This window comes from Panicum hallii, chromosome 1, assembly GCF_002211085.1.
Source record: "Panicum hallii strain FIL2 chromosome 1, PHallii_v3.1, whole genome shotgun sequence".
Lineage (NCBI taxonomy): Eukaryota > Viridiplantae > Streptophyta > Magnoliopsida > Poales > Poaceae > Panicum > Panicum hallii.
In genome coordinates, this window is record NC_038042.1 from 46,751,724 (window position 1) to 46,889,037 (window position 137,314).

The 137,314-nt window shown below is 46.9% G+C and overlaps 14 protein-coding genes, 1 long non-coding RNA gene and 1 pseudogene across 21 annotated transcripts; 8 read left to right on the forward strand and 8 right to left on the reverse strand.

The window, feature by feature from the left end:
- The first annotated feature begins 21,131 nt into the window (after positions 1-21,131).
- LOC112901842 (vegetative cell wall protein gp1-like) lies at positions 21,132-22,265 on the forward strand. The gene has a single exon (XM_025970734.1). The coding sequence runs from the start codon at positions 21,166-21,168 to the stop codon at positions 21,748-21,750; it is 585 nt and encodes a 194-aa protein (XP_025826519.1). The 5' UTR covers positions 21,132-21,165; the 3' UTR covers positions 21,751-22,265.
- Positions 22,266-29,880: 7,615 nt separating this feature from the next.
- LOC112903667 lies at positions 29,881-35,025 on the reverse strand. Of its 3 annotated transcripts, XM_025972903.1 has the most exons (14): positions 34,651-35,025; positions 34,480-34,551; positions 33,979-34,367; positions 33,360-33,685; positions 33,150-33,242; positions 32,977-33,067; positions 32,691-32,784; positions 32,373-32,470; positions 32,179-32,248; positions 31,985-32,082; positions 31,379-31,495; positions 31,217-31,293; positions 31,065-31,109; positions 29,881-30,966 (listed from the first exon to the last, which is right to left on the reverse strand). In XM_025972903.1, exons 3-14 carry the CDS (start codon positions 34,309-34,311, stop codon positions 30,408-30,410), a joined length of 2,001 nt encoding a protein of 666 aa, XP_025828688.1. In that variant the 5' UTR covers positions 34,312-34,367; positions 34,480-34,551; positions 34,651-35,025; the 3' UTR covers positions 29,881-30,407. The 3 variants fall into 3 exon arrangements, with proteins under 3 accessions (XP_025828688.1, XP_025828686.1, XP_025828685.1); XM_025972901.1 differs by having other exon boundaries at positions 33,979-34,317; positions 34,480-35,025; XM_025972900.1 differs by having other exon boundaries at positions 34,480-35,025.
- A 2,049-nt stretch (positions 35,026-37,074) lies between these two features.
- Positions 37,075-37,485, reverse strand: LOC112897547. Its single transcript, XM_025965869.1, has 2 exons — positions 37,285-37,485; positions 37,075-37,200 (listed from the first exon to the last, which is right to left on the reverse strand). Exons 1-2 carry the CDS (start codon positions 37,483-37,485, stop codon positions 37,075-37,077), a joined length of 327 nt encoding a protein of 108 aa, XP_025821654.1.
- Positions 37,486-41,169: 3,684 nt separating this feature from the next.
- On the forward strand, positions 41,170-44,495 carry LOC112888559 (zinc finger transcription factor YY1). Its single transcript, XM_025954795.1, has 6 exons — positions 41,170-41,580; positions 41,675-41,733; positions 42,468-42,667; positions 42,775-42,864; positions 43,587-43,730; positions 43,799-44,495. Exons 1-6 carry the CDS (start codon positions 41,537-41,539, stop codon positions 44,303-44,305), a joined length of 1,044 nt encoding a protein of 347 aa, XP_025810580.1. The 5' UTR covers positions 41,170-41,536; the 3' UTR covers positions 44,306-44,495.
- A 108-nt stretch (positions 44,496-44,603) lies between these two features.
- LOC112888545 (putative multidrug resistance protein) lies at positions 44,604-51,799 on the forward strand. 2 transcript variants are annotated; one of them, XM_025954783.1, is made up of 7 exons: positions 44,604-44,764; positions 45,813-46,102; positions 46,218-46,272; positions 46,365-47,001; positions 47,085-47,625; positions 49,392-50,282; positions 50,369-51,799. In XM_025954783.1, exons 2-7 carry the CDS (start codon positions 45,863-45,865, stop codon positions 51,737-51,739), a joined length of 3,735 nt encoding a protein of 1,244 aa, XP_025810568.1. In that variant the 5' UTR covers positions 44,604-44,764; positions 45,813-45,862; the 3' UTR covers positions 51,740-51,799. The 2 variants fall into 2 exon arrangements, with proteins under 2 accessions (XP_025810568.1, XP_025810559.1); XM_025954774.1 differs by lacking the exon at positions 50,369-51,799 and having other exon boundaries at positions 49,392-49,728; positions 49,826-49,992.
- Positions 48,169-50,591, reverse strand: LOC112888567. The gene is made up of 3 exons (XR_003227843.1): positions 50,338-50,591; positions 48,769-48,865; positions 48,169-48,569 (listed from the first exon to the last, which is right to left on the reverse strand). It is a non-coding gene; the product is annotated as an uncharacterized LOC112888567 (long non-coding RNA).
- Positions 51,800-54,868: 3,069 nt separating the features above from the next.
- LOC112897556 (putative multidrug resistance protein) lies at positions 54,869-59,808 on the reverse strand. The gene is made up of 6 exons (XM_025965884.1): positions 59,545-59,808; positions 59,380-59,434; positions 58,615-59,251; positions 57,980-58,520; positions 56,521-57,423; positions 54,869-56,434 (listed from the first exon to the last, which is right to left on the reverse strand). The coding sequence occupies exons 1-6, from the start codon at positions 59,806-59,808 to the stop codon at positions 55,067-55,069; spliced, it is 3,768 nt and encodes a 1,255-aa protein (XP_025821669.1). The 3' UTR covers positions 54,869-55,066.
- A 5,720-nt stretch (positions 59,809-65,528) lies between these two features.
- On the reverse strand, positions 65,529-69,375 carry LOC112902720. Of its 2 annotated transcripts, XM_025971887.1 has the most exons (4): positions 69,014-69,375; positions 67,994-68,056; positions 67,719-67,914; positions 65,529-66,012 (listed from the first exon to the last, which is right to left on the reverse strand). In XM_025971887.1, the coding sequence occupies exons 1-4, from the start codon at positions 69,056-69,058 to the stop codon at positions 65,969-65,971; spliced, it is 348 nt and encodes a 115-aa protein (XP_025827672.1). In that variant the 5' UTR covers positions 69,059-69,375; the 3' UTR covers positions 65,529-65,968. The 2 variants fall into 2 exon arrangements, 1 of the variants encoding a protein (XP_025827672.1); XR_003230645.1 differs by lacking the exon at positions 65,529-66,012 and having other exon boundaries at positions 67,511-67,914; positions 67,994-68,917.
- A 6,656-nt stretch (positions 69,376-76,031) lies between these two features.
- On the forward strand, positions 76,032-82,635 carry LOC112897560 (putative multidrug resistance protein). The gene is made up of 6 exons (XM_025965896.1): positions 76,032-76,259; positions 76,368-76,422; positions 76,530-77,166; positions 77,247-77,787; positions 80,210-81,094; positions 81,169-82,635. The coding sequence occupies exons 1-6, from the start codon at positions 76,032-76,034 to the stop codon at positions 82,537-82,539; spliced, it is 3,717 nt and encodes a 1,238-aa protein (XP_025821681.1). The 3' UTR covers positions 82,540-82,635.
- A 1,899-nt stretch (positions 82,636-84,534) lies between these two features.
- Positions 84,535-91,210, forward strand: LOC112897569 (annotated as a pseudogene).
- Positions 91,211-93,932: 2,722 nt separating this feature from the next.
- LOC112897577 (putative multidrug resistance protein) lies at positions 93,933-98,089 on the forward strand. Its single transcript, XM_025965915.1, has 6 exons — positions 93,933-94,163; positions 94,276-94,330; positions 94,407-95,043; positions 95,120-95,660; positions 95,754-96,629; positions 96,719-98,089. Exons 1-6 carry the CDS (start codon positions 93,933-93,935, stop codon positions 98,087-98,089), a joined length of 3,711 nt encoding a protein of 1,236 aa, XP_025821700.1.
- A 6,692-nt stretch (positions 98,090-104,781) lies between these two features.
- LOC112872306 (transmembrane 9 superfamily member 1-like) lies at positions 104,782-109,073 on the forward strand. Its single transcript, XM_025935698.1, has 12 exons — positions 104,782-104,959; positions 105,506-105,698; positions 105,787-105,891; positions 106,033-106,050; positions 106,127-106,215; positions 106,292-106,444; positions 106,625-106,759; positions 106,850-107,016; positions 107,578-107,672; positions 107,764-108,137; positions 108,240-108,513; positions 108,586-109,073. Exons 1-12 carry the CDS (start codon positions 104,873-104,875, stop codon positions 108,651-108,653), a joined length of 1,758 nt encoding a protein of 585 aa, XP_025791483.1. The 5' UTR covers positions 104,782-104,872; the 3' UTR covers positions 108,654-109,073.
- A 574-nt stretch (positions 109,074-109,647) lies between these two features.
- On the forward strand, positions 109,648-115,597 carry LOC112892094 (putative pentatricopeptide repeat-containing protein At5g40405). 2 transcript variants are annotated; one of them, XR_003228666.1, is made up of 5 exons: positions 111,799-112,743; positions 113,639-114,828; positions 114,928-115,030; positions 115,121-115,374; positions 115,457-115,597. XR_003228666.1 is itself a non-coding variant. In XM_025959174.1 (3 exons), exon 1 carries the CDS (start codon positions 109,694-109,696, stop codon positions 111,446-111,448), a length of 1,755 nt encoding a protein of 584 aa, XP_025814959.1. In that variant the 5' UTR covers positions 109,648-109,693; the 3' UTR covers positions 111,449-111,575; positions 111,831-112,743; positions 113,639-114,123. The 2 variants fall into 2 exon arrangements, 1 of the variants encoding a protein (XP_025814959.1); XM_025959174.1 differs by lacking the exons at positions 114,928-115,030; positions 115,121-115,374; positions 115,457-115,597 and adding an exon at positions 109,648-111,575 and having other exon boundaries at positions 111,831-112,743; positions 113,639-114,123.
- Positions 115,598-116,122: 525 nt separating this feature from the next.
- Positions 116,123-117,976, reverse strand: LOC112892107. 2 transcript variants are annotated; one of them, XM_025959187.1, is made up of 2 exons: positions 117,199-117,976; positions 116,123-117,089 (listed from the first exon to the last, which is right to left on the reverse strand). In XM_025959187.1, exons 1-2 carry the CDS (start codon positions 117,556-117,558, stop codon positions 116,493-116,495), a joined length of 957 nt encoding a protein of 318 aa, XP_025814972.1. In that variant the 5' UTR covers positions 117,559-117,976; the 3' UTR covers positions 116,123-116,492. The 2 variants fall into 2 exon arrangements, with proteins under 2 accessions (XP_025814972.1, XP_025814979.1); XM_025959194.1 differs by having other exon boundaries at positions 116,123-117,086; positions 117,199-117,969.
- Positions 117,977-126,715: 8,739 nt separating this feature from the next.
- Positions 126,716-128,979, reverse strand: LOC112888656. Its single transcript, XM_025954932.1, has 3 exons — positions 128,843-128,979; positions 128,602-128,752; positions 126,716-127,027 (listed from the first exon to the last, which is right to left on the reverse strand). The coding sequence occupies exons 1-3, from the start codon at positions 128,940-128,942 to the stop codon at positions 127,000-127,002; spliced, it is 279 nt and encodes a 92-aa protein (XP_025810717.1). The 5' UTR covers positions 128,943-128,979; the 3' UTR covers positions 126,716-126,999.
- Positions 128,980-129,435: 456 nt separating this feature from the next.
- LOC112888644 (N-glycosylase/DNA lyase OGG1) lies at positions 129,436-133,420 on the reverse strand. Its single transcript, XM_025954923.1, has 4 exons — positions 132,526-133,420; positions 130,749-130,959; positions 129,875-130,156; positions 129,436-129,802 (listed from the first exon to the last, which is right to left on the reverse strand). The coding sequence occupies exons 1-3, from the start codon at positions 133,335-133,337 to the stop codon at positions 129,929-129,931; spliced, it is 1,251 nt and encodes a 416-aa protein (XP_025810708.1). The 5' UTR covers positions 133,338-133,420; the 3' UTR covers positions 129,436-129,802; positions 129,875-129,928.
- Between the last annotated feature and the right edge of the window lie 3,894 nt (positions 133,421-137,314).

The window sequence follows — 137,314 nt, forward strand, 5'->3', positions numbered from 1 at the left end:
CAGCTATGTGTTCTCGTCCCGTGCCACCCCTGCCGCGGCTGTGCCCGCCTCACCGGTCGTGTTATCCTACACCCCGCCGCCCTCTGCCGCCGCCGCATCCGCGCCCTACGTGGCTGTCGACCACGGCGGGCGGGTGGTCCACGGGAGCCCGCTGGCTTCGTCTGGCTTTCTACTACTGTCACTTTCTTCGTTCGGTTGGCTGCTCCTGCGTGCTCGAACATTGATTCCGGCGCTAGGCTCGCCCAGGTCTACAAACTGTGCTTCATGCCCGTATCGTTGGATTCTCAGATCGAGTTTTCGCCCTTCCGATTTTGTTTCTGCTCATGTCATCTTCACATTCAGATTGGTTTGGTATTTTTCCAATTGATCTGACGATGCTGTCGCTGCTTGCTTCCTGTCTCCTCTTCCTTCTTCGTCTTCTTCCTTGCAGCGTTTGCGACTTAGCTGCACAATATTTCGGAGCCCATATGTTGATTAGCTAGCTCGATTTGCCTTTTGAATACATGGCCATGCCTTAAGATTTGATTTTTTTTCTTTCTTTGATTTCAATCTCGATCTGATATCGGGCTCCTCATTGTGCCTTCTTCCTTTTTCTCCTTAGCGATTTTCCAAAGATTTATCCTCTTACCTGGTGTTTTCCACCATTGGATATGAACACTTTAAGCTAGAAAGCGCAGATGGTGTCGGTGTTTTACCGCCGCACTGGACCCGGGTCCAAAGATCCTTATCGGAGGTGCTCCTTCGCAGGCCGATCAGATCGGCTCTGCAAACTGTCAGACCGGTTCTTCCATGAACAATGCGAAAATCTAGATTCACAGGTCCGAGAGGGACCCCGTCAGGGCTGATGGAGCTTGGGTTGCTCTAAGGTCGGCGAGCCACTCAGAACGCCCTCGAATACCGTAGAGACGCAAGAAGAACAGGATTAGGGTTCGGAAAAGTTAGGGTTTGGAGATAAAAATTAAAGCAATAGTTGTTGAATCGATTAGGATTATCCTCAATCGGCCATGGCCGTAGGGAGGGGAGGTCTTGCTCCTTGGTGGAGTCGAAACCCTAACAATACAACTCCAACTCGGATTACACGGCCCAAAACCGGTCTGACCGGATTGGGCAACCGGTCTGCCCAGGGTGCAGATCTTCCAGAAGCCATATCTCTCTCATCTGGACTCCAAATTAGACGTTCTACATATTAATCTTGATCTACTCGTCGAGAGCTATCCATCGCGAAGTCCAATTCACATTTTGAAGACTTTGACCAAACCGGTCTGACCAGTCGGGGGAACAGATCTGACCGGTCTTCTCAAGACTGCGACTTTTAGGTGCGAACATATGCCCTCCTATTTAGAAAATATTGTTCTGAACCAAACTTATCTAAAGATGATGATAAACAATACATCACCCATATATGATGGTTCTCTATACTTGTTACGCATTCTAATGTAGTCGAAATAAGACACTAGCAAGTTGAACATGTATGAAACTACTATTTCAGCTTTTGAACATCTGAGCCTGTAACAAAAATTTTGATACAGCCATGGTAGCCGATCATGACTCCTTGGTAAAGCATGAGTAGAATGTTGATAGTCATAACATGGCAACCAAGGATCATGACAAAACTATGGACTAGGATCAGTTATACTATAATATGCACTCCATGGCACATGCATTGACGGAATAAATGATGAATACCAGTAAGATGACCTCCAATAAATGTTGATTTTTCATTGTTCGTGACGATGAATAATTCCTTCTTTGGTTCCCTTCTAGCCGATTGCTCTATTTTTCCTCGGCTATCTTTTGGTATTTGTGTAATAGCTCTTAAAAGCTTGGTTTCTTCCTCATGCTTTTTTTGTGATGTTTTGCATGCCGAAAAGCAATAACCAGAAAAAGAACTAATCTAAGGATGATGCTTAACACAGACTATATCGGCAAAAATAATTCTAAGGGTGATACTCTTATATCTTCCATCTCTTCCTTCAAGCATCTTTTCATACCCATTACCAATCCGATGCTCAATAATAAAATCCGCTAAAGTCTGGCCTCTTATGAATTTTAAAGGTTCACAGGCCAAATCATACTCCACAAAGCGTATAAGCTCATTTGCCGATTCTTCCACTTAAAATCGGCCTATGTAACATATGCTTAACCATATCGGTTTGACATGCTACTATGCAAGTACTCGCCTTCGCATCAACAAACGATCAGCCCGCATAAGTAATCCGAAGACAAACATTCCATGTTGATGTCCATGTTGCTGCGTTCTGGTGACGACCCATAATCCACAAACTCCTCGTCATCCTGTACCTGAGGAGCCAATGGCATTTCTTCATCATGAGAAACCGAAACAGGCGTCGCCGATTCAGCTGTCTGCACTGCTTTAGGAGTAACCAGTCTCACCGGTTGTGCTAGGCGGTCAGACCGATCGTATGTACCGGTCAGACCGGTCGACTAGGGTGGCTCGACCGGTCCTGCTGGCTGACCAGCAGCCTTGACCTTCCACACCTTGCCTTGAGGGATCATATGTCTATACTTGTTGAATTGCTCATCCCTCTGCTTCTCGAGTTCCTGTTCCCGCTTCTCCTGGAACAGCAAACGCTACAGCTTCCTCTTCTGAGTACGAGTCAACCTCGGAGGACACCACCTTGGTTGAAAGTACTTCGCCATTGAACTACTGCTACTAGCCTCATGATCATTACCCATAACAGATTCGGGATAGAAGAATTGACCTGATTGCCAACAACAATGGGTCCCTTAGCTATGTCCTTGATGTCCACATTCACATCACCAATCTGCATGACGTCATTAGCTATGGTCTTCCCTGTATCAACCTGCATGGGTTGTACCTCTTCCTTCTTCTGCTTGATGCGGTATTCTTGTCTCGGAGAAGAAGAACAACACGGCCCTAGGTATGACCTGTGTGACCGGTCAGCAACAGGTCTGACCGGTGCAGGCAGCCTCTGACCTGATTGCTGAAAACCCAATTGGTCGTGAACTGGGCGCGACAACCTGTCAAACACCGTTCTTCTTACCTGTCGAACACTGGTCTCCTTTGATCCTCCTCCTTCTGGTGAAACGGCGGATGTGGCATCGGATAACATTGCATCCAAATTTCTTCACTCTCCCACGTTGGGCAAGAAGAATCCAATGCCGAAGGTGCCTACATCATTGTAGCATACACCTTCTGCGAAGGAAACAGAGTAGTGATATCACCCTTGCGCTTGCTGGATTCTCCCCAAGGAGATGATGTCCTATTTTGGTGCGAAGGTGACCTTGATCTCTTTTTTAGTGGCCAATCTCTCGGAACGGCCTTTTGATTTGTGTACTTGTTCAGAAGCGGATCAAAGGTGGGCTTCTGCTTGGCAAATTCCCCCCGCACCTTTGACTCATTCACCTTCCAAGTACTAACTCCTGGGCGCTTGGGCTTGATCATCTTGGGTTGGCCTTGGGTTGGACCAGTCTGACCGGCAGGGAAATCGATCAGACCGGTCGTATCTAGGTAGCAGGCCGACTCGAGTCTCGTGAGGAACTTGCTTGCCCCCCCGAGTCTAGAAGCTTTGACAGTAATTTTTATTGACTCCTTCCCATCGGGAGTCTTCTCAATCATGACTTCCCAGGCCAGAATCTTATCTTCTGAATTTTTCGGCCTTGCTTCACCAATGATCACATTCTTCCCTTTGGCTCCTTCAGCTTGTTCTGGCCGAATAAGTACCTTGGCATTGCTCAGATCAATGGTATCAACTTGCATCTCAGGCAAAACCAATCATCCTTCATTAATGGCCGATTGTACCTGTCGACGGAAAACATTACAATCATTAGTGGCATGAGAAGAAGAATTATGCCACTTGCAATTTGCAACATGCACACCACTTCAACTCCTCAAGCAGCGGTATGGCATGAGACAACTTGATGTTCATGTTTTTAAGCAATTCCTCAAATATGCGATCACACTTGGAAACATCAAAAGTAAAACGAGCTTCTTCTTGCCGATTCTTTTGAGTCGGCTTAATAGATGAACAATAATATGATTCAGCTTCAGATGGCCATACGAATTCAGCAACATACACTTCTTTTTTCTCATCATCCGAATTATCGGATTTACAATCAACGTTATGTGCGTTGGATCGATGAGTCATACAACTTTCTTTCACTTTTTTAAAGTTATACTCTTGGATCAAAGCTCTAACTTGATCTTGGTTAACCATAAGAAAATAAAAACCTTCAAGTTTTCCTTAAAATGCGAACATAAACCATCAAAAGCCAAATCAGCCAAATCTTTCTCAGAAATCGGCAAACTAGAACAACGGTTTTTAGTATCTTTGACTCTCTTGAAATAATCATATATACTTTCATCTCTACCTTGTTTAACCGATGTCAATTCAGTCAATTTCACCTCGTTTGTTTGGCTAGGGGCTGCCGAACAAGTAATCGACGCAATCGGTGCAGGTGTCGCTGGGCTAACTACCATCGCACTGGTCTGACTAGTCTGTTGGACCGGTTCGACCGGTCCAGCCGTGTTCGTGTGACGCCCTGAAAATTCACCAAACTAAATCATGCGCTAGAGTGCTTCATTTAAAAGTCGTTCGACGCCAAAACCCTAACCCTAACCCTTCCTGCCCGACAGCGGACCTGACCGACGTCCCATCCCGCACCGCTTACGCGCGACCGCCTTCCGCGATTAGCGCCGGCGTAATTCCTTTATCGCGCAGCGCGAGAATCTCGCGCGCGCGTGGCCACGGCCGCCGCGATCGGCGCCGACACGCCCCCCCTCTCCTTTTCCTTTTCCTCCCTCCCATTTCTTTCTTTTTCCAATCTCTCCCCTTCTTTCTTTCCTTTCCTTTCTTCCCTTTTCCTTTTTCCCTTTTTCCCTCCTTCTTTCTTCTCCTCCCTTCTCTTTCCCCTGTCCCTGCTCCCGAACGCCGCCGGCCCCCGGCTCCCCGAGCCACGCCGCCCCTCCCGCGCGCGCACGTCCCCAGGCACGCGCAACGCGTGACCGCGCGGCGCGCCGTTCGCGCACGCGCGTGCCCGCCCCCGGAACGCGGCCGCGCCGCCCGTCGTCAAGCCGTACTGCCCGCCGCTGCCGCGCTCCGCCCGAGCCGCCGCGCGCGCGCCCACGCGTCCCTGCTCCCCGCCTTCCCCGCGCACGCGTGCTCTGGCTCGCGTACGCTCACGCCCACGCGCTCGCGCACACGGCCCCGAGGCTACACGGCACACCGCGCCGCCCGTCGACAAGTTGCGCCGCTCGCCGCTGCTCCCCTGCCTCCCCGTCCTGTGCCGCACAGCGCCGCCCCACTGTCCGCATGCGTGACCGAACCGTCACGTCGCCCGGCCTCGCCGCTCGCGCCGCCGCTCGACGACACGGATGCCACGACGCGGACGCCATTAAGGCAATCCGCGCCGCTCGCCGGCCTCCCCACCGGCCCCGCCTCCTCGCCGCCTCAACCCGCCTATAAGAAGGCCCCCGCCCCGCCCCTCGTTCCCCCACAACCCCCACTGCCACCGCCCGCCGCCTCCCTTGCTTCCAGTGCCGCCGCCGCCCGCAGCTCCGCCGCCGCCCGCAGCCCGCCGTCGCTCCGTCTCCACGCGCCACCCCGGCCCGAGGTGAGGCCGGGAACTAGTTTCCCGTGACCCTCTCTCTCTTTCCCCCTCTCACCCTGAGCCGCCCCGGGCCCTAGGCCGCCGGATTGAGCTGGCGCCGAGCTCCCCTCCCCTCTCCTCTGTTTCCTGTGAGGGGAGGAGGAAGAAGGTAGCCCCTTTTACGCAAAACCCCCTGGCCTCCCCTGTATTTCCCCAAGGAAAACCCCCCCCTCTCTAGGAGCACCCCTATCCACCCATTCTTTGCAAAAGAAACCTCGCCCTTTTTAATATTTCAAATTGAGCCCTCCAATACGCGAACCTAGACACGCATGGCACCTTTTAGCATGTCCGAGTATTTTTTTAGGATTCGCAATTAGGTCCTTACTCCTTCCGGTTAATTACGAACAAGCCCCTGGACCCCGTTTAATCCCTGAAGCCGTCTTTGACTCATCATTTTATGTGCGAAACGACCTCCGATCGACCCGAAACTTTACCACGCCCTTTCTAGTATAGTTCTAGCCCTGCCATTAAGAAACCACCCAGAAATATTACCCCTACCTCCGTAACTAAATTATTTCCGATTCAAGCTCAACGATAAAAACTTTTAGTTCTTGTGCTTGATTGTGTGCCTGTTTGTTTGCGTCGTAGGACACGGAGTGAACGAAGAAGTTCCCGACTGCGACCAAGCAACCGAGGACCAGTTCTGCGACCCCGAACCCGAGGGACAGTGCTTCGATCAGGACCTTCCGCAAGGACTTGACGATGGCAAGTTCAATTCCGCCCTTTGATGCATGTTTCTGTCCTAGTTTTTATAAACACAACCCAGAGGCCTGTTTTATAAAATTGCATGGTTTTGTGTGCCGAAAACATGGTAGGATAGCCACCCCTACTTGTGATAACCATACCTTGACCACCTGGTTTTGCAAAGAAAGTGTGTGTACGTGTGGGAAGGGATAAAGTGTGGTTTTGAAAAGTGAGTTAGACAGGATGGATGGCATTTCTGTGTGAATTGCCGTTGGTGTGCTCGTACCTGTGTGGTTGAGCGAGGAAGGGAGATATCCATCTTGTCACCCCTAAGGACCGAGTTGATGTGTCATCTTACCTAGCTTCCTGTCGTGCAAACCACTTGACCGTTGTATGGGCAACGGCTTAGCATAAATCCCACTAGTTAGTCTGGTAGCCATCAGGAGAGTTGAGAGCAACGGGTGATCAAGGAGAAGGGATAAGCTCTGTGTGACTTATGCCCCGGTTAAACCTCGGAGATAGGTCGAATGACCCCTTGATGGATCCCGTGGTGGCTAGTCAGGTCTAGCTAAGGTGGGTAATGGCTTTGTTGGGATCTGCACCGACACTAAGGTGATCGTGCTGTGGTACCCCACCTGTGGGTAAAGTTGCACACCTCTGCAGAGTTGAAAATCTATTCGAATAGCCGTGCCCACGGTATTGGGCAAGTTATGGTGTGGTCACATAACTAGTGTTTCTCTCCGGGAATGGTTGAACTGGTGTGAGTCGTTTGGAAAGTGTCCGGCAGTTGTGCCGTGTGCTACGGCGGACGGGGAGTCCGGTAGCAGTTTAAAACCTGGATCCGTGTGGATCAACGCTGTGTGCTCCTTGGTACTGGAAAACTCGTTTTGAAAATGCTTTTAAAACAAACCCCTGCATATAACCGAGTTTTTCCCGTAAACGAACCATAACCTTATCCTTGGAATACCTTGTGCATTAAATTCTGTTATATCCCCCCCCCTCCGTGGGTGTGATTGGACTTGCTGAGTACGTTTGTACTCACCCCTTTCTTACTTTTACAGTGGAAGACCCAGACTACGTCCCCGAAGACAACGAGTAGGGTTTCGTCCTGCACCCAGTCTTGCCTGTGGTTGAGGCCACCGTTGGATTCCGCATGGCGCAAGACTCTGATGATCCTCTTTTCGTAACTAGTGTAGTGGTGTGGGTTTTAGTTGTAATCCTCGCGATAGTGGCGCTTCACTGCCTATTACCGCGAAGAGTTGTACGGTGATGTACCATCTGTTGTAATAAAAGTGTTATCAGCCTCCTGAGACTGATAAATTAACACTTTTAAGTCTTCCCTGATGGGGGGACGCTTCAGTTCGGCTGCGACGTTTGTGGTGGTGGTGTTTGCCCTGCAAAATAGCCCATCGGCATCCCATATGGTGGTTGCTGAGCAGATGCTGGCATAGCCGATGAACTAGGTTTTGCAGTTTCAAAAGAACAATTATCATCTATAGATTGCCTTTTCTTAAGGTACTTAACTTATCCGTAATGTTAACAAGCAAATCAATCGTGCACTTATGTGAATTAGCAATTTTCTAGTCCATCATAGACGATAATTGACTAAACAAGTCGGAAGATGAAGTGCTTACATCGCTTACTACCCTGACTTGCTTGTTTTTGAACAAGAAGGAGGGCATCACAAAGTCTTGAACCCTCGTGATCTGGCCTTTTTATCCTTCCTGAATCCCTTCAAGAATTGTGCTTTGAAGTGCTCCTTGGCCATCAAGTAATCTTGGTGCTCCTCCTTGCTGAGCTCCTCGATCGATATGGAGATGATGTTGTCCTTGTCGAGCTCGCCAGTGGCACCCATTTTTCTAGAGTACATTAGATTGGTTTTTCAAGAACCAAGATCTTCTTCCCCAGCGGAGTCGCCAAAAAGTATGTTGATGTAAATCTAGCCAACACAAGAATGCGCTAGAATGCGCGGATCACAAACGATCGTCACTGGCGGTGCTCCTGCGTAGGCCGGTCAGACCGGTTCTGCGGATCGTTCAGACCGGTTCTTCTAGGAACAGCGCGAAAACCTAGATCCACAAGCCCGTGAGGGACCCCGTCAGGGCTGACGGAGCTAAAGTTGCTCTGAGGTTGGCAGGCCACTCAGAACGCCCTCGAACACCGTAGAGATGCAAGATGAACATAATTAGGATTTGGAAAAGCTAGGGTTTGGAGATAAAAAGTAAAGGCAATAGTTGTTGAATCGATTGGGATTACCTTCAATCAGCCGTGGCCCTTTATATTTATAGGGAGGGGAGGTCTTGCCCCTAATGGAGTCGAAATCCTAACAAATCTTGTGCTAAAATATAACTCCAACTAGGATTACACCGCCAAAACCGGTCTGACCGGATTAGGCAACCGGTGTGACCGGTCTGCCTAGGGTGCAGATCTTCCTGAAGCCATATCTGTCTCATCTAGACTCCAAATTGGACGTTCGACATATTAATCTTGATGTACTCATCGAGAGCTATCGAATCATGAAGTCCAATTCACATTTTGAAGACTTTTACCAAACTGGTCTGACCGGTTGGGGGAACAGGTCCGACCGGTCTTCTCAAGACTGCCACTTTTGGGTGCGAACACAGCCCAACATGAATGGAGGCTGGATTTTTTTTCCTCTGCTGCGGATGGAATTGTGATTTGTATGATTCCAGTTTCATGAACCACATCTGTTTCGTTCAGTCGTACATTAAAATTTGCTTGCTAAGTTTGTTCTAGTTCACTGTGTCTGCTCTGCAACCACCAGCACTATTTTTCAAGGTAAGCAAGATAAACCACCTATTTCAAAGTTGTAAATACAGTTAAGAACTTTGTCTTTTCTTTGCTTATATTTTTTTACCATTACTTCTAATCTTGGAATTGAATTTAATGTATGCATTTGCCATATAAGTATAACCACTAACATACGTAGGTCCTTAGTATCAAAACTTGAATGCATGTATACTTAACTAAATGCACACAGATAGCCAACACTTGCAAAGATTAGACAAAAAAATATTAATAATGCCTTCTATTGAATATGGCAGAAACAAAATTCATATTGGTCTCAATCCTGCTAACTGGAGTATATCTGCAACACCTTTAGCTTGGTAAGTTTTACTTACTCCGTGCATATCTATGTAGGACCATTAACTACTACTTCTTTTTTTGCCTTTTTCCTTTGAAAAAAATATTGTTGTGTTTTTTTGTATCAATTGACACTAACATAGCTTGTGATATGGATGTAACATGGTCTAGGCTTCGTGTTCTTCAAATCTATAAAATATTTATAGGGTGAGCTTATATAACTATATGTTTGCATACTATTGAGAATTCATATGATTTTAAATTATTAAGAGCTCCTAAATCATTGTTTCCAAATAAGCTAACTGCATCTAGAGTTAACGAGATTCAAGGATCCATTCATGGTGGAGAAGCTCAACTCTGGTTGCCTAGGTCTTGAAATCTTGGGTTTTATCATGTTGCACAGTTGGTCCATTCAATATTTCTATTCTCCACATAAAAGTACATTGAATTGGAAATTAGAGCATGTTGCAGGACTTGCAGCCAGAATTTGAGTAGCACTTCTGTCCTTTTTTCCTTCATTTTCAAGTTTTACTGTTCAATTTGTTGTTAAAAACTTAAGCTATTTGTTGTCTTTTAAATGGTTCATTTACACCTAGATATAGCCAACCTGAGAAACTTCCTCCAGTTCCTATATGAAAACAGTTGCCCAGCCATCACATCAGGCAGTTTAATTTGGACATTAGTCTTCTGGAGATGCTTACCAAGTACAGAGAGTATCATGCAGTTCAAGATTGCCACATCTCTCCTCCTTCAACTGGCCATATATTTTATGATAAACTGTGCCAATGCCATTGAAAGCACATGGCTCAAATTTGAGCCTCGTTTGATTGCATTTGGGCAGAAACTCTCCAACTACTTCGGTCAGCAGAATTAGTGGCACAGTTGATCACTTAAAGATCTTATACCACCTTTTGCTACTAGGTAACCTCTCTAGATTTTTTTTGAATAATTTTCAGCGCCTCAATAAACTGCTTCAAACCTAACTAACCTTTACATAACCTACAGCTGTAGAATTGCTGCACTTCCCTGAAGACGAAGTGAGCATGTTGAAGCCAATCGTCAGAATTCCAGCCGAATCTGACGGAATGAAACATTTTATTAGAGTACTGTGCTACTGCGCCTTGACCTACAGGCCTAATGCTGCCTGGGTCTATGTTCAGTTTCCTACCATAATGAACTTCTTAGTTAATTTGATGTATTACTGCAGCTAAGACTTCAAGACTGCTGGTTCCTTATGTTCAATTTCCTACCATAATGAACTTATTAGTTAATTTGATGTATCACTGCAGCTAAAACTTCAAGACTGCTGGTTCCTTTCTTCCAGAGTTACTATGCTTCAGCTGTTGCTCACTGCTTGTCTTTTCGTACACAGTTACCCAATCCATTTATTTTACCTCTTTTTTTAAAGCACCTCTGCTTCTGTTTACATACACTTACAAAAAACACCTATCCAATTGACCGCATTTCGGTCAGAAAAATTTCACGATTTAATCCTACCTGATGGTTTCAAAATAATCATGTGCTATTATGGCCTTCAGTATGATCAGCTGCTAACTTGAAAATGATGATTACAAAAAACACGACAGAGAAAACATTGTTCAACTTCAAAAGAATTTAGGCATGTTGGACTTGCCTCGAATCAAGCCTGCTTGAAGATTCTCTGCAGACGTAGTACGACAGCCCTAACCCGCCAGGAGGATGCTCTAAAAAAAAGATACAAATTGAAGGCCGCGCTACGAAATAACCACACCCATACAGATTAAATAACCAAACACATAGAAGCCTTGACATATAAGTATACACTAATACATTCTTGTGCCGCTAAATTGGATAAAAATCACACCCATATGGATTAAACATGAACCAAAGCCTTTTCCAAATACGCCTCTTAGGTGCAAATTTAGGCCTGTTGGACTTGCCTCAAATCGAGCCCGTTTGAAGGTTCTCTGCAGGCATAGTACGACGGCCCTGACCTGCCAGGAGGATGCTCTAAAAAAGAAATACAAATAGAAGGCCACGCTACTAAATAACCACATCCATACGGATTAAATAACCAAACACATAGAAGTCTTGATATATAAGTATGCACTAATACATTCTTGATAAAAACCACACCCATACGGATTAAATATAAACGCGCGCGATGGCGCGCGTCGTCTACTAGTTTGCTTTCTATGTGCCGCCTCTGGATTCCGGGAGACATGCCTGGTTGGACTGTACTATGGGTCTATGGCTCGATGTGTATGGGCTCTGGCAACAAGCTGAACATATCAGCAAGTGTCGGTTCTACAAAAATGTGGTTTAGGGTTTGTTTGAATCCGACGAATTTAAAGTTTAGTCTCTTAGGCCTATTAAATATATTAAATATAGGCTACTTACAAAATCGGCTGCATAAGTCAGATCTAATTCACGAGACGAATCTATTAAGTATAATTAATCCATCATCAGCACAAATTTATTATAGCACAACATGGTCGAATCATGAACTAATTAGGCTTAATGGATTCGTCTCGTGAATTAACTTCCATTTATGCAATTGGTTTTGTAGTTAGAGTATATTTAATATTTCTAATTGGTGTCCAAACATTAAATATGACGGGACTAAAGTTTAGTCCCCTCATCCAAATAGGCCCTTATTCGTCCTCCAAACTTGGTTCCTGGTGGTTGCACTCCTTCCATGGCCCTACTGCATGTGCTCAGCAACATTAGTGTGCGCGTGTGACCCAAAGTGTTTTGCAGGCAGCTCTTACTCTTGTTATTGTTGATGTAATAGGCTGTTGTGACGTTTGCTTTATTGGCCTGTTTGTGGATACAATATAATTCAGTAACTTTTGCCGCTGATCTCAGAATTCACAAAAGTTTGAAAACCTTATCTCAATTCGGAACACTAGCCCTTTACAGTTTCCTCCTTTTTTGCCCCCTATTTAGTGCTACATGATATTCCGATTGACTGTTGATATCAACAAACGTTCTCGGGAGAAAGAAAAAAAATCAGACAACGGTTTATCACAACTAAATTAAGGAATTTTATATCCGAGTGACAGTTCAACTCCCACATAATCACTAGCTCACCCATCATGGTGAACAAAGGAGCCTAAGCCTTAGCCCTAGCTCACCCATCATGGTCATTACCTTTGGATCCACACAATTCAGTGCTGAGCATTTCTTCAGTTCCGTGCGCTCTGAGTTCTTCAGGGTTGGCAGTTGACTCATCACTGACCGTACCCTTTTATGACAGCACATCTAGCAGCTGAGATCTGAGACCACATGTACTTTTGAACAGTTTCAACTGTAGCCACTTCATATAATATGATGCTTGCATGTACCGTGTCCTCTGCATATATCATTACTGCCTAATTGCCTGAAGCCCTTGATGACCAGCAGGCGGCAGCAAGTCAGATGAGCTGTTGCTTGTTGCTTCTATGCCGATCCAACACTGTTCTGGACTGTGCCAACTGTATTTATGTGACACGTTGTTGAGCAAGAGCTAACCGCATGCGTTTAGGTAACTCCTTAAATTTCTGCCATGTAGGACAGTGCCACACCTGAGAACCTTATTAATCGTCAGTGCTCAGATGATCCCCTCATGAGCTGAGCACCCTGGGTTTCTTACCTTAATCTAAAAAAATCAGGGTGCTTAAGAGAGTAAGAGCACCCCGATTTAATTTGAGACGCATCAGTGCACGTACGGTTAGTTGACCGCTGGAGATGTCAGCATGCATGTATTGTCTGACAACTAGAGGACGGAGAGGGCAGCTCCATCCTCCGCTGCCTGAAATGATTGTCCTAAACAAATGGTCCATGCATGGGATTTGGTCTGAAACCATAGAGTATGAGCTAGCGACACGACGACGTCTGAACTTTTTCATAATTCGATCTCATGCATATATATGCAGAATACCATTGTATATATGCATGGGGTGACTTGATCAGTTCAGTAAGCTCCCTTTCTCCGTGTCCTCTTGCTGATCTTCTGCCGTTAAGCTATCCCCATCCCGTCCATTCCTACGCGATTCCAGAACGCAACTTGAACACGCAGGCGGCTACGGATCATGCAGCATGCGTCCGAGTGCGTACAAGATCGTCCTGAGAAAAGAGAGACCCTAGTACAAGATACAGCTAGCCCGGAGGTATTTAAGGCCGCGTACGACCGGATCCAGCAGTATTCTGATAAGAAAGAGTTGGCGTCTGGATTACATGTAATTTATTGTTGCAAACAGAGAAAGATGATGCCTAGACTAGATGGGACGAACGAAGCCATGATTTCTTGTCCATCATGCCGTCAGTTCACACGTTTCTCTCCTCTGCTGCGCAGTCGCGAGAGCCGGCCTGTCGGTGTGGTTCAGTCAATGTCGCCGGTTCTAGCTAGCAGCCTTTCATCATCATATCAATTGCGAGCACGCTTAACTCTGATCGGTCTCTGATCCACACCAGAAGTAAGATACTACTAGCTCTGGGCTGGATCATGAGGATACGATCGATGACGATGGGCGTTGTGTCTTTTGCAGTGGGAGAAGGTGAAAGAAAGAAGTCAGGAGGCATCAAAGGAGGTAGTATAAGCAAATTGGTAGAGCCGTGCATGTCTTGCCCCTGTCTGTGGATGACTTCAAGTCTTCAACCGACAGGCTCCTGTATCACGACGCACTAGGAGACGAAGGGGCAGGATGACACAGATTTTGGCTACGGCATTGCGAGAAGAAAGAAAGAAAACCCAAGTGCAAACATCGTCGTCTTTGTCAGCAGTGGGAGGAACTGACACTAAATATATACAATGGCCACTGAAGCACAAATCTGGCGCCGATAGTCGTCGGTCGTTTGACGTCCTTTTCCAATCATTTTGTATTCAGTCGATAACCTGAGCCTCCCCGTTGTCACTGAGCAAGACTCCTATACTTTTTTAGATAATATAATGGAATAGTTTAATATCCCGTCCTCTATATCACGGTGCAGGTTACATATATTTGCGGCAATTATGTATTATTAGCAAATATAAAGTTTTTGCCATTTGGTCCAAAATAAGAAAGTGATTCATGCAGTGAACAAAACTGTTCTTCATGGCAAATGCTTAATGATTATATTTCCAGAAAAAGGAAGCAGCCAGCTAGTGAGAATGACATGCTTTAAAAGAAAACCGAGAGCGCGATTTCTCAACTACATATATATATATATATGATGTGATTTCTAAAAAAGAACGAGGAAAAGAAACATGATATTTGAACGGAAGTAATTAATATTATTGGGACCGATGAGTCTTGGCCTCTTTAGCATTCTGTGGTCCTGATGAGGCCGTACAAGATGATGCCAACGGAACAGAACTGATGTCCTACTTAATTGGCAAGTGAAGGCAGCCCGCTCTAATTAATTTCTCCTGCACGTAAGATGTTGTAGGAGTACTATAGATTGTGTGCTGTGGCGGTGTAGCCATCATGCACCATGCATCACTGTGCTTTGCTTATCATTGCCCGATGATGTCTTTGCATGCTGCTACCTAAAACCTCATATATATAGTCTAAGAAACTAATAATGAGAGAGTCTCCCGACTATGATTGTCTAATACTGCCATTCAGTCTGACAGTCTGCTTGTGCCCGTTGCCGAGACTGTTCAGCATGCCCTGGACTAGTGCTACAGGAACTAAAAAACTCTAGATCCTCATATTCTTTAAAAAAAAATCAGTGATATTTTTCTTAAAATGCGCTTAGATGAAATGGAACTGTTGCTTTTTATGAGAACATTAACGAATAATCTGACGCATTCTGTAAAGACGATGATACTATACAGAGCTCTCCTATCAATGATTGCTCGCCCAAGCAATGGTATCTATAGGAGACATCAAAAGGTTCCCTAGCTAGTGGAGGTGCTTTCGATGCATATATGGCTTTCAGGGTGCACGCCGCCCTTTTACAAAGGCAGTATGACCATGTATCAGTGCCCCCATGGTTAGCCGGACCACTGCTTTTTGTTTGCTTACCTCTGCAGTGTTTCTCCTAGCGAATTTGAAGTCGACCTGACTAGCACCAACAGGCGGGAAGCCAGCCATGTTTCTCTTGCTTGCCATGCAATGTGAAACGGCTGGACTAGCTTCGTTTAAGCAAAAGAAACCCTGGATACGACTATTAGCTGCTTATTACTCAACCTGCTAGACCCTGAACATTTGGTACATATATATAACCTGATCTGTGCACACCAGCCTGTTAGTTGTCGCATTATCCTGTCTGCAAGCAAAGAAAAAGTAGTCCCATCACAGTTGTTCTTAATTTCCATATGCAACTCTTGTTTGTATATTCTATCAAAATCAGCTTTAATTTTACGTTTTCGAGTAAAAACTAAACACATCTCGTTTTACTCCATGATTCATGATTGGGAGGAAAAGAAATCTGACAAAGGCAAGTGAAAAATGATGGATTTTGATGGGGAAACAAACTCTGACGTAAACACTAGCTGCCGTCTCTCATAACCTAACCGAGAAGAATTCATGCCTGCTACGAGCCAAATCCCCAGGGTTAGGTCAGGTGTGCAGTGTGCGCCACATGGCCCGTATACAATGGCCAGAAAAAAAATTAACCTGAAAGTGAGAGCGGAATCACCCCGAATTTCCATGGATTATCGGCCTGCCTCCGACGATCGCCGTCCTCCTTTTTCTGGCAAGGCGACGCCAGATAATGCTACGGAATGTGCATCGTTTTCAGGCAGCTTCCGGGGCTTTGTGATCTTGCCCTTGTCCGTTGCGGGCTGAAAACGCTCGCGCACTGGAAGCCGGTGGAAAGGCGCGCGCGGCCGTATGCGACGACGGGAGAAGTTGCAGGCGGAGGTTGCGTAGGATGGGGTCGATGTACATGCAGAGCAGATCGATCAGGTGCGATCTGATGATGAAGGCGATCGATGATGACCGTTGAAAATGGAAAGAAAGCCAGCATGTGCAGACACACATCCTCAGTTTATTTTGTAGAGATCGTTGTTTGAATTTAACGAGATGATTTTCGATTCCTGCGTTCCAAACAGATCATATAGTAGCTTCTCAATTGTTAAATAACCAATGCTTAGTTTATAGAAAATGTTGTCCCAATCTGCAGCACAGGTAGAGTGTGTGTTCTTTGTTTTATTCCTGTGTTCTAAGTGATCATGTGGGTGTGGGTGTTTATAATGAGTGGTGCAGAGCCATCCTCTGACTTGCACCACTACGGATTTATGATACGGATTCGTTAAGAGCTAGGAAGACCCCTTCATGCCCCTACTTTTAGAGCATCTAAATTTGGCCAGTGCCAAATTAGCCATGGTATTCCACTATTCCTGGTCACATGCGCATGCTCGTTCACCACCTACACCACCTAGCTTCAAACCACCCAAACTCCGGTTACATGCGTGCTTGAGTCTATATAAACCAGGGTGAATGCGCACATGGAGATGAGAGCAATACAATAGAGAATTAAGTTTGTTTCCAGTTTTATTCTAGCCAGATATGCCATTTTCGCCTGAATTGTAATCATGTATCAATGTGCATGCTTCGATCATGGAAGACGGGATTCTTGCTCTAGGCAAATAATGGCAGAAATGTGTTATCCACCTTGAGCGCATGCATCTCTCCTCCGCTATGATAGATCCTGATGCATCGATGCTCGAGGTGGACACATCCATCTTGCCTTAACCAAGAACCTGTCTTCCATGGTCAGAACATGCACATCGACACCTGATTACATTTCATCCGGGAGAACACCGTACCAGGGATGAGGATGAGCCTTCAGATGACTCCTCAAAAACCAACCATTTAGGGGGGGCACAAGTTAGTAAGTTTGTAGATGGACAGATAGTAAATATCAGAATGAGCTATATTGTTTGCACATTGCTTATTATGCTTACATATCTGCTAATTACGTCGATGGTTAACATTTAATTTGTACATGCACAGTGTTTGTTATGAACTTGGCTATAGTCCATGGTTCACGTAAGAACGAATATACTACATTCTTGCAACATTAGCACCATGCTGCTTCTTATGGTTTACTTGTAGCTGTTTGCAACTAGTTTTAATATGCATAGCATCCACGATAATTTAAACAATATAACTTCTGGTGATTTCTGATACTAGAATAAATCACCGATTTCCTATAAAAAGAAACGCAACAGAAAACACTCCATAATTTGCAGCAGAAATGTATGATTTGTGCGTCTATGTTTTGTTCTTGAGTTCTAGGTGATCGAGTCCGCGTCCTTTTTCCGAAACACAATAGAGACCCACCCTCATACATACGCATGTGCATCCCTGCTATGAACGCGCGCGCACGCATGTGCATCCTATCCTATAAAATCCTACGAGAGACTGATGCCGGCTCAGTCTCTCGGAGGTGCTCATAGAGGTAGGGTTGCGTGCGTGTATTTACATAGGTGAGTGTGCGTACGTGTTTGTGAGCATCTACGTCTGTATTGTGTTTTTTAAAAAAAGATTGGCAAAGTCACTACAGCTACTGCACTAGCTACCCCTCAAAGAAATAGTTGCATAATCAACACACAATCACATCGAGTGCCAAACTAATTAATCCCGGATGGCCGCGGCAGGGAACCATGCATCTTTCCTAACCACCTATACTATTATTGCTCAGTTGTGGCGTCTGTTTAGGTGTTATCGAGCAGGCATCGCGTACATCAGTGCACCGTGATTTGGGAGCTAGACCGCCAATTCGACATATGATACGTAAAGCACATCAGTACAGGTGTGGCCCCACTTCCTCGGCCAGGCCAGGGACGCCGTCGACAAGTTTCAAGGTGGTGAGGAACGAAAGGGGGAAAGAGGTAGCACTTCCTTTGGCCCTGATCTCTTCTGGTCGGTTCCTTTTCCGGAGAGCTACCGGTTGCTTTGCTTTCCGGGTGTTTTTCTCGCCGATGCTTGCTTGCCTACTTTCTCCTCGGCAAGTTAACCTGGAGAGAGCCCAGCTGATGGAGATGGCCGGAATATAATGGTTGTGGTTCACGTTGGTGTGCGCCCGCGGCGCTTCCAAACTGCCAAGGGAAGGAAAGAGAGAGACACTCGGGGCTGGGTGGAGAAAGAATAATGTAACGTCTTCGCGTAAACCACCAATCTTTTTTTATTTTACCGTGGACGAGGCGTCTACGTTTGTTTGTTCCGTAGTTTGTAATTTACCCGTGTCAGTAAAAAGACGACATCCCGTGTCTTGTAGTTTCCCTCGTCCGAAGATTCGGAGGCAAGCTAATCTTAGTATCATAGATGCTATAAACAAACACCAGTAGAGACATTAACTATAAACAGATCATCACTGTAAAAAGCACTCAGAGAAATAGGATACGGCCAGGATACGAGGGATGGGTCATGCATCGCACTCAGGTGACGGCAGGAGGTTGATCGATCGCGTAGGCCCTTACTTGCATGTACTGCAACCCCCTTTTTTACACTAATCGAACCAGGATCATCAGTATTAGGCCCCGTCTGGTTCTTAGGGACTAAAATTTAGCTCCATCTCTCAAACGAGAATATTATCATTTAAAAGTATTAAATAAAATTTATTTATAAAATCCTTTGCATAGATGGGTGTTAATCCGCGAGATAAATTTAATAAATCTAATTAATCCAGTAACCATCCGCTAATCATTGATTAATATACCTCATTAGATTCGTCTCGCGAATTAGCACAGGGATTCTGCAATTAGTTTTGTAATTAGATTTTATTTAATACTTCTAAATAATAAGATTCTTTTTAATATGATACGGCTAACCATCTGAAACCCAACACTAGGGTAGCTGTCTCTTCTGCCGTAGTTGTAGCTCAAACAAGCCTGTTCTACTACACCCTAGCTAATCACTGGAGCTGGTAGTAGAGACGGAAAACGGCAGCAACCGCTCGTGTCCTCGTCTCGCGTACACGTGTGCGCTAAAATACTCGTACACTGAGTTCGGCAGCTGCTTCTCTTTTCCTTTTTACCTAGATCACTCGCTCACACTGGCCATGCATGCAAAAGCTTGATGCGAACGTGATGCAGGACGGATCGCCAGCTGAACCTCAAATTGCAATTGGAATAATACTAGAAATAAGCTGCTTTAATTTTCGTGAAAGCACGCAGGCCGAAAGCAGGTTGAAACCGCGGTGCCTCTCTGGCTCTCTTTCACCTTTTCGGAGAAAGAAAGTGACCTGCTCATCCATCCACACAGCTGCTGCGTATACTAAGTTCCGAATTAGTAGATGCTGCCAAAGGGAGTGGGGGTGGCTTTTAATTAATATGGGGCATTTGCATGTGAGAAAACCATCCAATCATATCATCCATATGGCTTGAAAAAAGAAGAAGTTGCATCGTATGGCAACAAAAGGTATGACATAAGATTTAATGATTTATGTGTTGTGCTGCGGCTCTGGTTTCAAATGGCTTTTGTATTTTCGCAATACCTACTGTCATCAATAGATGAAACGATAAGGTAGAGATTCCTTTACCTTTTGATCCGAAAAAGAAAAGAAGCAGCATTATTTAGAAATGTCGACGTACAAAAAGTAGAGTTACAAGTCAATTGGTGCCCGGAACGCCTTGGTCATCGGTCCAGGAGAATGGGTTCTATGCCACTCGTCCAGATGATGTCGCAAAATATGTGTAAATTTTGAATACATTGTTTGAGTGAAAGGGTTGGAATTAATCACATGTGTATGTTTTCTTTATGTGCTTGAAAGTTGGGGTGCTTTTTATTTAATTTGTTGAAAGAGGATCTGCATTGTATGGGGGGAAAACAGTACAATGTGATGTATATGTTGTGCTGCTTTAGTTTTAACAGCTTATGCATTTCCAGAGTATATCGGTAAATGAAACGATAAGGTTGATAATCATTTTCCTTTTGCACCGAAAAGGAAAGGAGCACCATGACCCAGTAATGTCGACATATAAAAAGTAGAGCTACTAATCAATTGGTGCCCGCAGCATCTTTGTCGTTGGTCCAAGAAAAAAAAAGGGTTACACACCACACGGCCGGACGTTGCACAAATACGTGTAAAGTATAAACTAAGCAAGGTGAAAGATTTGAAAACACGAATTGTAAAAATATTTTGAATGCGCTTGAAATCGTTGCTTGAAAGTTGAAGTTCCTTTAAAAGAATAAAAGTTTATCCGAAATGGTGCGTCAGCAAGGGTTCTAGTTTAAAAGTTGTAAATATGGTGGGCACTAGCCCTGCAGCGTAGAAATGGCTAAGCTGAGGAAGAAGTAGATACTGATTTTCTAGATAAATATAAGAAAAGAGAATGGAATGGATGCACATGCAAAGATGTATCTTTATGTGCCAGATGGCAAACTCAAAACCATGGATTGTTCAAAGCCTCTTGAAGTACCCTCAATATTTGGTTGCTTGTTATGGAGACGGAGGAGATATGTCAAGCAACTAAGGTAGTTGCTTAGATGTCCTCTCATATTGTCATATTTAGATTTGCTTAGATATGATTGAAGAGAGGATAAAACATGTTACTGTAGTACATGAACGTCGAAGCAAACCAGTAGTGATTTGCTTATTATCATCTTATGGGCGGGCCAAGGGCAAAAATTGTTTTACCCTGAAAATCACCCGAGCTGACCAAGCCCGCGGAAGGAGCCGGGCAGCCACGTCAGCATCCTACGTGGCGAACGCGGGGTCCTATAATATTCCTTCCCTCGCTCCCCTCCGGACGCCCAAACCCGCGCCGCGCGCGCAGCATAAATCCCGACCGACCGACCGACCCCAGCGGCGCACCCCACCAGCCACCACCACCACACCGAGCGCCCCCCGATGCCCGCCTCCCCGTCGCACCCCTCGCCGGCGCCGGCGACGCCCTCCTCCGCCGTGGCCACGCCCCGGCGGCGCCGGCGCCTCCTCCCGTCCAAGCCCAACCACCACCCGCCGCCGTCCCTGGCGCCGGGCTCCCCGTTCTCCTTCTTCCCGCCGTCGTCGCCGTCGCCGTTCCACCGGTTCCTCCCCTCCCCGCTGCGCGCCTCCGCCGTGCCCTTCTCGTGGGAGCACCGCCCGGGCATCCCCAAGACGCCCGCCCGGGCCCGCTCGTCGTCGTCGTCGTCCTCCTCCAAGAGCAAGGCGCTCCCACTCCCGCCGTCGCTGCTCGCCAGGTCCTGCGCCGGCGGCTCCGACCCCTACGCCTCCGTCGTCCCCGCCGAGTACGCCGCTGCCGCCGCGGCGATGGACCCGCACCCGCAGCCGGACCGCGCGGGGCGCCTGGGGTGGAGGGTGCGCCGGGGCCGGCGGCGGTCCCCGCGGCTGGGCGACGCCCTCGCCGAGTGGCTGTCCATGCTCAGCCTCTACCGCTCCTGCAAGCGCGCCGCCGCCTGCTTCGCCGCCAAGGCCAAGTCGCCGGCCGCCTGACAAACCCCGACCTCCGAGAGATAAGTCCCCCCCGGGAATCTGCTGCTGCCACGCCCGCCATGACATCTCCGAACTCCGATGATCTCTCCCGGTCCGTTCACGCGTGCGCTAGCTGTGTTGAACAGTTGAACTGTTGATAGCAAGTAGTGTGATGGGTTTGGATTTGCGACGATGGTTCGCTGTAAATTAGTGATCGATCAGGAGGAGGCCGTGCATACTAGTAGTAGCAGTATACTATATGATTCCATTCGATACATGTGCGTAACTGTTAATTAGTGCTGCTCCAATAAATCGGCAGGCATTTAGTTGCATGCAGTCGATGGAATGCTGGTGGTGTTGGTGTGCTTTAGTAAGCATTCATCATTAATTATTGGGTTTGCGTTCAAAGTTTACAGCTGAGAACTTTAAGCTTGTGTGGTTGAGTTGCTCTGGGTGACCGCTGTTGGGATGGAAAGATGAAGCGTGTAACCCCGAAAAGCTGAAAGCTAATGAAAAGATGAAGTGTGCAACCATGACATGGAGCGTTAATTTTTTTAGGGGATATGTTCTCAAATACTCCCTGCATTTTGTTACAAAATGTAGTTCATTTTGATTTCCATGCATTTTGTTACAAAATGTAGTTCGTTTTGACTTTTCTAGATTTATAGATTTTTCTATGGATCTAGATATAAAATATATCTAGGTACGTAGCAAATATTGTGAATCTAAAAATATCAAAACGATCTACATTTTGGAACGGAGGGAATTACAACTTTGACTTATGCTCTTACTTTTTAGTAAATTCCAAAGAACTACACATTTAGGCCATGCTTTTGAAAAAAACTACTGGGTGGTTTGACATCAAATTCTACAACTACAAGCATAATTATATTTCCCCATAATTTAAAAAGGGAAAAGACCAGTTTACATCTTTAAAATATCATAAAAGTCTGATCTTCAACCTTCAACTATAAAATCGGATAGTGAGAACCATCCAACTATTGAAATCGGGCAAATTTGGCTCCTTGAGTGGTTTCAAAGATGGGTTTTCATTTTGTAAAAACTAAAAATATTCAATTTAAACTAAGAAATCCATAAGTAATTTATTTTTAATAAAAAATACTAAATGGGTACCGATAGTTTTCTAAAAATGTAATCTATCTACTAGCACTCTACTCGTCAATTATTCAGATCCAATTTTTTCATGTTCTTAGTATTTATTCTTTTGTAGGTATGCCTATTATTGTTGAATAAATAAGATTCAAATACAGCACCAACAGATAGGTTACATTTTTAGAAAATATGTGGTACCAATTTCATATTATTCTGATTTAATATGAATTAGTTTTGATATCTTAGATCTAACCGTAATTACTCAAAGGGCCAATTTGACCGGTTTCAACAGTTGGATGGTCTCCGTTATATGAATTTATAGCTGAAGGTTGAAAATTGGACTATTGTGCTAGTTTGAGGGTGGAAATTGAACTTAAAAGGTTCTAATATATTATTTCTATTTATTTTGTTAACTAGCTACAAAACTATGTAATGAGTTTGAGGGAGATTAATTGTAAATTATACTAACAAAACGCTATAGAAATTATAGTAACATAAGTGTTGGGCACTCCACGGACCACTTGTAGAATATTTTTTGAGAAAGAAACTCTTGTAGTGAACTTGCATGCTTTTGAAAAATGTATTTTTTTAAAAAAAATACATATGCCTAATAACCTTTTTCATTTTAATATTACTTTTTGCGAAGAGAAAGATTACTATCTTTAATTATGGTTTTAGAAGAAGCTGTAAAATAGGAGTATGCTACAAAACCGACTTTCATGGAAATTTATTAACACTACACTTATGACTGAATAACGTAACACACGACATGATCCAAGTAATTTATTTCAGAATGGTCAAAAATTGTGGAGTTTATCCTGCCTTAATGGACACGCAAAACAAGTGCCATGTTTTCTTTAAAGAAAACACGGCTACTAATTAATCTACTGGTAACATCTCGTGCAGTGCAAATAGCGCCGGATCGGAAGCGACAAGGAGGAAACGATCGAATTTTGCGTGACGAGGGGGGTGTGCGCGCGCGCGCAGGTATAGCTTTAATTAATTAATTAATTAATTAGCGTTAATAACCGACAGCTTGGAGCTGCGAGACGCACGAAGCGCGCGTGCACCCACCAAATCACGCACTATTCTGTGGTTGTCAGTCCACTAGCAGGCCGGGAGATTAAGTTTCCTTCCTTCAACAGATGTGCGCCCATGCCCTTTTGGTTGAACAGATACAGCATGCACTGCTGGAGGCCGTCTTGCTTAGCTTGCTTCCCTTGTGAGTTGTACTGCTGTGTGTCTAGCTAATCGATCTCCTGCAAAAAGCTAGCTAGTACCGGGCACTCGTGTACTCGACGCTTACTGAGGGTCACCGACAACTCCCGATTATTACTACCCGAATTAAGATAATAATGCAGCAGGTTAATTAATACTGTAACCAGTAAAGTAGCCTTTCAATTAATCGCTGAAATGAGTAGCTACAGTTAACTAGCCACTTAGCAGCACTGCCTAGCAATAATTAACATGCAGGCACCCTTTGAAGCACTGGAGAGCGGTCGTCTTTGAAGCAGTTGGTGATCGATGACCGGCTGGACGGCCGGAGGTGAGTGCCCTGACGCCAGGGTCTACCTATGAGCTATAGCTAGCGTATTTCGTACAGCATGGTGCCGTCATGTACGTGCACGCGTCCTTGTCGCTGGGATCCCGCGTGATCACGGGATCAGTATCATGCCCTCCTACTGTCATGTCGCCCAGCTCCGATTACATGCATGTGAGTATTCCCTCGGCTCTCCCTGCCTCCTTGTGTCCTTGTTGTATATGCTTCTTGCATCGTAGGCCGGGGCCGTGTGCCCTGCCTGCCTTGGCCCTTGGTGTAGGCCGTGGATTCCATCGGCCGGCGGCCGGCGTGCCGCCGCCGTCGTTGTTCACCGGCGCCGCACGACATGTAAATAAATAAAGCAAAGCGGCGGACGGAGCCCCCGCACCTACCAGGTAGACAGGTAGTAGCTAATCAGGGCGACCGCCGGCCAATTAGGCAGAAAACACAAGCGCGCAAGCACTTAATCTGCCACATGCGGCTGCTCGCTCGCTAGCTAGGCCAACCATGCATATGCATGGCTGCTCTGCTCTCATCTTGTTTGCTCGCTCCCATCTGCCCCAGTGGCGGAGCGTGAAGCAAAATATAGAAGAGGTCAATTTGCTCCCGGATGGCCGCTTGTTCCCTGAATTAGCTAGACATTTAGATTCGGATGGACTGCAGCATACGAGGTCTTCAAAAAATTCTAGGTGGCAACTGTCCCTGAAGGTCTGAATGGGTGTCCTCCATTTCAAGGATGTCGGGCACCACAGACACAGATGTGCATCGACACGTTATTAATAACCAGTGCTCTCGATCCTCTCCTCTTCTTCTCGATCGGTCTCGCTCGTTGGTCGTAGCACTGTCACTGGATTTATTTCTGGATTATCCGCGCCTTAATTGAAATCACAGGGGGTCCGTATCGAGTTTAAGGGGTAACTAACCTTGGGCCATGAGAGAGCACCTGGAGCCATGACAAAGAAAGACATGCGCGAGCCGTATCACATCATGTGGCCTTCCTTGGAGCCCCTACGTTTGACTTTCAAGGTCTATTTTTGTTGTTGTAACTTTCCCTAGCTATGTAGCTATATATATATATAAATTAACCTTTAAGCCTTTGACAGTAACCGGGGAGACAATATAGCGATAGCCAACTAACTCGACGGAAAAATCTATCTACTAGCACGATTCCAACTAACTAATTGAAAAAAAGTACAAATGCGTGGTTTAACTCGACATGGTCTTCCAAATAGAAATTTACTCTTAGTTTCTGCTACTATATACAAGTATAATAATGTTTTTAGAAATAATATCATTACCATAATAAAGTATTTTTTTTCATATATGAATCCAACGATACCATCTTTTATATAGAACGATGTGTTTGTATCATGCGTAGCTACTTGTTACTTTAAATACGAGTTTTGACTTTAAAATACTATACGTGCATGCCTTACAAAATGAAATGGAGTAATATTCGCACACTTGTTCTAAAAGAACACGTTTAAGCAAAGGTATTAATTGATGTCACTAGTTAGTTGTGGTCAGAAACCTGCGCCAATGGGTGCATATAAACTATACGCATTGAGTTTTTAACCAATATGAGAGAAAATATAGCGGTGACAGACTTAACTTTGACGGCAAATCTACTAAGGCTAGTCCTAATGCATTGTTTTGTGCATACTAATTTAGTGCTGCATAGTATGTATGATCTTTAGATGACATGGAACAAAGTTAATTGCGTTCAGACTATGACTCCTCGTCTCTTGTTTGCTCATCTATGCTCTTGAAAATATGTCGTGTCCTCATTCAAGGATGTCGGGTGGTATCGATACAGATGCGCGCGCATCACAATCCCCTCCCCATTCTCTGCTTCTCTGCCTTTTTGCTTGTGGCACTATCATTGCATTTACTCTCGGATTCTGCCCCCGTTAATTAAAATTGCAAGGATCAATGTCGAGTTAAATGGTAACCGGCCCACGATATAGAGAGCATCCGGAGCTCTGATATGTATGTTCAGACTGTCAACACTGACGCGAAGATATATATATAGGGTTTGTTAGTTTATATAATCTCACATGGATAACAAATACTGCAGATTATTCTTCGGATTGTAAAGTCTATGCTCCCAGATTATCATATTCCCATGGACTGTCCAAAGTATGTTTATTCCTGATTACATAACCTAACATATATAGCCTGGATTATATAATCTGACCATGAAACAAACAGGACCATAGTTAAACTCATAAAGGTTGCAAGCTTTAGGGTGTAATAAATCAAGAATGCATGTGGTTCTTGTTGCGATAATATTTTCCGTAGCTATATAAATAACCCTTCGAGTCGTTATTAGCCATTGATTATGTCAGAAAAGCGTAAACGGTAACCAGCTAACTTTGATGCCAAATCTAATAATCTGCTACTATTTCATTCCGTGTGTGACTCTCAGATTACGCCTATTCTAAGACCTCTCACGTTTAGGAACAGGTGCCTGCAATTACTAGTTGGTTTTGGTCAGAAAGCTGCGCCAGTGGGAGGCGCTTCCTGCTGTCGTTATTCAACGCCTGCACTTTAGCCTGAAACACATGGATTAGTAAGATACGCGATGATGTGTTCTCAACTTCTCATCACTTTCCGTTAGTTAATCATGGGGAGAGAGAGAGAGAGAGCGCTAAATGTAGCAGGTATGAGAGAGAGAGAGAGAGAGAGAGAGAGAGAGAGAGAGAGAGAGAGCGCTAAATGTAGCAGGTATCTTCCTTTGCTGCAAGGGTACACCCCACTTGCTTTGCACTCTGGAGCAAGTAAAGGAGAACCAAAAGGGAAGGGAAGGGAAGCGCAATCGAACGCGGGTTTCTCCCTCGGTAGCTAAGGGTCCCTTTGGTTCTGATTCTGGGTACCGATTCGCGTCCAAGAATCTGGGATCCGAACCAAAGATCTCCGATACAACAAGCGCTTTCGAAAAATCACCCGATTTCCGCAGTTCACTTTGAAATCGGGTGAGACACCAGATTTTTACCGATTCCCGTATATTTACCCACCTGCCATCGATTACACAACGTACCGGTTCCGTTTCTTCCCCCCACGAGCTCCCGCCGCCGTCCCCACCCCCCGACGCCCTCCCCCCCCCCCCACGCCCCCCCCCCCCGCCGGCCCCGCCGCGGCCCCCCACGCGCCGCCCGCCGCCGCCCCCAACCCTCGACGCCCTCCCGCCCCCCGACGCGCCCCCCGCCGGCCCCGCCGCGGCCCCCCACGCGCCGCCCGCCGGCCCCCACCGCCCCTCCCTACCGCCGCCCTCCCGCCGCCACCCCCCCCCCCGCCGCGCCCCCCGACGGCCCCGCCGCGGGCCCCCACGCGCCGCCCGCCGCCCCTACCGCCCGGCGCCCCCCGCCGCCCCTCCCTACCGACGCCCTCCCGCCGCGCCCCCCGACGCGCCCCCGCCACCGCGCCCCCCCGACGCACCCTCGCCGCTGCCCACCGCGCCCCCACGACGCACCCCCGCCGCCGCACCCCCTGCCGCCGCGCCCCCGACGCGCCCGCCGCCCCCGACGCGCCCCCCGCCGCCGCGCCCCCTGCCGCGCCCGCCGCCCCCCCCCCCCCCCCCGCCGCCGCCCGCCGCGCCCCCCGACGCGCGCCCGCCGCCGCGCCCCCTGCCGCGCCCGCCGCCGCCCCCCGACGCGCCCCCCGCCGCCGCCCGCCCCCCGTGCTGCTACGCGGAGGAAGGAGAAAGGGATAAGGAACGAGAAAAGGGAGAAGGGAAAAGGGAAAAAAAGAAAGAAGAAAGGAAAAATAGAAAGAAAAAAGAGGAAAGAAATACATAGAAAAAAATGAAAGAAAAAAAAAGAAATTGTTCAATTATTTTTATAACGTGGATATATATTTTGTATAAATTATTATATATGTCAAATATTAACAAACATGAATATTTCCTTTCCAAAACGGTCATCTGCATGTCCATGCAATTAATTAGCATATAAACAGTCTTATGGGATTTCAAGGGCGTAACAGATATTTTTTACAGAAATCCACAGCCGACAGTTGTTTCAGCCAAACAGCTTTCAGCTTTCCCACAGGTGTCAGCTCACAGCAGGTTTCTCACAGTTGATTCCAGAAATCAGATTTTGAAAAATTCACGGCTGAACCAAACACACCCTAAGCATGCTGCTTCCTCCGATCCCTGTGGAAAAATAAGGCATGTGTCATTTCAAAAAGGCGAAGTATATTTTGACCAAACGCAGACACAAAGTGTAAGTATGTTTCTCTAATAAGAGAGACAAAACCCACGGACCAGACGATTCCAAGGAAAGGACCTAATACAATACTAGTCAGTTAAGACATCGACACGCTCTAAAAGATGGAGCTTTGACCAACAGTTTGTATAGAAAATATGATGTTTCAGAGTTCGCTAACTATTTTGAAAGTATTTTTCACGGTGAATCTACCAATATCCATCGTCATACATTGTCACCGTGTGTAACTTTTATCTATCTATTGATGATCAAAGCTAAGAAAGCTTACCGATAAAAATTACAAAACGACACGCGTTCCGTGTCAGAGGGGGACCTAGAGACAGTGCAAATTTGAGAAAAAACACTACTCAAAATTTAACTTACCGAGTTAAAACGAAACACCCCTCTCACTTGTATTTTTGAACGGAGGAGTTGAGTACAGTGTCGCACCTTCGATTCCACCAACACTCATGGCCACATCACGCCACGAGACATGGGTACATGGCATGCGGCGCACGTAAGGAAGGGCCACCCCTGCTGGCACACGGGTCCAGCTCGAGCGAATCGACGGATCGGTCTCACGTGCCTGTCTCGACGGGCACCAACCAGTGGCTGGGGCTCGTGCGCCCGCTGCGGCCGGCACGTAACGCAGCACCGGCACGTGCGGTGCGGACCCACACGCGCAACTGAAACTGAAAGCTACGCGATCTCCATTCACACGTAACCGAATCTTCTCATCATGTTTTTCTTCAAAAAAACAAAATCTTCGCATCATGCGTGGCGCTCCGTTCCTGGTCCGTTCATCATGGGATGCTGTCATGCTGCTTGCCTAGTCGTCGCCTCGAATCCAAGCTTGCTGATGCAGCAAGCTCACGGTTCCTTCTCTGCTGTGTGCTGTCTTCGCCCCTGCTGCCACGGAGCGGAGGATCCCATCCATGTTCTTCTTCCCTGACGCGCTCATGTTGCTCCAAGCTCCAGGCTCCAGCCCTGCAACTGCAATCTTCGTCGGGGGGCCATGGCAGCCGTTCACCAGGCAAATAATCCATCCGCAAGCTGCGCGCATCTCCAGATCTCCTGGCCTACTGAACTTGGCATGGCATGCATTCACCACAGCAATCTTGGATGGCTCCCCAATAACCTCAAGATCATGGACAAGAGACTCAATGCAGAACTGTAGAGGGACTCGGTGACATTGACATGCAGATCCCACTGCGCTGGCCCATACATCAATGGATGAGTCCCTCTGCGGTACTGCAGAGAAAGTTCGTCCCATTTTTCTTTACTCAACTACACGCCAACTGCAATTTCTCAGCTTGCAATTTGTAGGTATATACAGTTGCAGCTAACAAGTTACACACACGAGAATTTTGCACGATTCGCACAGTTCATGTACACAAACTGACCACAGAAACAGATTGACGGCTAGATGGGGAGAAGAGAGAAAACTTGCCTAATGCCTATGAATATATGTGCTTGCAGAATTTCTGCAGGCATTATGTATGCTATAATCTCCTAACCAACACGACCACTAACGAGATCATGGTTCCCAACGCCTAAATTCGCCCTGACCTCTAACCTTTCTTCCACGATTCCATCACAGTTCACGCTGACAAGCCGTTCGTTTACACCTTTCAGTACACTGGCCGGGCACCCATGCCGTCGCCATCCCCACACCACCACCACCTTGCTGCCTGCCTGCCTGCCTGCGCCCGCCGTGAGAACGAACACCTGAACCTCTGAATCCTCCGCGATGCTCAGTTTATTTTCACTGCGCTGATTAAAAAAAAACTCGCAGTGACCCGAGGAGGTGTCTGAGCATCTCACGGCTGCTTCTGAACATTCGCTCTGTCCGTCAGCTCCGCGTCCAGCGCTTTGATCCGGTCGATGTCGAAGTAAACCACGGGCGACGCGGCGGGCGACCGGCTCGTCGTCAGCGGGAACACCCTGCCGCCGTGCTCCCGCGACGGGCCGTGGCTGCCGCTGCTCTTGCTCAGCCTGTCGTTCCTGCTCAGGGCAGACCTGCCGCCGCCGTGCGCCGCCGTCGACAGCTCCTGGCTCTTGCTCTTCCCGGGGGAGCGCCGCCGCGCGTACACGTCCAGCAGCATCTCGCGGTCTTCCTGGGTGAGGGCAGCGGTGCCCCTGGACGCGGCCGCCGAGACCGGCGATCGCGGGGCCGCGTGGCTTGACCGCGCTGGGGAGCGGACGGGGGATCGGCTCGGTGACCTGCCGCCCTTGTTTGGTCTGCTGTAGCTGATGAGGTGGTGGAGCCACACTACCAAATCCAAAATGCATGCTTCTGTCTTCTCCTTGTCCGCGTGATAGAGGGTCTCGATCTTCAGCACGTCGGGCTGGCCAGGCTGTTTTCGTGACAGCTCGTTCCTGCGCGAATTAGTTCGCAATCCAGATAAGAATTCTTGCATTTTGGGACTACACTTTAATACCTTGAGGAACAGGTAAAAGGAAGATGAGTGACTTACCCCGTGTTTGCCCACTCACCAACCCATCCGAATCCATGGTGTGCTCTGGTATAGCATTGCAAACAAGGATTAACACAAAGTCAATACCTTGAAAGGACCAAAGTTCTGGCTGAATCTATTTTTATGTACTTAAACAGCCCAAATTGAAGTACCTAGCCGTATTATTAGCCACTGGGACAATCCATTGCAATGTCTTCTCCATTGAACATCTGATTTGAGTGATTGGGACCTAACACAGAAAAAATACAATTTAGAAAACAGAGCTTTCGAGTAGAGGGCTGTCAAAGTGAGCAACATTTCAAGCATCAGAATACCTCTTGAGATTCTGAGGAAGTTAGCAGTCTTGTTCGAAGAGCTGACTTAACATTTGGGGGCAGACCTTGGTAGAGCACATCTCTTGTACTTTGAGGGGGGACAGAGCTTCGGGAAACCTTATGTAAGCAAAGTTGGTTACTAAACAGTTCCCCAGGACTGTTCAACAACTAATCGTACATGGCGATAGTATTTGTCAAATGTATGTTTAAATGATGCTCACTAGCAAGCAGAAGCAAAGATATTTAGTTCTTCCACAATACATTTCTCAGCGCAAAAAGTGCATACTTGTGTTGGTACAATTCGTATGGTGACTGATTGGCTATGAAAAGCAGCACAAACAAAACAAAATTTCGGAGTTTCAGAATGTAGCAACCTAACCGTCTTTTTGAACCTTAATTTATCGAATCATTTGCCTAATACAGCTCCAAGTTGGAACTATACAACATAAATATCTAGAGTATATAATAGATATTTGATCTGCTAGTTTCAGAATAACCCAATAGCTGATAGTTTGAATATGGAAAATAAATGCAGTGAACCAATATGGACATTTCCAAAAGAGAAATGAGGTAGCAAGATATATTTCAGTATCACAAGAAACTTACAATATTGTCAATCTGAGAAATGATATTAGCATAATGAAGAGAGAGCCCAGCAGACCCTAACGTTTGACGGCTCTCTTGGGATTCATTTGAGTTGCCATCTATAAGAACCAAAAATACAGATCAGACAAGTCAATTGTAATTAGATGGCAACTATGGATAGTTTGATGACAAGTAGACTGGGTGAGCGAGCTTACCACAAGGCCCAAAAGTATCTTGAATCTCGACATGTAAGAAGTGGACAATATCTACAAGCTTCTCCATGACCTACAAATAGGAAGTAGAGTTTGCATTATTCAACTTGCTCATTAAACACAGACAATCAGAAAATTGTCATCCGTACACTTCCTCTAGTGCATGATTTCAGAAAAATTAAATACAAATTACTTACATCATCAAGAACCTTAGACCAAAGAGACTTTTTCTTCAAACTATGTACATGCTTCCTCTGGCTCTTCAGTTCTTGTCTGATAATCTGAACTGTGTCCCCTGTTCATTCATGGCATGCAGTTATAAGTTTGATGAGCAATAGCCTTTATGTGAACTGGGTTCCCCAGAAGGTTGGATGTAAGGCGACATGTTAAGCTTTCTAATAATCCAGGCAATAGCCTTTTATACAAATAAGTTTGATGAGGATCAGAAGAATTGGACTGGCAGCAAAATAATATCTGAAGCTACAAGGGTGATACATGGATGAACATGGAAATACCTCTTTCAAATGTAACTGATCTTTTCTCTTCCTCCAATTTACGGCGATAGTCTTGCTCAAATCTATCCAAGGCATGTAATTCATGGTAGAGATCCTATGAGACAACAAGGGAGATAGTAATTGAATCAGAAAAGGCTAGAATGAATAGTAACTGAATCAGAAAAAAGGACTAGAGGAAGCAAACAGATAGCATGATCTGCAAACATTAGTGAATACCACATGTAACCAAACACAGTTTGGTTCTATAAAAAGCGCTAAAGGCTTTGTCAGAGTATGTGACACTCACACCAGTGTATCGAACAAGGGTCATCAGTTGCTGCATATCTGCTTTTGCCATTTCTTTTAATTCTGGTTGGGGTGTAATTTCTGACTCTAGCCTGGAAATAAACACAAGAATAACTAGTGAGATCAATGCACTTGGATATCAATGATTAAGGCGCACAAACAGTAAGAGCCTACTTGGAGAAATAACGATCTAGGTTGTGCCACTGAGGATCTTTGCAACGATTCCCAAATCTTATGACTTCTCGTGAAAATACTCTCAGCTCTTGCCTGCAAAGATGTGTCCAGAATATGAAACCTTTCATTCTTTGGGAACATGAAAGTTGGGCGACAACATTTGCTAAACCATAACACAGAATCAAAATGTTAATACATCTGTTAACAAACCTCTTGTCAGCTGCAGCGATCCTCATCAGATCATCCATGTCGCTTGAAACTAAACGCTGCACACCTTCTGATAGAAGGACGGTGTCTTTCAAATACTTCAAGCTTTCTTTTGACAAAGATTGCATGAGGCTCATGCCCTTCACTATTGTATTTGCAACCTCGAATGAAAGGATTGATATTTTGTTCCCCTTTGTTGTCGGAGCCGACACGAAACCCCCACCAGGGCTCAAACTTGTCATGCTGCTACTCAGGTTATCGAGAACCTCCACTGCTTTCCCAAGTCCAGAGGTACTCTTTCTACCAAGTGCTAAACCTATATCTGAAACCTGCAAGAAGAGTTAAGAAAAACAGAAGCATTATCAAAGCTGGCAAAAACAAGCTTTCTCTGAACTATATGAACCATGCCTACGCAATAGATTGACACATTCCTCATGCTACAATATATGAACTTAGTGGTTAGTGCCTCTGATCAAACAAGATCACGAAGTGATATTATTTTTAGCAAAATTATTGCCATGACACACACTGTTAATACAACACCTAAGTCTTAGTGCATGATCTAACGGCATTCTGTGCAATTATACAAGCTAGTGATACATTTTCAGAAGGAAAGACTTGCCTTGCTCGGACCAGCCTTGCTGGAGGTGCTTCTCCTGGGTTTCCCGGCCTTAGACTTCCCCGACTCGGCACGCATCAAATGCGGTGGCTCCTTCGAGATGGAGTGGCGAGCCTTGCTGCCCGTGGACGGCGGCGGCGAACCCTTCTCAGGGAGACGAGACGACTGATCGCTCACCTGCTCAGGCTCTGCCGCGTCCTCGACGGGCGCTGTCCTATTTTTACTGGCAGCCGAGAAGGCCCTGAACTCCTGCTCCACCACGAAACCCATCGCCCGGAACGAGAGTTCCGTCGGCGATTTGTCCCCGGGGATCCCCGCCGAGCACACGCTGCCCATGGCGACCTGCCAATGCCGACTCGCCAAGAAGTCAAATCGCTCCACCAGGCGAGAACCTGCAAGATGCGAAATTGGCGGCGAATTCGCTCAATCCCACCCAACTCCGGAATCCGTCGCCGGCGACAACAAAGAAGTAAGCGCACGCCGCAAAGATCAAACCAAACTTACCCACTCGAGTCGTCGCGTTGACGACGCGCCCGCCGGAGATAAGAAGCAACGCAATAAGAGGAAGGTGGCAACCTCCAATAAACCAAGAACCAAGGGGGCAAATGCTCCCTTTTGAGCACCAAACAAGGGAAGAGAGAATAGAAGGTAGGGAATCAACTACCGGGCAAGTACCGATCGAGAGGAAGAAGACAAGGCAGCCCAACCCCAGGTCGGCCTATTCCGCCGCCGATTAGTCAAGAAAAGCCGGCGTCGGAGCGACGGGAGGCAGATAGAAGATTAGACTTTTGACGCGACCCAACCGCCGTGGAAAACAGCCGCACGAGGAGAGAGGGAATGGGAAGGAGGGGCGCTCCGGGCCGGAGCAGAGCCGGGGCGCCACCAGCGGCGACAGGCACCTCCCACCGGCGGCGTTGATGGCGGTGGCCGGACGGGTAGGAATCGCGTGCTTTTCGGTGGTTGCTCCGATGTGGATTTGATCGGCGGGGAAGACGGTCGCGCTTGCTTGCTTGTGTTTCGTCTTTTCCGTGCGGAAATTTTTATAAGGAATATAAAAATGGAGAATGGGCAAAGTCCACGGTTGGGAGGGGTTTATTAAATGCAGCCTCTGTCAGCCCACCGCAGCCGTGACTTTTTGTGGGATTTGACTTTCGCTCTCTGTCGACCATCCACCTGTTTTTAAATCCCCTGGTGTGTAACTCTGAATTTTCTTTTAGTAGACATGGAATTTAGAGATAATTCAGAGAAATTTTATAATATTTGAAAATCCCAGTCTCATCTATTCCCATCTGTGTTGCTGAGTTAACTGTCTATTTGATGAGCAATGCCGTTCTAGTAGTTCAGACAAGAATTCAGCATGACAACATGCGCTCTATTAAAGGAACTTTACGGGCCATTACTCAGTGCAACTCTTTTGGTGCTAGAGAGAAACTTTCTTATTTCAAACTTGACACTAAATAGAACTTGAAGAAATATACAAATGCAGGGCCAATCTTATGGAAATGTAAACTACAGAGGGATGGCACAAAAGTGTTGTTTGGTTGCTTCACATGATCTTGTAGAAATTTGAAGAGGGAGGGGGCATATAAGAGAAGTCCCCACCCTCTTTTTTATAAGAATAGAGGGTGTTTATAAGAATAGAGGGTGTTTAGTTTGGAGGGACTTATTATAAATCCATAAACCTCTCACATGGAGGGACTTATTACGAGCCCAAAGTGGTATTTGGTTGTAGCGGCTTATAAAAACCCCTGTAGTTGGTAGTAACCTTTCTACCCCTCATTAATGCACCTGTGGGTGAGGAAAATAAGGGTAGTGAGAAGAAAGAGGGGATGTTTTGGTGGGGTCCATAGAAAATAAGCCACATAAGCATCTCTCGGAGAGACTTATGGCCTTATGGGGCTTATGAGCATAAATCTCACCTATAAGTCTTTATATTTGGATAAAAAAGACTTATTAGTGGTTTATTGGTGGAGCTTATAATAAGCCCCTCCAAACCAAACACCCTCTAAGGCGCGTCCATGTTAGACGATAGAGATTGGGCCAGAAATCATACAAAGAAGAGGCCCATCAATGGTGTCTACAATAGTAATCTTAAAATCAATTTAACATAGCAAATGCATGCGTACGCAAGAGTGTACATAGAGCCAAAGGGGGTTTGGAAAAGATAATAAGATGGGTCCATATACTCTCATTATTTATTGCCTTATGATCTATCTAGAAACAATACCAAACTATTTCTACTGGAGGGTCATCTTGATATAGGTCTACTTCTAGCCCTAAGTTAAATCAGTGGTGAATCCAGAAAATATATGAACAGGGAGCTTATCTCCCCTCTCTTATTCTTCCTCCCTCCTTTTTCTTTACTCTTTCTTCCAAAAATAGAGGGGAGACTTAGGGGTATCCATTGATTTTGGGGAGGTAGAGGGGCTTGATCTCCCTAGCCCCCTTAGATCCGCCTCTGAGTTAAATTAACATATGGAATGAAGTGTTGGCAATAGACTTCGATCGAGAGCAATGACTAAGGAGAACAATATGTTATTGAGCCACGCCCACTTCCTTTGTTAGCCTAGGGACGTTCTTACATGGCTTGCATATGGATTACTTTGTCGGTGCGGTTGAAAATGGAATCCCGTTCCATCCCGTTTTCACTTTAATTCTGTGTGTTTATCTATTTGCGAGAACAAAACAAAAAATGAGACAAGAAATAAGATAGAGGTGACCGGGAGATGGACCAGAATCGGATAAGGTTGTTTCCCGTCTATTTTTATGAGGTCCCACATTCAACTGTTTTAATTTTCCCGAGACAGTACCAATATATGCAAAACTTATGAGTCTCCAATGGCCCACCCAAATCGACGTGTCCAAGGCCACTGGACATGGCCGTGTCATAGCATCGTTTCTGGAAAACGGCCGGTAGCTAAACCTACTCAAAGTGTGGCTGTCCTATTTGGCCAGAAGCTAGGCCCCGATCCGCACGGTCTTGGTTGGGTTGTTGGGGTTGACACCGATCGCCTTGGTGTCCTCGGTCGAGGGGAGGGCGCTGGACGAAGTTGGCTCGTTGGAGTCCGGGGCTCCCTCTGTCACCGTCCGACGAAGGTTCTAGAGCTCGGCGGAGTTGGCGATGGCGGTGGCGAGCTCGAAGTGCTCGCGACCGCAGGCGTACGCCTGCTTGAAGGAGCCGTTGACTGTGATGATGCCGTTTGGCCCCAGCATCTTTAGCTTGAACTAGGTGTAGTTGGGTACCGCCATGAATTTGGCATAGCTCGGACGCTTGAGGATGGCGTGGTACGATCCCTCAAAATCCACTACCTCGAAGATTAGGGTCTCGGTGCAGAAGTTGTTGCGGTCGCCGAACGTGATCGGCAGCTCTATATTCCCTAGGGGGTACGCCCTCATGCCTGGGACGATCCCAAGGAAGAGGAAGACGGAAGTGCAGAGCTTGGACTGCGAGATGTCCATGGCGTCGAGGGTCTCTACATACAGGATGTTGAGGCTGCTACCCCCATCCATCAGCACCTTGGTCAGACGCTTGTTGCTGATGATGGGGTCGACAAGGAGAGGGTAGCTCCCCGGTCGGGGAACATTGAGTGGGTGGTCACCCCGATCGAAGGTGATCGGAGTGCTCGACCAATGGAGAAATTTGGGAATAGAGCTTCTGGCAGTGCATATCTCTCAAAGGTGGACCTTGTGTAATCCGATGCGCGTTCAAATCCAACAAGAAGCCAAGCCAGCAACAACTGGTCTTGACGAATCCTGGTTTCGTAGGCCAGGTCTGGGGTGTTGACGCTTGGTGCAGTCATCCTCAGGACCTTCAAAGATCATAAGGCAGCCGTTCGGGTCGGAGAAGGTGTTCCCGTCCTTGGCCGGCGCTCCCTGCTCCTTGGGCACCTCCTTGTCGCGGTCCCCGCCCTTGCGCTTGCTGGGCTGACCAAGTATCTGCTTGAGGAGCTCGCAATCCTTGAGCTTGTGCTTGACGGGGTAGCCGTGGTTGGTGCACCGCTTCTCCAGGAGCTGCTCGAAATGGTCGTTGTTGCCTTGTCGCTTGCCTGCTCGGTCAGTCGCTGCGACGTGTTGGGGTTGGGGTGATGTAAGTCCCTCTTCTTCTTCTTCTTCTTCTCCTGCCTTGAGGAGGGGCCCTCATCCTGCTCCCCCCGCTTGGCCTTTCCCATGGTTTGGCCATCGGTGAAGACCGCCCCGACCGCCTCCTCGCCGGAGGCGTGGTTCATGGCGATGTCTAGGAGCTCGCGGGTGGTGCGCGGCTTTCGACAGCCGAGCTTGTGAATGAGGAACTTGCAGGTGGTTCAAGTGAGGAATGCGCTGATGACGTCTGTGTCGATGACATCAGGTAAAGAATTGCACTGCCTGGAGAACCTGTGGATGTAGTCCCGCAGGGACTCGCCAGGCTCCTACTTGCAGCTCTTGAGGTCCCAGGAGTTTCCTGGGCGCACGTACGTCCCCTGGAATTTCCCGATGAAGACTTGCTTGAGCTCTGCCCAACTATGGATGCTGTTGGGTGGCAAGAATTCGAGCCACGCTCAAACATGCTCCCTGACATAGATGGGGAGGTACTGGATGATGAAGCAGTCATCCGCCCCTCCGGCTCGATAGGCGAGCCGAAAATCTTCCAGCCATACAGCAGGGTTCGCCTCCCCGGTGTACTTGGTGATGTTGGTGGGCGATTGGAAGTGTGGCAGGAATGCTGCTTTCTGGATGCGATGACCGAAGGCCCATGGGCCCAGGCCGTCTGGACTGGGGCTCCGGTCGTTGTCCCGGTCGCACGATGGGCCGCCACGACTCGAAGGTGCTTCCTCATGCTCCCACTCAGGTCGGTGCGCATCAGCCGCGTCCACTGCCACCCGGTCGACATCGGCGTTGAGACGGGCCAACTGTCGCGAGTGAATGATGCTGTGCACATCGTTGTTGGGCCCGAGCCGGCCACGCATCGGCGGACGTTGCGCGGTGGGGCCGGGTCGGGGCGTGGCGCAGCCGCGGCATTATGGCCCACCTGAGGTGAATGCCCTTCCTGGTGCTCGATCGAGGGGTTCGGGGGCTGCGAGCCCACTCCCCCGACCGGGCAGGAGGCTGGGTGCCGATGGCGTGATGTGGAACTTTCCGCTTGCTGCACAGCAGCATGCTCCACTAGTGCTCGGATGTTGCGGAGGAGCTCCTACCGTTGAGGGTCAGCAGGTTTAGGCAGATTGCACAGGAGCTCGCCACGGCAGCGATGTTCTGTCCGGCCCGCGCAAATTGCAGAGGGCCGTTGGCATCCGCGATGATGGCCTGCTGGACCTGACGGGCGCGTGCTCTTACGCTGCCCGCTGCGTTACGAGCGTCCGGCTCGGAGTTGCACTAGGGGTGCACTAATGCGGGGGGCGGTGGGTGCTGCTACCGGTGGCGCAAGTCCTCGCCATGCGCCAAGGCCTGCGCGTGCGGGTCTAGCGGGGTGTGCGTGTCTTCAGTTTCCACCAGGACCGGCAGTTTCCCTGGCACATCCGCCATGGCGCACTCCCGAAGCGTGGGACAGTCGAGGGACGACACATTCCTGACGTTGAAACCCTCACTAAGGAGGTCATCGTCAGAGAAGAGATCGTGGAACAAGGCGGGGCACTACCCCGTCATGCCCACGAACTTGGTCGTGAGCGAAGGTAGCAGCATGGCTCTCCGGAGCTCCCTGGCATATAAGCTTGAGGTGTTCGTGAGGCCGAATGAGGACTGGCTGCGTGGTGAGTGCGGTGGGGATAGCGGGGTCTCCCCAGAGAGGTGATGGAAGAAGTTGTGCAGCGAGAACAAGACCAGGTCCACATCGCTCGCTAAGGGGTCGGCACCGAGCATGAGCTCGATGCGCCATGCTAGCGCCTTAGTGTCGAGGTCGGCCAGCGGCCCGTTCGAGGGAGTGTCTCCCTCGAGTGATGTTAGAGGAGTGGGCTCCTCGTGGAGGCGAAGCGCGCTGAGACGATCGGCAATGAAGTCCAGGCTTCTGAAGCGGAAGGCCTAGAAGGGCGCGAAGACGGGAGGTGCCCACAGCCCAACGTGCGGGGCCATGGGAAACTCCAACGAGCCAAAGCGAATCATACCACCCAGGCTCGCGAGGCCGGAGGTGCCGGAGACGAAGGCCATCCGATCGCCAGGGTGCTGGACGCACGATGTCTCTCCCCACGGACGACGCCAAACTGTCGGTTCCGAAAATGGCCGGCAGCTAAATTTACTCGAAGTGTTGAATTGTACATCGTTCCTCCCAAAGACGAACACACAAATAATTACCAAGAGTAATGGTAACAGGAAATTTAAAATAAAAAAATATGTTGCAATATCCCAAAACAAAATTGCAAGATGCCAACACTACAAATCAGCTATTGCAATATTATAAGCCATCCCAGCATTACAAACCATCCATTACAACATCATAGACTCAAACTATTGCAATCTCGCAAAAAATACCTATTGCAAATCAAGAATCACTTAGTGTAGCATGATAAATCTTTTAGATGTCCTTTGCTAGTTTCTACTCTCTAGTGAGTTGATGTGGCAATTGCATACCTTCTACAACAACCTATTAGCTAGCCTGAACATGCAAGAGAGATAAGAAAGCGAATCTGGCAAGCTACTACTATATGTCTACATGTTTAGATAGATTGTTCAAAATGGCCCTAATTGCCATCTTGATTTGTCCATGCTTGCTTGGGTGGTCGATGTGAACAAGACTACTGGATCCAACGATAATTGACCGTAGTGAGGGAAAATATGGAAGACGATGGTAAACATGAAAAAACACCTAACTCGTTTGAACGGGAATTTCAGGTCCAGCTATTGTTTGTGAGCCCACAAAATCTAGGTATAGTATGGACGTGAAAAAAATAACTAACTCGTATGTATGAAAAATTCAGGTCCGGCTAGGTTTTTTACATTTTTGTTTGTAGGTCCAGAAAGCCTCTAGTCGCGCCGAAGTATTTCTGTAAAATTCAGTAGACCTATACACATGATAACGTATACGTGCCAGACTTGTACGCTAAAAATTTCAAAACGTCCGCTCTTTTTCTAGACGAAAACCGAGCTGTTTGGGCAAAATTCGTGTGTTTTCAATTTTTTCTTAACAACCATTCGTTTTTTATCCCGCCAAACCAACGACCCCGTTCCGAACCTGTCCTGACGTCCAGTCCCCCCATTGTTTCACACCAAGGATGGAAGACGAAGCGCAGCGCACGCCCGGAAAAAGGCAGGAGAAAGAACCTGATCGGATGCCCCACTCCACCGTGTTGCGTTGGGAGTCTGACGGCGCGGGGAGTCGCCGAGTCGGGCAATGGCATCCATAGCCTGATAGCCATACATCTTCTCGCGGAGGCTGAGGCGGTCACCACCATGCCCCTGCCCTTGCCCTGCCCCCATCGCAACGCACCAAGGAGGACTGCTCCTCGTGCTCCTCCTGACCTCCTCCCCAGTCGTCTTACCCACCCGTACCACCCTACCCCGCTCCCTTTTCCTAACCCAATTCTCAATCCCTAGCCCTCTCCTCCTACTCCGCCGCCGCCGCCAGCCGGCACCCCTGCCCTCGTCGCGCCCGGAGATGCAGGCCGCCGCCCGCCGCCGCTTCCGGTGGGTCAAGGAGTGGTGAGTTCACGTTCCCCGGCCTGTCCGTCCCCTGGCTCTCTCTCGCCCCCCCCGCTTGTTCCCGCGATTTCGATCTGACCTCTTGCCTCTCCAGGGTCCCGCAGGACCTGGTCGTCGCCGGAGGCCCCTGCGCGCTCTTCAAGTGGGTGCGAGGTACGGCGCCGCCGCTGATTGCTTGCTGCCCTCCTCCCCGTTGCTGCTGCTGTAAAAACGCAGCCTTTCAGAGTGTTACTGTAGTGTAGTGTCATATTGCTATCGTCATGTTTCGCGCTGTGAGGATAGAGAATCGCCGTCGGCTTTAGGACACACTGTGGTTTGCTTGATTAGTACTTAGGCGCTAGTAATTCATCCATATCTACTTGAATTCCCAATCCCTTACTGATAGAGTATAAGACCTGACCAAGCAAAACTACAGTCTTTTCCTGATTTTTTGTGCCGGTTGCATCACCTATGTGTAACTTGTAATGCTTCAGGCGCGCATATATGGGGTTACTGTTGAGTTTCTCTTATTATTTTCCAGATTTCAGTGGAACAGTACCTATATATCCATAGTCGCAAACTAAGAGTAGTAAGTTCTGTTGAAACTTGAAAGAACTAGTGGAAACTTCATGTTGTATTTGGTGATTGACACCAGTATGGTAAATGAGGTTCTTTTGGATTGCTGACACCTCCTGGTTGGTGTGGACAATGTAGTGCACACCACAACTTTGTTTATGAACACTATGGTGTTCTCATGCAATTTTCCAATAGGTAGATAGTTGAGTTCATTATTGGATATGCTATTTGACTGTTAACTATATGCAAGCTGGATTGTTTCTTGTGCTGTTTATTTCATGATATAACCTCTTCATTTCTGTTGTTAATATTTTTGTTGCATTTATCTACAGAGGATAGATTGGCAGCTTTGAAAGCTAAGGACAAGGAACAGGGGGCAGAATCTGCAATACCTGAACCGAACACCGAGGTTCTCTTCCTGTGCAGCTATGAAGGATGTGGGAAGACATTCTTTGATGCTGGGGCTCTTAGGAAGCATGCTCATGTCCATGGGGAGAGACAATATATCTGTCACTATGAGAACTGTGGCAAGGTCTTATTCATCACTCCTACCTACATGTCAGAGTAGTTTTTAGATTGTGGTGACGTTGCTCTCTGAGTTTTTTAACTAATGCTTTCCCATTGAATTTGATTTTGCAGAAATTCTTAGATAGCTCGAAATTGAAGAGGCATTTTCTTATCCATACAGGAGAAAAGAACTTTGTGTGCCCTCATGAAGGCTGCGGGAAGGTAATCACCATCTCCTCTCCATTACATTTGTTATTACTCGTTTCTTGGATGCAGTTTCTTTTCTGATTATGTACGAAAAATGTGTATGCTTTCTCATTCGTAGCACGAATACTTGTTCATGGAGAAGTAACTAGTGCTGGATTTGGAGAATCCTGATGCTTGGTTTCTTTTGCAGTGCAACTCTTTACTTTACTTGTATCTTTGATCATTTTCTTATTTTTCCATTGGCTGCATTAAGCTTATATTGCACTGTCTTTCTTGATTCAACAAATGCACTATTGATGCTCCACACAAGATTACATACTATCCTGTTTCAACAATGGTTACTGTTGTAATAAATGCAGATTTTGCCCTCTCATATCTGTAGATCTGCATTCCATTGTTGACCACTACTCCTGGAAGAAATATGCACTAATTCTCTTGTGCAATCCAGCATAAAATGCTTAAACGATTCCCAGAATATACTAGATGTAGGGTGAATGAAAACCTTAACAGATGCCAATTTGAAGCAGCTGTACCAACAAGAGACTTGCTCTTTGTCTCTGGTATCTTTGTAAGGTTCGCTAGAAGCTTTTCTGGATGCATGACATCATGTTGATGCGTTTGATATGTCATATTTCCAGGCATCAAAACAAATACAGCTTCTTGGCATTTTTATTATAAGTATTCACTGTTTACTGGGCAATATGTGTTATTAACATGCTCTGTTTTGGTTATTGCAGGCTTTTTCATTGGATTTCAATTTGAAGGCGCATATGAAAACTCATTCTGCGGATAACTATCATGTATGCCAATACCCAGAGTGTGGCAGGAGATTTACACAAGAATCAAAACTAAGAGCTCATATCAGGGCACAGCATGAGAAAGTAAGATCTCTTATTATATGTGAATTTCTACTTGTGAAAGAAAAATATTCTAATAAGGATTACTATAGGTTGTTGGCCTACATAATCCAGGTCCGTCGACAATGAACCACAGTGCACTAGGAGATTATCACCAGCCCCCTAAACCAGTAAAGGCTTCAGCAACGCCTCCAGCTCCCTCAGCCGAGCGTCCATACGTCTGCCCTTATGAAGGCTGCGACAAGGCATACATTCATGAGTACAAGCTGAACCTCCATTTGAAAAAAGAGCACCCCAACCACTACCAGGATGGTGGTCCGCAAGGCACCGCCCCTTCTTCAAAGCGCAAGAGTTCCAACAGAAGCAAGCCAGACATCCTCACTAGGATGCCACCGACCAAGATCCCGAAGCGCAAAGGAGGGTACGCAGCACCATTGCCAGCCTTGAGCGTCCCTGAGGAGCACCGGTGGTCAAGGAAAGTGACGTACGAGGATGACAGCGAGGAGACTGAGGAAGAGGGGGACAACAATGTCGAGGATGGATGGAGATACAACAAAGCTGCTAGCAGCGATGATGAGGAAACCGAAGACGAAGAGTGAGCTGGTAGCACCCATTCTTTGTTCAGTAGTTGTGGATATAATTTACAGACTCTGGGGGTTATAGTTTTGCATTATACATGTACAATGTTAAAATAAGGCTGACTTGTTAGTAGACAACAGAGGTTTTAGTTGGCCTGCCCCTCTCATGTAGGCGTCTCATGATTTCAGAAATTATAGGTCATTGTTCCAATTCGTTTGTGTTTGTATCTTTTGGTTTGCTGTCATGAATGCGGTTGACAACTAGTATAACCAGCATTACGTTTGTAATCTCTGCAAGGGTAGCAGAACGAGCAAGAAAATTGGACTGCTGCGCTGTCGCTAGAGCGTGTGCGTCCACGGATTTGGCGTGAGCTCAAATTTCACACCCTGATCAGGCTTGCCGGACATTCGTGTTGACTGGTGAGAGTGAGACAACCTGTCAAAGGAGGACAACCCGGCTGGCACAGGCGCTGAGTTCCGGTGAGGTTTCTTGATGCTGCAACTCCTATGGCGCTGAAAGTTTTTAGGTTTTACCGTAGCCCAACCCCCAACGCTGAATAAGGATGAGATGAGAATAACGAGAAGCAGATGACTAGATCCTTGTTTTTTTTTCCTTTGGTCCTCCTGTGCCATCCTTCATATAAGGTTAATTAGTCTCTTTTGAATCATCGAAGCTAGTATTGGTCATACTCAGTGGACTGAGATTCACTATAGTTATAGGTAAAGGTGGAATATCGGGAGGGAGGAAGCGCTCGTCGTTAAGTTAAATCCTCCTACTATTTCCACACCATTGGGCCGGTTCATCCTCTAAGAATGAGAAATGATCAACGTAGCTGGCATCTTCTCCACGTGTACCCTCCGTCCTAAAAAGAATGCAACTCTCGCTTTCCGAGAAGTCAAATAATTTTAGATTTGATCAAGTTTATACAAAAAATTACCAACACTTACATCTCCAAATAGATTTAGTATAAAAATATATTACATAATTAATCTAATGATACTTATTTTGTAACATAATTATTAATATCATTTTATATAAATTTAATTAAATTTAAAATTGTTTGACTCCTCGGAAGCAAGAGTTGCATTCTTTCTGTATCCTACTTCTGGGATAGAGGTAGTACGGGCTAGGACGCCGGGTATCTATTACGCAATATTCATCTGAACACTAGAAGGCAGCAGGTGTACAACAAATTAAGTAGAGAGATGCCAAGCCAAAAGATCGAGACCAACCCTTCCGAGGGACCTTGTTGGTCATACAAAATTGGGGGTCTGTTCGCGGTGAAGTGCCGTCGAAGAGACAACCGGAGCGCACTTTGCGCGTCCGATCTACCGGCCACCCCACGCCTCATCAGCCATGTTTATCACGCTAATCCCTGTACGCTGCACGCTTAATTAAGCTACTTACTAGCTAGGTCGTGAGCTAAAGTCAATTACAATAGTCCGTCGTGATTTACTGATTCGTCGGGAAAAAACAATAGTCCGTCGTCGCAGCTTGCAAGCTTATAACGAATTAAGCAACGAGCAGGGCCTTCAACGTGGTGCCGGGCTGCCGGCTAGCTATATCACCGGACTGGCATGGACGGTGGGGAAGCCGCCGAGACGGCCGCGGCGGCGCCGGCGCTCGGGCCGTCGTCGTTCATGTCGGTGTTCAAGCACGCGGACGGGATGGACGTGGCGCTGATGGTGCTGGGACTGGTGGGCGCCATGGGCGACGGCATGTCCACGCCGGCGATGCTGCTCATCTCCAGCCGCGTCACCAACGATTTCGGCCGCGGCCCCGACCTAGTCCAGGACTTCAGTGCCAGGATCAACCGGGTAAATACTCTACGCACCTATTGCTTTGCTAGCACCATCATCATCATCACCATCACCGACGGCTGATGAAAAAGCTTGCAACTGCATGTACGATCAACTTGTTGGTTTTGATCAGAACGCGAGGAACATCGTCTTCTTGGCGTGCGCCTCCTGGGTCATGGCGTTCCTAGGTGAGCAACCAACCAACCCTCTCACGACACTGTTGTGCTACTAGCAGCAACTCTGCCGCGGCTGACCTGCACGTTCGTCTCGCCCGATGCAGAGGGCTACTGCTGGGCGCGCACGGCGGAGCGGCAGGCGTCGCGGATGCGGGCGCGGTACCTGCGGGCGGTGCTCCGGCAGGACGTGGGGTACTTCGACCTCCGGTCCGGCCCCACGTCGGAGGTGGTCGCCAGCGTCTCCAACGACAGCCTCGTCGTGCAGGACGCGCTGGCCGAGAAGGTGCCCAGCTTCGTGATGAACGCCACCATGTTCGCCGGCAGCTACGCCGTGGGGCTCGCGGTGCTGCGGCGGCTCACGCTGGCGGCGCTGCCGTCCGTGCTGCTGCTCGTCGTCCCCGGCATCATGTACGGCCGCGTCCTCGTTGGCCTGGCCCGCCGGATCCGGGGCCAGTACGCGCGCCCGGGCGCCATCGCCGAGCAGGCCGTGTCGTCGGCGCGCACCGTGTACTCGTTCGTCGCGGAGAAGCGCTCCGTCGGCCGGTTCTCCGCCGCTCTCGAGGAGTCGGTGCGGCTTGGGCTCAAGCAGGGGCTCGCCAAGGGCGTCGCCATCGGCAGCAACGGCGTCACCTTCGCCATATGGGCCTTCAACGTCTGGTACGGCAGCCGCCTCGTCATGTACCACGGCTACAAGGGCGGCACCGTCTTCGCCATCTCCTCCATCATCGTCAATGGCGGCCTGTGCGTGAGACTCAGCGCTAGTACTTGCCGTGGACCAATGAGGATGACACCATTAACAGACCATGCCGATCAATCAAATGCAGGGCGCTGGGGAACGCGTTGTCGAACTTGAAGTACTTCTCGGAGGCGAGCTCGGCGGCGGAGAGGATCATGGAGGTGATCCGGCGGGTGCCCAAGATCGACTCGGAGAGCGACGCTGGCGAGGAGCTCATCGACTTCGCCGGCCAGGTGGAGTTCAAGGACGTCCAGTTCTGCTACCCGTCACGCCCGGAGAGCCCCGTCCTGGTCAACTTCAACCTGCACGTGCCAGCGGGGAGCACGGTGGCGCTGGTCGGAGGCAGCGGGTCGGGGAAGTCGACGGTGATCGCGCTGCTGGAGCGGTTCTACGACCCATCGGCCGGGGAGGTGGCGCTGGACGGCGTGAGCATCCGGCGGCTGCGGCTCAAGTGGCTGCGCGCGCAGATGGGGCTCGTCAGCCAGGAGCCGGCGCTGTTCGCGATGTCAGTACGAGAGAACGTGCTGTTCGGCAAGCAGGATGCCACGGTGGAGGAGGTCACCGCCGCGGCCAAGGCGGCCGACGCCCACAGCTTCATCTCGCAGCTGCCGCAGGGCTACGATACGCAGGTACACACGCAGCGTCCTGTCGTATCAGATTGATCAACCATGCTCCCGTTTCTTAGTGCGTTGGACTTCTCAGTTCTCTCTAATTTCCACAGCTAGTTGACAGCGTGTTTAATGAAGATACTTCCTCCGTTTTAAATTATAGATTATTTTAACTTTTTTAGATTTATAGATTTTACTGTGCATCTACGTATATGCTTTGTCTAAATATATTAAAAACTATGTATATGAAAAGATAAAAACAACCAACAATTTAAAACAGAGCAAATACTTAATTATGATTGCCGAAATGCAGCTACGCTTTATAAAACTACAAACTGGCAATTAGTTATAGGCACATGTATGGAACGCATGCGGTCATTATATAGTTCAGTGGAATGCTTTCTTCCCTTTGCAAGTCACCGACGAGTTTTTCTTTTTAACTGCAAATTAGTAATGTTCATGTCACCATCTCATTTTATAGTCTTTACCAACCTGCCCTTCAACCCCTTGCCCTTGTGAGGTCATCTCCCAAGCCAATCATCGCATACACGTAAACCTCCGTCCAAAATTACAAGATATTTATAACCCTTTGATCAACAATAAATAATTCGGCTAATAACTATCTAGTAAGCACATGAGTCCAAAAGTACAGGACCACAGTTATTTTACTGGAGAATACAAAAAAAAGAAGAAGCACGAGTAAGCAACACTGCTGCTTTTGAAAGGAACAACTTTTGTTACACTCCAACACAAGTCTACCCCTACAGTACTACTGCCTTAGCTGCTAGATGGCCACAGCACTGGCGGAGGGTCCTGCCTATGCGCTAAGTGAAACGGAAAAATAACAAACTAGGAAAGGCCTTCCTCAAACCTAAGATTCAGAGAGCTGCCGGCAACTGTTCCCGAGAAATGTACGACAAGTTGACCTGTTCTATACAGGCTGGATTAGAGAAGACAGCAATGTTCTGTCATCACAGCAAAAACAGTCAATGGAACAGAGTTAACAGTTTGAATGTTTGATAGTGCTTTCCATGGTTAGTTCAAAGAGAATAAGCCAGGTATTCCGAAAGAAAATGTATCCTCACATTAAATTTGAGTTATTCAATGTACGCCCAATAGTCTCGATGAATTTATAGGACTTAACCTTGAAGCAGGAGTACTCACCTAGTAAGTTCAATTAGCTTGGAGAGCTCCAAAGGTACCCAGCTTGGCAGCTTCTAGTACAGGTACATTGTAATACTAGTACTAGGATTCCTGAGTCCTGAAACATAAGAGTTCATTGCAAAAAGATGTGAGCTAGGTGTTCAAGAGAAGCTACATACAACACAGGAAAAGGAGCACTACATGTGTGCATCATTGGAAGGACTGTCTAGCACTACATGTGTGCATCTATTTTGCATATATACACACATACACACACCATATATGTCTATTCTGCAAAAGTATCAAATGTGTGTGGAGATCTCCTGATCAGTATTAACTTTCTCTGTTGTGTAATGTACACATCAGTTAAGTTTGAAGTGGAAAAGGGAGTCATGCATACAAAAACTTGCAGAAGTAGCTTACGATCAATTCTATATCTTCTTGTCTCTTGCCTAAGCAGATTTGCATTATATGTAGTTGTTACAAGAACTATGGACAGTTACAGTGGTTAGCTTCTCAAGAAACTAACTCATTGTAATCTGTTCACCCTGTCCCCATTAAAGACATTGGAACTAAAATTCTTCTCCATGGAAAATAGGCTGATGTTCCTGATCTATCACTAACCATGTCTAAAACAACAACAGGTGGGAGAGTGCGGCGTCCAATTATCCGGAGGGCAAAAGCAAAGAATTGCGATTGCAAGAGCAATCCTAAAGTCACCCAAGATCCTCCTCCTCGATGAAGCCACCAGTGCATTAGACACAAAATCAGAGCATGCTGTGCAGGCAGCACTTGACCTGGCTTCCGCAGGCCGTACTACTATTGTCGTTGCACATCGCCTCTCTACCGTACGAAATGCTGACATGATTGCTGTCATGCAGTCTGGTGAAGTCCAGGAGCAGGGTTCCCATGATGATCTCATTGCCAATGAGAATGGTCTCTACTCCACTCTCATCCGTCTTCAGAAAACCAAAGATTCAGGTGAGGTTAACGAGACTAGTGGAATTAGTACAGTGTCTGCTGCTGTAGGACAATCCAACAGACACAGTATGAGCAGGAGGTTTTCTTGGCCTCTCAGGTCAAGTTCAGCACGATCAGTGGGTGATGCAAAACATGATGGCAACATAGAGAAGCCAAACCTTTCTGCCCCATCTTTCAGAAGGCTACTTATGCTTAATGCACCAGAGTGGAAGCAGGCATTGGTGGGGAGCTTTAGTGCAGTTCTGTTTGGAAGCATACAGCCTATCTATGCATATGTCATGGGGAGCATGTTCTCAGTCTACTTCTTGACAGATCACTCCGAGATCATAGATAGAACAAGGGTCTATGCACTCGTCTTTGCCGCTCTTGCGGTGATCTCATTCTTGCTCAATATGTTGCAGCACTATAACTTTGGTGCCATGGGGGAATACCTTACAAAGAGGATTAGGGAACAGATGCTCATGAAAATTCTCACTTTCGAGATCGAATGGTTCGACAGTGACGAGAACTCCACAGGAGCCATATGCTCGAGGCTTGCCAAGGATGCCAATGTTGTAAGTACACATATACAAAATATAAAATAAATGTTAAATTTGAAAAGAATCATACCTGATCAAATATGAAAATATTTGTATTGTAGGTGAGGTCACTTGTAGGGGACCGAATGGCGCTTGTAATCCAGACAATTTCCGCTGTGCTAATTGCATGCACCATAGGCTTGGTCACTTCTTGGCGCTTGGCGCTTGTCATGATAGCATTGCAGCCATTAATTATTGCTTGCTTTTATGCCCGTCGTGTCTTACTAAGGAGCATGTCCAAGAAATCACTACAGGCACAGTTTGAGAGCAGCAAGCTAGCTGCTGAGGCAGTCTCCAATCTTCGCACCATCACTGCTTTCTCATCCCAGAGCCTCATATTACGCCTATTTGACCAAACACAGGATGGACCACGCAAAGAAAGTGTCCGGCAGTCATGGTATGCAGGACTTGGCCTCGGTACCTCTGTGGGTCTTATGGCATGCACATGGGCCCTCGATTTCTGGTATGGTGGCAAGCTCATGGCTGAGCATCAGATTACTGCCAAGGCGCTCTTCCAAACCTTCATGATTCTGGTAAGCACAGGCCGTGTAATTGCAGAGGCAGGTAGCATGACAACAGACCTTGTTAAAGGTGCTGATTCAGCCTCTTATGTTTTTGCTGTTCTTGATCGGCAAACTAAAATTGACCCTGACAATCCTGAGGGATACAAACCGGAGAGGCTCAAAGGCGGGGTGGAAATTACAAGAGTTGACTTTGCATACCCTTCGAGGCCAAATGTGATTATATTCAAAGGGTTGTCCTTGACAATACATCAAGGACAATCAACAACCTTGGTTGGGCAAAGTGGTTCCGGCAAGTCAACCATCATTGGGCTTATAGAGCGATTCTATGACCCACTTAAAGGAATGGTGAAGATTGATGGCAGAGACATAAAAATGTACAACCTGCATGCTTTGCGGCGACACATTGGGTTGGTAAGCCAGGAGCCAACACTGTTTGCAGGTACAATCAGAGAGAACATCATGTATGGCACAGACATAGCAAGTGAGACTGAAATCGAGGATGCAGCGAGGTCCGCAAATGCCCATGACTTCATTTGTAACCTCAAGGATGGATATGACACATGGTGTGGTGAGCGAGGCTTTCAGCTTTCAGGAGGGCAGAAGCAACGCATTGCAATTGCCCGTGCCATCTTGAAGAATCCAGCTATCTTGCTACTAGATGAAGCTACAAGTGCACTAGACAGCCAGTCCGAAAAGGTGGTGCAAGAGGCATTGGAACGAGTTATGATGGGGAGAACAAGTGTAGTGGTGGCACACAGGCTCAGCACTATCCAGAAGTGTGACTTGATTGTTGTGCTTGAGAAAGGAATTGTTGTCGAGAAAGGAACACATTCATCCCTCATGGCCAAATCCCCCTCTGGAAAATACTTTGGATTAGTTAGCTTGCAGCAAGGAGGCAGCTGGCACTGAGTTTTGCATGAAAAATCAGAATAACTCTACAAATTTGCAGCTCATTAAAATGACTCACCATTTAGACTAACCTGGAAGAAAGAATGTTCAGCAAACTGTTAAAATTTCCTGCGGCAATGGCCTGTTTTTCATCCCATTGCTCTATCAGTTGATAGAAGTGTTCCAAGCGTCCAGTTTCTTCATACAGCTATTGGAAATGGATTGCCGAATTGAAATGGGCAAGAACTTTAAAATGTAAGTTAGTTTGTAGTTCACTAGTTCATCTCATTCTTTTGTGACTAATTTATGTTCTATTGTTATACACATAGGTCACAAATAGTCAAAGTCCTAACATCATGGACTCAATATAGCAGGTAGGATAATGGACATTAACAAGAGAGAAGTATAAGAAGAAACAATAAGAACTGTTAGCAAGTTGGGTGTCCTGTGTCCAACTGTGAGCTTCTAGTTCCTTCTGCATGCATCTTAACTTCTTAACGTTCAACAGCGGACACATTAGGGCCAACTGTTTGTTCCTGAGCAGGATATGCATAAAAAGGCGTTTGTGCCTACAGCCTCTAAGCTCTACAGGTAGTTCTTGTTAACTGCGAGGAGCACACAAGGTATCATAATTCAGAAGAGCACAAAAATCATGCACCACTACCCTTTTTTCCCATCGAGGCAGTACTATGAAGATTAAAGATCGAGCTGAACAAACGAGATCTGATTCTGCGGGATCGCCAACAATACCATCCATGTCTGATGTCCGCAATAATGCACAATAGGAAGTTATTCACCAATGCCCAAAGATATTCCCCACAAGTCAGATCGCTAATTAACCCTGAGCTAAACAATTGACATGCCGATTTCACCAATTAGAGGACTACCCAATCCCAAGCGCTTTCTCTGCTTCAGATTTGCTCGTACGGAAAGCTATGCAGGTATGGTGCGTGCTGTATCACCTGAGCCGGCCAGAGCCAGAGGAGCCGGGGTGCTGATGGTAGCGCCGTGTGGTTCGTCATTGGCGCGGCGCCGGCCCTGGCTTGGAAGAGCGCGGTTGGAAGCTTGGGGGTGGGTGGGTGGTGAGGGATGCCTTCTACAGCCGTTTACATGTTTTCATTTCTGAGCTTTCTGGAGGGCCCGTTCCGGCAATGGGCCTCTTGCTGCAGGCTTCTTGCTGAGAGATTATGATGGAATAAAATCACGTGGCAGTATATTTCCTCTCTTTTTTTAACATTTCAAAAATGCAAAAGAGAGCAAGAAATGCTTCATACAGGTTCTGTCGCCCGTGGGCTGTCAAAATCCGTTCTAGGCTGAAAGCATCGACAAGCACCCCACTCTGGCTAATTATGACAAACTAGCCTACCAACTCGTGCTCCCACGCAGACTAATTAAAATTAATATAAAAATAAAAATTATATATAATAATTATAATTATCTATCTCACATCCTCTTTGATCTATTAAATATTCTAACACATACTCTAAAATATATATTTATTATTATCTAGTTAAGTGTTTGATATATATTTAATTAAATTATTTGCTTGTGAATTGGTATCTTTTTCTCTTTCATCATACATGAATTATCGTGGGTAGTATTTTTATATAAATAATATATTAATAATAACAGAAATAGTAATTTAGAATTTTATATTGGTGCATTTTAATATTTTTTATAATTATATAATTTAGATTTAGATTTAGAAGTTACTTTAACTTTTAATATTAACATAATTGGATAATTTATATGCAAATTTTGGAGATTATTAGTATTATTTTTATAATGATATAGGTGGTAATTTACACGAAGATTAGGGGGTTACTTTAAATTTTTTATAATGACAGATGTAGTTAATTTAGATACATATTTAGAGGGTTACTTTAGTCTATTTTTATAATGGTTGAGGTGGATAATTTATTACGACAGATAGCAGATCCGATGACTATTATGATTGGAGTTGTCAGATTTATGGTCGGATATTTCTGATTTTTTGAGAATTTCTTTATTTTCTTTAGAGTTTCCACATAAGATTCTAGGTTGCTTCATGTGAAGGCTTCCTCTATTATTTCATTTTATTTTTATTTTTCCATCAAACTCTGCTATATACTTCCTCTATTATTTCACATGGAAAATTATGTTTATCCTAAGTTAAATTTATCCAACTTTAGCCAAATCTATTAAAAAATGTAACAATATCTGTACTACCAAATATTGCATTATCAAAATATATTCTATAATAAATTCAATGAAACAACCATGCGCACACGCATGCAGAGGGTTACTGCTGGGCACGGATGGCGGAGCGGCAGGTGTCGTGGATGCGGGCACGGTACCTGCAGACGGTGCTCCGGCAGTACTTGGAGTACTTCGACCTTCGGGCCAGCTCAATGCACCATGTCTATTCATCGCGCAGGTGCGACGCGCGCTGCGTCGTTGAAGGCCAAGCAAAAGCGCTGCCGGAGCTGCCGCTGCCGTCGGTCGTCAAGCCGCTGGGTTAGAAGTTCAGCGTCACCAGGTTCCGAAATATAGAGGGTCGCCATCCCGGCGGTAGGGCCAGTCCAAATGGCGGCGAGATGGGGCGGTGGGGGCGCTGCCTACCTGGGCGGCAGGGGATGGTGGTGGGGGAGGTGGGAGCACGATAATTACCGATGGTGGCGGTGGAAGGCAGTGGCGGAGGCGCCGAAGCCGGGGAAGGGGGTGGCTTTCTGCGATATGGCCGTGTTTTTTGGCTCGCGACGGCCGCCAGCGTCTCCAACGACAGCCTCGTCGTGCAGGACGCGCTGGGCGAGAAGGTGCCTAATTTCATATCAAGCAGAGATGCTGAGTGCTGGCCCTTGATTCAGTTATAGGTCGCGGACATGACAATTGCTGTGGAGCTGGTATACTCAATCCTAAGTGCCCTGATGACATGTTCTGAATACTGCACCATGTACAGAGGTGCACCTGCTGCTCTGCATTGAGATCTCCCGCGACTTCAGCTCAAGTGAAATGGTGTCTCATCTGTTTTCCGCTCTGCAGTTCACCTACCACTGTACTCATTCATGGTAATTAGTAATCCAATTTTCTATTAGCTAAATAGCCAGCAGATATAACATCTGAAAACGAATAAGCCACAAAAGAATGAGGTAAAATGCACAGCTTCATGTATACTTTAGTAAGTTTTCTAAAACTTCGCTGTTTGCACCTGTACAATACTTTCAGTAGAGGCATCAAGAAACTGCAAGCTTGATACGCTTACGTGCACCTATAGTACAATATAAGGAAAACTAGCCCATTTTTTCTCACAGGAAACTTCATCGGTTTCCTGAATATTGGAAAGTGATGCTGTATTGTCAAAAATCAGTGTCAGTTGCATCCTTGCTGCAGCCTAACCAATCTGAAGTAAGCGCCAGAGGGACCCTTGGCCATGAGGGACGCATGCGTCCCCTTCTCCACAATCATTCCCCTATCAAGCACGGCGATCATGTCGCAGTTCATGATGCTGGTGAGCCTATGTGCCACCACTACGGTTGTCCTGCCGATCATCACTCGGTCCAGTGCCTCCTGAACCACATTTTCCGACTGGCTGTCCAGCGCGCTTGTAGCCTCATCTAGTAGCAAGATGGAAGGGTTTTTCAGGATGGCGCGAGCGATCGCAACGCGCTGTTTCTGCCCTCCCGAGAGCTGGAAACCCCGCTCACCGCACCACGTGTCGTATCTATCCTTGAGGTTGCTAATGAACTCATGTGCATTTGCAGACCTTGCAGCATCCTCAACTTCTGCCTCACTTGAGGTTTCTTCCATGCCACACACAATGTTCTCTCTAATTGTGCCTGCAATCAGTGTTGGCTCCTGGCTAACCAGCCCGATGTGCCGCCGCAATGCACTGAGATTATAAGTTTTTATGTCTCTACCGTCAATTTTCACCACCCCTGTAAGTGGGTCATAGAATCGCTCGATAAGTCCGATGATGGTTGACTTGCCGGAACCACTTTGCCCAATGAGTGCCGTTGACTTGCCTCGCTGTATGCTCAAGGAAAAACCTCTGAAGATGATTGCATCTGGCCTTGATGGATATGCGAAATCGATGTTCAGAATTTCCACCTCGCCTTTGATCTTCTCTGGCTTGTGTCCATCAGGACTGTCAGGGTCAATTTCTGTTTCCCGGTCAAGAATAGAAAACAATGAAGCAATTGCATGAGAGCCCTTAGCAAGATCTGTTGTTGTGCTTCCTGCCTCTGCAATCACACGCCCTGTGGTCACTAAGATCATGAAGGTTTGCATGAGCTCCTTGGTGCTGATGCGGTGCTCAGCCATGAGCTTGCCGCCATACCAAAAGTAAAGGGCCCATGAACATGTCATGAGGGCCAAAGAGGTGCCTAGGCCAAGCCCTGAAAACCATGCCTGCCGAATGCTTTCCTTGCGTGGCCCATTCTGTGCTTGCTTAAAGAGACGTAGGATGCAGGCTTGGGATGAGAAGGCGATGACAGTGCGAACGTTGGACACAGCTTCAGCAGCCAGCTTGCTACTCTGAGACTGCGCTTCTACTGACTTCTTGGACATGCTCTTCAGCAAGACACGCCGAGTGTAGAAGCATATGATGATCAGAGGCTGCACCGCCAACATGACAAGCGCAAAACGCCATGCGATGACCATACCCATGGTGCAGGCGATGAGCACCGCGGAACCTGCTTGGACAAGCAGAGCCATTCGGTCACCCACGAGTGACCTCACCTACAACAAAAATGTTTCTATGCTTTGCTTAAGTTTGATTCTTTTCAAGTAGGATCATAAACTTTAGCCGTTGCCAATGTACATACCGCATTGGAGTCCTTGGCTAGCTGCGAGCAGATGGCACCGGTAGAGTTCTCTTCACGATCAAACCACCCAATCTCAAATGTAAGGACCTTCGCTAGCATCTGTTCCCTGATCCTCTTTGTGAGGTGTTCGCCCATGTAACCAAAGCTGTAATGCTGCCCGATGTTGAGCAAGAATGAGAGCACTGCAAGAGCAACAAACAAGAGAACATAGACCCTAGTTTTTTCCTTCATCTCGGCATGGTCTGCCAAGAAGTAGACTGAAAACATACTCCCCATTCCATACGCATGCACGGGTTGAATGGCTCCAAGCACAACAGCACTGAAGCTCCCGATTAGCATCTGCTTCCACTCTGGTATGTTAATCATGAGTAGCCTTCTGAAGGATGGGACAGGAGGCAGTGATGACTGCTTCACTATGCTTTCATCGTTTCCTACATCTCCCATTAACCGTCCTGGGCTTGATCTGCTAACCAAAGATGATTCCCTGCTCATGTTGTGTCTACTGGATTGTCCAGCAGCAATAGATGAACTACCAATTCTGCTGATCTCATCATCGACTTCATGTAAATCTCTAGTCTGCTGCTCGAGACGAGTAAGAGATGTGTAGAGGCCATTCTCAATAGCATTGAGCTCATCGTGGGAGCCTAGCTCTTTGACTTCACCGGATTGCATGACAGCGATCATGTCAGCATTCCGGATGGTGGAGAGGCGATGCGCAACAACAATAGCTGTTCGACTCGTAGAGGCTAGGTCAAGCGCCTCTTGCACGATGCGCTCCGACTCTGTGTCCAGTGCACTCGTGGCTTCATCGAGCAGGAGGATCTTGGGCGACTTCAAGATTGATCTGGCTATAGCAATCCTCTGCTTCTGCCCGCCAGACATTTGGACACCACGCTCGCCCACCTGTTGTTATTTCTGAACTGGTTAGTATATATCACAGTAAGAACACGAGCTCATATATATTTCACAGTAGATGAAAGAATTCTAGGTTAGAGGTCGTTAGATGGTATCAATTGCTAGTTTCTTGACGAGTTAACTGCAGTTTCTTGTGATTATCCGTACCCAACCTGGGGAATATTCTTGGATCGGTCTAAAAGTACTTGAACTTACTGTCTTCTTCCAAAAATTCCAAATGGCTGGATATATGAGAGCTTAACTTGAATATGGGTATACCTGCAGTACGCTTTTCCAAGAGATTGAAACACCGTTACAGAACAAAAACCTACAGAAACTCACTAAATTTCTACGAGCTAAGGCACTGCATGGGGACATCCATACTAAACTACGTCCTCCCTTCTAAATTATAGATTATTTTATATTTTCTAAATATACAATTTAATGTATTATTTGAAATAGTGTATATCTAGATGCATACTAAAATTTACATACCAAGGCAAGTGAAAATTTGGAACGGAGGAAGTAGTCACTACTGGTTCTGCAGGATGAAAATATAGATTACCTGTGTGCTGTAGCCCTGCGGCAGCTGGGTGATGAAGTCGTGTGCGTTCGCCGCCCTGGCAGCAGCGATGACCTCCTCCACCGTGGCGTCTTCCTTGCCGAACTGTATGTTCTCCAGTATTGATGTCGCCAACAATGGCGGCTCCTGGCTGACAAGCCCCATCTGCGAGCGCAGCCACTTGACCCGCAGCCGCCGGATGTCGACGCCGTCCAGCAGGACCTCCCCGGACGATGGGTCATAGAAACGCTCCAGCAGTGCTACCACCGTCGACTTCCCCGACCCGCTGCCGCCGACCAGCGCCACTGTCCGCCCCGCAGGCACGCGCAGGCTGAAGCGGACGAGGACTAGGCTCTCCGGTCGCGACGGGTAGCAGAACCCGACGTTCCTGAACTCCACCTCCCCGGTGACATTGGGCAGCTCCTCGCCGTCGTCGCTCCCGGAGTCGATCTTGGGCACCCGACGGATCACCTCCAGGATCCTCTCCGCCGCCGCGCTCGCCTCCGAGAAGTACTTGACGTTCGACAGCCCGCTCCCTAGTGCCCTGCACGAACGGTTGATGGTTCTCATCAATGGTACCGCCGCCATTGTCGATGCTCATTGAGTCACTGATGAACACTAGCAGTCGATTCACGCACAGGCCACCGTTGACGATGGCGGAGGAGATAGCGAAGACGGTGCCGCCCGGGTACCCGTGGTACATGACGAGGCGGCTGCCGTACCAAATGTTGAAGGCCCAGATCGCAAAGGTCAGGCCGTTACTGCCGAGGGCGACGCCCTTGGCGAGCCCTTGCTTTACCCCGAGCCGCGCGGGCTCCTCGAGCGCCGCGGAGAACCGCGCGACGGTGCTCCTCTCCGCCACCGAAGCGTACACGGTGCGCGCTGACGACACGGCCTGCTCGGCGATGGCGCCCGGGCGCCCGTACTGCTCCCTGATCCGGCGGGCGATGCCGGTGAGGATGCGGCCGTAGACGATCCCGGGGACGACGAGCAGCAGCGCGGACGGCAGCGCCACGAGCGTGAGCCTCCAGAGCACCGCGAACCCGAAGACGTAGCTGCTGACGAACAGGGTGGCGTTCATGACGAAGTTGGGGAGCTTCTCGGCCAGGGCGTCCTGCACGACGAGGCTGTCGCTGGAGACGCTGGTCACCACCTCCGACGTCGAGCCCGCCCTGAGGTCGAAGTACTCCATGTCCTGCCGGAGCACCGCCCGCAGGTACCTCGCCCGCATCCGCGACGCCTGCCGCTCCGCCGTGCGCGCCCAGCAATATCCCTCTGCAGGCGCGCGCGCGCGCACAGACATGTCACATCGAACGGACTGTCAGTTCAGACATTCAGTTCAGACTTCAGACCAATCCTCCCCTGCATTAGCATAAGTGTGCTGGGCAGTTCTAAGTTCTCACCTAGGAACGCCATGAACCAGGAGATGCACGCCAAGAAGACGAGGTTCCTCGCATTCTGATCAGGATCGGGTGGATGCAAGCAAGCTGCCTCGTCAGTGTCCACTGTCCAGTGATGCTGGCGTGTATGTACACAATAACGGCTGCTGCATGCTAGCGTATACCTACCTCGTTGATCCTGGAGCTGAACTCTCGGACGAGGTTGGGGCCGCGACCCAGGTCGTTGGTGACGCGGATGAAGAGGAGCAGCGTCGCCGGGAACGACATGCCGTCGCCCATGGCGCCCACCAGGCCCAGCAGCATCAGCGCCACGTCCGCCGCGTCCGCGTGCATGAACACCGACAGGAACGACGACCGCGGCGCCGGCGGCGCTTCCTTCTCCGCCGCTGTTGCTGCCTCAGCAGCCATGTCCGGCGGCGAGCTCGCGCGCATCACTCCTAGCAGCTAGTTGTGAACTTGTGATGACGTGGGCTACGTACTTCAGCTGGAGTTGATTTCAATTTTCTGTGACCAATGCGATACGGAAGGATTCTGATCTTGGCCTGGCCCTGGCGACTGGCGAGTCGCGACTTGAATTAGCATCTCAACTGCCGCCTCCAGTGGCATCTCGAATAAAGTAGTAGATGATGCACAGGTCATCACGACGGAGACATGAACGGTGCGCTGTTGCCTGCATTTGCGCTCATGAACGAACGAAATCGTTGAGATCGAGCTACTGACATCTATACGAAATCATAGTTTTTGACGAACATTAGTCAAATTATACGCAGGCCTGTACCGGGGGTTATGTTCATCTTGTCACTATTCGATCTGTTTGCCTCATTAATATTCGCGTGGGTGCTAATAATTGAGCTAATAACGAACCCCCTGTGTTGAGATATGTGCGTTGTGAGTCTCAAACTAGTGCTAAGCTCAGTACTCAAAGTGTGCTAAGCTCAGTAACTTTGTTCTAAAGTCAAGTATAGTCACAATAACTAACAGTCATGATATTCAGGGTACGTATCTTGATAAGATCAGGCAACGGAAAAAGCTTGGCTCGCGAAGGGTAATGGACAGAGCCGGCTTGGTTCGGTGTATATTCTGTTGGCCTGGCTGTCGAGTGCTTATTCTAACTAACTACCAACTAGGCAAGGAAGCCATATACTTGAGCTTTGTCACTTGGCCATTACAGATATTCATTAAAGGGCTGAGTACCCCCAATGGGGTAGCCGTCCATGCCGTGAAAAGGAAACCGAAGAATAATAGCGAAGATATCACTAAGAAAGATAAGATTTTATCTTGTCGGGGGAATGTGGAGACATATCTCGGTGATAATGCATGACACTTTGGTGGCGAGCAGTATCACCAAGATATGTCTTCATTGTGCTAGAGCTATAGGCGATCAACCCTTATACAGTGCGGACGAGTGGCGAGCGGGTCATGCCGACAAGCACAGGCTAGCGCAGCATGAAGGGGCCAGCGGCCAGAGCCAATGGAAGGAAGAAGGGATGGAAGAGGTGGAAGAAAGAAGGGAGGGAAGAGGAACAAGGTGAGCAGGTGTGAAAATAATCATCTCAACCGACATCCACATACATGCAACCAAATAGAAAATAAAGGATATCCTCAACCTCTTAACCAAACATCAAACGAGACCAACCCAATTAAAAAAATAGGACGGGTCTAATCCATTCCACGTAGAACTGAAACCAAACACATTTTTCATTTACATAATACCATTTAATATGTAATAAAGATTACATTCTAGACTGGCCATAACTCATTAATCGGATTGTATTCCAAATCCAAGTCACATGCGGAAGGACGTGTCCTCAGCAACATGGATCCAGTGGTTCAGCCCAGCTATATTATATATGGGCCAAATTTCAACCCAGCTATACACACTTTACAACTAGGACTAATTTTCTTTTCTTTTGTATACTTATTTTATTGTTTCTACTTTTGCTTTTGCTTTTCTATAGTCATTTGTTTATTTATTATTTATTATAATTTTTTACATTTTTATTTTTATTTTCCTATCTTTTCTCTTGTTTTTCTCTTTGTTCATCTTACATAACGATGTGTTCATGTTGTGGATAATGACATGTTTGTGTTGTGGACACATTTATTTTCCATGTAAAAAGCTATGTTCGTCTGTGAAGCCATTTATCTATTTTGTAGACTAATTTATTTATTGTGTTAAATTATTTATTTGATTTGTAGACTATATTATTCCGTGATGTGTACTCATGATGTTTAGTTTTCAAATACTCGCAATGTCAAATCCTTTTATTCATTATGTTTAATCTTTTATTCACATAAAGTAATCATTTATTGCAGTTGTCGAAGTATTTATTCGCAATAGTCAAAGTTAATTGTTCTATTTTTAAAATTATTATAAATGTAGTCAAGTATGGTCTTCATTTGAAGATCTCATCATAAGAAATATTACAATGAAATCAAAATATTTAATTGAGATAGTCGGTTTATAAATTTTTTTAGTTTTTACTTTTCAACCTTCCTTGTGCATGGAGTGACATCATCACCTTATTTTATATTTTTGCTTTTGGTGATATATCATTTTCACTAGATTGTGCATACACTGTATGTCTTGATGATTATGGTCGAGTGGATAATCTGCATGTGTTGCATATCTGTCGGGCTTCTTCAGATGCCAATAAAAAAATTTCACATTCTGACTGACATATAACTCGACCCTTTTTGGAATGCCCTCGGTGTGGAGGGTTAGCTGTCACCGGAAGCGACAGAATATCCCACCATCACCTTAAGAAACACGCATGTATTATTATATATGGACCAAATTTCAGCCCACATGTACATGCTTTACAACTAGGACTATTTCTATGCATGCCACTGTTATATTTATTGATAAAAGAGGAGAGCCCAGCTGCATCCATGCAAAAAAAAACAAATGATAACCTCATCCCATATGTGGTTTGAAAAAAATCATAACTTTTAAATTGAACATTCTAAAGAAATTTTGAATGCGGCATTATATTTCTTAGCGTAAAATCCCTGTATGCCACTGAAAATTTATCTCATCCCCTACATGCCATCAAAAATTAAACCATCCCTCAATGCCATTGAAAATTTTAACTCTATCCTTTATGTGCCATTACAGCACAGTCATGTGACCGTTAACTGAAGGTAAAAAAGATAATATTACCCCTATAAGAGAAGAGATGAACTATCCCTTATATGTCATTGCATTCACAACAATAGTCTATATGTATACACAAGAAGCAACACACACCAATGCATATTGCACAGATCATACTTGTTTTTGAGATCTCCATGTTTATTGATTCACTAATGCGCAAACCAAATGGAACCATACATTAACTGATGTCATACATGCATAGAACAAGAATCTATTGATATCCAAATAAGCAACCGGTCAACAACCATAGTTGTCTATATCTGTACATAGAAGCAGTCATATAAGCAGCCATTGATGTCCATAAAAGCATCATTATTGTACATACAAGCAGCCATACCAGTCGCCATTGATGTCCATACAAGCATCATTGCAACCAGCCATTGCTTCTATACAAACAGCTATACAGGTACAGTAGCAGCAACTACTAGTTGAAATAAGCTTAGTAAAAGAACACTAGACTTGGTGTCACAAAGACCAACAAAAATAGGAAGTGACACAGAAAAGAATCTGCAACACCACTAGTTCATACCAGTAAGTGGAAGCTTTCTTTTGCTTCTGGTATGAGAGGCAGGGCTGTTTGGTTGAGAGGTCTTGTTTCTAGTACTCATTGCAGGACTATCATATGGCGCCGAGACTTCTTTTTTATTTTTCTTTCCTGTTTCCTTTTCCTTGCCTTTAGCTTTCTTCTCCCTGGGCTTGGAGGTGGCAGGTGGTGGTGTTGTCTCACGTGTAGGAAGTAGCTCAAGTTGGTTTGAGTTACTGGTAAGTTAAGGGTACAGTGCTTACTTTTCAGCTAGCATAGCTGCTATATCGTTAGGGTCACCGTCCTTGCACTTATACCAGCGATTGCCATATTTCTTGCAAACTTTGCACTAATGTGACCCTTTCTTTCTTGTTGTGCTGCCTTCTGTACATCCTTTGAACCTCTGGTTCTGTCTTCTACCCATTGTAGATTTTATGAGTGGTGGACGCATGAAAAACCATGATCAGATTGTCCGTCATTGTGCCTTGTCAGGCATGGCAGGAATGAGAGACTCATAAGCAGCTCTGAATTTATCGACTGAATAATAGTTGTCAACATATTTCTCTAGAGGTTCCCTAAGATATGTGATGAACGCAATATCATGTTTGCAAGGAATCCCTGATACTTGCCATTTCCTACATGAACAAGTTCTTTCTTCTAGGTTGACAACACATTTGTAGCCACTGCCACCTTTGACACCCACCTCTCCAAGAATAGCTCCACTTCTATAGACATCCATATCCAAGTTCCTGCTTTGCTCCCTCAACTCTTTCATGATGTATGGCAAAATGATCCCTTCAATCTTTGCTGAGACATCCCTTCTAATATCCCACTTATCCATAATAAGTTGCCTAATCATATCCATAAAGTTGTCCAAATTCAAAATCTTATACTTCTTTACCCAATTGCTGAAGCACTCGGCCAAGTTGTTTGTGACACAATCAACCTTGCAATGGGTCCAAAATTAACTTCTTGCCCATATCTTAGTGTGACATTGCCCTATATAATTCATTGCTTCTAGATTTTCTTCATCCGTTGCATTCCAATGCTTCTCAAAGTAGTATCGAGCCCATGAATATGTTGTTGCCTAAAGATGGTCCTCAAATATCTTTCCCGTATACCTTTTCTTGAAGTTTATCATCAAATGTAGCATGTATTCCCTATGTTCTGCAACTGGGAACACTTCCTTAACTCCCGTCATCATTCCTTGTCCAGCATCTGTACATATAGCTAAGCCTTCAGATGATCCAATGGGATCTCTAAGCTTTTGCATAAACCAGGTCCAATTTTCATTTGCTTTTGAGTCCATCACCCCAACAGCAACTAGATACATCCAATTGTGTCCATCTATAGCTACTGCACATGCTAGTTGCCCCCTGAACCTTCCTGTCAAAAATGTGCTATCTATTGCCAAATAAGGCCTGCATCCTTTGAGAAAGCCTTCTATGTATGGTTTCATAGCAAAAAATAGCCTATTAAATCTGATTTTTTCCATCGACTTCATGATGATCAATGACAACAAAACTTCCACGACAGCACCTCTCCATCTCAGCTTTAAACCCGTATGTGGTGTTTAACCTCCAAGCCCACCGAGTGATACCCCTGGGGTGGTAGATTGTAGGTGGGGTGTTGTTGAGATTAGAAACTCGAAGGTGGAAGGAATATGAAACTTTAGACAGGTTCGGGCCGCCGAGCGCGTAATACTATACATCCTGTGTGGTGGTTTGTATTGACTTAGATGATGTGTTGTTGTGTCTTGGTTTGGAGGGGATCCTTGCCTGCCCTTATATAGTCTTGGGGTACAAGATTACATGGAAATTATAGTCCGATACTAGCTTAGGAGTCCTACCCAAGTACTACTCGGGTAGTTTCCTTCTGTTCCGACTAGTCCTACTCCTGTAAGAGTGGTTACAAATAGTGTAGGGTGTGGGCCATGTCCCACCCCTTTATCCTAGAATATGTACGTCATATGCGCAGTCCCGTGATCCGGGTCTAACAAGTCCCCAAACTCTTCGTAGTCGAGTACTGCAGGCTTCCGAGTCCTTCTAAAGGCATCATCGAGTTCTCTCGAACTCCATCTTGAAAATGTCTTCTAAGTACTTTCTTGGCTGCATCGAGGCTGTGAGGTGTTCATACCCTGAGTAGTTGTTAAGTCTTCTTTTATATGAGGTGCGATGAAACTTGCACTCCATATGGAGTAGCCTTGAGCTTTAGGCTGAATCGAAGAATCAGGCTGAGGGTCAAATTAGTCTTAAATCTTCTGCTCTTATCTTCCAAAATTTTAAAAAATAAGCCGTCAATAATACGTGTCTTGCAGCCCCCGAGCCTTGAATCCAAATCCCAAGATTTTGAAAAAAAAAAAAGGATCCAAAGAGTCGTGGTATGCATTGTGTAAAAAATTAAGAATTTAACTTGATGGTTAAAATGGGCAAATAGGTTCAGAAATTTGAAAACCTCTTTTTTCGGAATGAGATCCCTGAAGAAATGGTTAAACAAATAACTTCCCCAAAGGAATCCTAAATGACCGCTCAAAACAAATCTTATAATGAGAAAATCTCTTCAACTTCCGCATAGTGTACACCGAGTTGTTTCCAGCGCCCAGCCCCGAGTATGGGAGCAGACGAGCCACTGAAAGCACGCTGAGTGCCCTGCTGCGCCCAGCCCCCAGCCCCCGAGCACAAGAGCTAGACGAGACGCCGAAGGTACGCCGAGTGCCTTGTCGCGCCCAACCCCCGAGCATGGGAGCTAGACGAGCCATCGAAGGTACGCCGAGTAGTGTAGGTACCGGCCGAGTCAGAGGAGATACACCACATGGTCGGCAGCGCCAACCCCCGAGCCTGGGGGTCAGCCGAGCCGCCGCTAGCACGCCGAGTGGTCTATGCCGATGAAGTGATGGCCAAGTAAGGCAGCTTTCAGGAGCATACCTCACCCAGCGGCATGATACAGGTCTGGTCCCCTGCAAGGTAAACATAAAATATGTTAAAACTGATATACATGATATCGAATCGGGAGTGAATCCCAACATTATAAAATGCATATAAAATTTTTCGCGTCTTGATCTTGCTAGATCATATAATTCCCCGGATAGGTAGCCTATTACATTTAAGCACCTGATCCCTGATAGACGTAGCCCATAACGAAGGGAGCATGGCCGCATGCATGAGTAGGAACATAGATGTACAGAAGAGTCGAGGTCTCATAAATTAAAGCATGTGCTACCCGGGTATTTTAGCGACCGTTAAGAGAAAACTAGAACAGTCGGCGCTGCGGGAAAGAAGAGAACGCTCGTGGAGCGCATATTATACACCCATTAGGTGTAGTCCCGACTATAAGCCCGGAGCTGCATGAGTAGTCGAGAACGCAATTATGGTGTGGCCGCAGAGGCGCATGGTTAATATCCAGAGATATAAAAAATAATTAGAAAAATATTAAAGCATGACTTAGGTTGATTCATGGGCGACTTGTCGATAAAGCCGTAGTGCTCGTTGATGGAGCCGCGACGGTTTGTTGATGAAGCCCGACTAGTCAGAGTCAATTCCGACTAGTTATCGATAGTGTCAGACCCACTCCCGACTAGTTTTGTAGTCGAGACGAGTAGTCGAAGCAGTCGTTGGTGGGTCACCGAGCGTCCTCATGAAGTCGAAGTAGTTGTAGCATGATCCTTGCTCGTAGCTTCCTTGTAGTAGTCGGAGCAGTCATCTCCGATCTTGAGCAAGCGATCCAAATCCTCCTCCAATGCAGAGAGGGTCTCGAATCGCAGGGCCTTCTGGTAAACAGTGGCCATGTTGCGTAACCCAAAAGGTAATCAGGTACATAGATCCTCAGACTGAATCAGATCTGATCTGAGGAGTCCTGGTACAGCATGAGTTGAAGTCGCGTTGAAAATGGACTCATCCACGAGCTCCCTGGCGAGATCAGGGAGCAGCGTCTCGTCGAGGTTGTCGATGAACTCATCGAGACCACTGCGTTGGCTTGCCGCAGATGCCTCTGGCTTCATATCATCGACAAGGTGCCGAGGAAAACTGCCCGTGCCATCAGCAACGCAAACTCACGAGCCGAAGATGAAAGTTGTGCCCTCGTCGAGCATGACGCTGGTGAAGTTGAAATATGCCATCGAGTTTGCCGGTGGATGCTCGATGAACACCCCAACCTGGCATGCCAGCTGTCGGTGTTTAACCTCCAAGCCCACCGAGGGATACCCTCGAGGTGGTAGATTATAGGTGGGGTGTCGTCGAGATCAGGAACTCGAAGGTGCAAGTAAGACGAAACTTTAGACAGATTTGGGCTGCCGAGAGCGTAATACCCTATGTCGTGTGTGGTTGTTTGTATTGTCTTAGATGATATGTTGTTGTGTCTTGATTTGGAGGGGATCTCTACCCGCCCTTATATAGTCTAGGGGACATGATTACATGAAAAAATCCTAACCCGATACTAGCTTAGGAATCCTGTCCGAGTACGACTCAGGGAGTTTCCTTCTGTTTCGATTAGTCCTACTCCTGTACGAGCAGTTACAACTGGTGTTGGGTGCAGGCATGTCCCACCCCTTTATCCTAAAATATGTACGCCATGTGCGCAGTCCCATAGCCCCGGGTCTGATATTGTATAGGTTACTGAAGCTATTGTCCCAACTACCGAATAATTGTGCATGTGCCAATTCTTTACCTGCATACACTCTCTTGTAAGGAACCTCTACCTTGTGCTTATCCTTTATCCTCCTTTGTAATTCTTTAGCTTTCAAACTTGCATCCTCCATTAGCCAATCCTTCACTTGTTCACAGATCCAAAATTTTGTTGCATTCTTTACAACCTTGCTTCTTCTTGCACTAGAACATTTATGTCGACGTGGGTTCTTCTTGACCTAGCATGAAATCAAGTAATTATGAAGTGTTGCAAAATAGAACAAGCAACAAAATAGCAGCAATCATAGTTGCAATTACCTTTATGGTTTTTTCATCCTTTATTTTAGAAGCATGCAACCTCCACCTGCACCCTTCTTCTTCCTTCCTTGAACAATAAGCTCTTAATCTTTCTAGATCACTCTTTTTAGTGTCATACTCAAACTCATGTCATGTTGAGAAACTGCCAGCTTAAATTGCTCTCATTGGTGGGTCATCTCGATCATAGGCCATAAATGGCACAGGTGGCAAGGGATCCTTGCCAACTAAATCATCCTCCTCCTCATACTCCTCGTCAGATTTAAAATCAGACGTAGAGTCACTTTCCTCAACCACATGTGTCTTATGAACAGCTAAGTACAAGCCTTCATCATCAATACCCATATATTCATTTTGTGGTTCAGGATTTGCCAAATATTCATCACCATCAGGGGCATCATTAGTTTCATTTGTGCTAGGTTCACTTGTGCTACGTTCATTTGTACTATGTTCAGCGGGCTGACTTGTTTTTGGTTTAGAATATTGGCTGTATATTGGCTCATTGGACTGGCTTGCTGTTGCAAGTAATGGACAAGCCATAGATGGGGTGCATGGGATATCAAGCACATCTGAATTTTCTGGGGTGTAGCACTCAAGGACAGGTACAACATATGTGGGATCAGTGTATGCAGGGGTCATGCGAATTACCTTCTTGTCAACATGCTTGCTAAACATTTCAAGTAGTTCATGTTCTGTTGTGACTTGTGGGAAGCATTTTTTAACATCTTCATAGTAAAAAATACGCACTACTTCCAGATAACTATGAGGGTACTGATTAACAATTTTTTCGATGAGATTTTTGAAATTGCATAGATCAGAATCCACAATCTTGCTGAAACTGAAGTATGAAATGTCCTTCCTACGCTTTGTAGCGTAGGATTGCAACTGAGTCTGATTTCGAGCGAGTAACTTGACTTACGGTCCATCCTGTTAATGAACGGCCTATCAAAACTAATTTTCTAATGTTACTGGTTATTGTTTTTATAATCCAGCATTAAAAAAAAGAATGGATGAAGAACTCACCCTGAGAAGCCAAGAACCATCCAGGTTATTGCTTAGCGTCCCCATCCCTCGTGCTTAGCATGGTCTCCTCGAAACATCTGCCGATTCATGCGTAGCAGCCCCACTGAGCCGAATATTGTGCAGCTGGGGACTCGGTGCGGGAAATCAGCGCGGGAATCGGCGTGGGAACCGGGCACGCAGTGGCTAAGCGGGCTTGCTCCCCCAGCAGCTAGCGCGCACGGCGGCCAGGCGGGCCCACGTGCTGCTCGAGCATGGCCAAGAGAGCGCGCAACGGCAGGGGGCCCTCGCGCGGCCACGCGAGCGCGCGGCGGCCACGCGCCCCGGCTCGAGCTCGGCCTCCGCTCGAGCAGCTCGTGGCAAGCAGCGGGCAGGCGGGCCCGAGCGGGACTCGTGCCGAGCGGGAGCTGCGACGGGACCAGGCAACCGCGCGGGATCCAGCTGGGATCGACACTGGATTTTCGGGGCGCTCGACGGTGGGAGATGGATAGAGTTTGGGGAAAACTGGATAAGGATATGGTTTGGAGACGGGTATAATCGGAAAAATATTGAAAGATCTCAGCGATTAAACGGTGTTATAATCTACTTTTGGATAGAGATAGCGGCAATAGCATATAAGGGATGAACTTATATTTTTCAGTGGCATTGAGGGGATGGCTTAATTTTTGATGGCACAAAAAAGATGCGTTAAATTTTTAGTGGCATACAGAGAATTTAGTCAATTTCTTATGCAAAGACTTTCAAAGCAAGATCATACTCGACCATGTTTGGAGCATTTTTTTAAAAATATCTTTTTTAATATGAAATAAATAACTTTGGTCGACACAAATAAAATATTGAACATTACGAACATTTGATTATATATAACAATATCACAAACAAATGAGTCATTATACCGAATAATTTACTCTACAAACCGAACAAATAATTTAGAATTACGAACAAATTAGTGAACAATATGGTTCAGCATGTGAACAAATAGTTGAACATGGAGAACAAATGATTCCATGTCGCACATAAATTATTTCACAAACATACAATTTAGTCTAAGAAATAGTATTATTGTTGACGCTAAAATTTTGTAGAGATATTTATAGAAGGAAAATGAAGCTGATGAGGAATCCCGGGTCAAAACTGTTAGGGATTACCGTCAAGGAGGATGTAGTGCTGATCAAAGGCGACGCATCTCCCGCTTTTTCTCGATGAATTTTTCATCAAGTAGGGCTGCATCGGATCGATCTCCGGCTTGTTAGTAAGTTTGTATTTATCAGATTTTATAGGATTTAATTATCAGCGCATCGCTGTAGTTTGATCTACCAATTTATTGATTTCTATCAAGTTCTCGTAAGGCTATATCGTTAGACCTCTTGCTAGTTCTTAATAGATTTCATATTTTATATAGTGATAATTATAGATTTATCAACTCTTATATAACCTGCAATCTAATAGCCGATCTTTTCATTGTTTTTCACTAAAACTATTGAGTTATCTTTAATCTTAGTCTTCGTTGCGGTTAATCTTATTAGCTAATTCGTCTTGTCTAACTTTATTATCTCAAGCTGTCTCGGTTAGGTCTGATCTTTGAATAATAATGTTATGTCAAATCTTATCAACTAGATTAGTTTATCAAATAATGATAACATGATTGCGATAGCTTGATAGCATCAGTTGGCTCTTTTAGCCAATTTTGAACTTAATGATAAGCATAAGTTCTGATATAACTAGATGCATTGGCTAATTATGCTCGGTTTATCGTCCTGCTATTAGCACTGTCTCGGTTAAGTCCGATCCGACTAATGATGATGATAAATTTAGTTTAATTATACATATATTTAATTATGAAGATTTTATTCTTAATGTTGATTCATCATGAATCGGCTTTGCAGCCGATGCGTAAATATATGTGTCGGACGTCTTGACCGATGCATTCTATGGAGCCCTTCAGAATCCCAGCTGGTGCGTTCCTTATTATTTACTGATTAAATTTTTTTTCCTTGTCAATTACGGGTAAAATTGACTGGCATGTCCCTAACCTAATTTGCATGATCTGCACTGGAGATAACCAGAGCTTCCAGGCCTTAGCGTGTCATGCTATGCAAGACTCACCGTACAATTATTGTGGCAACAATTGCATCATGCATTAATGGAGAATAAATCAGTTACAAACTGGATAAATTGCTTTGCATTATTGTCCAATTAGTGTAGAATCTGAGTTATGATACATGTCATGAATCATTGTTCAATGCGGAAAATAGTCCAATTATAAAAACTTATTTGATTATATAATAAATAAAAATATATTATATTAAATTATGGAGGGTGTGGTTAGCTGTCACCAGAAGCAATAGAATATGCCACCATCACCTTAAGAAACACGCATGTATTATTATATATAAGTTTAATTTCAACCCATCTATACACGCTTTGCAACTAAGACTATGTATTTGTACTTTAGATTTTCATTTTCTATATTAATTTACTAATTTATTATTTATTTTTATTATAATTTTGTACATTTTCCTTTTTTCTGTCTTTTCTCTCATTTTTCCCTTTGTTCATCTTGCATGATAGCATGCTCATGTTGTTTTCCATGTAAAGAATACGCTCATCTGTGGAGGCATTTGTCCATTTTATAGACTAAATTGTTTATGATGTTAAACTATTTGTTTAATTTATAGACCATCTTGTTCCATGATGTGGACTTATTTGTTGGTGATGTTTAGTTTTTAAATAGTCGCAATGTCAAATATTTTTGTTCGTTATATTTAATCTTTTGTTCGCATAAAGCAATTATTTGGTCCCGTCATTTAAGTATTTATTCGCAATAGTTAAAGTTAATTATTCTATATTAAAAATATTTTTTAAATTATTTAAATATAATCAAGTGTGATCTTCATTTGAAGATCTCATCGCAAGAAGCACTACGGTAGAATCAAAATTTTATTTGGATAAATCAGTTTGGAATTCATAATTTCTTTTAGTTTTCAACCTTTCTTGTCTGTGGAATGCCATCATCGTCTTATTTTATATATTTACTTTTGATGATATATCGCTTTTATCAGATTGTGCATGCACAGTATGTCTTGATTATTGTGGTTTAGTGGAGAACAAATGTGTCCGTGTCACAAATTAATTACTTTACATGCAAATAATTTAGTCTAATAAATAGTATAGCATCATGAATAAATGGCGAATAAGTAAGTTACAAACTGATTAAATTGATTTACATTATTAACCAGTGAATGTATAATCTGAGTTGCGATACATTTTATGAACCATTCTTCAATGCGGCAAATAATTTCTACTATAGAAACTTATTTGATTATATAATAAATTTTCTTTTAGATTAAGGTTAAAAACCAACCTTTTATATCCACATGGTGATTATATATAGCTAAGGATTACAAGAGCGCTCACTCAAACATCAAATTAAGGATAACAAACACAAGAAAGAAAACTCTAAAACGACGTAAGAAAGCTAGAAGACTACGTCTTAATCTTCTTCTTCGTTCATGTTTCAGTCTTGCAATATCTTTACTCAGCACCAATCTAACACATCTCTTGTCTGTTTAGAAACTTGACGTGAATTATGGACGACGCCTCTAAGGAAAACACAATGTTGAAAATACCGTCGTCGCCCATCCGATGAGCTGGAGTTAGATTTTCATCCGGAGAACTACTAATCTTTGCAGAAAACATCACAACAGCGTCTCAAGGAGGAAAACGACGACCAAACAGTATCGCCGGTGTTGGCGTGACACAACAGTCGAGTGGATCTTTCTCCCGAAGCTCGCCACCGTGGGCAAGCAAACCATCTGACGGCCACCGCAGTCCTACAAGCCGATCTATGTGAGTCTGGTGCATCGGACCACTGACCTCCCCCATGGCCACCACGCAAAGGGAAACTATGGGGGGCATTGACAGCCGCCTTCTCCGACGTCGAGGAAGCGCAGATCGGGACGGGGGAGGCACCCTGCAGCCTGCGAGCAACCGCCCTCGGCGCACTGACGCAGCTCGCCCCGCCGCCGCCTCAATCAGCTCCCCGTCATGGCCCGCTTCCGCGCGCCTGCCACGGAATGGTCTGCAGCAACGGCGGTCACCAAGCAGTTTCACCGCCGGCATACGCCCCTGCGAGCCGTGCAGGCAGTAAGCTTTTCATCGCCGCCGCACCAGATCTGGCGCCGCCGACGCCGGAGCATGCCAGCTACGGCAGCCCACCCGCATAAAAAAAAATAGGCACGGGACAGGAGAAGAGAGAGAAAACGCCTCGCCGCCGCCGTCCTCCCCACTGCACGGGCTTCCGCTAGCTGGCTCTGGCGGTGGCGCGACCAGGTAGAGAGCGGGAGGGCCTTGGGCGGCGCCGGCAGGGATGCTGCCCGTGTCGTCTGGGAGGGGCGACGCGGGAGCTGAAGTCTAAATGACCTTCTCTTTGATGATATAATAAATAAAGAGAGATCATAACAGATTATCCTAATCCTCGCATCGCACGCCTCTTGAATCATGCCTGACTAATCGCTGTTGCATCCCCACGTCCCATACCCACCATTAGTGCCTGCTGTGATGATCTTCGTTAAATTGGGCCGAACTCTATCCCGCGGCCGATTAATGCGGAGCACACGCTTCGGGTGATATAAAAAAAAAATTCATCACGCGCGCGGCGAGGACGGCGGAGCACGCCAGGTGCAAGCTCATGCGCGGCAGGTCCGGTTGCGAATCGAAACGCGGTCCCGACACTGGCTGCTGCACGCCTGCAGCACCGAGCTAGATCGATCGTGTGCTGCTGCCTGACAGCGTGCAGCGCTGTACCCGTTGGCACGTTGCCCCCTGCTACCATACAATATATCGTGGTGCCTGGCAGCAGTAGCAGTTGTACTCTGGCCCGTTTGGTTTCGCACAAATCAAAATTTTTATCCCATCACATCAAATAGAATTTTATTATTTAAAAATATTAAATATAATATGTTTATAATTTTTTTAGATGGGTGTTAATTCACAAGATAAATTTAATAGGACTAATTAATTTATAATTTGCAACGGTGATAATACAATAATCATCCGTTAATTATGGATTAACATATCTCATTACATTCGTCTCGCGAATAAGTCCAGAGATTCTGCAATTAGTTTTGTAATTATACTTTATTTAATATTTTTAAATGATAAGAATTTTTTATGCAATAGGATTAAAGATTAGCCTTTCAGAACCAAACGCCCCTCGACGAGTAGGAAATACTATACTTGATTGGCTCGATCCCATGCGGACTCTTCGGGTCGGGCTGGCTGGCCGATGAATCGTCCCTAAAAATGCATCTGAAATTTCGAACAGGGCTATTCATATCGACTTTTATATTTGTTGATGCGCAGAGAGAAATCGTATTCGGCCTGTACCATTTTTTATATTTTCATAAATATATAAGATTGTCAGGTGTTTGCCTCCAACTAACATAATAAAGAACGTAGGCTGTGAGATACTCACAAGTCCTTCGCATCTTCAGGCCAAGAAGTTGTCTGTTTCGTTGGTCGAGACAGTACAGTTTGATGGATCGGATCGCGAATAAAAATGGTGCATCTTCTTCGCGATTTCCCTGTCCTCTTCCGGTGCTACCATCACGAAATGCTTCCTAAAAGGAAATATGTATGGTATTGTAAGCTGGAAGCTGGGGCCAATAATATCGGGGCCGATTTCCTTGGACTTTGATTTATTGTAGCTATAGTACGTTGGCATCTGTGCATCGATCACGCTGGGGACTAAATAACTGCCCAAGATATTCATGAAGGGGTTATAGCGGCAAGATCTGCATGGTATGCAGATCGAGAGAGTATGGAGGAGCTCTACCCTCTACTAGATAAAATAATAAAGTGCCTGATTATTGAACAAGAAAAAAATGCGCCGGCAAGTTAGAAAGGCAGAAAAGTAACGCCAGTGAGAGAAAAAAAATAGTAAGGTACTGCACATATAGAACCGAAGCAAAAACATCTAGAAAAGGCTGCTATTGGATGGATGCTTTCAGGACGAGCAAGAAAGTTATCTAGTAGGCTTACCCGCTCGAACACTATGGAAACCTACCCTTTGCACCATGGATGTTACTGTTGAAGCTTGTACTCCGGCAACATCCATGCCGTGTACTGTCACTTAATCTAAGCAGCGAGCGCCGCGCCTCCTTTGACATCTCCCGCACTTAGAATGTTGGCGTCTAATTGTGCGCATCCCTTCATATTCAATTCTTCAACGAATTGAGTGGATGTTTTCAGGACACGAGCAAGAAAATTATTTACCTGTCATTAATCCTCCATTTGCATTGGAGTTGTCAGCTAGTGATCGGCGGCGAAGCAAATTACCAACAGCAAAGAAACAACTAACTTGATGCTTCTGAATGGATGCCAGTGCTCGGTGCCGGCACCACGGAAAGGAGTGCGCCCAGCTCTAACGCTGGTGCTAGGTACGGTCGAGTAACAACAAAATGCTACTGACTTGCGCCCTCCACGTGTATACAAGGCATATACGCTGTTAACTACTTAACAGCATCTCTAGTGGTCTTTCTTTTCCTAGCATACTGTTACGACTGTTACGGTTGGGAAAAAATTTGCTCCAGCTATGGTCCCTCGTTATCTCTCCTTTTTCTGAATATTACTCGTTCCGATATTTTATCCGAACTCCCTCTAAATAGCATGAGAGTTCTCTTCTCCGAATACTATCGTTTTATTGTGATAAGATTATAGGAAAAATGTAAAAACACCTCCCAATAACATTAGATTGGAAAAGGTCTATTGGGATGTGCTGGGGATGCTCGCTAATAGCTGAAATTATCATCTTCGCCTATCCTAATAAGATTCCTGGTAATTATGCTGTAAGCCATGTGTCTCTCACTGCGATCGTGCGCACCTGACCACATGAACACGGACTATTTATCGTTCTGCCTAGCCTTGGGGCGTCAGCCAATAAGCCCAAACTCAGAAAGCTACAACTCGCCGCCGTGTGTGGATCGAGGCTGCGAGCTGATAGCTAGCTCGCCGGACGCACATGGCAACAGCAAAGGAAGACGCACCGTCACCAGCGCCAGGGTCGTCGTTCATGTCAGTGTTCGCGCACGCGGACGCGGCGGACGTGGCACTCATGGTCCTGGGCTTGGTGGGCGCCATGGGCGAAGCCCTGTCGACGCCGGTGAGGATGCTCATCTTCAGCCACATCGCCAACGACCTCGGCAATGGCCCCGATCAGCTCCAGCAGTTCAGCTCCAAGATCAATGAGGTAACCGATATGATTAAGGATAGGTTCCATGCCTCACCTCTGATACTAATTAATTAGTTAAGCTATTCTGAACACCGTCACTGACGACCCGATCGATCTCGAGCGCAGAACGTGAGGAAGCTCGTCTTCTTGGCCTTTGCCTCCTCGATCATGGCGTTCCTAGGTAAGCACACAAGTACCGTACCCTGGATCGAAAGATGCCACTGCCGAGGCCGTGCGTGCCTGACCCGGACGCCCTGCGTTCGATTTGCGCTCGCGCGTTCGTTGCAGAGGGCTATTGCTGGGCGCGCACGGCGGAGCGGCAGGCGTCGCGTATGCGGGCGCGGTACCTGCGGGCGGTGCTCCGGCAGGACATGGAGTTCTTCGACCTCAGGGCGGGCCTGGCGTCGGAGGTGGTGGCCAGCCTGACCAACGACAGCCTCGCCGTGCAGCACGTGCTGAGCGAGAGGGTGCCCAACCTGGTGATGAACGCCACCATGTTCGTCGGCAGCTACGCCGTGGCGTTCGTGCTGCTGTGGCGCCTCGCCCTCGCCGCGATGCCGTCCGTGCTGCTCCTCGTCGTCCCCGGCGTCATGTACGGCCGCGTCCTCACCGGCCTCGCGGGCCGGATCAGGGAGCGGTACGCGCGCGCGGGCGCCGTGGCCGAGCGGGCCGTGTCGTCCGTGCGCACGGTGTACTCGTTCGTGGCGGAGACGGGCGCCGTGGCGCGGTTCTCCGCCGCGCTCGAGGAGCCCGCGCGGCTCGGGCTCAGACAGGGGCTCGTCAAGGGCGTCGCCGTCGGCAGCAACGGCGTCACCTTCGCCGTCTGGGCGTTCAACGTCTGGTACGGCAGCCGCCTCGTCATGTACCGCGGCTGCCAGGGCGGCACTGTCTTCGCCGTCTCCACTGCCATTGTCGGCGGCGGCACGTACGTAACCCAAGCTACAACTCGAATTTCGCTTCATCGTTGTGCGAAGATGGCTCCATTAATGGACGATCCAAATGCAGGGCGCTGGGGTGGGGGCTGTCGAACGTCAAGTACTTCTCCGAGGCGAGCGCGGCGGCGGAGAGAATCATGGAGATGATCCGGCGGGTGCCCAAGATCGACTCCGAGAGCGACACCGGCGTGGAGCTGGACAACGTCGCCGGGGAGCTGGAGCTCAAGAACGTCACGTTCTACTATCCGTCGCGGTCGCAGAGCCCCGTCTTTTTCAACCTCAGCCTGCGTGTGCCGGCGGGCCACACGGTTGCGCTGGTCGGGGCCAGTGGGTCGGGGAAGTCGACAGTTATCGCGCTGCTCGAGCGGTTCTATGACCCGTCGGCCGGAGAGGTAATGCTGGACGGCGTGGACATCCGGCGGCTACGCCTCAAGTGGCTCCGCGCGCAGATGGGCCTCGTCAGCCAGGAGCCCGCGCTGTTTGCAACGACCATACGGCAGAACATACTGTTCGGTAAGGAGGACGCCACGGAGGAGGAGATCGTCGCCGCAGCGAAGGTGGCCAACGCCCACGACTTCATCTCGCAGCTGCCGCAGGGCTACGAGACACAGGTAACTATTACTGGAAGTTTAAATTGAGAAAATTTCCTATATGGCTATGGCATCGTCAGATAAAAATCTGGTTCCCTATATGATATAAACTTTTTTACCTCCTTTATTTGACATCAGAATTTATTTTTCATTCGTTTCTTGACACTTATATGTTCCTTATTTGACATCGGATTATACTGTTCGTTCCCTTCTTGACATTTTCGTTAGTTTGGTTGGTATATCCTACCGAAAAGATATTTTACTTTCGTTCACCTCCTCTTAGTTTCATGGTGGTTGCATCTAGTACAATAGTTTGGTTGGTAACGACTGTACTTCGTTAGTTTGGTTGGTATATCCTACCGAAAAGATATTTTACCCCTCATCTTATCTAGTTTCATGTGGTTGCATCTAGCTAGTACAGAAGTTCTCGTTATATATGATGAAATATATAGAATATGCAACAATTAGATTGAATAATTTGACATGAATTATCCAAAGGACAATATAAAGCTGCACATTTTGTTTGCCAATTTTAACAACTCTAGTTAGATAATTATTCAATAAAAAAAGAGATTTTCCATATATTAGTAGTATTTTGGTCCAAATACCAAATATCTAACATATTGAGATTGAATTTGACGGAAGTTCCTAATGAATATAACTGAAGTGTTAAAAAAGGAATGAAAGTTAAATATCAGTGTCAAATAAGGGAGAAAAAAAATTTGTAGTGCCATATGAGAAACCGTATTTTTATTCAGTGTCATATAGGGAATTTTCTCTGATTATTATCTAGTACATATTTTGTAGACTATTGCACGAAAAGTAAGAGAGTTGATGTTTCGATTCACTTCTGTACATACAAATCTCTAGCTCTCCATGTTTGCTTTGTGATGTGTACTCTATCAGGTTGTTATATTTATCGACTCTTAGGTGTTCTCAACAGGGTCGCTACGTAGATAGCTGACATGATGATTTGATCAATGTGGCAGTGAGAGAGGAGGAAAAACCGTCTCGCTAGCAAGCTGTGAAGCGATGATCTCGCACACGCTTCGAGACTCATCGTCTCACAGCTCTTGCTTCTATGCTCTGCTTTGGTTCATCCTCCCATGCTTTACTGATTTTATTTACTTTTCTTACCTACACGTCACCAGCTACGCTGCTCTCGCTTTTGAGGGCGCCCTTAGTAGTTTACCTGCAACCCACAACTCGAGACCATACGATTAGAAATCTTTTCGAAGAGGGAAGGGAGCTCCTCCTATTCACTTAAGAAGAAGAATAGCCCGGTTTATAAAAAAAATACAGAAAATCACACAGGTGCACGGTTTATTGAAGAAAAATCAGCAAGAAACCTGAACATGGTAGCCCGAACAACTAACCCGAAGCATCCCACTAGCACTCGACCTCAATCCACAAATGACGGAGTCTACCGTGTGCCATCCTTGCTGAGCTTATCACATTTGTGACAAGCAGCTCCGAATTCACTAGGCAGACATCAGCAACCAATGCCACGGAAACACCACTGCATACACACAGCTTATACCACGACGCCAAGGAGAAGATTATGCACTTTTCCATATATATTCATAATATGCTAGGGTTTTTCTGTCATCTACTGTCATAGGAAGTCTTTTCTCTGTGTCATGCATATTGCCTTCTTGTTACCTATGGTGGTGCTTGGGTTAAATCATGAATGCTTGCTATTATATTATCTAGTTTTCTTATGCATGTTTATGTTATTGGTTGTTGGGTATGGTGCCCAGGAAATTTGATAGATTCTTCCTAAAAAATCACTCACGATTATAGTTGCAAGATTTTACACTCATATATGATCCCCATGGATTGGGTTACACTCAATGTCTGGGCAGCATATCAGCTAGCTTTTTGCTTGTTTGACACAGTGCGTAACAGCTTCTAGTAAATACTAGCACTAGCACTCTCTCAAGAGAGTTCATTAAACACCCCCATCCCACACCTGCACACAAAATTATCAGCCGCAGGTCTGTGTAGTAGCGTGTCATTTGATAAACTTATTAACATGAGCACGCCAAGTCTTCTTAATTAGTATTGCACCAATATTTCTAATGTTACTCTGCTAAGGAGGGATGTACTCACCAATTGAATAGTCATTGGTTATTTAGTTTATGCTTCGATTCTTAAGCACGTTTGAAAGAAGAAAGGAGAGTCATATAGACAATATATAGTTTGTTAATTTTGAAAGCTACAAACAAAAGTTTGTATTATTTTTGCTCAACTCTCTATTGCCCTTGTAAGTTTGGACTAGATGTATTTCATATAAAAATTATGGATGGGTACATTTGTTACTCTAGTCTAATATTGTAATCTGTTAACAAATTGAAAATTATGAGCATGGAACATCTTCCTTCTTCATTGAAATAGTTAGTTACTCCAACTCGTATATAACCATGTCCCAAAGTAATGACAGGTAGGCGAGCGTGGCATCCAAATGTCCGGAGGGCAGAAGCAACGGATTGCGATTGCTAGAGCAATATTGAAGTCACCCAGGATTCTCCTTTTTGATGAAGCCACCAGTGCATTGGACTCGCACTCAGAGTGTGTTGTGCAAGAGGCGCTTGAAGTAGCCTCCATGGGCCGCACTACTCTTGTTATCGCACATTGCCTATCAACCATCAGAAATGCAGACATGATTGCCGTCATGCAGTCTGGGGAAGTAAAGGAGTTAGGCTCCCATGATGAGCTCATTGCCAATGAGAATGGCCTCTACTCATCTCTTGTTCATCTCCAGTGGATTGGGGATACCAGTGGTGAGGCCAACAGGCAGATTGGTAGAATTGGCTATACACCAGCTTCTGTACGAAAACCTGCTGGCAGCCACGACATGAGCAGGATATTATGTTTTGATAACAGGCTAATCGGTGATGGAGGAGGTGACGATAGTACCGAGAAGCCAAAGGTTCGTGTACCATCCTTTAAAAGGTTGCTGATGCTTAATGCACCAGAGTGGAAGCATGCACTGATAGGGAGCTTTAGTGCAGCTCTGTTTGGAGGTATCCAGCCCATGTATGCATACATCATAGGCAGCATGTTTTCGGTCTATTTCTTGACAGATCATGCTGAGATAAAGAACAAAACAAGGGACCATGCGTTCATCTTTGTCGCTCTTGCGGCTCTGTCGTTATTGCTCAACATTGGGCAACATTATAACTTTGGTGCCATGGGAGAATATCTCACTAAGAGGATCAGGGAACAAATACTCGAAAAGATTCTTACTTTTGAGATTGGTTGGTTTGATCAAGATGAGAACTCCACAGGTGTCATATGCTCCTTGCTTGCCAAAGATGCCAATATTGTAAGTTCACTCACAAGACTGAATTCTAGAATTCAAAGGACTGTCTTGACAAATGTCTATTATTTGTGTTGTAGGTGAGGGCACTTGTGGGTGACCGAATGGCACTAGTGATCCAGGCAGTTTCTGCAGTGCTCATTGCATGGACGATGGGTCTTTTTATTGCTTGGCGCTTGGCCCTTGTCATGATAGCAGTGCAGCCACTTATTATTTGTTGCTTCTATGCTCGTAATGTCTTACTAAGAAGCGTGTCGAACAGATCAAAGGAGGCACAATCCAAGAGTAGTAAACTATCTTTTGAGGTTGTCTCAAATCTGCATACTATCACTGCATTCTCATCGCAAGATCTTATTCTACGCCTTTTTGACCAAGCACAATATATAACTCGGAAGGAAAACATTCGGCAATCATGGTTTGCAGGACTTGCCCTTGGCACGTCCGTTGGCCTTATGGCATGCACATGGCCCCTCAACTTTTGGTATGGTGGAAAGCTCATGGCTGGCCACCACATTACAGCCAAGGCGCTCTATCAAACCTTCATGATTATAGTAAGCACTGGGCGTGTCATTGCAGATGCAGGCAGCATGACAACTGACCTTGCTAAGGGTGCTGAAGCGGTCGCTTCGGTGTTTGCCATTCTTGACCGCAAAACAAAAATTGAGCCTGACAATTCTAAGGGATACAAGCCAGAGAAGCTAAAAGGTGATGTGCAAATTGTAGGAGTAGATTTTGCATACCCATCAAGGCCAAATGTGATCATATTCAGAGAGTTTTCCTTGAGCATACAGCCAGGGAAGTCAACAGCCATTGTTGGGCAAAGTGGTTCCGGCAAGTCAACCATCGTCGGGCTTATAGAGCGGTTCTATGACCCACATCAGGGAGTGGTGAAGATCGATGGAATAGACATAAAAATGTACAATCTCCGAGCCTTGCGACGGCACATTGGTTTGGTCAGCCAGGAGCCAACATTGTTTGCAGGTACGATCAGAGAGAACATCATGTATAGCATAGAAACAGCAAGTGAGACAGAAATTGAGAATGCAGCAAGGTCTGCAAATGCACATGAATTCATTAGCAGCCTCAAGGATGGGTATGACACATGGTGTGGTGAGCGAGGTTTACATCTTTCGGGAGGACAAAAGCAGCGCATTGCAATTGCTCGTGCCATCCTAAAGAACCCTGCTATCTTGCTACTAGATGAAGCTACAAGTGCCCTGGACAGCCAATCTGAAAAGGTGGTGCAAGAGGCATTGGACAGAGTGATGATCGGGAGGACAAGTGTAGTGGTGGCACATCGAATTAGCACTATCCAAAAATGTGACTTGATTGTTGTGCTTGAGAAAGGAGCTGTTGTGGAGAAAGGCACACACACATCCCTCATTGCCAAGGGTCCCTCTGCAAAATACTTTGGATTGGTTAGCTTACAACAAGGAGGCAATCGGCACTGAGGTTTTTGTACATGAGCATCTTTGAAAAGTGCACGCGATTTAAATGAGTCATCATCTAGACTAATCTGTTTGCCACAATGTTCAGTAAATGTTGAAACTTTTTCCTGCGGCAACAACTTATTTTTCCTCTCTTGTCTCTATCAGTAGATAGAAGTGTTCCAAGCTCCTAGTTTCCTGATACAACTTCTGAACATGAATTGTGTAGAGTTGGAAGGAGCAAGAAATCTGAGAGAGGATGTAAATTAGCCCAGTTGCATTTCATCTGATTCGCTTGCAACTTATTTACTTTCTATTAATATACCCATAGGCCACAAAAATAATAAAAGTCCTAACCTCATGCGCTCAAAACAAAAGAATAAATTAAGCAATAGAAAAACAATAAGAACTGAGCACAAGTTATCTGTCCAGTTGTGACTTTAGTTTTCTTGTGTGCATCTTACTGAAAAGTCCCGTTTACACCCTTCAACTGTCATAAAAGTTTGATTTTCAACCTTCAATTACAAAATCAGAAAACAATAGTCATTCAACTGTTGAAACTGGGCATATTTGGCCCCTTGGGTGGTTTCAAAGGTGGTTTCCATTTTTTGCAAATTAAAGAAAAAATCAAGTTTAGTCTAAAAAAGTATAAACAATTTATTTTAAAATTAGAAAAATGTGAAACTAGTACCTTATATTTTTTTCTAAAAGTGAAACCTATCTATTGGTATTCTAATTGTCAGTTATTTTAATTTAATTTATTTCTATTTTTAGTGTTTTTATATTTATAGTTGTGCCTATTATTTTTTAATAAATAAGGTACAAAGAGCACCAACAGATAAGTTACATTTTTAGAAAAATTTTGGTACTAGTTTTATTTTTTACTTAAAGTAAATTAGTTTTGAATTTTTTGACCAAACCAGGACTTGGCGACTATTGAAAATGAAAGATTGGTGACTAGGATTTAGCGACTATTGAAAAATCAATGATTTCTTATTCCTTTTTCAAAGATTGGTGATTTGTTTGCACATATCACACAAGTTTGCTATTTAGAATTTCAAGGTAGGCAGGCACAGGCTTTGTTGTTTGCTATTCTCTCGACCACGATCATGTAGACAAGAGATATAATCCTGATCTTCTGAATCCGACCTCTCAAAGGAGGCAGCTTCAGCACCAGATGGTATGGACAGCGCTGCCAGGTGCGCCTGTTTTGCACGAGTCCATTCTCCTAGCACAAGAATGGGAGTTGGGTGAGAAACATTTGCTTTCAGATTCTGTCTTGCTAATCTCTGACAAGGTTGGACACGAGATAGTTGTCAAGATGGGATGCACTTTTAGATTGACATGGCAGCTTTGGGAGAAAGAAGAGACAAAGGCCACCTATCCTCTTCGATGATCAGGAACTAGAACCGGACAAAAAGCAAAAGCTCGTAGCTTGTTAGCTCACTCGGCTTGTGACTAACTCGGCTCAGCTCGGCTCGGCTCGTTTTAAATTGTAAACGAGCCGAGCTAAGGTTTTTGCTCGTTACTTATAACGAGCTGGCTCGAGCCGCTCGCAAGCAGCTCGCGAGCCAAACAAGCTGAGCCCAAAATGCAGCGACGGAGAAGCAGCCCGACAAAGGCCATGTTTGGATGAATGGGAAAGAGAAAGTATAAAACTTTTGCTCTTTTGCACTTTTCTTTGCACTTTTGGATCCAAACACCCTAAAGTGCAAAAGGGCAAATGCTACCGTAATTTTGCTAATTATGAATTAATTAGCCTTAATAGATTCGTCTCGTCATTTAGTCCTCATCTATGTAATTAGCTTTTTATTAAATTATATTTAATACTTCTAATTAGCGTCCAAACATCTGATATGACAGGAGAAAAAATTTTACCATTTACCTTTTTACCATAGCCAAAATCACAGGCCCAATCTGACTCTTCATTCTCAAGACTCCAACCCTGACCGTGACCCGATCGGGCACTCCGTCCCCTCACAACTTCGACTTCCCCTCCGGCCCTCCCTCTACGGCAAGATGCAGCGGCGGCGCCACATACGGCAAGATGCAGCGGCGGCGCCCTGCTGCTGCTCCTGCTCCACCTCGATTGGCCTGGCCCACTTCGTCTCCCTCCCCTTCCCCGTTCCAGTCCGCAAGCGGCCATCTCGAGTCCCTGGTGTGGCCCGTCCCTGTCCCATACTCCATTGACGCGACGTGATGGGCTAGTAACTCCCTTGACGCGACGTGATGGGCTAGTACGCGACCCAAGCTGGATCCGTGATCCCATCCGCCGGCCGCCGCTGCGTCATGAAGAGCAAGAAGCAAGCACGTTCGCTACTGTCAAGTCCCCTCATAGCTCATGCTTGCTCTTTTATCTGGCATAATTTCCCCTTTCCTTTCTATTGCTGTTCCGTTCCTGGACTTTGCGGCTCGTGATTTGGGGAGTTTCAAGTTTAGAACAATCCACCTCCTGTATTTGGATGCTGCAGGTGTTTCTTGGAAATCAAAGTTTCTTCTTACTTCAATTTGCAGTTGCCTGTGTACTCTGATCTAAAATCTGAGCTTTCCTTATTCACTAGCTCGCGAGCCGAAACGAGCTGGCTCGAGCTCGTAACGATCCGAGCCGAGCTGCAATTTCTGCTCATTTCATGAACGAACCGAGCCAGCCCATTAATGTAACGAGCCGGACCGAGCTGAGCCGAACCAAGCCGAGCCAGCTCGTTATCCACCCCTATCAGGAATCAGGATCCTGCATTCGTCGTGGTCTATGGCAATACAAATAAGGAAATTTTCTCATTGAAAGAGACAAATGATGAAAAAGGATGATCAGCAGCACATACTATGCGCATGCATAACAAACACAACCATGCATATTATAGTTTTTAAAGGATATATTCTATAACCGTAAGTACAATAAGAGTCGTAAATATTTCCAATCAAGAGAAAAGAGAATACAAATATGCATTTTTCAAATTTAGCAGCGTAAATTTGTGTAGGCCATCCAGCCAGTTCATTATTTGAACGATGGAAGCAGCACCAATAACTAAGTGGCAAAATATTTCTCCAGGGTTGTTTCAAACGGTCGAGGATTGTGGTCGACGGTTTTCTAGTATAATTTTTGACATTTCTCGAGAGGAAAATCAAGCCACCATCGAACATTCCCAATAGAAAAACCGTAAGCCGCTTGACAAATAACACTCAGGAATCGCCACAATCAGGCTTAGAGAAGCCTTGGGTATTTAAAAAACTATAAGAAAGACTAATAACCATTGACCATTCGTAAAAAAACACTCGAAGAATCATGAAAAATCTTATAAATTTGAAAAACAAGAAATTCTAAGGATTTGAATCCCTAGAAACTAACAGAAACATAAACCCTAATACACCGGGCCGTGCCTGTGTCTGGCTAGCATGCATGTCTAATGGTTGGACCGCTTCTGTCGTCATATAGCAAAATAAGAGGATCAACTCGTATAGGCATAGGCTGTTACATGACTTATTATGCTTCCATGCTTGCCCTTGGGAATGTAACGGAATGCAGGGGCTTGCGTGCTCGTGACTCTTCGGAGCACCAACTACTGAAGTACTGAGCGCCACAGGTTTCCCGTGACTCTCCGCTGCTCTGTACACAGCATCCAGTGCGTTTCGCCCGGATCCAGTTGTTGCCTCGTCTGTGCCGGCAGGGCGCATACAGATACTCTGACCGACCCACTTAGCGCTCGCCTCAATCGATCGAGCGCGCCGCCGGAAACGCCAAGAAGAAGGTCAGTGGATCGACGCGGCGGCGCCTCTGCCGGCACCGCGGGGGTGCTCGTCGTCGATGATGTCGGTGTTCGTGCACGCGGACGCGGTGGACGTCGCGCTGATGGCGCTGGGCCTGGCCGGCGCCATCGGCAACGGCATCTCCACGCCCCTGCGGCTCCTCATCGCCAACGACCTCGGCAGCGGCCCCGACCAGCTACAGCAGTTCACCTCCAGGATCAACGCGGTACGCGCGCACTCATCCATCAGTTTCCGATCCTGATCGAGGCAAGTTTTAATCCTCCGTGCGATCCCTGTGCGCCACCAATGCGATCCGATCCGCTCCGTCTCGACCAGAAAGTCATCAACATCGTCTTCTTGGCCTGCGCCTCCTGGGTCATGGCGTTCCTAGATACGGTGACCATGCCGCCACTGCACACGTCTGTACCATGTGTCAGTCGAGTTGTTGCGTCTCGGAGTCTGACACGTTGGTCTCTTAATTTCTAACCATGCGCGCGTGCAGAGGGGTACTGCTGGGCGCGGACGGCGGAGCGGCAGGCGTCGCGGATGCGGGCGCGATACCCGCGGGCGGTGCTCCGGCAGGACGTGGAGTACTTCGACCTCCGGGCCGGGTCGGCGTCGGAGGTGGTCACCGGTGTCTCCACCGACAGCCTCGCCGTGCAGGACGCGCTGGGGGACAAGGTGCCCAGCTTCCTGATGAACGTCGCCACGTTCCTCGGCAGCTACGCCGTCGGGTTCGCGCTGCTGTGGCGGCTCACGCTAGTGGACCTCCCGTCCGTGCTCCTGCTCGTCATCCCCGGGTGGCCGGGTTCACGTACAGGCGCGTCGTCACGGGCCTCGCGCGCCGAATCCGGGCGCAGTACGCGCGCCCGGGCGCCATCGCCGAGCAGGCCGTGTCGTCGGTGCGCACCACGTACTCGTTCGTGGCGGAGGCGAGCACCATGGCGCGGTTCGCCGCCGCGCTCGAGGAGTCGGCGCGGCTCGGTGTGAAGCAGGGGCTCGCCAAGGGCGTCGCCCTCGGCAGCAACGGCGTCACCTACGCCATCTACGCCTTAAACGTGTGGTACGGCAGCCGGCTCGTCATGTACCACGGCTACCAGGGCGGCACCGTCTTCATCGTCGCCTCCCTCGTCATCATCGGCGGCGTGTGCGTATAACAGTATCTACGAACAAGACTACAGCGTCGTGCACTCGTGCTTCCTTCACTATAACCAATCTATGTCCATTATGCAGGTCGCTGGGGTCGGCGCTGTCGAACGTCAAGTACTTCTCGGAGGCGACCGCGGCGGCGGAGAGGATCCTCGAAATGATACGGCAGGTGCCGAAGATCGATTCAGATAGCAGCGCCGGCGACGAGCTGGCCGTGGTCGCCGGCACGGTGGAGTTCAAGAACGTCGAGTTCTGCTACCCGTCGCGGCCCAAGAACCCCGTTTTCTCCTGCTTCAGCCTGCACGTGTCGGCGGGGCACACGGCGGCGCTGGTCGGTTGCAGCGGGTCGGGCAAGTCGACGGTGATCGCGCTGCTGGAGCGGTTCTACGACCCGTCGGCCGGGGAGGTGATGCTGGACGGCGTGGACATCCAGCGGCTGCGTCTCAAGTGGCTCCGCGCGCAGATGGGGCTCGTCAGCCAGGAGCCCGCCCTGTTCGCGACGACCGTACGGGAGAACATACTGTTTGGCAAGGAGGACGCCACGGAGGAGGAGGTGATGGCCGCCGCGAAGGCAGCCAACGCCCACAACTTCATCTCGCAGCTGCCTCAGCGCTACAACACCGAGGTAACTTAGCATCCGTTCATTGCCGGCTGATATCATCAGTTTTTCTTTTGCCACTGATCTTACAGTAATTTAGACTGACCATAACTAACCATCTGCAAAATGAAAACAGGTGGGTGAACGTGGTGTGCAAATGTCTGGAGGGCAGAAGCAGAGGATTGACATTGCCAGAGCAATCCTGAAGTCACCCAAGATCCTACTCCTCGACGAAGCCACGAGCGCGCTGGACACCGAGTCAGAGCGCATCGTGCAGGAGGCTCTTGACGCGGCCTCCATGGGCAGAACTGCAATTGTCGTTGCTTCTCCTGAACGCACCAAAGTGGAAGCATGTGCTTGTGGGGTGCTTAAGCGCGATCTTGTCCGGGGCCATCCATCCTGTGTACGCATATGCCATGGGCTGCACTTTCTCCATCTACTACTTGACAGATCATGAGGAGATCAAGGACAAGACAAGGATGTATGCTTTCATCTTTCTTGGTCTTGTGGTGTACTCATTCTTTCTCAACGTTGGTCAGCACTACAGCTTCGGTGCCATGGGGGAATACGTGACAAAGAGGACCAGGGAACGGATGCTTGAGAAAGTCCTCACTTTTGAGGTTGGGTGGTTTCATGGGCGGACGCAGCAGGGGGGCAGCCAGGGCGAGCGCAACCCTACGCGCGGAAAGTCCACGGGTACCCCCCGTCGCACCACCTCCCGCTGGAACGTGTATTTGCCCTGGAGACTCGTACAGCTCCTGCTGCTTTGTTTGTTGGGTCATAAAAATTGTATTATTGCTTGTTGGGCCACAGCCCACAGGCCAAGCCCCAAAAGGCACTAGCCACGATCAGCCCAGCGGCCAGCTGCGTATAAGCGTATTCGATCCGTATTCAGCCACGATCGCACGACTCTCCGACTCCCCTACAACGCACGATTGTTCGGTTCAGTACTCTGGCAGCGGCGCGGCGCCGGGCGGCAGGATCAGGAGAAGTGTAGAGTTTCATGGATGCGGTGATGTTGCAAAACTAGCTGAGAAGATGGTTGAAACAGGGAAAAAATAGGACTTTCCCATTGGTCTATCGTCTCATTGAGCTAATATTGATTCTACCAGTGGCAACTGCATCAATTGAAAGAATCTTTTCAGCGATGAATATTATCAAGACTGATTTAAGAAATAGAGTTTCATGTGAGTGGTTCAATAACTTGATGATATGCTACACCGAGCGGGAAATATTTCGAAGCCTTGATGATCGGATGATAATGGAACGCTTTCAAGCCATGAATAAAAGGAGAATGGCATTGCCCACTACTCGTATTACTACTACTTAATGATAGCAACTTAGTGAAACACAGGTATATTGTGTTTTTCCATTGTTTGCCACTATATATACCATTTTAAAGGAACTTAATTTTTGTCCACTAGCACCCCCTCAATTTTGTTCCTGTCGTCCGCCACCAGGTGGTTTGACCATGGCGACAACTCCAGTGGAGCCATATGCTCTTGGCTTTCCAAGGATGCCAACATAGTAAGTACATGCGCAGACTAATGTTGAAAAGATCATGACCGATATTGTAGAAGAATCATACCTGATCATGTGTACTAATACCTGTGTTGTAGGTGCGATCACTCGTTGGTAACCGGATGGCATTGGTGATCCAGACAGTTTCTGTGGTGTTGATTGCCTTCATCATGGGTCTCGTCATTGCTTGGCGCCTGGCCCTTGTTAGGCCTTCTCCAACAGGGTGGCGAAATCGCCAGTACTAGACGAAGGAGAGAGAGAGCAGCACAGACGCAGGCAGATATCTCAATTGAGGTGTAGTGAGGAGAGAAACTTTGAAATTCGTTCGAGACCAGCAACTAACGTAGCGCTAGCGAGCTGTTTTTACTGTTCATCAATTTAAATATTATTTCGACCGGCGATGTCGCCGGCCGTTGGAGGAGGCCTTATGCAATGCAGCCATTCATCATCGCTTGCTTCTACACTCGACGTGTCTTACTGAAGAACATGTCCATGAAATCAATGCAAGCACAATCAGAAACAAGCAAGCTAGCCTCGGACGATGCTGTCTCCAACCTCCGCACCATCGCCGCCTTCTCATCCCAGGACCGCATCCTACACCTCTTTGGCCAAGCTCAGGATGGGCCACACAAGGAAAGCATACGGCAATCATGGTTCGCAGGGTTTGGCCTTGGCACCTCCGTGAGCCTTATGACCTTCTCCTGGGTCATCAACTTCTGGTACGGTGCCAAGCTCATGGCGGAGCGGAGCATCACCGCCGAGGCGGTCTTCCAAACCACCATGATCCTAGTCACCACACCGTGTCATTGCAGATGCTTGCAGCATGACAGCAGACCTCGCCAGAGGCGATGCAGTCGCTTCAGCGTTTGCGATCATTGACCGCGAAACAAAGATCGAGCCTGACGATCCCCAGGGATACATACCAGAGAAGCTCACAGGCGAGGTGGAAATTGTAGGAGTTGACTTTGCATACCCGCTGAGGCCAGATGTGGTCATCTTCAGAGGATTTTCCTTGGACATAGTTCCAGGCAAGTCAACAGCACTTGTTGGGCACAGTGGTTCTGGCAAGTCAACTATCATTGGGCTCATAGAGCGGTTCTACGATCCGGTCAGAGGTGTGGTGACCATCGATGGCAGAGACATCAGAACATACAATCTCCGCGCCCTACGGCGCCACATAGGGCTTGTCAGCCAGGAGCCAACGCTGTTCTCCGGCACGATCAGGGAGAACATCATGTACGGCATGGAGACGGCAAGAGAGGCGGAGGTCGAGAACGCGGCGAGGGCTGCCAACGCGCACGACTTCATCAGCAATCTGAAGGATGGGTACAGCACATGGTGTGGCGACCAGGGCATCAATCTGTCAGGAGGGCAGAAGCAGCGCGTTGCGATCGCCCGCGCCATCTTGAAAACCCAGCCATTTTGCTGCTCGATGAAGCTACGAGCGCGCTGGACGGCGCGTCCGAGAAGGCAGTGCAGGAGGCGCTAGACAAGGTGATGGCTGGACGGACAAGTGTGGTGGTGGCGCACAGGCTAAGCACCATCCAGAACTGTGATGTGATCGCTGTGTCTGAGGGAGGAGTCGTCGTGGAGAAGGGCACACACGTGTCCCTAATGGCCAAGGGTCCCCCTGGGAAATACTTTGGGTTGGTCAGTTTGCAGCACGGAGGTGAACAGCATTGAGATATTTGCATGAGAAGAGTGTAGCACTTCTGTATACACATAAAGGAAGGCAAGCTAAAATCTAGTAGTAGTATTTCAAGCATATACTTTTGTGGTAGTGAATATCACTGGTTTCATTTCTCACGACCTTAATGAAGTTATAAATTAAGTAAACTACATCGAATAGATAGACTGGTTGATCTATTGAATTTTGTTATCAATATGGTAATGGTATAGAGATGTAACTTGTTAAGGAATAGTTTGCTTCATTACTAACTGAAGATAAATATATGTATATATGCGTACAATTTCCTGTCCACCACACCTACTTTTAATACAAATTCTCAAGAAACTCGATACAAAATCGCCCGAATCCCAAATATCCTTCTTTCAATAAGTTTATACCTTTCTCCAGAGGCAGTAGGTGGCGCCAACTGCTAACACCATGTCGAGACAGGAGACCATCCTGGTGGACGGATCGAGAACTTCTAAAAGGAAGAAGATGCAACAGCGGATCATATGGACAGCGCTAGCAGCCACGGCTTTTGTGCACGCGAGTCCTATATGGAAGTGCGTAACCAGGCCCTTGCATTGCTGGATCCCTTTGTCTAGCTACAAATATAAAAAAGTCGAGCACAAGATAATTATGAAGATGGAATGCACTTTTAGATGGACATGGGATGTTTTGGGAGAAAGAAGAAAGGCAGCTATCCTCATCGATCATCAACACAATCAGAGGGTCTTGATAATCTTCATGATCGTGAGTTGTTACAAATACAAGTCCAGCCGTCCAGGCATCCTGATTTTCAATGCTACTGCTTTTGGTGGTACGTGACTAAAAGAGGAAGATTTTTTTTATAGATGCATAACAAATTTGACCATACTTGTTAGGAAAATAGGCATTTTTGATACATTTTAATTCCAAAATTACACGTACAATTTATGAATAATTTTATAACTATGATGAAGACATGTGCATTGGTTTAAATTTAACATAAATTTAATTAAATAAAGGAGTATCAGACTATATCCCGAGGTGGATCCCGTGCCGGAGGCACCGAATGCACCGTTACCAGCTGGAGCAGATATGCTCGACTGGCCTGCTTGAAGTAGTCGAACGAACTCGATGCAGTGCAGATTTCGAGTTGTTTGAAGTAGTCGATCGAAGAGCTGAGTGGTCGTCGAGTTGAGAAAGTAGTCACACAGTTGTTGAAGCAGTCGTACGAGTTGTTTGAAGTAGTCAATTGTTCTTTAGAAAGTAGTTAATCAAACTACGGAAAGTAGTCAATCGAGGCACTGAGTGATTGTATTGTTGAGGAAGTAGTCATACGAGTTGTTGAAGTACATGCGGCAAAGTCGACGGACGGAGTCGGCGCAGAGACTGATGGTGAACAGTATGCCAGTAAACACGTCACGGTTCTGGCGAGCGGTCGCGTGAAGACACTCCCCAAAAATCTGATTGCCCCGCTATTCCGTGCAGGACCTTCAGTGGGCAATGGTTCCAGAGGCACCTGCTCTCCCCAGAGATGTGCGCGCAACACCGGCGATGGGAACGCAGTAAAGCAGCAGAGGGAGGAAGAGAGTTGTGTTCGCACATTTGAAAGAGGAGAAGACACCGGGTAATATACATGAGAGTCTGGGGACGAGATGATGCACTTGAACGTCATCAACGCCATCAAACAGAGTAATAGCAATTAACTCGCGCAGAATCAATCACAAGAATGAATCGTTGTGAATGAATCATGGTATCCATTGTTGTGAATGAATCACGGTATCCATTACTTGGTTCAAAACATCCGCCCCACACCACAGCACTTCACGGTTGTTACGGAATTACACAATAACTCCCTAACATTTAATGGTAGACTTTTAATTTTTTTAATTGCAAATATTGGGCCAAAGACTCATATATTCCAACAATACCATGGTCATATGCATAAGAATCGAATAAAAAGTAGAATTATATTTTGAATTAGAGAGGAAACGAGATATAACTATGTATCGTGAACCAGTTGGTTAAGTTTCTTATGATGGAAATAAAATATATCCACTTAGGTTAGAGTCTTTGACTCAGCATAGATTATCGTATTTACGGTTCATTATCCTTTCAAGAATAGGTAAGACGGCCATGGTAACTTCATCGATTGGATTATATTTCGAAAGAAAAAAGATACAATTATGTATTTTTCAAATCGGGAAATAATTTGCACAGGCCATCTTGAAAAAGTTCGTTTGAACCACGGAAGTAGTTGAGATGCAATCATGCAAGTCATTGTAACAAAAAGTGGAATATAAATTCTAAGCATTTGAATCGTCCAAAATTAACGTGAAAACGGATCCTAATATATATTGGGGCCCTGAATATACGAAGCTGCATATGTCGCCGTAGCATGTCCAATCTGAGAAGAGGTATGCCGTTCGTGCCTCAGCATAGCAAAAGAAGAGGTATGCCGTTACACGATTCACGCATGTTTGCCTTGAGAGAGCAACGGATCGCAGACTTGCGTGTTCGTGCCGGCACCAGCTGGGGCATCACAGGTTCCCCGTGAACCCACATTCCCATCGTCGTCGGTCTATATATACGTTGCCTCGTCAGTGATCGTGGGTGTCAAACGGCCGGTACGTTCCGCCTGAATCCGCGGCGAGCCTGCTATACCGGCACGTCCTCGATCGATCTGGTCGTCGACGACGACCGTGTGTCGAGCTAGCTAGCTAGCTAGCCCGCCACCGCGCCGCCATCGCCATGCACGCCGGCCGCGCGAAGAAGGCCGCCGGCGCGGCGGCGCTCGCGCTGGGGTCGTCGGTGTTCACGCACGCGGACGCGGTGGACGTGGCGCTGATGGCGCTGGGCCTGGTCGGCGCGGTCGGCGACGGCATGGCCACGCCCCTGCGGCTCCTCATCGCCAGCCGCATCGCCAACGACCTCGGCAGCGGCCCCGACCACCTCGACCAGTTCACCTCCAGGATCAACGCGGTAATGCGTCGTGTGCACACGTATACTAACTAATCCATCCCCATCTGCCAATTCCAAATTAAAACGCCTTCTTCACTGACGACACGATGTGTGTTCATCTCCATCCTCCCAGAACGTGATCAAAATTGTCTTCATAGCGTGCGCCGCCTGGGTCATGGCGTTCCTCGGTGAGCACAGCTAACCTTACCCCTAGTTCTCAGTTCATCTGTTGCCTCAAAAAGTGTCTGACACTCGCGCGTGCAGAGGGGTACTGCTGGGCGCGCACGGCGGAGCGGCAGGCGTCGCGGATGCGGGCGCGGTACCTGCAGGCGGTGCTCCGGCAGGACGTGGAGTACTTCGACCTCCGGGCCGGCTCCACGTCGGAGGTGGTCACCAGCGTCTCCAACGACAGCCTCGTCGTGCAGGACGCGCTGGCCGAGAAGGTGCCCAGCTTCGTGATGTACGTCTCCACGTTCGCCGGCAGCTACGTCGTCGGGTTCGCGCTGCTGTGGCGGCTCACGCTAGTGACGCTGCCGTCCGCGCTCCTCCTCATCGTCCCGGGCGTCGCGTACGGGCGCGCCCTTACGGACCTCGCGCGCCGGATCAGGGAACAGTACGCGCGCCCGGGCGCCGTCGCCGAGCAGGCCGTGTCCTCGGTGCGCACCGTGTACTCGTTCGTGGCCGAGAGGGCCACCATGGCGCGGTTCTCCGCCGCGCTCGAGGAGTCGGCGCGGCTCGGGCTCAGGCAGGGGCTCGCCAAGGGCGTCGCTGTCGGCAGCAACGGCATCGCCTTCGCCATCTACGCCTTCAACATCTGGTACGGCAGCCGCCTCGTCATGTACCACGGCTACCCGGGCGGCACCGTCTTCGTCGTCTCCTCCCTCATCGTCATCGGAGGCGTGTACGTATATAACAGTATATATGTAGCAACAAGACTACAACGCCATGCTTCCTTCACCATAATCAAGCTATGGCAGGTCACTGGGGTCGGCGCTGTCGAACGTCAAGTACTTCTCGGAGGCGACCGCGGCGGCGGAAAGGACCCTTGAGATGATACGGCGGGTGCCCAAGATTGATTCCGAGAGTGCCGCCGGCGAGGAGCTGGCCAACGTCGCCGGCGAGGTGGAGTTCAAGCACGTCGATTTCTGCTACCCGTCGCGGCCGGGGAGCCCCGTCCTGGCCAACTTCAGCCTGCGGGTGCCGGCCGGGCACACGGTGGCGCTCGTCGGCCAGAGCGGGTCCGGAAAATCGACGGCGATCGCGCTGCTGGAGCGGTTCTACGACCCGTCGGCCGGGGAGGTGGCGCTGGACGGCGTGGACATCCGGCGGCTGCGTCTCAAGTGGCTGCGCGCGCAGATGGGGCTGGTCAGCCAGGAGCCCGCCATGTTTGCGATGTCAGTGCGGGAGAATATACTTTTCGGCAAGGAGGATGCGACCGGGGAGGAGGTCATCGCCGCAGCAAAGGCGGCCAACGCCCACAGCTTCATCTCGCAGCTGCCGCAGGGCTACGAAACGCAGGTAACTTACCATACATGTCACATGTTGATCAGTTGATGTTGTCCTAATCGCTCCGATATCGATGCTAACCACCATGTCAAAAATGAAAAACAGGTGGGTGAGCGCGGTGCGCAGATGTCTGGAGGGCAGAAGCAACGGATCGCCATTGCTAGGGCTATTCTGAGGTCACCCAAGATCTTGCTCCTTGACGAAGCCACAAGCGCACTGGACACCGAGTCCGAGTCCATCGTGCAGGAGGCGCTTGACGTGGCCTCCAAGGGCCGGACCACCATCGTCGTTGCGCATCGCCTCTCCACCATCCGGAACGCTGACAGCATAGCCGTCATGCAGTCTGGTGCAGTCCATGAGCTAGGCTCTCACAGTGAGCTTATTGCCAAGAATGGCATGTACTCATCTCTTGTCCGTCTTCAGCAGACCAGAGATTCTAGCGAGGGCGGCGGAATTTGTCGCGCATCTCCTAGTGCAGGGCAATGCGGCAGCAACACAAGCAAGATGCTCTCTTCAGCTAGCAGGTCAGATTGGACACTGTCCAAGGGTGATGCAAGAGATGGCGACGGCACTGAGAAGCCAAAGGCTCCGGTGCCATCCCTAGGAAGGATGCTTCTCCTTAACGCGCCAGAGTGGAAGCATGCATTGGTGGGAAGCTTAAGCGCAATCCTGTCTGGAGGCATCCAGCCTATTTATGCGTACGGCATGGGGAGCACGTTCTCCATTTACTACTCGAAAGATCATGAAGAGATCAAGGGCAAAACAAGGTTGTATGCTCTCATTTTTCTCGCTCTTGTGGTGATCTCATTCTTGCTCAACATTGGGCAGCATTATAGCTTCAGTGCCATGGGTGAGTACCTGACCATGAGGATCAGGGAACGGATGCTTGGAAAGATCCTCACTTTTGAGATTGGATGGTTTGACCAAGACGACAACTCCAGCGGTGTTATATGCTCGCAGCTTGCCAAGGACGCCAACATTGTAAGTACAAATAGAAACACTGTGCATCTTACGATTATACTTGGAAAAGGATCATACCTGCTCATACATGTTAGTGTTTGGTGTTGTAGGTAAGGTCACTCGTGGGCGACCGAATAGCCTTGGTGGTCCAGACAGTGTCCATGGTGTTCATTGCTTTCACCGTGGGTCTCGTCATCTCCTGGCGTCTGGCCCTGGTCATGATAGCAATGCAGCCGTTCATCATCGCTTGCTCCTACGCTCGCCGTGTCTTTCTGAAGAGCATGTCCATGAAATCAATACAGGCGCAGGCCGAAACCAGCAAGATAGCTGCCGATGCTGTCTCGAACCTCCGCACCATCACCGCCTTCTCATCCCAAGACCGCATCCTGCGCCTCTTCGCCCGAGCCCAGGATGGGCCGTACAGGGAAAGCATCCGGCAGTCGTGGTTCACAGGCTTCGGGCTCGGCACCTCCGTGAGCCTCACGATCTTCTCGTGGGCCCTCAACTACTGGTACTGCGGCATGCTCATGGCGGAGCGGCTCATCACCGTCGAGGCGGCCTTCCAAACCACTATGATTCTAGTTACCACAGGGCGTGTGATAGCGGATGCGTGCAGCATGACGACGGATATCGCCAAGGGCGCCGATGCGGTCTCCTCGGTGTTTGCTATTCTTGACCGCCAGACGAAGATCGACCCGGACAATCCTAAAGGTCACAAGCCGGAGAAGATCACAGGAGATGTGGAAATTATAGACGTCGATTTCGCGTACCCGTCAAGGCTAGATGTCACCATCTTCAAAGGATTCTCCTTGAGCATAGTGGCAGGCAAGTCAACAGCCCTCGTAGGGCAAAGCGGCTCCGGCAAGTCGACCATCATCGGGCTCATAGAGCGGTTCTACGATCCACTCAAGGGAGTGGTGAACATAGATGGTAGAGACATCAGAGCGTACAATCTCCAGGCCCTGCGCCGGCACATCGGGCTCGTCAGCCAGGAGCCGACGCTGTTCGCCGGCACCATCAAGGAGAACATAATGCTGGAGGCGGAGGCGGCGAGCGAGGCCGAGGTCGAGGACGCGGCGAGGTCTGCCAACGCGCACGACTTCATCAGCACCCTCAAGGATGGGTATGACACGTGGTGTGGAGATCGGGGCGTCCAGCTATCGGGAGGTCAGAAGCAGCGCATCGCGATCGCCCGCGCCATCCTCAAGAACCCGGCTGTGCTGCTGCTGGACGAGGCGACGAGCGCGCTGGACGGCGCGTCCGAGAAGGCGGTGCAGGAGGCGCTGGAGAGGGTGATGGTCGGCCGGACGAGCGTGGTGGTGGCGCACAGGCTCAGCACCGTCCAGAGCTGTGATACGATCGCCGTGCTTGAGAGAGGAGTCGTCGTGGAGAAGGGCACGCATGCGTCCCTGATGGCCAATGGCCGCTCCGGGGCGTACTTTGGGTTGGTCAGTTTGCAGCAGGGAGGCAAGCAGCACTGAGATTTCTTCTGTCACTGGAAAGCAGCACTTCGAGAATTTGGAGGCCATTCAGGTAAGGCCACCATTTGGATTTCACCTGCAGGCAGGAACTCTGAATGCGGAGCCGCGGCTCATAAAACTTCCATGGTGTCACTGGCTCAGTTAGACTTCAGTACTTATCCCCCTGTAGATGATTTTATAGCCACTGGACTCGCAACTTCCTGCGATTCCATCAAGAGTCAGTTTATAGCTGTAACTTTCTGTTGATATTCATGCTCATATGATCATGCAGTGATAACTGTTATTTACCTCCATGGGCGAATAGAGAGGGGAAAAAACTGAGTTGCTTGGTGTTGCTTTCTTAACTTCATATGTCAAGACGACTGTTGAGTGCGTAGCGGAAATGGGCCCAGCCCGCTATATCCACAAGCCGGCACCCTACCATGTCCAGATCCACCGAAGCCCAACCAACCAAGGTCTCGAACATAACTCAATCCAAAAGCGGAAATAGGCCCAGCCCGCTATATCCACAAGCCGGCACCCTACCATGTCTACATCCACCGAAGTCCAACAACCAAGGTCTCGAACCTAACTCAATCCAAAAGACTAGCCTGATGGGTCAGGGCTGCCCCACCTTATATTTGTGCTCCCCCATTGTCAATTTCCGATGTGGGATTAAATCTAACAATCTCCCCTGCCAACCCATGTGATCTCATGGCAGGATGTTCTCTAGGCCCCGAGTCCAACTCTCCAGCCATACACAACCCGTGTGACCTTCACAAGCAACCCGAGTCCAACTCTCCAGCCATACACAACCCGTGTGACCTTCCGAAGATGTTCACGGGCTCCCCCGTCATCATGTGACCCTGGACATATTTCAGATTTCTCAACCTTCGGCTGTAACACCACTTGTTGAGTGCGCAGCGAAAACCGGCCCGGCCCGCTATACCCACGAGTTAGCGTCCTACCAGGCCCAGTCCACCGGAGCCCAACCAACCAAGATATCGGGTCTAACTCAACCAAAAGACTAGCCTGGTGGGTGAGAGCTACCCCACCTTATATGTTGTGCTCCCACATCATTAACTTTTAATGTGGGACTAAATCTAACCGTGACCTCTACCTGATACTTAGATGCTCGGCAAATTCAATCTATGGAAACGAGAAGGAGAAAGGCCTTGGGGTCGTTCAACAAAATTTGCTTAGGCCATATAGCCTCTGCAGCTCTAAGCTTCAGTGGCGAACCGGCGATCTCTTCCTCATCCTCCACACCATCGGCGATGAGAAGAGTGAGGCCCCACTCACTCGGTCAGCCACCTGCTTTGCTTGTGCATGCTGCTGGCTTGTACTACTAGGTAGTGTTGGGAACTGGGTCGGGCCGGGCCACCCATCGAGTGAAACGCTCCGGTCTAAACAACCGGAGCTAAACATGTATTTAAACACCAGAAAACAGTCTCTGGTGAAAATACATTACACAAGTGGTGCCACAGTCATACATAGCTTTATTTATTACGTTCGATTACAATAATGATATAAACTAGGAATACAATAGTAGCGGTGATAAACACAAGGGCAAACTCTTCATCTGACATGGAGGCTTCTACTGCAACGGCACCGCTCCAGACTTGGGTATAGGGCACGAACTACTCACCTTCCTCAGGCACGAAATCAGGATCCTCTGTAATAAGTCATAGACGGGTGAGTACAAAAGTACTCAGCAAGTTCCACCTCACCCTACGGGAGGGGAATGACATGCACGACGCACATTAAGCACAATGCATTAGTAATGCAACTTATGGTATGCAACTCTTCCCGACACAACCCACAGTAGGTAGCTCACTAGTTGTCAGGACCACACCGTAGCCTGTCCATTCCGTGGACATGGACCATTCGAATGGATTCTACACTCTGCAGAAGTCGTACACTGTACCCACAAGCTCGACTGCCCGAACGGACAACCGACATAGCCGACACCCAGCCGTGGTCACGCCCCAGCCCGGCCGCACAAACCCTTGGGCCCTGACCCCAATGGTCTATACCCATGAACCATCCCTGCGACCGTCAGGCTAACCAGTGGGATTATGCTAAGTCCGGCCCATAACGGAACCTGTGGTCATACTAAAGTAAGCTAGGTGAGATGTCAAAACAATTCGGTCCTTATGGTTCACCAGGGCAGCAACCATCCCTCAACATGTCAACTCGAGCCTACCTCCACGATAGCACTCACCTGCCAGTCTACCACCACGATAGCGCTGGCTCCAGCATACCCACCTGCCCTAGCCTCAGCCAAATCCCTTCATATCCTAGTCTCAACTCTGGATATGCATGACTACTCATATGCATGTATGAGCACACTCAATCACTCAAGCACCGATATATGTAATCGATCCTAAACTAGGACTACAACTAGACGTCCTCACATGGATGCAACCGCTCACGTAGGGGTCAATAAAACTTGCCTTCGCTTACGTACGCGTCGGCGGTGGCGGCTTCCTGCTCGCGGTACGGGTCTTCTGGCTCCGGCCCGCTGTACTGGCCTTCGTACTCCTTGACAGGCTCCTCCTCGATCACTCCGTGATCTACGGCGGAAACGGCACAACCGGCAAATAAACACAAGCAAGCTATAAAATAAGATCAAATGGAGATAAAAATAGGAGGAATAGATAGTATATGATTTGTGGAGAGTTTAGAAAAAAGAGTTACGTGAAAAGGAGTTGATATGAAGGAGATATTGGGTTTACAGTATTGGTTGGTATTCAAATAGAATGATTTGGATTAGGTGTCACGGCCTGGTGGGTGTTTTGGGCCTTTATTAGTATTGCGGAGTTAATGGTCAGGGAGCTGCCTGCTATCTCACCTTGGCGCGGAACAGCTCGAGGAAGAGGGTTAACTGTTGGAGCTTCGTCTCGTGAGTGAGCTGGGCTCGTGAGAAGTGGTTCAGCTGGCGGAGTGAAGCGGCTCGGTGTGCTTGGGCTGATGATGGGGTTCGTCACGGCCTTGCTCCTTTTATAGGCGAGGGGAGCAGCAGCGGCGTCGCACAGGGACGGGCGTCGGCGTGGGCTGCGGCAGTTCGCCGTCAACTCAAACAGTGGCAGCCCTGAAGGCGCGAGCGTCGAGACGGCAAAGCCGGCGAGGACGCTGCAGTGGCGTGGGCGAGGTGGGGACGCGGAGGTGGGCGGCACGGCGCGGTGCCGACGGTAGTGCGCGGTCCCGTCGTGGGGCCGGCGTGTCGCGCGTGCGAGAGCGAGAGCGAGCGCGGGTGGGGACGGCAGGGAGGGGCGTCAGCTTCCTTTATAGACGAGGTGAGGCGGTTCGCGCGGCTGAAAAATATCTCGGCCGGCACTGTGCGCAACTACCCCGATTTATGGCAAGGTGGGTGCCGCCATATTTGCATGATGAGTTATTTTAAGGTCAATGGTGTGGGTATTCTGTGGCTTACAGCGAATGATGAAGTTATGGCGAAGAAGGTAGGTGCTGTCATGATTATCTAGGAATTATGGCGTGGTACGGTAACCCGAGAGGCTTCTATAGAAAGGGGCGAGGTGATTTTTGTCGTAGGTGCAAGCATGCGTATGCTGTTTACTGAAGGGAACGAATGTACTAACGCAAGGCAAGAGTATAAAATAGTCAGTCTAGTAGTTACGTAATAACTCTTATAACGTTAGTATTATTTTACGTTACTAGTTTAACCGGGAGTCTAACACTTATAAAAACACTTACGTTATTGGAGCGACAAGGTTACGAAGAAACACACACCTTTAAGTGGCTAGTCCAACACTCACCCTCCTAGCTCTACCACAACTCATCTATCTTACTCATGGGTGGATGCCACGTCAAAAGAGAGGGCTCTATTTATAGGTCAAGGGGAGCCATGGTCTCACTCTTGCTTAGTGAAGAAGGAATTAGAGGGTTGACTTGAAAATATCCCACTATTGCTTAGTGGAGAAGGAACTAGAGGGTTACCTTAAAAATATCTTTCAATGGTGATGAAAACTGGAATGTTACATCGTGCCCCAAAGCCCGGGATGCTTTGCCTGCCGGATCAGGCAGGAGCTACTCGCAGTCACAAGAAACGCGTCACAGAAGCAGAAGAAAGAGGGACGGCAGATGGGCCAGCCCAACTCCCCCGCTTATCACCGCCTCCTCCGCTCCGGCATCGCTCCCCGCCACCATCCCTACCCAGTCACCATCTCCCACCGTCCCGGTGGGCGGCGTCTGCCCGCCTCGCCGCCGTCTCAACCGACCCCACTGCCGGTCCAGCGGCCTCTGACGATCCTCTCTAGATCTGGCGGCCTCCGGACCTCCAACCCCGGCAACCCCGAACCTTAATCTCGGCGGCGTGACCAGCGGTGACGGTGGCGCGAGGCCACCGAAGCAACATTGGACCGCTGGTGGGCCTTTTGTGATGTGTCCTATGACAGTCGTGTGCGCGACCTTGATTATTCACGCCTCCAGAGGAGCCGAGGAACGAGGCACGATGGGCCTTATCGTGCCGGCCGGCACAAGCCCGGTCCTAACGTGTGATAGACACAGTTGAGCCAATTTATATTGCCTTCTGTACTCACCTAGTCGATTCACGTAGATGGCCCACCTCACGTCAAATTTAAATACTAACATGTCCCCTCATTGGTTGGCTCTTACCTCATTTGACGCATCATCACACATGCACGTGCCCTGCTAACCTGTGTCGTTGCATGGAATGGAAGTGTGGAAACGGACAAAGGGTGGTAAATGCCTCTGGCCATGTTCGTGCCGGGTCGGCCCAGGAACGGCCTGCTTCTCGTGCCGGTCCTGGCCGCCCATCGTGCCCCATATGGAGGTCCAGCACGGGCCACTGTTCATGCCGGCCAGCCCGGCTTACTTCGTCCCGTCCCGTGTTTGGACCAGGCCGTGAGCTGGCCCAAAAAGCATGGCCCATCGCTTCAACTGGGTAGCACAAGTTTGACCACGACGGCTAGAATAAACAATGCCCACGCGAGAGCGTTCCAAGCACAGAAGATGCAGAGCCTGGCACAGCCTGCATCCTCGCGGCATCGTCGCCGATCCCTAGACGAGGCGGCGAGGAGATTCATCCCTGGAGAGAGAGAGAGAGAGGGGGGGGGGGGGGGGGGGGGAGGGAGATTGCAGTGTGATCTGTAGGTTCTGCCGTGATTTCGAAAAAAAAAATTCTGAGGTTTATTGCCGATTTCCAGCGGACGGCGCGTGGCGTGCAGCCGCCGAAAAGAAAAGCAAAAGTGCTGACTTGTGCGTGGATCCATTCGTGGCATTGCTCGTTTTTCCGCGCATGTGACCGGGCACTTTTCGTGCTTTGAACTCCAGACTCCAGAGTCACCTTCACTTCAGTATCCATTCCACCGCGTGCTCTCCGTTCGACAGTGCTCTCCGTGATCGGAGTTACTCCCTCCGTCAAAAAAAAATACAATTCTCATTTTTCAATAGATCAGACAATTTAAACTTTAAATAAAGTTATATAAAAAATAATAATATTCATAATACAAAATAAGTACCATTACATTAGTTGTAGAATATATTTTCATAATAAATTTATTTAGAGACATATGCGCTCGCATATTATTTACAATAAATTTGGTTAAATTTGAACTAGTTTGATCGGCATAGATTCCATAATTATATTCTTTTATGGACAGAGAGAGTACCTTTACTCCCAATTCATAGTCAGAGGTTCCGGTGTGTGCGTGTGCCATGAGTTACCATTGCACTCAATTCTTAAACGAAAAAAGTTCAGTTTACATTCTCGAACTATTATAAAAATCTGATTTTAATCTTAAACTATAAAATTAGATAGCTGAGATCATCCAACTGCCACAAAACGGACAAATTTAGCCCTTTGAGTGATTTTAAAGGTATTTTTTATTTATAAAAATTTAAAATACTTAAATTTAAACTACAAAATTTATAAATGATTCATTTTAAACGAAATATATGAAACATATGCCAATATTTTTCTAAAAATATAACCTATCTGTTGTCACTCTACTTGTTTGTTATCCGTATGCAATTTTTCATCTTTCTAGTATTTATGTTTTTAGTTATGCTTACTATTTTTTAATAAAGAAGATACAAATAGAGCAACTACAAATAGGTTATATTTTTAGAAAAATTTTGATACTAATTATATATTTTTCTAACTTAAAATAAATTAGTTTTGCTTTTTTTTAAGATCTAACTTCAAGTGTTTATTTCTAAATAGAGTGGAGCTAGTATCTTTTTTAAAAATGAAAGAAATGAAGTTAGGGCTACAAATTTTGATACGACAAGTGGGCATGCTTGGTTCCCCATCACAGTTTGCCATATCTGACCTTAAATAAGTTTGATTAAATTCAAAAGGTTTAGTTGGGAACTAACTTTTAGCAAGATTCTTTTAGACTCAGCACATCCTAGAGTCAAAAGTACAGCAATATTTTTTTTCTTTGAATTTTTTCCTATTTTATAAAAGTGTAGCAATATTTCTTTATACGCTTCGAATTTCTTTGGCATATTTTCTTATAGTTGTCCACACCTGCCTAAAGTTAAGTGTGGTTGGTAACCGGATAGACTCCTTAAATTTGACCATTACTAACAGTAATTTTAGTTTGATAAAGGAAATGAGTAGTAATAATTTAAAGGAAAAAACCTGACCCTGCAGACTGTAGTCTGCACGACCGCAGAGCACGGCGTGTTTGTACACTTCCCTCAAAAACCTCCGGCTTCCCCCGGGCTGACCCCTGCACGCCTCTCCAAACACAAGCGGGGAAAAGAACAGAGACGCGAGCACCGCCCCGCGCCGGCCGGCCATTCACTTCGCCAATGGCCTCCGCCGGCGGCGCCGCGCTCGCTGCCCTCGCGCTCCTCGTCCTCCTCCCCGTTGCCGCCGCCTCCGACTCCGACCACAAGGTGGGTACCCGACCGACGCGTCCGCCCGCATCTCCTGCTCCGTCAGAAGCGAGCGCGCTAGCTACATGCGCGTCGGAAAACCAGCTTCCTGGTGCCGCGCCCTCCCTGCCGCGGCGGCCGGCTCGGTCTGCGTGCTAGGCTCCGCCCGCCGTTAGATCCGCGCTCGCTCGGGGTCAGATCTGCGTGGCGCCGGCCCGTGTGGGCGGGATCTCTGGGTGGTACGCGCGCGGGATCGAGCCGTTGCGCGGGCGCTAGATCAACCTTTGCCAGTGGCGGATTGCAGATTGGGAGTGAAAATGAGTGAGGCGTTGTGCAGATTATTAAACCTCAACGTTCGACCTGTTGAAGTGCATGTTCTAGGACTTGTGTCTCCATTACATTCAGCTACCTATTGCTTATGATACGTAATGTAGTTGGTCTGCAATGCCTGGCCTCTAATTGTGTGATTTAGGTGACTTTCGTGCCCGTCGTGTACTACGGAAAGAGGGTCTTCCGTCAGGAAGTTGTTTCATTCTTCGACCTGATCACCGCTGCTGTTTCTTGCAGTACCAAGCAGATGAGCCCGTGACGCTCTGGGTGAACAAGGTTGGCCCGTACAACAACCCGCAGGAGACGTACAACTACTACAGCCTCCCGTTCTGCCATGCAACAGAAAACCATGTGCACAAGTGGGGAGGGCTTGGCGAGGTCCTTGGTGGGAATGAACTCATCGACAGCCAGATTGACATCAAGTTCAGGAGTGAGTGAGCTATGCATTTTTCTGTGTCCTGCTTCAGTACTTTAACATTGAAGTGGGAAGGTGCACTGACTATCATGCTTTGTCTCAGAGAATGTTGACAAGGGCACCATTTGTTCTCTTGATCTTGATCCTGACAAGGCCAAGCAATTATCAGATGCGATTGAAAACTCATATTGGTTTGAATTCTTCATTGGTAAGTTACCTACTCTTCATTAAATAATGTGCCTACTGACTGATTTAATTGATAATTAGATTTATATGCACTTGATCTACTGACTTAAGACTGATTTCCTTTTCTGGATATGCTACCCTCTGCTACTGTTCTTCATTCAAGATGATTTGCCTCTGTGGGGTATGTATGTACTCCTCGTTTTATTTATATGCTCTCTTTAAGACCTTCCGTAGCCTTATCTTTTTCAGATCTTCAGGTTTTGTTGGAGAGGCAGACAGAAACAATGATAACAAATATTTCCTTTTCACGCACAAGAATATTGTCATCAGATACAATGGGAATCAGGTTTGTGTTTAACTAACACGAGCATATATCACTTTCCTTCACATAACTATGATTGCTTACCATCCTGTTCCTGCAGATTATCCATGTTAATCTTACTCAAGAAAGTCCAAAGCTTATTGATGCGAATAAGGCAATGGACATGACATATTCTGTCAAGTGGGAACCAACAAACATAACATTTGCTCATCGCTTTGATGTGTACCTGGACTATCCTTTCTTTGAACACCAGGTAACTGGTATATGGTTTTGCAATTAAAGAAAATATTCTTGGCTCTTGGGAACTAAAATTTACAATACCAATTTTTCACTACTATCATTTTCTTTAACTGTGTCCAACATATTCTAATTGGCACACAGCATATATTCTTGATTTGTATTCTCTGATCACAGATATTGCCTGTGATTGCAGATTCACTGGTTCTCAATTTTCAATTCTTTCATGATGGTTATCTTTCTCACTGGACTAGTGTCAATGATACTGATGCGGACTCTCAGAAATGATTATGCAAAATATGCTCGTGATGATGATGATATTGAAACTCTGGTAATTTTCTATACAGATGATATGCATATACTATTCTTTCAGTAATGTTTTAAAAAATTCAGCTGTTGATATACTCTTATCATGTATCAGGAAAGAGATGTCAATGAAGAATCTGGATGGAAGCTTGTGCATGGTGATGTTTTCAGGCCTCCTAGAAATCTGGTTCTTCTGTCATCTCTTGTTGGTATTGGCACACAGTTGGCAGCACTTATTTTGCTAGTAATTTTGCTGGCAATCATTGGAATGTTGTACATTGGGTATGCACTTAATTTACAATGTTGCTTCATAAAATACCTTTCTCTTTACATGCAGCTTCTAGTAAAGCCAGCATTGTAATGAATCTGCCAGAGTTGGTATTGTTTCATTATACTTTGCCTTTCCAAAGGTCATATACATTTGATGTTACAAACATAAAACTTGCTAAATCTCATATTTCCTATAAGTAGAACCTTTGAGTAGCATAGTCTGGTTGTTTTTTGTGCTGCAGTCTCATCCTAGAGACATAATGCTTGAAGAATCTTCTAATGAAATCCAGACCCATTTCCTTGATCTATCCCCTTGTTCTTTAACTATTTAAAGTGTTCCTATGGTCTCCAAAAAGAAAAAAAATGTTCCTAGGAAAATTTTGTGCCCCACCATAATCCTAATAATTCTTGGTGTTTATGTATATTTAGAATTATGACATCTTACCTATCTATCACAAGCAACTGCACAATTTTAATATAAAGCATGCTGCTTCTATTTTATTTTCTTGAAGGATAATTGTTCTTAGTTATACTACAGAAAATGTCACTCACCACGTGTTCTTATTCTGCCAGGCGAGGAGCTATCGTCACAACATTCATTGTTTGTTATGCTCTTACTTCGTTCATCTCTGGATATGTCAGTGGTGCACTGTATTCACGGCATGGGGGTACGGGCATATTTGTCATGTAAAATGGGACTACGTACCTATGTTTCTCATGAGGTCCTGACTTGTTTTAAATCCCTTTTTTGATGAGCAGGGAAAAACTGGATCAAGGCAATGGCCATGACAGCATCACTTTTCCCATTTATGTGCTTTGGAATTGGTCTAGTGCTTAACACTATTGCTATATTCTACGGATCATTAGCTGCCATACCGTTCGGTACGATGGTGGTTGTTTTTATCCTGTGGGCCTTCATCTCTTTCCCTCTTGCTCTTTTGGGAACTGTTGTTGGTAGAAACTGGAGCGGCGCCCCAAACAATCCGTGCAGAGTAAAGACTATCCCTCGTCCTATTCCTGAGAAGAAATGGTACCTCACACCATCTGTCATTGCCCTTATGGGAGGACTGCTTCCTTTCGGTAGTATCTTCATTGAGATGTACTTTGTCTTCACATCGTTTTGGAATTATAAGGTATGGAGTACTACTCTGTTTTGTTCATCGTCATTGTTTCATTACTAAGGAAGCTTGGGAGTTAATGCTGACGCCTCTTCCTTTTCTATCAACTATTGACAGGTGTACTATGTTTATGGGTTCATGTTGCTGGTCTTTCTGATCCTCATAATTGTAACCATCTGTGTAACAGTTGTTGGTACATATTTCTTGCTAAACGCTGAGAACTACCACTGGCAGTGGACTTCATTCTTCTCTGCTGCTTCCACTGCCGTGTATGTTTACCTCTACTCCATATATTATTACCACATGAAGACCAAGATGTCAGGATTCTTTCAGACGAGCTTCTACTTCGGCTACACCCTAATGTTCTGCTTAGGATTAGGAACACTATGTGGTAAGATCTGCGCTCGACATATACAAAACTCCAGTGTGATTTCAATTGATATTGTTTGGTTGTTTAATCCAGGTGCCGTAGGATATCTTGGATCGACATTGTTCGTGAGGAGGATCTACAGGAATATAAAGTGTGACTAAATGAAGAAAATGTCAACCCCAATCCTGAGGGTGGCGGAGGAAACTGCATACCAGAGCCTTGTTTCTTTGACGACCATTCATTCATCTATCTGCCGCCAAGAAGCCAGGGCATTTTTTTTGTGGAATATGATTTATTCGGACGAGCTGCAAGCCCTTCACTTGTCCTCTTTGTTTCTCTTTGATCTCGCTTGGGGCGATAAATTTTCATGTTAGTTACATAGCAGCGATTGTAGTTGTTGAGTAGGAGCTCTAGTATATATCACAGTTGTTATCCTTGAACCCATCTGAACCTGTATTGATGGGTATAAACTGTAACATCCACGTTACCTGATGTATGATGATAAACACAATTCCAAAAGATCAATCCTTTTCAGCCTTAGGCTTGAGGCTTGAGCATTTTGAGAGGTTATGAGGTAAATTAAAAAAAAGGCTCGGTGGTGTAATTGAAAGTGAAATTAGATTAGCACTGTCTCGAAGATGTGTACTCTGGAAAATGCTACCCAAATGGAGTCTCTGACAGCATGTCCACCTCGGATATTTCCCCTAAAATTACTCGTGTCGTTGTACTATTTTTCAGTCAAAGTCAAATGAGCTTATTTTTTTTGGCGAAAAGAAAACTAGTTAAATGTTCAACACGTCGGTATAGATATTGAGAAATGAAATGGGCATTAATTGGCAAAATCCCATTTGTGGTTAAACGAAATTTAGACAGCAAACTTCAAGTTTGATGTTAACGTTACATCAGAGCATTTTTTTTATTGTAGTCCAAAAACATTTGAAATTGAAACCAATCCTTGAGATTCTATCAGGAAACGTGATAAATTTACCGGAATTTTAGAGAAATCATTTAAATTTCACATGATTCGGGATTTTAGAGAAAATACATAAATTTCCATATGAATCCAGAATTTCAGAGAGAATTTTGTTTTGCAGACTAGCAAAACGGTACTCAAACCCTGTACGCACCAGCGCGCGCTCTGGCCGTAAACCCATCTCGTCTCGCCGGGCAGCGGTCCGGCTCCAGCTCGCTCCCGGTTGCCATGCCCGCCCGTCGCCACCGCCACCGCTTCCTCGCGGCACTCGTCGGGCTCCGACCCGCCGCCGCCGGTTTCTCCACGGCGCCGTCCCAAGGTTGCCCGCTACACGCCGCGCTCGCGCGCCGGGGCGCCCCAGCGGCGGCCGCGTTCGCTCTCTACTCCCGCATCCGCGCCGCAGCCTCGCCGACCCCCTACACCTTCTCCCTCCTCCTCGCCTCCCTCGCCTCGTCCTCGCCCCGCGCTCCCTCCCCCGCCGCAGGCGGATGCGATGGCCTCGCCGCCGCGGGGCTCGCGCACGCGCAGGCGCTCAAGTGCGGCGCGCTCGCGCACACCGTCGTCACCAACTGCCTCCTCAAGCTCTACTGCGCGCTCGGCCTCCTGCCCGACGCGCGCAGGGTGTTCGACACGACCGGCGCTGCCGCGCTGGACGCCGTCTCCTGGAACACTATAGTGTCGGGATATGGCAAGAGCGGCGACCTGGAGGCCGCGCGTGAGCTATTCGTCAGAATGCCCGACAGGAGCCTAGTTTCCTGGAGCGCGATGGTCGACGCGTGCATTCGCGCGGAGCAGTTCAGCGAGGCGCTGAGGGTGTTTGATCGGATGATGGAGGAGGGATTTAGGCCAGACGCAGTAGTGCTGGTCAGCATGCTCAAGGCTTGCGCACATCTTGGTGCTGTTGAGAGGGGGCGGTGGGTTCATAGGTATCTGGAAGCAGAGGGGTTTGGGAGGAGGCCAGGGAATGTCATGCTTGAGACTGCGCTTGTGGATATGTATTCCAAGTGCGGGTGCATGGAGGAGGCGTGGCAGGTCTTTGACGGAGTTCGGAGCCATGATGTGGTGCTGTGGAATGCAATGATTGGCGGGCTTGCGACCAATGGTCATGGCAAGCGTGCAATTGAGTTGTTCAGAAGGATGCTTGAGAAGGGGTTTGTGCCGAATGAGTCAACATTTGTCGTTGTTTTGTGTGCGTGCACCCACGCAGGGCGTGTGGATGAAGGAAAGCAGGTTTTCAGGTCCATGCGGGACCATGGGGTTGAGCCCCGGAGGGAGCACTACGGATGCTTGGCTGATCTCCTTGGACGTGCAGGGCTTGTGGAAGAAGCTGAAGCTGTGTTATTGGACATGCCAATGGAGCCACATGCATCACAGTGGGGGTCTCTAATGTCATCGTGCCTGATGCACAACAACATTGTTGTGGGCGAACGTGTGGGAAAGAAACTTATTGAGCTAGAGCCTGATGATGGTGGACGTTATGTTGTTCTGTTCAATCTATATGCAGTCAATGGTTTATGGGAAGATGCAAAAGCTGTTCGGCAGATGATGGAGGAGAGAGGAGCCAAGAAGGAGACGGGCTTGAGCTTTATAGAGTGGAATGGTTTGGTCCATGAATTCATGTCAGGGGATACTAGACACCCCCAAACAAGGATGATCTATGCATTATTGGAAGACATGGAACGGAGGTTACAACTGATTGGTTATGTCAAGGATACCAGCCGAGTGCTTATAGACATGGACGACGAGGAAGATAAGGGCAGTACCTTATCCTACCACAGTGAGAGGCTTGCATTAGCATTTGGAATCCTAAACATTCCCCATGACATGCCTATTCGTATTGTCAAGAACCTTCGAGTGTGCCGTGACTGCCATGTGCATGCCAAACTTGTATCCAAGCTCTACCAGCGTGAGATCATTGTGCGTGACCGCCATCGCTTCCACTTGTTCCGTGATGGGGTTTGCTCCTGCAATGACTATTGGTGAAATTGCTACTGACTACTGGGTATGACATGGTTATCAACATCAATCAGAAAACAGCAACTAAAACAGATTATCAGATGACACATGACTGTTACAACCAAGGTGAATGTGGAGGATAAGAGAAACCATGGTAAAATTTCTCATCATACTATTTTTTCCCAATATCATATATCATGAATAATGTTCTCTTTATATGAAAAAGTAAACATTTTAGAGCTTTTTTAAGATGTAAATGGCTTCAACCATTTCTCTCTTTTTTTCTCATTTCTGTTTTCTGAATATTATTGACTGAAGTGTGAATTTCTTGACTAAACAGTGGTTCTTTCGTTTGTTCTTCATTGTACTCTTATTCTTCTACTCACTAGTCACTTTGTCTTGCTACTAGGTTCCCCGTGTTGATCTCTATGTAAGACTGAATTTCCCCGAGAACAGAATCTGATACTGCATAGACTGCTGTTGCAGTCTGCATTTCCTGATGACCAATATCTGTGGAGGACGGCCTACCATTTCCTTCTAAAGTTCCTGCCTCCCGTACCTCATCCAGTTTGGAGTCCCAATGCTTGGCTAATTTTGTCTCGTTGTCACTCAAAAGTCAGAATCAAACAAAGGACTGGTTGATCTTGAGGCTGGTTTCTGATGTTTAACATTGGTTATTGTGATCTCCGATTTCATCTTCTGAACCTCGGCTCAAGTTATCCCCTGCCAAAGTCAACTTGATTTGAGGCCTGGGGCCATCAGAATCAGATGCTCGCTTGGAGTCATGAAAGATCTCAATAAGTCATAACAGTCAATCCTGTGTCTTGGTTGATGATATATGGAACCTTGGAAGCTTTTGATGGGCAAATTCAGAGTTGAAGCCAGGTGATGGTGCAGGTGGAAAGCAGTTGTACGTTTTCAGGTGGCAGCAGATTCAGCTGTAGATGTTTGTCATCCTGTGGTGACGGCGTCGAGAAGGGAAGAAATACCGAAGCCGCCTGCCGGCCGAAGGAAAGCATCTTGTTCCGCTGACCCTGAGGCTGAGAGATCGAGGCCCTTCCAGCAGAGTCTATCCTCTCCTCTCCTCTGCTCTCCTCTCTCTCTCTCTCTCTCTCTCTCTCTCTCTCTCTCTCTCTCAGTTCCGATGGACTACTCAAGTGGCGCGTCGGCGTCGGGGAGGGCGCGTGCGCGGTGGTGCTACTGCCGCTGCTTCCGCCGGTGGTGCCGCTGCTTCTGCGGCTGCTACTGCTGCAACTGCTTCCCCGACGAGCCCCACGACGAACCCCGCGCCGCCGCCTACGCCTAGGGTCCCGGGCTCTCAGGTGCCGATCCTTCCGCCTCCTCTCGACTAAACTAACTTCATCCGTGCCACGCGCACCCTCGATTCGGACTTCGGAGACCGTCGACGTGATTTGCTGGGTGGTTACTCTGTTGATCGCGTGATCGGGCAGGGTAGGTCCTCCGAACTGGAGTCTTGTGTTCGGATTGGACTGGATGTAGCCTGTTGACTGCTGTGTTGCCTTCTGTCATTCTGTTGAAACCGTGATTGTGTCGCCGTCCTGTTGGGACTTCGGGTGGAGCAGTCTGCACTGATTCGTGCACTCTGCATCAGTTAGAGCTTTCAGGGTTTAGCGCTGCATGTTCTGGCAACTAGTCAGGAATCGATATAATTAAGCAGCCTTCGATTCCACGGATGACTTTAGATTGTATGCTTCCTTCTGAACAATAGTAATTCATGCCCAGAAGCAGGCCAGGCCTTCAATTGTTACTCTTATTTGTCGCCATTTAAGCTCATATGCTCTGATTATGTGCTGAACAGCTGAGATGCGCACCATTGATGTGTGTAGAGTGGTAAGGACAGATCCCGGGGGACACTGTTTAGGTTTCATCAATAGGTGGCAGTTGATCACACTGGACTGATGGTGCGGTTGTGCATACATGAGTTGCTCTACTCTGCAAATTCACTCGATTGATGACACAAGTTAACCGATGTTGGATATTCTGATTTAGTTGATCTAGTATCAGCTATCTAAAAGTAATAAATCTTGAATATTTTCCATTCCATTAGGTACCCTTAGGATGTTGGCTTCTTATTTCGCATGTTTACAATACCACACAGTTATTCATTGTCTTAGCATTATGCTTCTGCTGTTTGTACCATAGGAATACGCGAACAAAAGGTTTTGTTTTGACCTTTATTATGTTTCATTTCATCAGGGAGACGCTCATATAGGAATATGAGCACCGTGGGGAAATCGAGTACCGTCCTCATGCACACTAGGAAAATGGCTACCTTATTCTTGAAGTAGATGCTGAAGAAGATATTGCAGTTTCAGAGCTCTTTTTCAGATGGTTTCTGGACAATAAATTTGATGGTACACTAGGCGAATAGTTACTTGTGATGAGGCTGTTTAAAGTATTGTGCTCATAATGGTACCTAGATGGGAATCAAAGTAGCAATTTCTCGTAATACTAGCTAATCTGTGTGACATGGTTTGCTAAACCAAAGTTGCATACTTGTAAAATCTAACTGGCACTTTCTGCATACACTCGGATGTACATAAAAACAAAATTATATTATCTGCTTATCTCCAAAAATACTTTTGTATGTTTACGCACTCTTGTATGACTCAAAAATACTTCTGTATGTTTACACATTCTTGTATGACTATGTTCCAGATTTTGGTATATGTACTAAGGTACTTGATGAATGTCTGGATATACAATTGTGCTGTTATATTCCACATTTCTTCTCCTAACTGGGAATCCCTAGCGTTTCCAGTAACTACTTGCTGCTAATACCATTTGGTTGTGCGTGGAGAAGAAAGTTTAATTGCATTGTGTTTTACTCATTGCGTTGCCATTCTATTATTGCAAGCGGAGAAGAATATTCACAACCATGTATCAAACCTGTGACATGCTCAAGCAGCATTAACATTCCGAGCTATTTATTGTGTGCACAAACAATTGTATCAGAAACTGGTGCATTTCTGGAGGTATGCCTTGCGTCGGTGTCTGACTGAAACCCTGCACAAGTGTTAATCCTGCATGCATGCATATCCCTATTTGTCACTTGGGGCCATATGCCTGAACTGTCAGCTGCAGCTGTGCTGTTGCGTATTACATGCATCCTGTAATCGCCCACTGAAAGGTTAGTGTCAGTAATCAATATGCATTGCCGTTGTTGACTATCAGGTACCAAATCTTGTCCGCTTGCCCAGAGGAAATTGTTCACCCTGCAGCGCTGACGGCTCGTCTAGTCGTCTTCTGGATGCTAGCTCATTTCTGGTCATCCATTGCAGCAGCGTGCAGCGAGTTCCACTCCACCTGCAACATCAGCAAACAGATTGAGCAGCCTGGATGCCTCGTCAACTTCTTCTTCGTCAGCAACAGCAGCTCGATCGGAGGTAACAGCTACTCGCACACTAAAACTTTAGGAAGATTCTCGCGCTGCAAAACAAGGTTTTGCCTCGAAACTGAATAAAGACACTGGTCTGAGCAAGCAGGTCTGGTGTGTAGCAATGCATTTCAAGCTGAGCTCCGGTCCAACTACGAGTCTCCATCACGGATCGGCACGTCTGAATACTCGTGCCGACCGCTGGCTGACTGGTGAGTGACCCCGACGATCAATCATACTGTCTCATCATATGTTGATCTGGTCACACCATTTTTTTTTTAATTTTGCACGAGTGCTGCCAGTACCATCAGGCTACCAGTGCAGGCTGCCTCTCACTGTTTCGCTTGCCACCTCGCTGGCTGCCTCGCCTGAATTGAGGACCTTGAAAAGCTGAAACTAACCAGGCAACCCTGGATGAGGATGACCATGCCCTCCTGCTCTGCACTGACTGGTGATTGCAGCATCAGCTCAGCCTTCATGCTTCCCTGAACCTGAACCAAGAACCAAGATAAAAGCTCCAGTTCAGCTCTGGCCACGCCCTCACATGGTCAACAAAGTAAGAGAATTCCTCGCATTTTTGTCCACTTGTGGTCATTGGTATAGTGTGCCACAGTGCCTTTACACTTTACACCTGCCAGGCGGCCAGATCAAGGCCATCCCCTCCTCTCTTGGGGTCAACTTGGTACTGACCAGAGGGAGATCACATGCAGCAGTACTCTACTTTGTCAGATAGATGTGTCAGTCAGAATCAGGCATCAGGCTATGGGCCTGGCGATGGATGGATGGATGGGAGAGAAGAGATCTTCCATGGCAGCTTTGCCCCCAGCTCAGTTCCTACCGCGAGCAGAGTACTCTACTGCTCTACCCTGCGGTGGCGCCGCTGCTCCCGGGTCAACAACTGGATCAACCAGGCAAAAGCTTCCAGCAGAGGCGAGCTACACATCAGGGAGTTCCGATTCTGACCACTGGCTCTGTTCCTCCACCTCCCTGTTCATGTTCTAGCATAGAACTCGAATCGAGCTGCTCCAAACATGGGGAGATCTCTCTCTAGCTCGAGCCTAGAGCTAGCTAGCTAGCCGTTGAGAGGCTTTCAGCAGCTTTGGTTTCCTCTGAAAAACGGTAGGAAAACACTCAGAGGTCTGACTTTGCCTGTTGCGCATGCAATTGCCTTCTGCTCTCTGCGAGAGAAGGTGCAGTGGTGTAGGCACAGGAAGGGGGCCTACATGGCTAGATGAAATATCCTTCGGCTTGGCTACCCGTCAAACTTGTGATCTTGTCGTCATGCACGTTGCACACACACAGGGTCAACAATTGTTTAGCATTTCATGGAATGTCAACCTGCCAAAGTTAAACCTTGATGATCACTTCATCAGAAAACCTAGGATTATCTGTTGGCTTCCATATAGAAGAACACTACTGTTTTCAAGTCTCACTTCTTCTTTTTTCTTTTTGCATTCACTTGTACGTGCTAGTGCATTTATGATCAGACATGCCCAAGGACTGTCATGGCTACTACAGAGAAGAAGCAACAAGAGGCACTCGAGGAAGAAGGAAGGGACACAGGATGGCAACCACCAGGGCCCCTCCTGCTCTGGCATGAGCTACTGCTACTGCAATGCAGGCGGCTCATGAGGGAGGCCATGGCGTTTCCTGTACTCGTGGCCAGCCGGCCGCTCAGTTGCCGCCGCTGCAGAGGTCCAGCAGCTTCTTCCTCGCCTCCACCACTTCGTCGAACAGGTCGTCGATCAGCGCCAGCACGTCCTCGCACGCGGCCCGGAGCGCGCCCGCGCGCAGGCCCACCTCCGCCGCGGCCGCCGCCACGTCGCCGCCGTGCTCCGCGGCCTCCTTCGCCTCCTCCACGGCCGCGCGCGCGCGGCGGAACTCGTGCATCATCACCCCGGCACCGCCGCCCGCCGCGGCCACGGACCGGCCGGCCTCCGCCGCCGCGCGCTGCTGCGCGCGGGACAGCGCCGACGCGAACGCCGCGCCGAAGTAGGAGCCGCAGTCCCCGGCGGCCCCGGCGCCCGCGTTGGGGTCGGTCCAGTAGTGGAGCACGCCCCAGGAGAGGAGCGTGAGCAGGAAGGAGGTGAGCATCCTGGTGGCGCAGAGCACGCCGCGGAAGCCGTTGAAGCCGCCCAGCTTGGCGTCGGCGGGGACGCCCTCGCTGAGGCGGAGCGCGAGCGCCTCCGCGCGCGCCTCGACCAGCGCGCGGTTCTCCTCCTTGAGCGCCATGGCCTCCCTCCTGCACACGCTGATCGCCCGCGGCACCTGCTGGCAGTTCGATTACTCTTACCGGTCAGCTTCTTTCTTGCTTGCTTCAGAGCAGCATGAAGATTGATCGATCAAGCAAGCAAGAAATTAACTAGAAGGCACTCATTACCTGGCGCGAGAGGTTGGGGCTGGAGGGCGCCTGCATGAGGAGCGAGGCGAGCTGGGCGGCGCTGCCGGCGTACCCCTCGACGGCGGCGGCGCCGAGGCGCAGCGCGCGGCACGCGTCGCAGAGCCTGGACGCCTCGTCCATGTACTCGTCCAGCCACGCCGCGCCCCCCGGGAGGTGGAGCGACGCGACGAGTCGCGCCAGGCCCGCGTGCGCGGCGCGGAGCAGCGCCAGCGCGGCCCGGAGCGAGGGCAGCGACAGGAACGGCGACGACGCCAGCGAGCGGTCCAGGTCGTCGAGCCCCCGAGCCAGCGTCGCGTAGAAGGCGGCCGCCGTCGATGACGTTGGCGCCTTGACGCTCATGGCCGCCGCTGGCGACGAGTAGCTACCTAGCTCCGGACAAGGCAAGAGCGAAGACAGGCGACAGGGCTAGCTAGCTGTGAAGGGTAATGGCGCGAGCGCGACGGTGCAACCGTGCGGATGGACGGGATCGGTGGCCTGGAGCGACGGCGACCTTGTTCTCACTCGACCGCAACGCGAGCCAAGGTAAGAACGGAGCCAGGCGGTGACAGCGACGGGGCTGCGAGCTAGCTAGCTCCCTGATCTCGCTCCCTCAAGTGGTGGTGGCCATGGTTGCCAGCTGTTGCGGTGTAGGATGGAGACTTGGAGATGGCTAACAAGCTAGCAGGCGTCTGGATTTGGAGGGCAATCTTTGCGTTGCGCGTGTTATATAGGGCCGCCACCACCACTTGCGCTGCACGAGGGTCGCAGCCAACGGGACGGGACGGAACGGGGTCACGGGGCCGGGGGACGGTTTGCCGCCACGGGCCGGCGAGCTAGTGCGAGCTATGATGGCCTCATGAGAGGAGGGAGCTGGTGGAGTCAGTTCGCCGGTTGCCTAGCTATAGCTGCTACACAAGTGATCCGATCCACCGGCCGGCCCTTCTCTTTCTGCTTTTTTTCCAACTCCTTTTTCGCGAGATTAGATAGTCGTAGAAATACGCGAGGGCATTCCCTCTTTCCTTTTCATGCCCTATTTTTCTCGCTATACACGTAACTCTATGAAAACACTTTATTGGCCACTAATTTTATTTTGTTTCACTAAATCTTCTATGAAAATAAAATCATGATGGTGTGAAAGTATTTTTTTTATGAAATATAGTATAGACGCAGACGCTCACATACACGTATGCACACTCACCTCTATAAATACACGCACGCAACCGTACCTACGAGCATCCTTAAGAGACTGAGCCGCCAGATCCTCAAGATTGATAAAGTCATCACAGGATTATCAATTTTACACTTTCATTGAATATTGATAAGCATTCCTACTCTCACTACAAGTATAGTCCGAAATTGGTGTAGCAGCGGCTGTGAAAATTCCACCGTGCCCAACTGCATGGATTGTTGAATTGCAGGATGCTGGATGCGGAGGTGGGTATGCTAGATTATTACAAGTGAGACTAGCTAGCAATTTAGAGCGGTCATGAGGGAGAATCCTACCCAAATTTGATTAATGACTTGACCCCGAATCTTTCCTCCAGAATGGCCACTACCATGGGCTCTGGTCACTCTCCAGTGCATCACCACTGTATCAGCCCCCTACATCCTCTAGCTTACTACTACAGGTAGTAAAATTAAAACATGTACTAGCAAACTAAACAATTTCCCAGTGTACTTGTTGCCGATAGTTTATTCATGCAGAACAATGCCTACCTACTCCTATTCAAAATACACAAACATGCATTCTCCTGTTGAGCAATAGTAGGAGTGACCTGGTGATGCATGGTATTTCGCTGCACACAGGATGTTTCTTTAGTGGGTGAAGAAGACATCGCCGAACTCGTACAGCCGATATGATGCCTCCTTTTCTCCCCTTCTTTTTTCCTTTTCCTCTTTCTTTTTTGCAAAAAGATGGGCATTCGTTCCTCCTTTTCTCACTTGCATTGGTATATAAGATAATAAGAATGCTCTTAGTTTATCTTGCCATGGGGGCATCAAAGCCTGGTCCATCTCTAATCCCTTCATTAAGCTGGTATACATTACTGCTACTTGTTAACATAATTGCTCCATAAAGTGAGAGCGAGATTGGGTCGATGAACAGTTTATTTTCTTCTTATTCAATCTCCTTTCCTCCTGAGCTTTCCATCTTAAAGGGGAACTTGGTGGCCTGGGAGTTGGAAGTGTATTAGTACAAATACAACTAATAAGACTAGTATACATCTGAGACTTCCTTTGTTGCTTTTGTTTTGGAGAAACCTGGACCAAGATCACCCAATCTTGTGAGGTGATTGCGATGGTGCTAGGCAAACAGATAGTGCTGGTAGGCAAAGGAAGGCCATTGGTTGATTGGCTCGCTAGCTCTCTCATGTGAAGGATTTGTGATTTTAGAGGCCGGCCCCCTTGGCATGAAGGGACACTCCATTTGATATGTGTGATGTCCAAATGATTACATGGCGTGCCCACATTATTAGCTTTATGTTCATTTCGCTCCGTCTCGTCTCGCCTCGCTTTTTTACTTTATTTGCATCTACCATTTCAATTCAACTCCATGATGGATGGCATTGTTGAACCGGTAATCCGTGCCACTCACGATGACGACGACGACGGCGACGGTTGTTAACTTCGCACTCTCTCTCGCATTACCGAGACTAATCATCTCTTTGCATTGCTTGTTCCAAGAGACCTTGGAATGGCTCACCATGTGACCTTCATGAAGGACCCCTCATCTCAAAACCTCATTTCGTCGTGACATCTGTTGGGGACATGGGAATCATGCATTCATGTGAGGTAGATGACCATGAATCAGATAGTAGCAGCTCCTTTTGCCTGCTCAAAATCCTAATTCCCGGGGTTCTGATCCTCTGGCACTCCTAGGGAAGGGAAGGGAAGGGGATGCATTGTGCATTGCATCAAATCCATATCTCCGGACCACTATGTAGATCTCCCTTTTGGATTCTCACTTGGCCCAAAGCTCTGCTTTTCCTGCGGCAATTGATGCATCTTAATAACTTATTGGAATACTCCTGGTTTTTCTTTTCATGCGACTAATGTTTATCTGGCACTTGCACTAGCATCTTTTTTTTATTGGACAACACAATAAAACCATGTTACGTATGGATGAACAATAACACATAAGGATGAAATGAAACAGAGTATTTCACACAAGAATTCTGGATAAATAGACCATTGCAAGTGTAGATGTTTATAATTTTTTTTAGATAAAGCAACCTGTTTCTTATAGGCATAAAATATTTGTTCAGAAATTATTAACTACGAATACTTAAACTGTTTTGTACTTTTGAGCTAGTTCAATAAGCATTGCTCCCATGAAAATTTGTTACAATGAACAGAACCACGGTACTCCATGTTTTGTTTAATGAGGTTGGTGTTCGTGGGTTCTAGGAGAATGTGATGCTTGGACTAGGAGGAAGGTACGTTGGCTCCCCCACGCAAATCTCATTGCCAGATCAAAAAATGAAAAAAAAAACTAGCCTTCTGCACACTTTCAGACGACATTATGCTGCCTGCAAGTATACATGCTTTCCTGTTCCGATTCTTTCCAAGTGAAAAGTAATGCAAAAGTTAGGCCCAACTGTATCATTGTTAATTCTAAGGATTACTTTTATTTTTACAATGAAATTCCTAGTTGTGCTTGTTTTTTCTTCCAACTGCTCTATTGATTTCATTTTAATTTATGCCATGTGACCACCACTTCACTTTTTGTATAAGTTATCCTGAATCAAACCAAATATTTTTCTTGCAACGTGCTAGTTTATATTGGTTAGTAGAGATCCAAGAGGAAGTTATCAAGTATTGTAGTTATATTTTATTAATCCTTATCTCTTACATAATCACTGCCTTACCTTACATCTTAAGTGATGATTTCGGGCCACTTATTTTATGTTCAAGGTTTGTTCTATGTTCAGAATTGTTATGCAACCTAAATTCTACATTCCTACCCTGTTGCCAGACTTTTGCATGAAAAGATAGAAATCTTCCTTTCCCCTGAAAATTACATGTGTGCCGGTCCCCACTTGCCAGAATAGCACTTGGCCTAGCTCATCTGACACTTGGACAATTTTACCCTTCCCGCCTATTTTTGAAAGAAGATGCCTTCTTCAAACAAGTGAGGCCAAAAAACATGCACAGGTAGCCATACTAAAAAGACCACCAATTCTACAAGGTACTAGTACATCAAGTCACAGTCACATGTGCTTCCTTCTTTCCCCCTCCTTGAGGCTAGATATATATGTATATAGTAGGTTGGGATGAAAATATCCAAACTACTAGGCGTGCTTTGTATCTTAAAAGAGCGCTATTTGGAAAAGATGGCTAGCGGGAGTGGTGTTTGTCAAGTTCCAAAAGGCAATGCTCTAGCCTGCGAGAGCAATTTTCCTTCTCATTTCTCGTGTGTTTCTTTTCCATGACACCATTTAAATGTTTGGTGTAGACAGTAACAACGCCTCTCGCTTCTTTTGCGCGCAAGAAAGTCATTCTTACAAGACCTCCATATATATTCAGGGCTGAACACAATTGGCCTAAAAAATTGTACCTCTACTGATGCATGTGGTTAAAATCAGTACAGGTACAAATATGAACACAATTCTCTCCACACACGAGAATAAATATTCTCTGCCCCCACATTCATTTTCTAAATACATCCGAATAAATATTGCATTATTTATGAGATGAGACACACGGAAGAACATCAAACTTAGAGTTGATCCCAAACGGGTAAGGGATACAACCACATCCGCTAGCAGTTCTCTGTCCGCTTTCATCTGGAACATGGAGTAAATTATGTCTGAATCTATGGGTGGTGAATGTTAAACTTTCAGAAAAAATACAGCACTGTACGACCGATTCTTTTCGGGAAGTTAAGTTGTTGCCGGGTTAGATACACTCACTCATCTCTTGGTCATCCCCCATGCATCATCGCTTTCGTCCTGGCCGTGCACTGTCCTGGCAATTTCAGTTCCAGTCGAGATCGGCAGGCAGTTGCTGGTCCATCTCATCTCATCTCTTTGTCTGGGAAAAAAGGGCCATGAACTGAATAATATCAGACAGGGTAAAAAGCGTCGGTAGGTGCATTTTCAACGGCTCTACTACCTGAAAGAGAGAGACAAGGATTGTGTTCTATTACCTGATTTGACTCTAGAAAGATGCAGGGACATGGTGTATGTGTGTGTGTGTGTGTGTTGATAAGCAGGCACATGGTGAATTGACCCATTCTGACCCAACACAATCTCAAAGATGACTCAAAGGCGTGACAAACACAAACTCCAACACCCAACCTACATACGCCATCTCAAGCATTGTGTACATTCAATTGTTGGAGACATGCATGGAACCAGACATGGAATGGCATTCTCGTACACAAAGCACAACCAACAATTTCACATCTCCTTTCATTCCAAGATGCCCAGCTATACAACAACCTGACATGACAAGACGTAACCAATTCTTGTTGATATACTAGCCGATTCATGACAATTCCAGATACCCGATTCATGCCGCATCTCTAGATACCAAAGCTGCACCAAAAGAAGCCCAGGCAGCGTGGCCAATTGGCGGCCGTCCGTCCGATCGGCCGGGCGGATGTTACGACTCTCGGTCATTTTGCAAAAAAAATCCTCAACTTTAAAAATCAACCTGCAGTCCAGCCTTCTCTCTCAGGTAATTTTGTGAGAAAACTCTTAACTTTTCCAAAATCAACCTGCAGTCCAACCTTCTAAGTTTAGAAAAATTGCAAATAAAATCTTAATTTTTTATTGAATCAACCCGCCGTCCTGGTTCTCTCTCAACAAAGTTTCTAGAAAAACCCTCGTATTTCAATTAAATCAAATCACAACCCGTTACATTCATTATTTCTATACGAGCAATATTATATGTACAATTTGAACACAAAACGTGTTGGAATCAAAAGTTACTCAATATAAAACTTGATCTAAAATTCAAAACTACAACTTTATTATAGAGTAAATTTTAAAATTCAAAAAGCTTTCGCAATTCGTTTGCATAAATACTTACATACGATCCGTTGTATCTAAAATTTGGACACCAAAATATCTTCAAATCAAAAAATAATCAATACAGAAGTTGCTTAGAATTTTAAAATCTACATCTTTACTATATAGTAAAATTTCAAATTCAAAATGCTTCTAAACAATTTCAAATACAAAAATTGCTCAAAATTTTAAAACCAAAAGTTTTGCTACATAACAAAATTGTAAATTCAAAATATTTTCCTAATTCGTTCAACATAACATCTTATTTTGCTAAAAATATAATATTGTACTACCATTCTTCTATAACTTCTCATGTGACCTCCACAATAACACGGTATATTTTAATATAACCACTACTTCCTTAAAAAAATCATGTCTATTAATTGCATCATAATTTTGCAAATACATTAAGTATCCGACTAACTATGCTCCACCCTCCCTAATAAATTATTTTACCCCTTCTTTCACCACAATAATTGCAGCAACAAATGTCATACCTCCATTTCAATACTCAAAATAATATACTACTTAAATAATAGCATCACAATAATAGAATGCTCAAAATATATACCAAATGCAACAGCGGGCAGACCATGATACCTAAGCGAAAATAACGAAACGTAACTATCTTGCTTAAATTTTTTTAACATTTATCTGCATACAACAACTACTATATGAATAAACTAAAATCCACATCAACTACAATACTACAACGCGGGATATCCAATTGGATACGGACCCCACGCGGCAAAGCCATGGGCCTTTCTAGTTTCACCAGGATATCCAATTCCAGATACCCTGGTGAAATGAGGTGCTAGTCGGGCCTCCAAATGCCGGAACGAGGAGGAAGAGAACATAGGGAGGCCTACTTGTCAGTAACTGTTAGGAATAGTTTCATGAACATATGCCAACCGACTCGACAACCTGTCTGTATGCCAGTCCACTGGAAATTCGTTGTTTTGTTTGTCAGCCCCTCAAACTTATTTTTTGTGTGCATCACTTGAATTTGCGTGTGCGCCACACATGCCCAATAACCATTGGAAGGTCTATGTACGGCCCACACGCATACAAGTGATTTTTAGTAGCACGTGTGTACCGTAATAACAAAAATAGGAGCATTGTTCATTGTGCTTGCAACATTGACAACAAAAGTAATCAGAAGTAGGAAGTATCCGGAAGCGGGGCCAGTGCTGAAGGCACCGGCGCGCTGTTATTGAGATCGGTCGACGTTGTCATCGGACCTGTTCGATGTAGTCGATCTAAATCTGATGTCGTGCACGTGCTCGCGGTGCAGATGCGTTGCCGGGAAGTCGTCACGGGAGTAGGTGCAGCAAGCAATCGCGCAGATACGCTCCTAGAAACTCGATTGCCCTCCATTCGGTGCAGAGTCTCGAAGAGGACGGAGTTCCAGAAGCCTGCTCTTCCAGCAAGTATGTGCGCGCAGACTACTGGAACGGAGATGTAGATGAGCAGCAATGGAGAGTGTGTGTTGTTCGTGCACGTAGAAGAGGAGAGGAATGACATATATGTATCCACTGGTAGACCTTTGGACGTTCAGATTCATTGCAGCAATAACAGCTATTAAAAATATCAGATATCAGTAACCCTCAGCTATAATAGCCATCAGTTACTGGTTATTTTGTTGCATCAACCAGCGTCAGTTACTGGTCATCATTCAAAGATTAAAAACTGCAAAACACGCCCAAACCCAGCCCACACATTCCATCGCGTGCGGCTTGGCACATCTGCACAACGAACATCTGCTCGTTATCAACTTTAGTTCGACTACATTGACTAAAAGGTCAACCGATCAGTATGACCGGTCAAGTTCCTAACAGCGCATCCAGTGCCTCCTTCAGCGCATTCCCTCTTGAGCTTCCTGGTTTAATATGTTTTTGTTGCGGTGGCGATCACGTGCTTTTTGTTCGATACTGTAAGCATCATGGATCATGCTCCTGTTTATATCATGTTTTATTTAATATTTTGGATTAAAATTAACCGTAGTTTGCCTCTAATTTCAACGATAATTACAATTGTGTGTAGCACATATATCCAAAGTTGGAAGGCCGGTGGCACACACACGAACACACAAATTTCAATGCCATGTTTATACCACTTGAATTTGTGTGTGCACCACACATCCGAAAACTATTGGGAGGCCAATGGCGCGCACACCAAATTTCAGTGGTATTCTAGTACACACTGTTGTCAAGTTTGGGTCCTGAGATGGCACACGTCCAAAACACCAAACTTCCAATGGCAAACACTGCCGAGTGTTTGGGCTTGTGTGAGTACCATTTTATCCCATATATTTGTTGAAGACGAGCATGACGGTCAGAGCTTGCCTCTTGCGTGTGCAACCTCTAGCTTAGATAGATAGGTCAAGGATGCCCTGTTAGGAACATTTATGAATTCATTAGCGTGTGTTATCTAACAAAGCCAGTGTTCTGTCATGTGCACTCTCACAAATGACCTTTTCTTTATCGCCTACACGGAACATTCTAACAAAAGATTGGCTCTGCACCTTGAACTGTGCCCTTTTCTGGCGCTTTTTTTGCATGATAGGACGCTCTCAACTCAACTAACTTTGCTTTCCTTCCCTTCGCTTTTGCTTTGGGCACCTTGAAATCTTACCGAAATCTAGAGCAGCCGAATCCACCACCATCACCACTGATGCATGATGATGATTAGCTTGGAATCTGCAAGGTTGGGAAGGTACAATGATGCTCCAAGCCCTAATCATGGCATCCACAACCAGCATTTCCGCCGTGGCCCCCTGAAAACGGCGTCCAGCCGGTTTTCAACGACGGCGATACGACCCCGCAAGGCGGTCGCCGTCAATGCGCTTTTCGGTAAGATTGGAGATGATCAGGGGGGAGATCCTGCTGTAAGAGTGGCCACCTCACTTTGTGCCGCTGGAGGGGAGCAGAGCACTGCCAGTTCCTTCCACAGTTACATGAGGTCGAATCAGCCACCATAGGCACCATTCCACTCTTGCATTTCTTAAGCTGGAGGCGTTTTGCATCACTCTTTTCAGGCTTTCTGGAGGGAAAGGAGAACAGAAAGAAAAGGAGGATCGGATCATTCAGATGTGCCTTTGTTTATGTCAAACTATTCTGTTGCGTAATTGTGACTACTCGTACTGTTTAAGGATGAACACAAGCTCAGTTGTTTTGAATAAATATGGATTGCAATCAGGGGGGAAACCTGCTTTGTTGCAAAGGAAGCGGCTTTTGAGCAGGTGGTTCGGTCTTGGTTCCCAGGAAATGTATGGCCTCTCTCTTGCCAGGTGAGTCCAGATCCTCATCCTTCCCAGAGGGAATCAGTCACCAAATGATTGGTTGATTGAATGGATGATCATTGTTCAGCAAAGCGGAAAAGAATGAGTGCATCATCCCAGCAGATTGGCATCATATAAAGCAGTTTTGATCTTTAGAAATGCCATCATGAGCCAATGATGAGAGCTGAACTTAACAAAGAAAAACTTTGCACAAGAGAAGGTACAGTGATGTTCCAAAGGACAAGCAGTTCTCTTTATTCTTGTACAAGTCTATGTACAACGTCCTCAACTTTACAAGGTCATGCAATATACAGCTGATGCAGTGGTGTTACTTTTGCAGTGGAAGCTTGATGTATGGACAGCTGCCAAGCAGGAGGAAGCTTCCATCGGATGCTGATATCCATTCTCTCCTAAAAATCCTCCATCATTTGCAGTATTGCATCATAAATGGATCTAGGGTATACTACAGTCTGCAGCAGGTACTTATTGCAAAGTGCTAAAGGTTTTCCCTTAAGATGTCCCTTCTGATTTGCTTTGCCTGTGAACAGAACAGATAACAGCAGGTTAGTGACATGTGGGTGCAGATGAAAGAGTACTGTCATTTTCGTTTCTTAATAATCTATGCGCCTGAAGCTAATATACCTTGTATTTGCAATCATAGTGCAATTTTTGCGGGTAAGCGTGTTATGATTGAAAAAATGGGGTATATCTCAAAGTGAAAGCAGCAATCCAAATAGCAGGGTTTTCTGACCACCCAAAATACATTACTGTTACTGTTATCTATCTTGATGGAATTCCAGATAAAATTTGCTTGTAAGCATGATACATTGTAAAGTTATACGATGGAATAAGAAAAACGAGTGCAATCATCAGAATGAGTGAATAACTGAAAAGTTCTCGAAAGCATGAAACCATTCCTGGCCAAGTTGAAGCTCTGAACTACTGGTGCATGACACTGGTACCAAATGTTGCCACAGAAGACAAGCTACAAACAGCTATCAGTAACTTAGCAGTAACGGATTCGGTAACATCTACTGTCATTCTTAGGTTCTCTGTAATTGCCAATCACTGAAAGAAGAAATGATATTAAGGTGCAAGTGAAATAGTGTGATAAACAAAAAGGAGACAGGTACTTTCTTGTAGTAATGGCATTGCAGGTCAAGGTAAAATATGAAAACTGTAAGGAGTTAAGAGATAACAGGATAAACCAAATACTAAATTATAGGAATTTACAGATAGCCATGTTATCTTTAAAGCCACTTGATCTATAGAGGACTTCCAGAATACATGCTCATGACGTACAATCTAGAGTGCACAATTACTAGCCATTCAAATGAGAAAGGCTTCATAGACAATTTCAATCACAACTTGTTGTTACTATATATAAACCACACAATTATTGGCTTCATTTTGTTCCATCTCTATCCTGTGTTCTTAACTTGCCTAAGTAATTCAGAACAAAATACAGGTTTTGAGAAAATAGGACTGGAAATATTCACAGTACAAGGTGTTAAAGAAACTTGTCTTTTCCTAAGGAACAAGTACCCAAGCCTCTCGCGGTGGACCGGTTAGAGCGTTGAACTCCGGGGAGTCATTGAAACTACTGTCCTGACTCCAAGCACCGCATACAAAATGAAGGAGCTCTCAAGTGCCAGTATGGACTGAAGTTTGAACTGTCTAGGTTTTTCTTTGAATTGCGACAAAGAGTTTTACTTAAGCACCAATAGTAGATACGAAGGAATTTGCAATAGACATCCAACCGCTAAACACAGAGAACAGAAAAACACAGGCAACAACGCCCTATGCTCAGTTTTATCAGAAAAGTGCAGGAAACCTTTAGCCATTGTACCATACTGCACATTAAGTTGAGACAAGTGAGAAACGATGGAATACATAGCATAAGCAACTTTACCAACTACAATTTAACCTACTGCATAAAACTGCTTCAGCAGTGCCAGAACTGAGAACTCAACAACACTGGAGCACTCAATGTGGGTCGAATTGAACAAAAGCTGGTCGGTCGATTTACATTACACAGGAATCAACATCTATACATCCGGATGAGCAAAAAGGAGGAGACTAGTGTGTTCGTGCGGGGGGAAAAGGTTTCACCTTTGGGCGGCCTCAGCCTGGGACTGGTAGAACCTGGCGAAGCGGCCGCGGTTGGCGGGCTTGGGTTTAGCGGCCTTCTTCGGGCGCAGCCCGGCGATCTCCTGCACCAGCGGCACGTGCACCAGCACCGTCCTCCACGCCACGTACCAGCCTGGGGAGACGACCGGATTAGGGTTGGGGGAACTTTAGCGAGTAGCCAACGAAGGCAAAGGAAAGGACGAGAAGGGAGGCGACGGCGTACTGAGGAGGATGAGGGTGGAGACGAAGGTCACGGCGAGGAGGGGACGGACGAGGAAGACGACGGCGAGCTCCAGCGCCGCCGCGAGGCCGCCGCTCGCCATGGCGCCGGCGGCAGCTCGGTTCCGCGCCCTTGCAGGGGAGAGGATCCGATCGGGAAGCTATCGAGCCTATGACACGGGGGGCCCGCGTCGGGAGAGGTTGGAACACTCGTTGGCGCAAGCAAAAGGCTTTAGCCTCGTCGCGACGCCGTCTTGACACTCGACTTTGCTGGCAATGCAAGTAATCAGAATCGATGCGTAGCCGGTTTCGAAAAAAGAAAAGGAGTTTTTGTTTCAAATCGAAGACAATAATATTTGTGTAAAAACTTTTTTGAAAGGCATCAAAAAAAATATGAAAGGAATACTTGTGTAAAATTACCCGTTAATAGAGGCTACCGGTACATGTTTGAACCGGCCGCATGTCAGTCAACAGAAATCCAGGACATTCACAACTGAAACTTCAGGTGCCCAAACGCTCATCAGACGATGCTGACCCGATCCAAGCCAGCATTGCCACAGCATGGTATGGGTAATGGGTGGGCTCAATTACAGAAAGAATGTTAAACTGAAGTTTTCATCACTGTTTGGATAACAATACAATTGCATGTACCTTCCATTTGACATTTTTGTGGAAGATGCACGAGCAGGCCAATCAAGCCGTCCAAGCGACACATTGCCCGCATAAAAGAAAGATTCGCAATGTAACAAGATCAGGATAATCAATGAGTCAGCCATTCCTATGTCAGAAGCTAACGGCTTAATCTGTTTTGTGTAATCAGGATTCTAAATACCTTCTCATGGTTTCCTAAAGGCAGAGGACTGACAGTTGCCAATTGCCATTGAGTTCTGCGAACCGCATTGCCCATCTGGATTTCGAGGAACCCATGTGCCAATGAAGCGGCTGCCCAGTGCGCAATACCTCCCTGTTCAGAAGAAGATCTCTTGTCATGACCAAATGACATCGTGGCTACTGAATGAGAACAGAAATGGCAAACCTTGCTATCGCTGGTTTTCATGCTCTCTCATGGTTACATGTTCTCAGCATGGTTTCAGTTTCCCCCGCGCTTCCTTTTAGTAGGAGATTTGGTGGTTAAATCATCACTGGTAACTTCTGCCACCACAACCTTTTGAGCAGGTAGCTGGCCGATGAAGAGCACATTCTGTGCCCAGCCAGCATAGCTTCCAAATCTAGTTACAAATGCATCAGCGACAACAACACTAAGTTTCGGGGTCAGGCTCTTGCCAGCTAGCTCCGGCAATAGATATTGTGTAGCAACCTGCATTGAATCCATATAATCGGGGGTTAATACTCCCATAAAATAGACTCAAGTCATGTAAAATATGTGCAGCAAATCTTCCTTCTTCAGGCAGCATCCTCAAGGTCGAGATTTTATTTTATTTTTACGCACTGATCATTACAACGTTTACCGGATAAGAATCATTTGTGAATGCAGAAGGAAAGTGTATCTAAAAATGATGATGTATCTACTTGCATGTCAAATAACGAAAAAAAGTTATCCCCTTAAATAAGAAGAACAAACATAGTTTTATTTTGTTTCTTATTAACTAAAAGCAAACCTAGCAATCAAGAGACTTGTTTAATAGTCAAATACAAAGGTGTCATCTGCAATTCAAATACAACCTAAGGAACTGTAACGCAGGTGAGCATGTCCAAATAGTCAATAACTCATCTATGAAAAGCCTTAACCTTTTGGTCTAACAGATAATGATGATCATAACTCAAAGGGAAAATATGCTATACCCTGACTAAAGCGTTTACAATGAACCAGCATTGACATATGCCCAAATGGAACAACAGATGTAGAAGGTACTATTACAACACTAACACAAAACAGAGATATAGTATACCTTCCAGACATGTGTATCGACAGGAATAGCATGATTTTGATCAAGGGAGAACAGAGCAATGCACGCAGCAACCTTTGGACCAACACCTGGCAGAGTGCAAAGAGCCGCAATCACCTCTGGAAGTTCCTTCTCACGCAATGAGGCAAGCCATTTTTCACCTCCACCAGGTTTGGCCTGCAGTTCTTTAGCAGTGCCAACAATGTACTTTGCCCTGCTCATTTGTCATGAAAAGAAACACACACAGAGAGAGAGAGAGAGAGAATTGCCCAAATCAGTATATTATGAGACTATCTAGCAACACTGTATACACAACAGATACTCATGAGTAATTACTGATTTATGATTCGTACAGGTACAGTTCATATGGCAATCATATTTTTCTGCCCGATAAAAGATGTTTCCCTATGCAATACAGCAATAATATACACAACATATACTCATGACTAATCTCAGTAGGCTACAGATTTATTTATTTTTTTGAACGCAACTAGGGGGGGAGATATCCCCACCTGGAATTTTCATTCGAAAAGGGCACGAAAGGTGCCGAAGCAAAGTTCAGGTAGAGTTACGATGACAAATGAAAGAGCGCCACCGGTGTAGCGCTTCCTTGTCCAAAGGTTTAACATAACAATGAGACCAAACATCCAAATCATCGCATACAGTGGAAATTATACGACGACGCTTGAAATCTTCAGCACGGAACGTGAAGCCATTTCTTGCTTCTCATATACGCCACAAGATGGTGAGCAGAATGTCCGGCCAGACAAGTTGTGGAGCTTCAGGTGGCATCGACATGCACCATAGCATGTCTGTCGTAGACGAGTTAATCCTCACCAGTCGAAGAACTGTCCAAAGTTCAGAGCTGCTTGCACAACCAAAGAACAGATGGTGACGAGTTTCTACGCAGGAGCCGCATCTTTGGCACATGTCGTCATCCAGGACATTTTTGTGGAACAGGTTAGCACGGGTGCTTAACCGGTCTTTAAAAAACAACCACGAGAAGATCTTGACTTTGTTGGGAACCTTTGTACGCCAAATGTTAATGCTGTTTTGGTCTTGCACACAAGTGCATGTCAAGTTCTTGTACGCATCCCGGACATTGAACTTTGCACTCGTTGACACAAGAAGCCTCTGGTCAGGGGCATTCATGGTGAGGTGAACCTGCGCAAGAGCAAACAAGAGGTTTTCTACCTCATGGCGGGCAGCCATAGTGAGTCTAGTACGCAGATGCAAATCAAACCCATTTTGGAAAACATATTGAACTGAAATATCCAGCCTTAGAGTGTGAGAGAAAAGAGCACGGTGAGTGGAAGCAACGGGGTCAGGATAAAGCCAGGTGTCTCTCCAAAAAGCAGTTGAGGAGCCATTCCCCACCTTAACCTTGGAAAGGGAACGATAATCTGCCAAGCTGCTATTTATGGTGGAGTTTCCGCACAAAAATTGAGTTTCCTCACATTTTCACATCAATAGTAGGCTTCATTTCCTGATTGACTGATTCTGATTGCCTGATTTGCTCAATAACCAGAACACTGCACATTCGATGGCTCCATTTCTCAACTAAAGCTTATGTGATACTTAACCATGCCTAGAACAACCTTCCCATGCTATGCTGCAGATGAAATAACAGGTACTAATGTAAACAAAGTTTTTGAGCTCGAGCCCACTATCTAGGAATTTTTAATCATGTAAAGCAGATTTGGCTAAAATATATTTGACGAGTTGTGTTGAATCGAACATGCATAACGATACTTGTAAGGCACCAGGAGCTGACCCTGACCTGTACCCAAACCCGGCCTCCCGAAGCTCCTGCTCCGACACGCGCGCGAGCTGCTCGATCGTGGGGAACCGGTGGAACACGAACCCGCCAACCTCGCCGAGCCGCTCCCCGTATCCCGCCAGCGTCCACACCATCTTCTCGATCCGCTTGATGTTGTTGTTGGAGGAGCACAGGAACTGGAAGACGCACTCGACGGGGTCCTGCCTGAGCACCCGCGCTCCGCCGCCCCCGAGCCGCGCGGCGACCTCGGCGAAGCGCTCGTCGGCGGCGGCGAACTGGCGCCAGAGATCGGCGAGCGGGACGGCCGCGTTGAGGTAGCCGCACAGCGCGGCGCGGGCGGCGGGCACGGAGGAGGAGGCGGGGCAGCCGCCGTCGTTGTGGAGGAGAAAGGCGAGGCGGCCGTCGTCGGCGTCGGGGAGGTGGGAAAGGGAGACGAGGTGCGGCCCCACGGCGCCGGTGAAGCGGAGCGGGGAGAGGGAGGTGCGGCGCCAGAGGAAGGTCTGGCCGGTGGGGAGCGTGAGCGGGAGGGAGAGGTCGGCCGCGGAGAGCGGGAGCGGGTGCCACTCTTCCCGCGCCTCGACGGCCGCGGCGGCGAGGGGTAGGAGGCGGCGACGGGCGGAGTGAGGGGGGTCGTCGTGGTCGGGGGTTCCGGGTTTGGGTCCCTCTAGGGGAGGGGCCGGCGGCGGGGTAGAGGAGAGTTTTGGAGGGGAAGGCGGGAGCGGCAGTGATCTGACGACGCGGCGGCGGCGAGGAGGCATGGCGGCGACAGCGGCGGCGAGGGGAGGGGACCGTGGAAGAAGCGGGAGGCGCATGGTATTTACGTCAACTAGCTTCGAAGGCGGAAACGTATTCGCTTTACAAAATACAAATGCTCGCCTGGGAACTGGAGAGTGGCTTGTCCTTCAGCAGTTTGGAGAATTGTAACGTCCACCTGCAAGTTGCAACTTTCAAAACCAAAACTGAGCTGCACAGTTTTACTTGAATTATTGCATGGTATACTTGAAAGTATCGTGTCATCATAATTCTCTAATATTGATGATGAGTGGGGAGAATATCTCCAATTTTACGAACAATGGTAACCACAAAAAAGACTAGAAATAATTTTCCTGATGTCCTTCTTTGCATTATATTTGTTTACCATTTGGTGCGCGCAAAAGCCCAACCAAAGGCTACATAAGAATCTCCAACCACGTGCAATAGAGATGAGTTTCTTTCGCATGCCCATCTCAGCATCAGTTATTCAGTTTTGGGGAAAAAAAACTCCAATGTTTACAACATTTTAAAAATTGCAAAGGTACATCCTGTTATATAACTAGGCAATTTTCGGTATATTTTAATTCCAAATATTACTAGCAATTTGATGGTATAAATGAGTGATAATGTATGAATAAGATATGTGCATGTGTTCATATTATTCTTACTAATAAGCATGAACAAAAAGTTAAACCAGAATAGGTTTAGAGTGTACCTCAAGGCGGGACCAGTGCCGGAGGCACCGGTTGCGCCGTTACCAGCTGGAATAGACATGCTATTCGACTGGTCTTGCCTGAAGTAGCCGAACGATGTCGATGCAGGAAGAGGTTCGCAGTGCAGTCCCACGAACGGTCACCAGGAAGCAAACGAAGTAGTCGTGTAGTCGTTCAGGGAGCGAGCAGTCGCGTCAAGACGCTCCCCAAAAATCTGATTGCCCGCGTCCCGTGCAGGACCTTCAGCGAGCAGAGATTCCAGAGGCCTGCTCTCGTTAGAGCTGTGCGCGCAGCACTAGCGATGGGAACGGCAGAAAGCAGCAGAGGGAGAAGGGAGAGGTCTCCTAAGCAGGAGTACCTGGATCAAGTGCTGAAGTGTGTGTTTAGATGAGAGGAGGAAGGGGTGGTTTATATAGGCGTGGAGGTGCCTGAGGTTCAACGAACCTGGACGTCGTAAAGAGCTTTGATGAGCGGCAGTTACTGGTGTGATTCTCCGATCATTACTGTCAACGTTTATTCTCTGTTTTAATACTCTTAACAGCAAAACGTTCTTCTCAGCTCAGCACATCTCGTCGCACTGCACCTGCACCTGCACGTCACGTCCGGCCGCGCCTCGCCTCGCCTCGCCCACGCCCACGCCCACGGCCTCAGCGAGGCAAGCGAGCGCGCGCGCGTGTGGTTCACCGACCTCCTCTTACCGGCTTCATAAGTGGTGTACACGAAGTCCACCCTTTAAGTCGGTTGAGATCCTCCTCAAATCCCGGTACGGAATTAATCAATTGATTCCCTAGCATTTAATAGTGGGCTTTAAATTCTTTTATTGTATTGATTAGAATAAATGGGCCAAGCCCATAATTCCAACAATCCCCACCAAGAAATTCAAGCCACACTAGAAATGCCCTCATTCCCTCATTGATATACCAGTATTTGACAGAGACTGTTAAGTTGAACTTCCATCTAGGATAAAAGCTACACTTATTCACAACTGTACAATGGACAATGTCTTGAATTGCATGTCTTGTGCAAACAAGTTTGACCAGAGCCCTACGCTGGTACTAGCTGCAAAAGCATCCCCGCAGTTTGGAGTTTATAAGTCATACTCCAGTCCCTTCATGAGTTTCTAGAGAATATCCAGTTCTCATAGACCATGACCAGTAGCCAGACTGATATAGGTGTGTTCCTTTCAGATGTTCTGTAGAACAATATCTTTGTTTCAAGAAAAAAAATCATTTATTTTTAAAAAACCACATGGAACACATTAAGATATAGACCAACCTGTCATACAGATTAGAAGAGAAATTCACCTTATACACGGAATGAGCTCTTTTCACAAAGGTTCTCTACTCTCAGTCAGACTTTAGTTTGTTTCACCATTCTAATTCACGGGATCTCCGATCATATAGGATAGGTTTCCACTATAGAATGACTCACGTGGGCCTCAAGCCAATTCCATAGATGCATTGTCTATTACATTTCGTGAAAGACCCTTTGTAAACTGATCTGCCAGATTTTTAGCCGTCTGAACATAGTCCAGAGCTACAACTCCGGAGTTTTTCAATTTTTTGACAGATTTCAACCGCCTTTTTACATGTCTAGATGACTTCATATTATCCTTTGAACTGTTCACCATGACAATCACCATTTGATTGTCACAGTTCATTAGAATTGCCTGTATCAGTTTTTAACTATCGGCAAGTCCATAAGGAGCTCACGAAGCCACTCAGCCTCAACAGTGGCAGTATCTAATGCTGTGAGTTCTGCTTCCATAGTTGACCTCGTTAAGATGGTCTGCTTGCAAGACTTTCAGGAAACAGCTCCACCACCAAGTGTAAACACATATCCAATTGTATCCTTTATCTCATCAGCATCAGAAATCCAATTTGAATCACTGTACCCTTCTAGTACTCTTGGGTACCCGGTGTAGTGAATTTCATAGTTCATTGTCCCCTTTAGATAGCGCATTACTCTTTCAAGAGCCTTCCAATGATCATCTCCCGCGTTTGAAACAAACCGGCTTAGTTTGCTTATAGCAAACGAGATGTCAGGTCTTGTAGCACTAGCTAAATACATTAATGAACCAATGATCTGAGAAAATCTCAGCTGATCTCGCATTATCCTTTTGTTCTTTCTAAGAATTAAACTGGCATCATATGGTGTTGAGATAGGTTTATAGTCGCTATAATCAAAACGACTTAACACCTTCTCCACATAGTAAGACTGTGTAAGAATCATCCCACCATTGCTCTCTTTTACCAGTTTTATATTGAGGATAACATCAGCTTTTCCCAGATCTTTCATCTCAAAACTTTGAGATAAAAACTCTTTGGCTTCCTTAATCACATTAAGACTAGTGCCAAAGATCAGTATGTCATCCACATACAAGCACAAAATCACTCCTTCAGCCCCACCATAGCGATAGTACACACATTTGTCAGCTTCGTTCACAACAAAGCCAGCAGACATCAAAGTTCTGTCAAACTTTTCATGCCACTGCTTAGTCGCTTGCTTGAGACTATATAAAGATTTCAACAACTTACAAACCATTTCTTCTCGACCCTTTGATACAAACCCATCCGGCTGATCCATATAGATCTCCTCTTCTAACTCTCCATTGAGGAAAGCCGTCTTAACGTTCATCTGATGAACGAGAAGACTATAAGAGGTTGTCAGGGAAAGTAACACTCGAATTGTGGTCAATCGGGCAACTGTAGAATAAGTGTCAAAGAAATCTTCTCCTTCTTTTTGGTATAACCTTTGGCCACAAGTTTAGCCTTGTACTTTTCAATAGTACCATCTGGCCTAAGCTTTTTCTTGAACACTCACTTGCATCCAACCGGTTTACATCTATAAGTACGTTCAACGACCTCCCAGGTTCCATTAGACATAATAGAATCAATCTCACTCCTCACTGCTTCCTTCCAATAGTCAGCATCAGGAGATGAATATGGCTCTTCAATGGTTCTGGGTGTATCATCTATGAGGGATACAATGAAATCATCACCAAAAGACTTTACGGTCCTTTGTCTCTTGCTCTTTCTCAGAGCATCATTGTTATCCTCCTCAGGATTTTCCACAAGTGTATATTCATTGTGTTCTATTGGCTCAGCAAAGCTATCATCCTCGATGAACTTTTACCTAAATGAATTTGTTTCATCTCTCATGGGAAAAATATTTCAAAAAATGTAGCATCTCTGGACTCCATTATAGTACCAACATGCATGTCAGGTACCCTAGGTTTCACTATTAAAAATCTATACCTAACACTGTGAATAGCATAACCTAGAAAGATACGATCCACAGTTTTAGGTCCAAACTTACGTTTC

Coding starts and splice junctions, on each gene's coding strand:
- LOC112901842 (XM_025970734.1), top strand. CDS start 21,166: ATGCCCGCCTCCCCGTCGCACCCCTCGCCGGCGCCGGCGACGCCCTCC.
- LOC112903667 (XM_025972903.1), bottom strand. CDS start 34,311: ATGGGCAGCGTGTGCTCGGCGGGGATCCCCGGGGACAAATCGCCGACG. Junction 33,243..33,359: donor ATCGCTGCAGCTGACAAGAG/GTTTGTTAACAG, acceptor ACATCTTTGCAG/GCAAGAGCTGAGAGTATTTT. Junction 32,471..32,690: donor ATCAGTTACATTTGAAAGAG/GTATTTCCATGT, acceptor ATGAATGAACAG/GGGACACAGTTCAGATTATC.
- LOC112897547 (XM_025965869.1), bottom strand. CDS start 37,485: ATGGATGGGGGTAGCAGCCTCAACATCCTGTATGTAGAGACCCTCGAC. Junction 37,201..37,284: donor CCGAGACCCTAATCTTCGAG/GTAGTGGATTTT, acceptor AACTACACCTAG/TTCAAGCTAAAGATGCTGGG.
- LOC112888559 (XM_025954795.1), top strand. CDS start 41,537: ATGCAGGCCGCCGCCCGCCGCCGCTTCCGGTGGGTCAAGGAGTG. Junction 41,581..41,674: donor TTCCGGTGGGTCAAGGAGTG/GTGAGTTCACGT, acceptor TTGCCTCTCCAG/GGTCCCGCAGGACCTGGTCG. Junction 42,865..43,586: donor CTCATGAAGGCTGCGGGAAG/GTAATCACCATC, acceptor TGGTTATTGCAG/GCTTTTTCATTGGATTTCAA.
- LOC112888545 (XM_025954783.1), top strand. CDS start 45,863: ATGGACGGTGGGGAAGCCGCCGAGACGGCCGCGGCGGCGCCGGCGCTC. Junction 47,002..47,084: donor ATCATCGTCAATGGCGGCCT/GTGCGTGAGACT, acceptor AATCAAATGCAG/GGCGCTGGGGAACGCGTTGT. Junction 50,283..50,368: donor TTGCCAAGGATGCCAATGTT/GTAAGTACACAT, acceptor TTTGTATTGTAG/GTGAGGTCACTTGTAGGGGA.
- LOC112897556 (XM_025965884.1), bottom strand. CDS start 59,808: ATGCGCGCGAGCTCGCCGCCGGACATGGCTGCTGAGGCAGCAACAGCG. Junction 58,521..58,614: donor GCCATCGTCAACGGTGGCCT/GTGCGTGAATCG, acceptor CCGTTCGTGCAG/GGCACTAGGGAGCGGGCTGT. Junction 56,435..56,520: donor TAGCCAAGGACTCCAATGCG/GTATGTACATTG, acceptor TTTTTGTTGTAG/GTGAGGTCACTCGTGGGTGA.
- LOC112902720 (XM_025971887.1), bottom strand. CDS start 69,058: ATGGGGACGCTAAGCAATAACCTGGATGGTTCTTGGCTTCTCAGG. Junction 68,057..69,013: donor ATGGTTCTTGGCTTCTCAGG/GTGAGTTCTTCA, acceptor TGTTCAAGGAAG/GAAGAAGAAGGGTGCAGGTG. Junction 66,013..67,718: donor TTACAAGAGAGTGTATGCAG/GTAAAGAATTGG, acceptor TTTACCTTGCAG/GGGACCAGACCTGTATCATG.
- LOC112897560 (XM_025965896.1), top strand. CDS start 76,032: ATGGCAACAGCAAAGGAAGACGCACCGTCACCAGCGCCAGGGTCGTCG. Junction 76,260..76,367: donor TCAGCTCCAAGATCAATGAG/GTAACCGATATG, acceptor TCTCGAGCGCAG/AACGTGAGGAAGCTCGTCTT. Junction 81,095..81,168: donor TTGCCAAAGATGCCAATATT/GTAAGTTCACTC, acceptor TTTGTGTTGTAG/GTGAGGGCACTTGTGGGTGA.
- LOC112897577 (XM_025965915.1), top strand. CDS start 93,933: ATGCACGCCGGCCGCGCGAAGAAGGCCGCCGGCGCGGCGGCGCTCGCG. Junction 94,331..94,406: donor CTGGGTCATGGCGTTCCTCG/GTGAGCACAGCT, acceptor TCGCGCGTGCAG/AGGGGTACTGCTGGGCGCGC. Junction 95,044..95,119: donor CTCATCGTCATCGGAGGCGT/GTACGTATATAA, acceptor AAGCTATGGCAG/GTCACTGGGGTCGGCGCTGT.
- LOC112872306 (XM_025935698.1), top strand. CDS start 104,873: ATGGCCTCCGCCGGCGGCGCCGCGCTCGCTGCCCTCGCGCTCCTCGTC. Junction 104,960..105,505: donor CCTCCGACTCCGACCACAAG/GTGGGTACCCGA, acceptor TGTTTCTTGCAG/TACCAAGCAGATGAGCCCGT. Junction 106,760..106,849: donor ATGATGATATTGAAACTCTG/GTAATTTTCTAT, acceptor ATCATGTATCAG/GAAAGAGATGTCAATGAAGA.
- LOC112892094 (XM_025959174.1), top strand. CDS start 109,694: ATGCCCGCCCGTCGCCACCGCCACCGCTTCCTCGCGGCACTCGTCGGG.
- LOC112892107 (XM_025959187.1), bottom strand. CDS start 117,558: ATGAGCGTCAAGGCGCCAACGTCATCGACGGCGGCCGCCTTCTACGCG. Junction 117,090..117,198: donor GCCCCAACCTCTCGCGCCAG/GTAATGAGTGCC, acceptor TCGAACTGCCAG/CAGGTGCCGCGGGCGATCAG.
- LOC112888656 (XM_025954932.1), bottom strand. CDS start 128,942: ATGGCGAGCGGCGGCCTCGCGGCGGCGCTGGAGCTCGCCGTCGTCTTC. Junction 128,753..128,842: donor CTCCACCCTCATCCTCCTCA/GTACGCCGTCGC, acceptor TCGTCTCCCCAG/GCTGGTACGTGGCGTGGAGG. Junction 127,028..128,601: donor CAGGCTGAGGCCGCCCAAAG/GTGAAACCTTTT, acceptor TTCTGTTCACAG/GCAAAGCAAATCAGAAGGGA.
- LOC112888644 (XM_025954923.1), bottom strand. CDS start 133,337: ATGCGCCTCCCGCTTCTTCCACGGTCCCCTCCCCTCGCCGCCGCTGTC. Junction 130,960..132,525: donor GAGGCCGGGTTTGGGTACAG/GTCAGGGTCAGC, acceptor ACAAATGAGCAG/GGCAAAGTACATTGTTGGCA. Junction 130,157..130,748: donor TCGATACACATGTCTGGAAG/GTATACTATATC, acceptor GATTCAATGCAG/GTTGCTACACAATATCTATT.